Source organism: Nesoenas mayeri, assembly GCF_963082525.1.
Source record: "Nesoenas mayeri genome assembly, chromosome: 12".
Classification (NCBI taxonomy): domain Eukaryota; kingdom Metazoa; phylum Chordata; class Aves; order Columbiformes; family Columbidae; genus Nesoenas; species Nesoenas mayeri.
In genome coordinates this window covers 19,130,596-19,274,774 of record NC_137547.1, presented here as the reverse complement: position 1 = coordinate 19,274,774, position 144,179 = coordinate 19,130,596, and the positions used below count along the sequence as shown (strand labels likewise).

Below are 144,179 nucleotides of genomic sequence, written 5' to 3'. Positions count from 1 at the left end.
CCTGACTTTGCTCCTGTCTGACCTGAAAGAAAAGGGAAAAACAGCATTTCCTTCCACTTATTCCCAGTGAGGAGCTGTCCCACCTTCTTTCCCACAAGACTCTCTTAATTCATTCTAGTTAACCCCTTTGTCAAAGCCACAATCAATCATAAATGTCTGTATTTCTTTCGTTCCTCATTAAAAATGAACCTCTACTTGAAAGCCAGTGCCCTGAATGAAGTTATCAAAACAAGCAGAACAAAGCAAGGCAGAGTTCACCAGGCAAACACATCGAAAATAAGCCAAATAAAGTCCAGCCAGGAACAGCTGGACTGCAAGTGGTCCAAGGAGCATTTCTGGCAGCCTCGCTAGAGCTCAAGGCCTGACCTGCAATGCCCTCTGCAAACCAGCGCATTCTCAACTGGAGAGGTTCAAAAGGAGACGTTGTGTATCCATCCGCTGCTCTGACCTGCAGAAAACCTCCAACATGGCAAATATTTCTTGGGACAATGTCTTGCCACTACAAACTACTGTTATGCAACTGGGGCAGTACAGAGAAACCAGATCGAAATGCGAGTCCAAATTTTAAAATGTGTTTTCTAAACTGTCCATGCTTTGCTCTTCCCATTTAAAGAGCAAACCTGAAGAACCTAAAAATGCTGAAAACCCCACAGGAGCTTGAAACGCCAGTTTACTGCTGCACGTTCTGCACACAGCCTGTCCCACGCCACAGATGCACAGAATGCCCCCCAGTGCGACAGTTTGGAACCACACGCGAGTCGAGCCCGCGGTAACGCGGTCAGCGCCGCCGCGGGGCCGCCGCCTGCCATGGCCACATGCGGCCGCCTGGTGGCGCTCGGTGCCAGCGCTCCGCCACGGGTCGTGCCGGTACAACCCCGCTCCACGGGTTCGATCCCGGCTGCCACCCCGTCCCCGGGTTCGATCCCGGCTGCCGCCCTCTGCACTGCTCCGCCCGCCCACACGGACATCCGACCCGTCTTCGGTAAAATTAACAAGCCCGGAAAGTTAAATCAATCCGTTTCATGCCTTAATGCTGACTTCATAAAAATACTCAGCCCTCTCCAGCAGCCAGAAATGCTGGACTTACACATTAAAAAGTAGTGATCTCGTTCAGGCAGCTTTGAAGGGCATGAAGGGCAGGGAAACGGCTTCGGGGAAAGGATGCCAGCTCCAGATGTCTCCTTCATTAAAATGTCAGTCCAGATCACCCTACTTGGGGCAGGTTTCCCTGTTTGCCAGAAGTCAAATACTAAATCCTGCTAGTTTGTTATACAACATTGAAATCTGATTTTTATGATAAAGATGTTGTCCAATCCTGCTTCTTCAGAATATTTTTCCTTTCAAACCAAACTGCAACTACTACTAGGGGATTTTCTCAAGCAATACCAAACAATTTTTATTTTCAGTGACTCTCGTATCTTGAATTCGTGTATTTGTGTATGACCATGTGCATTATCCACTAATCATTATTTGTTCATTTTTTTATATCACAACCATGCAGCAAAACTTCCCCAAGTCACCATCCAAACAAACAGGTAAAAAAAAAAGTACCAGGAACCTTTCAGTGACCCCTGAAAAGTGGCACAGAAATCACTTGTCATATAATTACAGATTAATGGCTTCATGAAAGTCAAAGACTCCTTGCAAGTGGATTTAATTCGGTATTTGTAATCAGTAATTTAATCAGCCTTCATCCTCTCTCCTGCTACTCCTCTAGACAGATTACTGTAAATCTCTGCTGATCCACCAGCTCTGCAGATCTCAGCGTGGCAGCAGAGGCAGGCGCTGCCTTTGGGACCCAAAACAATCCTGTCTGCAGATCATCAGGATGAACTCAAGCTGGTCAGTCACAAAGAACAGGTCCAAAGCGCTATGCTAATTTAAAATCTGATTATAATATTTTACTGGGCTAAGGTTAGGATAAAGGTTTATGGCAGAGGAAGTGATTCTGCACACTGGCAACCTGCTGTGCCTCCCACAGCTGCGGTCAGCAGTTGCTTCTCAGTCCAGTGCCTCTCCTCTCTTCCTCTCTCTGCACAGTGGCAGCTGTGATGTCCCCTCGTTCTGCAAAGTCTGGTGCTCCTTATTTCACGTCACCCCAATGCCACATAACCACATCCAGGCTGTGCTGGCCTATGCTGACAGCACACTGACGGCAAGGCTCTGCAGAGCCAGGCTCCCCTAGGAACGGGCAGAATGACCCAGATGAAACACGCAGACCCCCTGAGCACCTCTGCAACTGGGACTGGCAGCACTATGGCAAAGGACTTGGCAACAGCTACCACCTCTTCAATACCACCTCAATCACCTTAATTACTTTTGTCCCATGCTACAGCCTGAGCTCCCTCATCTATGTCACGTTCGATTGCCCAAACACAACACTCTGCCTGATCCTCTGCCATTGCCAGCAACAGTCTGCAATGCACCCACTGCAGTGGGGTTGCGAGTCCCAGCACTCCAGACCCACAACCACCCCTCCCCTGGAATGCCTGGTGACTCTGCAAAACTATGCATAAGAACATGCTCCACAACAGCTCCTTGATAGTGAGCAAATCTTGCTGGGATGAGGAGAGAGCAGGAAAGAGAAACTTAGCGGCACATGAATTTGTAGGTCAAAAAAAGGAGAGACAAAAAAAATAGCTATTTCTCCCTCTGATCCAAAAGGTTACGTTATATACAAGTAGGAATTAGCAAATTCTCTGTGAGCAGACTAGCCTGAGGGACATGGCTTCTTCATTCCTCAGCAGCAGCTGAGCCATCTCAGCCTGCTCAGCTCACACATCTGTTCCCCTGATGCACATGGGTCCCATCCTGCTGCCATCTGCTCCTCCTTCCTCCAACAGATGCCGTGTACAACACAGCCAGCAACCAGGGCAATGCGAGCAAACCACGCACCCACCGCAGGGCCCTGCCAGGCCTCCTTCTCCTTCAGAGAACCAGAGTGCACTTCACCAATATGTGCAGCTCACCATAGCTGAGCTTTCCTTCCTAAAATTGTGGTCCTGGCAGATTACCAAGAAGTGACGACCTGAAGCCTCCTCCCAGGTCAGCAGGTCCTGCACTGTTCGCAGGCAGCCTGGCTTGCACAGCCCTGGCCTGCGTGAGGGGCTGCAAGGGGACGTTCTGTGTACCTCCCCAGACAGGACAGCACCAGCGTCAGTGAAGATGCAGCTGTGATTTCCTGTGCTTTGGTGTACAGCAGAGTAGGCGGCTTCTTGGTTGAGGAACTGCTGTTGGAACAGGAGGGAGGATGGGTAGAGAACAGAGTACGTAACACAGCTGGGGAGACTACAAAGCTCTCCTCTGTATCACTCAGTTGGGGAAGAGCCATCCACATGGGTATCGAAACTTCCCAAATGCCACTGCTACCTACTCCAGCTTTGGGTGTCTGACAATTTCCCAGACCTGGAGTACTTCACCATTGCAAATATGGGGAGCAAGCAGATGCAAGCACTGCACTGCCCTCCCAACAGTACCATGCTTGAGAATGACACGAGGTCTGCAATTGCAGCCAGGTAAGGATCCCGAGCTGCAAAAAACACCACCTTTGTGACCATGCAGCCCAGACAGGGGTCAGAAACACACAATGCCTGTGCCCGGTTGTGCTGCTTGCTCATACTCAACAGCGACCAGCAGAAGCAGAAGGCAAGGCTAGCAGGGATCCACTGAGAAAGCCAACTGTGTGAAAGAGCTGGCAGCAAGGAATACTCCTAGAAAGCTAACAGAGGGCTAGACACAGGACAGTGAGAAATACCAGACAGCAGAGCTATGTCTCATGCTGACACAAAATCATTTTCTCATTGTGTTGACTTGGCAGTGACCACTTGTCACCTCACTGAGTAATCACATCTTGAACAGACTCAGATCTGTCTCTCAGTACCTGCATGGATCTGGCAGAGTGATCACTTTGAGTCAGTGAAAAGCATTATACCCTTACCAGAGAGCTGTAAAATAGTGTCAGAACATAGCCACCCTCCTCCTCTTCTTCCTTTATTAAATGAGCTTTGAGTTAGCTACAAAATTTAAACTATTCTCTTAAATCCTAGTAAAAAAAATCTTCACAATTCCTTCCTATAAATGGATGACAAAGCATCAACCCTAATCAGAACTGGGTTTCTTGGATTTTGTCGTAACGTCTGGAGTTTTTGGGATGTTGAGGAAAGTACGTGGCAAGCAGAGAACGCATTCTATGGGCACAGCTGTGTTTAATCCCTCTGTTGTCACACACATCACTTCTGAGAGAACTGGAAGCACCACATGGGCTTCCAAGAGAAGGGTATCTGGCAGAGCACTACATGGTCACCAGATCTATGCAAAGCAGACTGCATTCGATGCAGACATATTTCAGGAGGAAATTTGTGACTTATAAACAATATGCACTAATAAAGCCTATTTGCAAGAGCAGAACTCTGGGCTCGTATCCCAGCTGTGACACAGACTTCCCTTTTCATCTCAGGTACATCATGTCAGCCGAGATTTTTGCTTTTACACATCAAGAGTTAAAAGTGGAACTCCCTTCTGAAAGATTATCTGGCCATTGTCTTCCCCTTCACATGCCATAACAGCCATGCATACACACTTGCCCACGCCATCACAAGGGTTGGTTAATATGCATAAAAGCATTCTGATAAGTAACATTTTCTAATGCTAATGCACATTAAGGATTAATTTTAAAGGTTTACAACTATTCATTATTTTACAGCACACTTCCAGGCACAAGAGATTTTTGCAAAAGATCTACGAAGACGTGTAATTAAAACACCTTCCCTTGCACATAGTATTATTACCACTGCAATTAACAGAGAATCTGTAGCATAAGGCATGAGAACCTGCATTTCATAGGTCACTGCGAGCAAGAGTGATGAGTAACACTTAATATGAGGCAGAGTTAGAGCAAGGTAGTTGTGTGCACATCTGGAGGTTAAAATTACCATGTTAGACATGTAAAATCCAGTCATAGCCACAAAGAGTATTTATTGCATGCAGAAAACACTGGTGAGAAATAAAGAACAGGTTTTATTTTTATGAGATACTAAATGTATGACCAACGTACTTCATGTATAGCATGGAAAAAGACTTACATTTAGTCAAGGGACTCAAGTTTCAGTGCCTTTTCATTACTTCAGTTCTGCCTTTAAGAAACGCATCTACTTTAGCCATTCATACTACTTATATCAGACCTTTATTGCAGCTGCGTGAATTATCCCATTTTAGACCACAACAAATAATCAACACTCAGCTGTTTTTCTTGCATAGCTCAACAATTAGCCTTTTGAGTTTCTACCCACCTCTGATGTTTTCAGCTCCCAAGTTCAGAGGCCCTTTGGTTCAAACCCTTCACAGCACAGGAAAGGGCTCATGAAACACACTCACCTCTCATTAATATTTTCTTTGACCACAGAAAGCTCATTCCAAGACAGTCATGAAGACCCCAAAGAACAGCCAAACAGCTGGACAAGCTTTCTTTCCCATGACAGCAGCTGTTTGCTCTACAACCCAAGGGATCAGCCGTGGAAGCATTCGCATGTAGAATTTAAACTTAAGAGCTGACGCTTGAAATGGGGCTAAATGAGACTTCAGTTAGGTAGAGAATGAAAAATAATAAGCACACCCAAAGTTGTACGCTGCATGTGTTTATGCAGTGCATTTTATTTTGATGCTTCTCTAAGACGCCCAGAATTGCATCACTATAAACAGGACCTACTTCTAGTCACTACTGAAGCGATAGAAGCTGTGGCTGCATAAGCTACTAAAAAGGAATCACTACGACATGCTCCTAATGTGCAGTAACACAGGCACCGTTTACAGGGGACTCACCTCACAGATATGCTCGCAGCAGGAAGTATTAAAGTCTCTCAAAACTTTCCTTCTTTGCTAAGAAAGGAGAGGCCTTCACACATCAGCATTCTATGAAGCCAAATAATGAGCAAATTTTAGTCCACAATTGCTACAGAGCTTAGTTTAAGTCTCTGGACTTAAGGCTAGCAAAAACTCTGAAGGAACATTATATTATATCTTATTTATTTATTACTGGGACTCTGAAATATCTATGTTAATCCCAAAGGAGACTGGAGAGACTGAACCCCAGAGTAAACCAAGAGCACCAAGTTCCTGAAGGAAAATGGAGCTGTGCACCCATGGATTCTCAGAAACAACCACAAAACACAAAGCACCTTCAATGGCCCTGGAAAGCATCCTTGCATCCACATGCTGGGTGTAAGAGTATAGCTAATGTGCTGCCTTTAGAAGCTAAAGTCTTCCTGAGGGTTCCTTGCTCTCTGGGAAAAGACAGGACATTCACAAAGTGGATGCCTGCCTGAGTCATTGTTAAGCACCCAAAGTGTGCAGAAGTTGAAGTTTATTGAGTGTCTTTTTTCTGCTTACTGCAACGAACCAGCAATCTTCTCTAGATCTCTTATGAGAGGAAGTATTTTGAGTGCAGATCCAAACTTCTGCCCACCCACATGTGCTATTGCACATTCAGTGGCTGTTGGGTTCTCTTAACCCTGAGAGGCTTTCCAATAGTGCACATGGAGACGAGGGGACTGGCACTGACGACATTCCTCCTCCAGCAGAGCAGATGGAACAGTAATCAGACTGTGACTGCCAGTCCACTGTGATCTTCCTGCCCTCTTCCAAGCACTGCACAACTACTTAATCACCCAGGGATAAGGCTCTTATTGAACATGAGCGCTGTGATTCCACTACACCCACGTGTTCAGCTGCCCATTCCCCACAGGCAGGACACTCTGCAGAGTCGACATTGTCCACAGGACTCTGGAACACACACATTTCCCTAAACATCTCTGATCTGAGAGAACAGTTTCACATTATAATCTTCGGACAAATGTTAAATCACAGCACAGGACACGGCAAGTGCCAAATAAAGATCTGAAAGCTGGGTTAAAGGACCCTGAAGATATGTTTATCATAGAAGTGCTGGTGGAAGCTTAATTACAGTGATCCTACTATAGGCGGCTCTGCTAGGCAAGCTATTTAAGTCCTTTCAGTAATGTTTTACTGTGATGGGAACAGTTCAAGCTGCAATAGCAGGTCTGCGACATAGAAAACATTATAGCAGTTGATCTTATTCCTTCCAATGCAGTCATTTTAATAGGGGATTTTTGCTGCTCTACCTATCAGTTGCCCTCATCTCCAGAGAGCACAATTGCCTTTTTCTGCCATTTCCAGCTCGTTATGATTTTCAGAGTCATCTTAGAGGAGCTTCACTCAATCTAAAATCAGCATATCTTTTTCACATACCTCATTTATTTGAGGGAACTGAAGGGCTCTTATTGAATGCTGAGCAGGTGACTGCGCTGCACCCAAGTAACTCTTTTTTGCTAGGTAAAAAAGAGCTGCAACACTTTCCCTACCAAAACGCCTGAGAAAATGAAACGCTCACTGGATATCTCTCCAGAACGAAGGATTAAGACAGTATGAGTTGAGGTCACCTAGAGAAACAGTTTTCCCAGCCCTGACATCAGACAGTGGGAGGCCAGAAAAAGAATGAGAGGCATCTCCTCTTACAACACAGCTTGGACTTGCTCAGCTTCAAGTTTATTTTCCCTTCATCCTACCTTCCCAAACTAGGAACTGCTCCCTCCATTGACCCTCCCATACATATTTATCCTCCTTTAAATGCCCAACCTTTCCAAGATCCCAAACCCATCTTCTTGTCACACCTTTACCCGCCCACACAATTCTCTCACCCATACTTCCCCATGTCTTTACAAATATTACCATGAGGTTCCTACCTCAATTCAGAACATCCTACCATCTGCCTTGTTCTTCTACAATTCTATTTCATGTCACCTAACTCAAGAGACACTTTCTACAAGTGAAGGCAGGGCAATAGAGCCTACAGGGAAATCCAGCCCACTTCGTCTATATAAAATTCCCAAATGCCAATGACAGCAGTACCTGCTGTACAAGAGCAGAGCATCACAGCACAAATTTGACCTGCAAAGCACAAATCTATTCAGCATCAACCAGCTTTGAGGTTCAGATTGACTCTTCAATGGCAAGACATGAGCTAAGCCAATTTGTATACAAACATTGCGATCAATTTTCTGCCGTTTATCCTCAGCCTCTAATACTTTGTTTAAATATTAAGACATTTTGCTTAATCCCATCTCTAGCTACAGCTTCCCTAGGATTCTGATTTTTCTTATGAGTAATTCTGGTTTTCATGTAACAGCCTAATGATCTGTCAAATAATGGCAGATTATTTGCTCAACCAATTGCTTATTTTTTAATAAGGAATACTAAAACATACGTAGTGACTGTAGGGCTATATTTCTCTATGGAATAAATATAGTCAGATCACTTTAATTTTTCTTAGCTTATCAAAATACAATAAAAATACATGATTCACATGACAGCTTTATATATTGCATTAGCAATTAATTCCATTAAATGGCAGAAAGATAATTCTCATAGACCGATCACTTTGATAAGAATTTGAGTGAATTAACCAGGCTTGGCTGTCTCTAGATAATAAAACTTGAAATACTAAATGTCAGACATAAAGTTATACTTTTACTGTACCTTATGTAAGCTTCTAAAGTCACATGCAAGGCCACATAAATAATGGCAGTGACATGCCCAGTTTCCCTGTGTTTCTTTGTCTCTCATGCCCATTTTATCCATGCAGACTACAAGACCTTCAAGGGAAGTGCCATCCAGTTCCCAAATCCCAGTTCATGTACAGCCTGACAGCCGCTTCAGGATAGACAGACTCTGTCAATAATCTCTTCAGAGCAACACTAATCCCTTTCCACCAACAAAAGGAGTGCTCTTCTTGCCTCCCCCTCATCTTGGAGCTCCTGGCCCACGGGCTTACCTCTGCAGTCATTTAAATGTAGCTGGATATTGGTTTCTGGTAAGTGTAAGATCTACATTAAGTCGCTCACATGGGGCAACTAAAGGGAAAAGTACGAGCATCTACAAAAAACCCTAAGTGGGTGGGACATATTTTCATTTTGTTGTCAGTTCAGATTGTCAGAAACAAAATGATTTTGAAAGTAATAGAAAATCAGTGTAATAATACTGTCCTCAGGATGGCTTTGAAATCCATTTATGGGAGCCCCACCGGTAAAGCACATATATAATTACAACTGAAGCTGTATTTAGCTCCAGACTAAACACCATCATGAGGCAGCGTGTTAAATAATGCATTTCCCTAGTGCTTTTTACTGTATGTGTGATCATTTCATATATTAAATTTATTGTTTTGATCCTACTTTCCAGTAGCTCCACATACAATGCGCACTCACTTTTTGAAGATTTCAGCGAAACAGCACTTAGGCAACAAGGGCCTCAGTGCTCCAACATGGCTGCAATCTCACCGACTCCTCAGTTTGGGAAGCTTGCACCACTGGCCTCTGGGCAACAACCATACTGTGGTCCAGCACCAGATGGACACAGGAGAAGTCACATTGTTATCGTTGCAACTGCAAGGTATGTTATCTCAACATATGTAAACCACAAGCAAGGGCTCCTATCCTTTCACAGCATGCATCAACTCTCTTCGTACCTTTCTTCCTTCTCAGAGACACTCTCTCTAGATATTCACAGGTGTGTTTTTCATTTTGACTTGAATACCAAGGCCCATCACTGAATTCTCTATCAGTATCTTCCATGCCAGATGCACATGTGTGTCAGCTGGCACTGACTTCCACGTTGCCAAAATAACAGTAAATCAAAAGGCAGCAGTTAAAGTGGTGATACCAGCTATTTTCTGGATACTTATCATGGGACTATCTCTGTCCATTTAATACGACATCTAGGAGCAGAGTGGAGAAGCGTTCTTCCATGTTAAAGTGTGGTCACTGGAAACTGGCTAGATAAATTGACATTGCACTTTCTGTATTTACTCTTTCTCTGTTATTCGTGTTTGTTGTATTTACAAGACAAGAAATGCCTTTTCCTTGTCAGGACAGCAAATGCATCTGGAACATCAAAACCCACATGTTCTCCCTCCTTCTTAAACTTTGGGAGTTTACACCAATCTCTCTGGTGGTACAATCTAGTACAGTAGCTCCATGGCAGTATCTCAAAATCTGGTAGTAGAGAACACATAGAATCGTTGTTTTACAAATATATAAATATATTTTTCAATTGTTACTGCTAAAACCTTTCAACGGCCTGACTAAAGCAGTCCCTAAAACATTAACTCACTTCAAATAATAAATTACAAAGTACATACTGGAATTAATTAATTAATTAAAACACACACATACACCCCCTAATTTTCAAGCTGGAGCAAATTTGGACTAATAACAAAGCCATGGTCATCTGTCCAGCTTGTACTGTAATGAGAGCAAGAGTGGCAGAGACACAACTCAGGTGCATGTGTTCATACCTTTTCATTTTTCTTTTATTGGGCTTTTGATAAAAGTCAATTGTCCTTTTAAGTCCTAAGAAACACAAAAGTGTCCTTTGTGATTACAAGTCACTAACTCAAGCAGCCCGTGGTTTCCTTCCCCTTCAATTCCTTTCTGTTTTCTCGATTTAATCATAATTTTCCTCTTCAGACACAAGTGAGTTGAACTGGCTTCTGCCCACCTATGCCCTAGAGCGGTCATTCACAACTGCTCCTTTATAATTTTATCCTCAATTCTGAGAATACCTTGTTTTGTCAGAAGGATACACAAAGGTTGACTAGAAATGGATGTAGCTGATCTCTTAAACGTGGTCTCTCTCACCAGCCTTTCCCAGTTCATCCGATTTCTTTTTGATATCTTTTTTACTAGTTTGTGCCGCATTATTGTTTGCTCTTTCCACTGCATTAAACACCATGCCTAAGCTGTCAGAGACAAAGTTTTATCCTAAACCCCAGTATGATCTTTTTGTATTGTATAACCTTCAGGCTCTATTAGTTTTTCTTTGCTTTCCTCTGTTCCTTTTGTCCCCAAGCCCGTCTTACATTTCTCTGCAAATGAATTGCATAAGCCACTTAGCTGCCCTGGTTCCCCACCTCTCCAAAACGTTTATCGCTGTGCTTCTCTTTCCTAGCAAGTGAACTTCTCTGCTCTTGAGGTTTTAAATTAATTGCAAGTTTGCTTATCCTATTGCACATTTATTTCCACAGGTTAGATCTATTAAACAGGAGAATATGTTACATCCTTACTTTAACCATTAATAGCTGTTTCAAAAATACATCTCACTTCTTGCCTAAGCCTGAGCGCTGCTTCCACGCACAGCGCCGGGGAAGCCAGGTCTGAGTTGCACGGGGGTTCATGAGCCTGAGGGTACATCCCAGGCATCTCCATCTCCAGTCTCCATCCCTTCCTTGCTATTATGAAGAACGTTCACAGTTACAGTGAGGAACTTTGCACCTTCGCGTATTTATACATTTTTTACCATCTTCCACACGTCCTACAGAATCACAAACACTTCATAAATAAAATAGTAATAAAATGGAGAGATACTGGTTTGTGTATTCATTGGTAAAACACAAAAGACAATGAATTACAGGGTTTGTACTTTGCCAAGGCATACTAAGTATTTCTTCCTAGTACACAACAGTTTCAGAAAGATAAAATCAATCTTGGCTCACATATATATTTTCATTTGCTGCCATACTGGCTTCTTCTCATTTGTACTTTTGTTTTAGATAACAAATGCATTGCTAGATTCATACGCTTGCCTACACTAATAATACTGTAGGCTATGCCTTTTTTCCCCTAGAGCTCTCCATCGAAAGCCTCTTTTAAAAAGATTACTGATAGCAAATGACATGTCCAGTTGTAAAAAATAAGAAATAAGCCATAAAACTCCTAACCTCCACAAGGGTTACACTAAACAACATTTCAAACTGAAGAAACTAGTTTGCAGTAAGAAGCTTTCATTTCTCTTTTCTCCTCCCCGTGACACCAAACGTACACAGATGGGCCTGTCCAGGATGTGACCCCCACCCCGAGGAACCAGCTTTCAAGTACAGGCCCCCAAGACCACAGACGCCCCTCGCCCAAGTGTTCTGTGGGACCACAAGTGCATCTGAACATCGAAACGCAGGATTTTTAGCACCAAGTGGGACACCTGTATGTAGGAGTGGCCTTTCAAACATATAAAACGTTTCGTCGCATTCTGACAAGCAGAATTACTACTACTGGTAGTGGTGTTACCAGGTGTTACCTAATTTTAAATGCCATACATAACACAATTCAGCATTTATTTATATATATTTGTGTATATTTACAGTTATGTATCTCCAGGGACACATATGTTATTATTTGTTACTAATCCACTGCCTGTCTTTGATTCCAAAAGTACCATTAGGATTCATGATAAATTCACCCAAGGACTCACCGAAATAAACACTGAGACTGCATTCACTGTCAGATGTTTTAAGGTCCTTGAAAGGTCAACACAAAATAAATTGCATAATTAACTGTAAATGTCATTAAGGAGTCACAGAACGAGAGGGAAAAGAACACAGAGATCAAATTTTCTATTCTACATCCTTAAGCATTAACTCACTTGGCATCAGGAAGATTGAAAACACAGACAGATAGGGGGAATATTATAGGTTTTTCAATAACAATCTTGGACCCACTTATTTCCTGGTGCGTACACATATATTCGAAAAAATATATATGTACAGAAGGCAATGACAGCATAATTCACCATCTTCCTCAAAAGCCTGCAAGCAGGTGAATAAATAAGAAACTGAAGCTGGTCCCATTGCAAAGCCTAAGAGCACCTTTTGCTCCACAGAAGAAGACAGCTGGCAGCTTTAAAAATCAGGAAAACAGCCTCTGAGAATTTGGGCGTGACATAAAATTCCTACAGAACACTTGCTTGACATAGCAACTATAGAAACTGAATGAAGAGCCTCTTCATTCTAGATCTCATTTCTTTACATGTCATGTAAAAGAACACGACTTCTGCCTCCAGGCCTTGGTGCTGCCATAAAATAGATTTTATTTATATGTTTCATCTCTATTAATAATTTAAAATTATTTTTCCTCTTGACAGATTTTATGCCTAAAGAACTAAATCACTTGATTTAAGCCTCAAGAAAATATTCTGCAAAATAAATTTACCTGTCCTAGAAATACTAGCTGAAAAGTGTTATACGGTAACTTTATATATATAAAATTCCATTCTTTTCATTAAAATAGCTTTTAGAACAAGGCAATTTCCTCTTGTGAGTAATTCTACAATATGTCCAAACTCCGAAATTCTTTAGGATCTTGCTGAGAATTCATTTCACGTTGATCATATTCAAATCTATTGCTGAAAACGGAACATTATCTTCACCCTAAGATTTCTTAGAAATGTGATTTAGTGAATATTAATCAAACAAATGGATTTAAAAATCCAGTCATCCATCCTAACCCTTCAGGAATTCCATTCACAATAGATCCCAAAATCATAATCGATTTCATTGCTTCCCATCACCCCTGCTTGAAAGACAGCATAAAAATGGGAGGGGGGGTGAAAGAAGAAAATGAGGAAGCTAAAATGTAGGCACTGGTACAAGAAATGGGAAAGTATCACATGCAGACCGGTCTGAACAAAGGGAATTATCCAAAAGTTATGCTAAAATCCAATCTACAATACGCATGTTATATCTCAGACACTCTCATATCAAACAAAACCCTTGCCCACATGGCTAACCCTATTCACTACACTCATGCAAGCAGCTCCACAGGCAGCAAAACCACTTCTTGCGTAAGGCAAATGGGAGTTCTCTTGAACCTGAAATCAGCCAGAATTGCTCCTCTTCCGTTTGAATTCAGCAGCAAGTGGGCTTATCAAATGTAAACACGGTACTTAACGTCAAACAATATATACTGCAGCAACAAAATCAAACAATATATACTGCTTATAGTCATTGTACTGAAATATAAAAGGGTCTTTTCTTCTGGAAATGAGCTCAGTGTGAAACTGCTTATTTAACAGAAAATACAGACTTTCCAAAATATTCTTCAGAAGGGGATCAGGTCACCCAAGTAGGTTCCAATACAAACATAACACCTCTCTCCTGTGTGAATAAGACACTGAAGCTGAATAAAAAAAATCACTTAAGCGATTTGCGAAAAGTACTTGTCTGGATTCCTGCCTTCTTTCGACTGAAGTGATTACTCCTTCTCAATACAGCACTTGGGAGACACCACAGGTACCTTTGGGCTCCCCAGTACAAGACAGACATGGATACACTGGAGTGAGCCCGGTGGAGGTAACTGGGGTGATGAGGGGACTGAAGTGTTGCTGTACAAGGAGACACTGAGCATATTCAATCTTTCAACCTGGAGAAGGCTTGGAGGGATCTCATTGTGCCTTCAGCTACATGTCAGGAGGATATGGAGAAGATGGAGACAGATTCTTTCTGGCGATACAATGAGAAGCAGCAATAGATACACATTACAACACAGACAATGCAGATTAGATGTAAAGAAAAAAATTTTCCCCTGGGGATAATTATCAAGGGAATAGGGGCTAGAAAGATTTGAGTCTTCCCCCTGGAGATATCCATGACTCAAGTGGACAAGGCTCTGGACAATCTCCTCTGACTGGATCTGCTTTTAGAACAAGGTGACCTCCAGAAGCCCTGTCACAGAGGCACCCCAAGGTTAGTTTAAGGGACAACAGGGTCCAAAACAACATCTATTAAACCAGTGAGAAACAGGGTTTTAGCACTCCAAAAGTGACTTAGATACAGGTTCGGATATCAGTTGAGGAAAATTATTAAGGGGCAGCAACTAATACAACAGGCGGTCCACAGAGTGCATGCACATGGCTTCACTCAAAACAATGCCGGAGCCGTCTCTGAGTCCCAGAGAAGTAGACACTTGCCTGAACACGGTGTGGGGTTATTTTAAAGAGATATATGTACTCGTAGTGAGTATGGAAAGTATACACTCGCGATTCTGCGAGGGTAAATTTATAATACACTCACAATCCTGCGAGGGTAAATTTACTTACACGTGCAAATGTGCACGGAATATTACACATGCTTATGTGGAAACACGGGAAGTAAAATACACTCATGATTGTGCGAGGAAATAATTTATACATGCGCTCGTATTGAGCACGGAAACTTACACGTGCAAATGTGCACGGAAAGTACACGTGCTTGTATTAAGCACGAAAAGTACGCGTGCAAGTGTGCACGGAAAGTTACACATGCTTGTCTTAAGCACAAAAAGTACGCGTGCAAATGTGCACGGAAAGTTACACGTGCTTATGTGGAAGCACGGGAGGAAAATACACCCACGATTATGCGAGGATTAATTTTCCACGTGCTCATATTGAGCACAGAAAGTATAAATATACTCGCAATCCTGCGAGAAGTTTTACTCACCCCTGTGGTGGCGAGGCAAGTGGAATCTCCATCCCGGAGGGGCTCTCGGCGGCAGCATCTTGCTCATGCTCTGAGAGACCCGCGACAACGGGCAGAGTCTCGACGAGAATCCCGTTTTTATATTGGCTGATCAGATCTGACTGTAGGCATTCTAGAAGCTTCTCTGCACCCCCACACTGGCTGTGGGTGCCCCTGAAGCCTCCAAACATCCCCCACATTGGCCACAGGTGCCCAGCAGCTCAGTGGCGCCTTGACACTCCCTTCTCCTAATGGCCCTGGCCAGGGGCTCTGGGGCCAAACAAAAGAAGCTGTTAGCATCAAGTAGCAGAGAGAGAGGGAGATGTGCCTACTCCTCCCATATTGAAGGAGGGTGGGGGAGAGAGGGGGGTTTGCATCCTGCCACAAGCCCCTTCCAACCTGCATTGTTTCACAGCTCTGTGAGATCAATGGCAAAGGTCTTCATTTGACTGATGGGAGCAAGGACAGCAAAAAAATAATATTTACTGCACAAATTTCTGCCTACCAATATCAAGTTTGTACTGCTGCTCCATTCTCTAATGGAAAACGATGTTAAAAATATCTGAAAAAAACTTAAAATTCTGAGGCTTTTCACAAAAATTAAGTTGAAAATAAAAGTTAGGCATTAAGACTCTCCATGCAAAAATGATCATATTTTTCCATATCTTAAGTAAATGTCTGAGAAAGCAGAATGAACATCTGGGTTTTTTTCAAAAGACAGTAATTTGAAAAAGTTTCCTTCAACGGATTCTTTTTACTACATTTCAGAACACAGGGAGCTGTGAAAGCGTGAGAGGCTTCCTAGCAAGTTCCAGCCGTCCTTTTCCTGACCATTACTGTTTTCAGCAGCAGGCACAGATTTTTACAGGCTGGTCCAGCACTCAGTGGAAACTCCCAGTAAGGTGTTACCTGTGCCCAGGGCCTGGTGTAATCAGCCTGCCCAGCAAGGGCAGAGCCCTGGGATGCCCAGCACCAGGGGCACTGCTGCTCTGGTACAGGTGCTGCACTCGCTGAGCTGGGGTAAGGCCGGCCAAGGGACATGAAGGCAAAGATACCTGTGTGCATTTGGTGATGAGACTCCTACAGCAAATAGCTCCAATGAAACCCCACTGCTGCTACATCAATGCTGTTATCACCAACAAGGCACAACATTTTCTACACAGAGAAGACTTTTCACATTCCCATAAATAACGATTAATCAATTTTGCTCATCCTGAGGCATTTTATTTAAGACTAATTGTATAATCCAACTGACATTTATTTCATTACCACCTCCTCTACTAAAAAAAAAAAAAACCAGTGATGAATAGTATCCCCCAAACGTCTCGCTACTAATACATAAAAATTCTCAGTCAAAAAGAGATCTCATTAGAGCAATAAAACTTATTTTGCCTTACAAAAATTGGCTGTCACAAAAAGTCCATGTGGGTAGCACAGTAGCTACCACACTTCAGCATCAGTTCAGCACTGAGCGCCAAGAATGTCAAATGAAACCACAGGAGATGGTAAACTGAGTTGTGGAGATCTGTCACTTCAGCAGACTGTACTGACGGCACAGTTTTATAATGAAGTCCCTAGATTGAAGAAAATGTAAAATCATCCAAGAATAAAATTATCTATCTTCAGCAAGGGTCCCTCACTGATTTCCCCTTCGCAGTAAATTAGGAAACGCACACTGAGGACGGCAACTTTATACAGTTCCATCCATAAGGAACACCATTCCAAACCTTACCTAAATACACTTAAGCTCCTACTCTGCCATGCTCCCTGTTTCTAAATGCTGGGAAACAACTGTCTTGAGAAAGTGAGATAATTCAGATGGGACACACAGGTCATAAACCACCAGGGGCAGATGCTGCTTTGGTCCCCCTTGTCTTGTGATGTTATGAGAAAGACGAGCTAACCCAATGTAAACAGATACGAGCAGCAGAAATTCTGAATATTTTTTATCTTTGTTCCAGCTCTCCCAAATACAGTCCATAAGCAATCTTCTATAGAATATATAATTTATTTATAGAAAATTCTCTTTAATACAAACCTACGTTACCAGAACAGAAAAGTAGCTGCAACAAAAAGAAGCAAATAAAAATGTAAACTACCCATAATATCACCCTGACACAACACATCACTGCTGAGATACTGCAGTAAGCATGCAAATCAGAGTCTGGCCTGAATTCCACAACACATCCAGGTTTCATTCCAGTGCACAACTGAAGGAGAAAAACAGGAACCCTTGAAAGCTGGAAAACACAAAGGATAAAAGTAAAAACCAGCCCTATCTCCATATGCACGTGACGCAGATTTGGAAATTAGCGGAGTAAGCCAAACCTACATTTCAGTAGATTCAAGACGGTCATGCCAAGTACGTGTAAGTACCAGGGAAGTTATTGTTAACTATGACGATGTTTCTGCAGGCTTTGATAGATCATATGTTGTACATTGTGTTATCTGGCCCAGAAACAAACATTCTTATGTCTCAGAAGTAGTTGCAATTCCTACTGGAGATAAAGGACAAGACTGTCACAGAAAGGGTTCTAAAGCCAGGCTTAGACAGGGGTGGTTGTTTTTTTTTTTAGAATTGCCAAACACTAAGCAATTCCCCTGTACTCAAAGTCAATTACTGAGACCTCTGCATTTCCCACAGTTTGTCAGCTTATATACTTGTCTAAGCATAGATTATTCAGTCAAACACAAGACTTCAAGTCTGTCAGGATTAAAGTTAATACTGATAGTACAGCTAAATATAAGGAGCCATTTGGGAAAGCTGCCATCACCAGACTTTGCAGAAGCACTAAACATTAGAAATTCCTGAAATTTAAAGTGGAGAAAATATAATATCCTTAAGTATAGCATTACACTCATACATGACTCCACACACAGAATGAGGCCAAGGGGGCACATATCCAGAAAAACAGCTTTTCTGATGCATATACAGATTCACACCTTCATGCCATAACTAAACAACGAAGAGCTTTAAAATGAAGCAATACAGTTTCCATGTATTGAAATGATAGAGGAGTCTTTTAAGGAGTCAGAGATTCTGAGGAGTTGAAGAAATTAATCACACAATAACTTTTGCAGCAGCATTTTAAGGGATTTTAGGGTAGAGATATGTTAATTAAGAACTAAGGTACTATAGTTTTGGCAAAAGGTACAGATACCACTGACTCACAGGGAAACATACTTGTAAATTTCCAGTAAACCTTCATTTCAACTGCCTTAGGCTCCATACTTAGGTGGATTTAAAAAGAAAGGGGGCAGGGGGGGCAAGTGATCAATGACAGCAGGAAAACCTTTACAGAAAGACCAGCGAGTACAAAGGCTTTACATCCACCCCAAATTTCATTACAACTCTGAATCCATTACTACGGAACCAAAGAGAAATTGAACAGTCTAGATACTGCTGGTAAAGTTGTTGCAACGTGAAAGAACTTTCCCACCAGACTACAGAGCCACCCGGGGCAGGGAAGCAAAGGAGGCTGTGCACATACTCGTGGAGCATCCCTCACAAACCTGATCAGTGGGACCACTCAGCAAGTAACTGCAGGGTTAATGTATGCACAGGAGAAAATGCCAATAGAACTTGCAACATTTAAAAGAAAAAGTGTGACATGATGTGCCAAAACGGCCTTATTCTTGCGTTCTTTACCTAAGCAGCTGCTGGCATCCTTTTCTTGGAGGTAAACAGCCGATTATAAAAGCTCATATGCTTTAGTACCAGCTGCAACCCCATTTTCTCTGTCTTTAGCACCAGAGCATTTATCATTCGCAATGAGAAATGCTTCGAAGAGCCTTGGTAACAAGCAGATCTTACTACTGTAAAGTGGTTTTAGCTCCTACTTGGACTACATTCTTCTCCTGGCCCCCATCCAGCCTCAGCGAATTACTCCCTCCGCACTGCTCAGATAATCCCGTCCATCCCCGCGGGTTTATTCCCAGGCAGTCTCCTCCCTTTCAGCCCAAGTGCTAGGCTGGACTCGGCTTTCAAGAGCCGTTATCCGCCTACAGCTCCTTATCCAGGCAGCAAAGCCCCGCAGCGTCCCTAACACTCGCCTTCCCTTTCCCCAGGCAGCGCAGCAGGGAGGGGAAGGCGCGGAGCCGGGGTTCCCGCAGGCCCCGGAACCCCGCAGGGCGGTCAGACCCCACAGATGTGCAGCCCCGAGCACCCCGGCTCGCCGTGCGGCCTCCGCCGGCCGCACCGCCCCCGGGCCCCGCTCCCCACAGGCCAGACCAGCACCCCGCATCCCGGGGACCCGCTCCCCACAGGCCGGGCCTGCCCCCGCTCCGTCCCGCCCCGCCGCCGCTGGAGGCCGGGCAGGGGAGGGGGAGCTGCAGCCGGCCCCCGCGGGGCGGAGGTCACCCGCCTGCCCCCGCCCTCCCCCACGGGCGCCGGCTCCGTCCAGCCGCCGCCGCTCCGGCCCCGCGCGGAGGAGGAGGCGGCGGGGCGCGTCTCCCGGCGGCGGCTGCGCCCGCCTCGCCGCCCGCCGCCGCCCGCAAGCCGCCGGGGAGCCGCGGCGGAGGCGCATGGAGAGAACGGCCGGCGCTGTGTGCTGGGGTAAGGCGCGCCGGGAGCCTGACCCTGCGGCGGTGGCAGCGGGGGAGCCGCCGGGCGGGGGGCAGCCCCCAGCCGGGCAGCACTGTGCCCCGAGGGCGGCCCGGGCGGGCGGCGGTGGGATGGGCTTCCGCGGAAACTTTGTTACTCGGGAACCCCCTCCCGAAGCAGAAAAAGCACCCCCGCATCGGGCTGCGCCGGGGTGCGGCTCCCGGGGGAAGGGCGGGATGGGGAGGGAAGACCAGGAACCAGGTGCCGTCTGTGGGGGCAGGAACCGGGAGCGTCCCCGTGGCACAGGGGACAGCACGGCTCGGCTGGATGGGAGCGCAGCCTCGGCAAAACGCTGTGCAAGGGCTGCGTGACATCCCACCGACGACCGGGAGCTGTTCTATATGCAACCGCAGGAGCATCAAGCCCACCTTATAGGAAATCTAAACATTTTGTTATTTAGGACACAGTTTACTCATGTGCATTTTGTTGTCTGCAAGTATAAACCTTTGAAATGCAAGTTATAAATATTAAAGCTTAAATACATAGGGGGAGTATGTGTGTCAAATTTTAGAATAAATTTATTCCAACCCAGTTTGACACACACAGCCCTAATGTATTCAAGATGCACTTAGGCAAATTAGGAAACAGTTATCTTGTTTCACAATGGTAGGTGCCTGTTTCAGTGACTGGTGAATGACTTGATACAATAATTAGCATATTTATATAACACATTGTTGTTTATACATGGGTTGTTTCAATCTACGAGGCATTAAAGTCACATGTAATATCATTTCCTGAACTGGACTCATTCCTGGAAGTACAAAGCAATGACTTGTTTGGTTTTTTCACCCCCATTCAAGCTACATCTGTGTGTGTATTCAGAGTCTGAAACATGTAATCTGGCCCCAGAAAGAGTGGGTGCATGTTAACAACACAATGTGTCTTCAACTGACATCTGACTGCCAAACAAAAACAAACTGCTATTAAGGACCTTTTTTTTTTCCCCACTTTTTCCTCCTTAGTTCTTTTCTTCCATCTTCCTCTCATCTCTGGAAGCTCCATCCGTATTGGAATAGGCAGCAATTATTCCAATCTCTGTAAGTAGTCTCTTTTTTTTTTCAAACTGCATTAATGGCATGCCTTGCAGCCATGTACAGCTGTAGGAAAATTATATTTAAAGTCCTCTAGCAGATAAACATCAATCCATTAAAAAACAAATAGCTTCCTGACTAAGAAAGCAACTGAGTTAACAGAAATGGCCTTAACCTTGTGATCTTTATACAGACAAAACTCACAGAAATGAGTGAGAGAATTGTATGAAATACAGAACCATAAAATTTACTGTCAGGTACAAGTACTTCAATATTTCATTTTTAAAACAAAATCCTTCTTTTCATCATTTTCTCCCACAACAACAAATTAGCACATAGCTGCTAAAACTGGTTTCCAAATTGAGCACACTGACATCAATCAAAATTTGTATCATTTTGGCACTCACTAATGAAACAAATGTGGCTAAAACTACTTCCAGTCATTGAAATAAAACAATTCCTGACACTGGACTTCCTTCTACTCTACTTTTATGACTGACTTTTGTAGTTATTACCTTAAAGTTTTTTGAAAAGGAAATAAAACATTATAGGAGCTAATTCTGCCCACGTCACTGGTCCTATTTTATCAGAAAAGCACATGTATGCAGGGAAGCAGAGCAGCATGTCCAATCTCTTGGAGAAGAGAACGCATAATGATAAAAATATATGCACAACCATTAAAACAACCAAGATATCTCTCAGAGCAAGTGCTGCAGCTCAGGACAAGCCACACTGAAATGTTGCAACTAGACTATGACTTTGGTACCAACTTTCAAGCTAAGATGCCCATCATGGGTGAGAAATCATGTGATTAAACCTAAAATTTAATGAAAGAACAGGCGAACAGTTATCTTATTTACTTGGTAACATATTGAAAGGAACAACAAAGCCAGGCAGCTACTATCATTCACAGAGTATAATTACCATCAGGCTTGATGTTTGCTGCCACAACCTACCAACCTGGAGAAACTCCTCTTAGTATCAAGACCAGCCTCCACCAACATTAGGTATTTGTAGGATCTAACCTAAGATAACTTTGGTAAGCAGAGTTTCATTCGTAAAGCTGAAGACAGTGCTAAACCAAGTAAATGCAAAGTGGTATCGGTATCCTTCAGATTGCCTGGTACTCCCTTAAACTCCTACAAAAAACATGCTAAAGTTGGGCTCAAGAGTAAGTGCAAAATTGGTAGATGCTGATTAAAACTGATTGCCTTCTGGCTAGCTAATATATGACAAATTGGCATCACATAAGTCGTAGAAAACACCTAATAACAATACAAAAATTAGAGGGAATTTTAGATGCTTACATTAATGTAGCTACATGTGGCTGTCTACCCATTTATTAGTGAATTGCCTGTAGGCTTGGCAAAAAAATACTTGTAATGTGCTTGTGTTGCTACAGGTTAATATTGCAAAAATACTGTTTAGGTGTTTTGGGGTTTTGTTTGTTTGTTTGTTTAGTTGGGTTTTTTTTTCTTTTAATTATGGAACTGTTTGGTTTACATTATGCATGAAATATTTAATAGCACTTCATTACATATGTAGCCAGAATATGTTTAGTTTGGAGATTCATATAAGAATACTATAATTTCTTATCAATTTTTTGCTTCCCTTGACCCTTAAGCTCAGATTGTTCCCTGCCATTGCACCTCCCAGAGAGGCCACTTCATGGCAAGACAACTTGCTATTGCATTAACTTTAGTGGAGTTTTGTAATCGAACTGTTGCAGCAAACAGTTCAGAGTAGTCTGAGTATTGCCCTAATTTCCAAAGGGGTGCCTACGTCTCTTGAAAATTACGCATTCCTAAGACAATATTTTTGTTTTACTTTGGCCTTAACTGAGTACAGTTCAGCCAGACCCAACATGCTGGCCTTCTATGCAAGGGCTATTGTGTTTAATTACTGTAATGCCCAGCCTGGGAAGAGGCTAGTGTTGTCCCAGGCTGTGTACCACAGGAAGGCGACCATATAGGGGGTTCCTCAGCTATACAGAACTCACATATGCCAGGTACTAGACCCGTTTACTCCCCTCAGCAAGTGCAAAGGCTCAGGAGCAGGACTGCAGCTGTGCCTCAAGAATACTGCGCTTGTACAGGACAAAGGGGTAAAAATCACACAAGCAAAGTCTAGGCAAGCAAACACTCAGCAATAGAGCTACATGACTTAAACCACACAATACCAAGGCAGGTGGACAGTTTTGGCACGTAATGGAACTTTCTGATCAGACATAAAATTTGGCATTAGCTTTGTTGCTTTAGATGTTTCCTTCTGAGAGAAACATTGGATTTTCTTCGCAAAGTGCTTTTAGCTTTTCGTCAGGTATGTTTGTTTTTTACAGTAAGAAGTCACAATTATGTCTAGAAAATATTGATTATAATGAATATGTCATTATTAATCAGCAGTTACAAACTTCAGTCACTGTTTCTAATACTTAAATGAAGGGGGCCCAAAACTGTCAGAGAAGTAAAAAGGCAGACAAATGGTTCTACCCAAACTGCCTCCCCTTCCTGCATCACGCTGCCTCCTCCACCTCCTCCTCAGCAGTTCTGAGATTCATCTCTGAAGAAATGGATTGTAGGCATAGGCAAAAGCAAACAAATCAACCAGTTTTTCAGCCAGTTAACCAGACTGCCAATACATATTGCTATTATAAAAAAGTATTTTACAACTATTGACTATATAATTATGTATTTAAATATTAGTAAACTTTGGTAATAACCATATTGAACTATGTCTCTGCTGTTACACCTAAGAGCACAAGGAATGTCCCCAGATATGTAAAATGATCATTTGGATGCATGAATCAGGAAAAACAAAACAATAAGATATGCAGAGAGTGTTTTAAAATCCCACGTTAAGATTTCCGTGTTACAACCTTTACAGATCTTACAAATGTACTCTTGCTAAACAGGATTATCTTACAAAATCAAGAAGGAACAAAAGCGTTTGTATGTGGCTCTCCTCTTTCCACATGAAAACCCACCTAAGCCAGGCACAGGGTCATACTTGCTGCAAAGGAAAAGCACAGAAAATCCTGGTACTAAAACCAGGAGGCTGTTGAGTAGACACTTTGGATGCTGCCTCTCCGCATTCGGCTCACACACAGCAGTGGCACAGCTGGCTGCCAGCTGTGCTGTCAGTGACTACCGCACTGCTACCTGTGTTCTGAGGCCCCAGGACGATGGTGAAAGGTTGAATAAACTTCTACTCATAAACGAGGAAATCTTTGTGTATGCAGCAAGAATAAAACACTTTCTCCACTGCTACAGACTAGGGAGTCTGCAGTTCTTGATGGCAAATCCTGCATTTTTCCCAGAAAACAGACACAGTTGTCTGGAGGCCAGTACTCAGTGAACATAAATTCACATTTGTATGCACAGGTGGAGCCCAGTGCCTCAGTTCAAGCAGGTGAAGAAACTGGGTGATTTTGGGCCTGTGACAGGTATCTTACAGTGGTTTCACTGGCTGCAACAGATTGAGACATACAGAAAGGCAAGAGATTGCTTCAAGCGGCGTGTGACAGCTTTTCTGTGTGCTGGTGTCCTGGAGAGAGCACATTATGCCAGGAAGTTCAAGTGAGAGACTGACAGATCTGTACCAAGACTTCGCCACCCCACAGCAGCGTATTCCCTTGCACTTGAGGGGTGCCTTGAGAAGAGTCAGTGATCAAGGCACCAACATCTACCACCCGTTACCAGTCTAACAGAGAATGCTGGAAACCCTGTAGGTCTGTGACGCCAGCAGTCAGGGAAACACACACTATAGTTGCTCCCTCTTCTCTAAGTGTACTGCAAAGTTTAATTTCCAGAATAATCTGCTCCTCACTGATTTTTTCTTTGTAGTGTCGATGTTTTCTGAAGGCACCAAAGAGGGTCTCATCTCCCTTTCCTTAAAGGCATATCCTGTATCTCCCTACTGTTTTCCACATTGCACTTCAGACTTTAATGACTCCAGCTGTGCAGAAAGGATGTTCAAATAGCTCCAGAACCACACCTCAGAATCCTTTGCTCTTTGCTTCTAATAGGTCGCATCTCTTGCTCAATACCTTTCTACCATAAATTTATTTCATGATGGCTTGAAATCATCTGTTTACATCAAAAATTAGTTTTTCACCTTTTCATGTATTAGGCTGGAATCTACACTGGGAAGGCATCAGTTTCTCTCCAAGCCTGATAACTTCTCATCCTCCTTTACAAGGATGTAGGCTGACAACTCCAAATTGTTCATTTCCACTGTAACTACTGACTTAAAGCTTTAGTTTCACCAGCTTCTCTCAACTCCTACCTCCCATTCCTAACTTTTTAATTTTTTTTAGTGGAGAGAATAGATTAAAATTCATTCCTATGCAACCACTGTGCCAAAATACAGATCAGAGTCCAACACTGCTGCCTATCAAATAAACAGAAATGATACTTGAGTTTTTGAAGGGGATCCCATCCAACCAGTACAAGCAGCCACACTGAGACACCTCTCAGAGAAGAGTAGGGCAGGAATAAATGTTTTCGAGGTGCTGAGCGCTATTAACCCTTGCAGTCTAACATTCTTTCAACCAAGGAGCCAAAGATTTGGCTTCATGCAGAGCTGCAGACCCCACTGTATAGGATATAATGTCACCGCAACCCAAACCTGAGTTTGTATCCATAAATTTACCCAAGGCTTTATTAAGATTATTAAAAAAAAATCCCCACTCTGTCAGACTGAGTTTCTACCCCTAATTTTCAAACTGGAAAAGGATTGTGAGAGTTACAGCAAAGAAGCCCTTAATCCAGTCCTTCAGGTTTATGCAGGACAGCAGATCTCTTTTTTTCCCCTGGTTTATCCATTTTGTGTGTTAAGTTGGAGCAAAAATGGATTGTTTCTTTTGGATGTTAAAGCACGTAAATCAGTCAGAAGGCTGGTTACCTCAGAGACACGGTACCCTTGTGATTTCTTTGGTATGCTGCACCTAGATCTCATCTGTCTCAAACGCCATTTAAATGATCAGCAACAACAGCACAGGAAATATTTAAGTCTGAAACCCTTTTCAGATCTGACAAAGAGGAGAGAGTGTTTTCATCTGCCCAGGGCTTTCAAAAGCAAAAGATTGACTTTCAGCTGACCTGTGGCTTTGTTGCTCACGAAGGAGTTGCTTGTTACATAAAGTAATCTATTGTTTCTCCTCCTTTTAGATGAACAGAGTATTCTGCCATGTAAAAAAGAAGAACTACAGTGTGGTGACGGACTCTGCCTCTTAAACTGGCTGCGCTGTCACTATAAGAGAGACTGTGGCAGAGACTACATGTCCATCAAACTAACATGCTCAAGTGAGTTACCCGTCACTTTCCTAAATCATGACATCTCCTACGAATGTGAATCCATTTGCTCAAAGAATCCGTGTTGGGAGCAATATACTGTTCTAAATATTAGATTTTGTCTGGTTTTGCTGTTGGAAGGATATGGATATTTAGAGGTTGATTTATTCATATGTCCAAATCATTTATACTGCATGCTGATTTCAAGTAGAATAGTAGACAAATATCAGTAGTAGTGGGAATGGAAGATTTGGTCAAGCTCAAAATGCATTAAGGCAATGTACTGTGGGGGCTGCTGCTCTGAAACACCAGTGGACGGGGGAGAATAAAATAAGGCTAAAAAAGGCAGTTGCCATTGCAGGAAACAATCAGACACTGCCATGTCTACAGAGCAGTGACTGCTGGCCGGGCAGTCTGCATTTGGAAATGTTAATGTGAATAAAATAGCTGCCAGCTGATTAAAATAACACTTCAGCAAGAGAGAGGTAAGAATTACTGTCAAGTCAGAGATACTTAAGAGCGTGTTTCAAGGAGTCATAGGGTAACTTTTGTGAACAGTGCAGATAGCTCACATTAGAACCAGATTTGTTGCAAATACGTTGAAAGACGGGTTGGAGGGTTTCTGATGAATGAAAGTGTGTTGTAACCTCAACAAATGCTGTTTACTAGCAAACTTGGTGATGTAACTATCTCAGCTTTTTCCTGTTACTGCTTTTTGCTCTTCATGTTTACTTGTTAATTTCAAGCTACAGTTTCACCTCTGAAACCATCCTTTTAACATACCCGTCTTCTATCTAGCAACATCTAAGAGGGCAAATTACTTTTAGACTTCTATTCTACACAGTACAAATAAGATAGATCACATACTGCTGTCACTAATTACTTGACAGAAATATTCGCAGACTTGGGTTTTTAGTTAACACAACATCGTACACAGAAGAACACAGCCTCAATTTTGCAGAAAGACCAGAAATTACAACAAGGAGAGCAGAACAACAGCTACTTTGTTAGGGCAACAAAGATGCTGAAGGGAGTGGAGCATCTCCCTTATGAGGAAAGGCTGAGGGAGCTGGGGCTCTATAGCTTGGAGAAGAGGAGACTGAGGGGTGACCTCATTAATGTTTACAGATATCTAAAGGGTGAGTGTCAGGAGGATGGAGCCAGGCTCTTCTCGGTGACAACCAACGATAGGACAAGGGGTAATGGGTACAAACTGGAACACAAGGGGTTCCACTTAAATTTGAGAAGAAACTTCTTCCCAGTGAGGGTGTCAGAGCCTGGCCCAGGCTGCCCAGGGGGGTTGTGGAGTCTCCTTCTGTGCAGACATTCCAACCCGCCTGGACACCTTCCTGTGTAACCTCATCTGGGTGTTCCTGCTCCATGGGGGGATTGCACTGGATGAGCTTTCCAGGGCCCTTCAACCCCTGACATTCTGTGATTCTGTGATACTGGTAATGCACTTCAGATGAAAGTCAACAAAAAAAATGAGTTTTAAGAGTGAGCCTGACACTGTCCATCCTCTCGTGGGCATTCAGAGGCAAGACACAGCTAATGCAGAGTTAAACCCTCTGGAACATGCATGGTGTAGACAGCAGGCCTGCAACACCAGCTGGGTCATCTCCAGACCCGCTGCCTGGCTCTACAGGGGGGTTCGTGCAACGTGGCTGCACTGCAGAAGTGAACAGAGCCCAGTAAGAAGAGCAGGATCCAGGTCAGCTCCACAAAGCACAGAAGATTGAGTTTAACTTAGAATTCAGAAGGGCTACAGTTAAAATGCATGGGAGGACACACAAGACCTGAATCTAGGCAAGACCTCAGGCTCTTATGCTTTTAATGCCTAATCTAATCAGCAGAGATAAGAGTTAGACATGTGATTTGTTTTTTTTCTCTGAAAAAAAAACATATTGGGTGTGATTGTGGAAGATTTAATGGGTACACATCAGTTTTTATGATGTTGCATCTTGCCTGGATCACATAAAAACCTTTCAGTGACTTACACTGCACCTAAGTATGCATTATTTTCTGCCCTTCCATAAAGGTATGCATAAAGCAAGTAGTGTGGCAACAAACTCTTTTTAATGTATGTAAATTTAATGTATGTAAATGTTGCTAAATACAAAGCTATCCATTCAGTGCTAATAAGAAAAAACAAAGATAGCTAACAAAATAGAGTCAAATAGTCACAGGTTTGCTCTGAACACATTAAGAGCTCAAAAACACTAACCCAACAGATCATTTGCAATGGTTACAGAAGCACACGCAAATCAGAAATTGCCTAGAGGAAAAATCCATTATTTTTCAATGTAAAAACTGATTTGCTGTTCACAGACGAACCTGAGAGCGAGCAGAGTGTCATCCAGCGAGGCACTAACATCTGTCACTTCATATATACTTCACAGACACAGAAATGTTTCAGACAAGACAAGTGCCAAAGCACCTCTGCCATGTGTTGGTTTTGCTGAATAACAGCAAGACCTGTTAGAAGATCAGCACCAACAGCAAATCTACACAGAACCACTATGCAATTAGATCTGGTTCACCGTTTCCTTCGGTCTCATACTGCCCAGAACAGCACTGCTACCCAGTAATAGTGGACAGACAAGGTGGGGACAGAGCCAGGTGGAATTCCAAAGCTGACAGAGATTTCCCTATGCAGTTAGCATTCACACCAACAAGTCACATCTGAACACGTGGCTAAATGACCACTTGTGTATTAAAAAAATCCCTTTGCAACTAATCTATAGGTAATATTATATAACATGTATATAAGGGGGTGAGTATATATAAACAGATATATTGACATCTTCATTATTTTTGATGTGTGCAAGATAGAGGAACTCCACTTGAATTATTTATTGTTCTTATTTCTAACTTTCTGCTTTTGTAATACTAACAATGAAACGTTTAGCCCACAGGTTAGCAAACACTTTCATGCACTTGTCTATTTCATCCTAATACATTTTAGAATTTCCTGGCAAGATCCAAGAACCTGTGATGCCTGCTGAAGGCAATACTCATTTAGTGCACTATACCCTTGAGCCATAAAGCATGAATAAAAACATCAAGCTTTTACATATTAGTTGCCATTATTCTTTTTCATCTTAGATTTGTTACACTTACTTTACAGTTAATGGCATCTCCATTCTTCTTTTTTTTTAATTTTGGCCAAGAAAAACTTCATCTCCTTCATACAAAACCCACACGTAATACAATAAAAAGGTACCAAGAAGGAAGCATAGTTCCCTTATTGCATGTTTCTCTGTTAAAGCACTTGTGGTAAACATCTTCAAAGCTTGTCTCAATCATATAACCTGTCCATTACTTCGCGTGTCCTTAGACAGTCTATCATGCAGTTTAAGGCAACAGATTAAAAATGCAAATAGATCTATCACATAAGAATGTTGGTTTCTTATTTTGATGTTTTCATAGACAGGGGGATTGTCAATTTTTTGCATAAACATATAAAATATTTTTCAATTAAAATAGTAAAAATCTACTTCCATGTAATTATTTCAACAACCTGAAAACCTTTTGATAAGTCGCATTAGGTCACTTGTTTATTAACAACAGGCACATGTAGCATACTATAGAGCTACAGTTATCGAACTATCACTAGTAAAAATGTATGGCCATCGTCTCCCCATGTGTTTAGAGGCCACATCTGTATTCCCCTCCAATCATGCACACAAATGCCCAGTGAAAATTTTGACCTTCTTCTAGATTTCTGTTTCTTCATGGACAAAAGCTGACCTAATATTTTCTGAATCAAACTGCTGGTAGTCAGCAGTGTCATCACTAGTCTGTATTTATATGAATGCACATTACTAGTGTGCAACAGAGACTGTTACTACCTGTAGTTCTGATGAATTAAATGGAGGAGGGAAGAGACAGCTGTTGTCTGGCCTTTTCTGAAACCCAGACAAAAGCTATAGTCCAAACTTCTGCCATGCAATATGGTATTTCTTGACTAAAAATGCCTCAATGGACACTAAGCAGATGTTTTGAAATGAGTTTCCATTCAGCTGGAAGTTTACATTATGATTTATGGTGAGAATTGTAAATCTAGTGTATTGGACAGGTTAAAATTTCCATTTTTATCATGTTACAAATTAATAACTTCCACATTAAAAAAAATAACAGAATAAAGTCATAATCCACCTTTTGAGTTGTCTGTGAAAACAGCCCTTGTCAAAGTTATTCTTAGTTATGGAAACTGAAAATCATGGTACACTGGAGTTTAAATCCCTTTCTATTGCTTAAACTAAGTTGTTGTTGCAGTTCTTGGAAGCTTGACTCTGAGAAAGCCGGTTCAAGATATCTCCCTGAGCCTAAAAATTCCTGAGTACAGAGGTCCACATCTTGTACTGTATATAGAGGGAAGTGTCCAGAAATGCTGTTCAGATCACAATCTCTGCTTGTAATGGAAGGACTGAACATCCAAACATATTGCACAGCACTCAACAGGACAGCAAATGAACCCTCTGAGTACTACTCACAAGACTGTCTTCTGTGTAATTACCAAAGCACTTTTGTGATAGGATCGATTAATTACATTGCTAAGCAGCAGGTGATGCTGTTCAGTAGTGTGCAGAGATCTGTTTCTTAAATTTGTTACATGGAATGTTTATCAAAGTCCAAAAAGACTTTAATGCTGATAACATGCTATACTGTGTTATTTTGTTTTGTTCTTTCTATTTTAATTTTGTTCCACCTCTGGCTTTCTAGAAACCCAAGATACCTTTAAGTAAAGCTGAAACAGCAGTAATAATACTGTTTTTATACAACAACTACTGGTTATGCAACGCAGAAAAAGAACACACATAACTTTTGGAACTGTGTTGAAAAAATCCGTACAATAGTTTTACCTTCAAACGTACATCAATGTGTATCAAACCAGAAAATGCGACCCTTTTCAGGTGCTTCTGAAAAGCAGTACAGTTCACTGCCCAGTAAATACCTTAGGTACTTAGGTGTTTCTGTCATCAGCTATTGAGACTGCTGAATTTTTGGTGGACTACGGCTATACAGGGACCCTGAGGGAAGCTGATCACATGGAACTTCATTTGGTGAGGCTGGACTAAAATAGAAATTCAGTCTCAGATATCAACTAATAGAACAGTCACCCAGAACGGGGATAAAATATACCCACCCAAGTAAAAGGGATGTCTTTGCTATTGCCCCCCAATAATTATCCCAGTCTGAAAGCTGGTCAGTTATTCCTACCAACACTACAGAATTTTTGCTATAAAAACGCATCAGAGAAGCACAGTGGGTTTTTTGCTTTGTCCTGGACTAGATCCTCTGTGACAGTACTTAGGTGTAAACTAGCAGCTCTGGTGTGAGCAGTCAGGCCTTTAAGCAAATACCCAAGATTAGAGAATCCAAAAGCATGGAAGTTTGTGCAGGTGTATAAACAAAAAGCTTTTCTCTAGTACACCCGTTAGAAGTTTATTATACAACAGTTTTATTTTTTGGTCTGAGGAAACCTTCTTTCTTTAAGCAGAGAAAGAAATGGCGAAGTTCCTCAGTCTGTTACACATGCTCACTACATTTGTGCATTCACCCCAGGGGATTCTAGATTTGTCAGTAACTAAGGGGAACACATGAGAACTACTTCTTAAAACACTAGCAGTACATCAACCACGGACACAGACTAATGATAGAGTGAGAAGGAAATTACTTTCAAATCACCTCCTGCCCACTGTGTCGTTAATGCCTAACCTAATATTGTGGATTCACATACTTAGGCAGTGGGAGGGAATAAAATGAGAACCTTTTGTTCTAGCACTTATAAAATCAGATATGATAGTGTCTGTAATGGGGGCTCCCTGTACCAGTAACCACTACCATGTGGTCTCAATACTCATTTAGAAGAAGAGATTGCTTTGTATCAGCTATGCAGGTACGCTGGGTCTTGGAAATGAGAAGGGCAGAGGAAAAAGAGATGCTAAGAAAGAAGGGCAGAAATAAATACCTAGGAAAATGGAAAAACAAAACTGATAGTTCTTTCCCAACCAGTTTTACTATCATGTACCTCACTGAAATATTTTGTGGTCCACTGCTGTAAGACGAGAATGAGGCCATGGTACTTTGAGGATATCCACCACCATTGTGGGCAGTCCAGTCTCACTGGAACTCATGACATTATTACTTGTGCAGTTATGAGCAAATGGCAGAGGCATTAGATGTTTCGTATTTGAGACATTGACAAAGTTCCGTGAGGGCTTACACACAGAAAGGTGGTTACACAGGAAAGACAGGCTATAGTATCCTATGTACTCTTTCAGACCTAGGCATGTACAGGAAAAGCTTTGCAGCTAACCATGGTAAAGTGAATTTTCAGGGAAAAGGAAGGGAAGGGAATCAGGAAAACCTTGGGTGGTCAAAACCAACATCCAGTGTATCTACTGAGAGTAAGAGCAGACTTTCCACTGAGGCTATATTTCAGGAGAGATTGCCATCACATACTTGGCATATTGCTACAAGATGGAAAACATCCATGCTACGGCCACAAACCCTACTCTAGTTCTGGCAGAATAAGTGGTGGATCAAACACGAGCAATGCAGGATAAGTTCTTTTGAGAGGAGGGAATCTTTGTTCTTTTTATAACACCTCACACATCCAGTTTCCTAACCATGAATTCTGGGCATTGTGATAATGTAAGTAAAGATTAACAGTACCAATCAGCATGTTGAGCCATAGCTCTGACATTCCTCAAAGGCTGTTTGTGGCATCACAGTAATCAACCACAGCTTGATGAGCCACGTGTGTGCATTCATAGACATGATTCTCACACAGTATAGGCTTACCAACAGGTGATGTGTGAATACACATCTGTAAATGCAGCTCTGTAGAAGAGGTGCCTTAATGTAGAAAGAAAAAATAAAACAGTAAATAATTTCATATTGCAGGATTCTAAGTCTGCACAATTCAGTTAATTTTTATGTCTCATCTTTATCTTGGCTTTCAGAGGCAAAATAGTTACTTCCTTAGAGTACCATGGGAGCTTGATTTTAGCATTTAAGAAGCAAAACACTGACATTAAAGTATTTCATTTCATGTGCAGCTACCATGAAATTCAGCCTAATGGGAAAGAACATGAACTATTTAAAGTGTATTTCAAGTACAAAAATATTTGCCTATTCTTTCCTGTATCAGTCAACCAAAATCACCACATGAAAAAATGCATTATTCTTTCTTCCTCTCTCTGTCTCACCCTTTCTCTTTCTTGTGCTCCCTTTTCTTAACTTGACTGATGATTTTTTGCTGTTAAATCCTCTTGAATCAGAAGTAGAACCACTGCTAAGTCTTAACAAAAGCATTGTACTGCATGTACTCAAGGGAGGCTGCCCTGAGAAGCAATGCATGGATTTGTTCCAGTTGAGAAAACAAGCTAATATTTCCCTTGCCTTAAGAGCAAATCAAATGTAGTATAATCTTTGCTCAAGGGTTAACCATACATTTCTCAGAAAATATGCTCAGCAAAATAGCGTTGACCTGCAGCACTTAAGACCTACTTGCCTTCACCTACTCTTTTTTTAGTCCTCTAGCCAAAAATTTAGCATAGAGGCTTACATGCATACAAAGATTTTAGCCATCTTTTAGTGTCTCAAATTACCTATGTGCTTTTTTCCAAGCCTATATTATCTATGTAGAGACTTTCCTGAAGCCATAAGAAAGTAGTATTAAACGCTAAAATTCTGCTTCAGATTGAAACGTGCATTTTCATGGGAGCCAAAGAATTTGCTCCACTGAAGCCCAAGATATTCATATCTGTGCAATCATTGCTCCCACTTCCAAGGGTTACATGACTGGAATATTTTGTACCAAAGAAATTGTCTTTTAGGCCACTTCAGACTTCTCTTTTTATTATTAAAATGAGTAAACACTGCTCAAAAACTTAAAATAACTCTGTCGTGAAGACTTTACCTAAGGAGCCAGGTTTATTTCATTCAAAAAGCTGCATCTACACAGATAATCCCACAGATTGCTTTTCTGTTAAGTACCACAGGCCATTTGGATTAATAATCTCCATCACTCTCTGTGCAGCTTAATATGAAATCACATAGGTAATCCTGCCCATGGAAAATTCTCTCTACATAATCCTGCCTAGAGTCAACCAGGATAGTTAACATGATCTTGTCTTGAGACTCTTGAGGGAACTATGTTAGAATACTATCCAGACTTTGAATTTGGACAGTTCCTGTCAGAAAAGCAGATTCCAAGGAAGGTACAGTACTGTTCTTTAACTAACTATTTTATGAACATAACACTTGAGATGCAGTGACAACCACCATTGAAAATATTAGATTTTAACCTAATGAATGCATTTGTTTCCATTCATTCCCAGCTAAATCCATTATATGTCGTTTTAATGTTATTCCATCACAGAAGATGCTTTGGCCTCCAGTTAGATTTCAGTTCTTTGGAGCATTCATGAAATTTATTTCTGTTTTATTAGAAGAATTTAGATTGTTCTGGAAATTTTTATCTACTCTTTCCATGTTACAGCAATGGGCAGCCTATTGCATACAAAAAATGCTGTTGCTGGACTTGTTTATAAATTTCATGTACTACCTTAGTCTGGATTATCAAAATAATTACAGTGATATCCTCTGCTCTTATACCTCTCATTTATCCTTTCTAAGGATTAATTTGAAAGACTGCTTCTTCCAGTGCTGTTATGGTTATTCAGCATATTTTTCTCTTTTATTTGCTGACATTAAGTTTTATTTAATGCATTTGTACCACCTGCTGAGGGTCAGTATTTGTTAATCTTGCTTGAAATAAAATCCTACTCGCATACTCCCAACTTTGCTAAGCAGAAATGAACAATGGACAGAACTGAAATAGCCCTCCAGTAACTTAATTAGAGCAGAACCTTTATCTGTATTATGCATCTTTAACTGGACAACTTATCTATTCATAAGCACATTGCTAAAAAGAATAGAGGGTTTAGAAAATAACAACTAAGCATAGCATTCTAGCATACAGTAAACACGAAAGGCAAGCCTGCGCGGCCCTGGCACCGTTTGTCTCCTAGCTAGAAAAATCAGCAATGGCTCAGTAGCCTTAAGAGACAACTGTGATCAGGTACCATCAAGCAAAGATGCCACCACCAGGTCTTCCTGAAATGGGACAGTCCTGATGATGATGACCCCCCTTGCCCTGTTAACTTAGAAAGTGCTCAATTCTGATCAGTATAGCCATTGTCGAGGTAGAGATAAGAATGTTAAATTATTTGACAGGATATAAAGAACGATTAGTTCCATTTCATAGTGGGAAATTATCCATATTAGTGTTATATTTTGAAATATATTAAAATATCTCTTTGTATGCTTGTATTTTTTCAGGAAGATAAGCTAAGGTTTAAAAGGGGAGTTTCTCTCAAGGCAGCCTGACAAACCTGCTCTGTAAACTCGCACAGACAGACAAACTGAGGGATCTTGATATGCATTTTCCTTCATCTGTAATATGAAGTCTGTGAATTCAGAAAAAGATATTTTAAACCATTTCAGTAATTTTTACTACACCACTTCTATAATACAAACTTTCAAAGCGACAAGACAAGAAAAAGGGCCGATCAGCTGTTCCCACAATCTAAATAGTTAAACAGTGACAGTTTTTGAACATGCATCTCAGTGCTCCCTAAATTGAAAAATTTTGCATGAATAAAATCAAGAATGCATTTGCAGTGTGCAAAGTATGCACATCAGCACTTTCCTGAATTGAGGCCTAATTTCTTTGTCCACAGTCTCTATAAACAAATAGCAAAATCCAGCTTTTTGACACATTAACTTTACAAAACGTGTTAGTGGGAAACACTATATGCAGTACAATTGAGAATAAGATGAAAAATAAAGAGCAAATAGAAAAGAGTCAGCAGGGCCAGGGGGCATAAAGCCTCCTTGAAATCCTAAATTCAAATATGCCTTAAGTCATGACAAATAATTGGGTTGGTTTCATCTGAGCGGCTAACAGAAGAGGCTTGTTCATATCATTACATTGCAAGAGATGTGTTTATAGCTGCCAGGCTTTGATCGAGAGACAAAAGTGGCAAATAAATGCATATTCTAGATATAAATCCATAAGCAAGGTTAAAAAAAAAATAATAATGGTAGACAAAAAAATATTCTCCTGCTCTATTTTACTGAGCATCATTGAGACTCTCAAAAACAACAGTAATTCACAAAACTAGTAAATGGTGTTCATAAATGAATGAAACCCTGATGACATCCTCCTCTGAGCCAGGGAAAGGTACAAACCAGTGATATGTGAAAGGCAGACTGAAGAGTTCAGTCTAACTTAGATGATGCTTCTAGCCTAAAGCGCTGATAAATACCTCACCATCTTTGTAACACTGCACTTGCCGTAACAGTTACACGCGAAAAGATTTACACAGGAAAAGAAAAAGAATTAAGCATCCTTTTATAACAACCTTTAGTGGAGTTACAGAGATAGCCTTTGTCTTGTGTAGATTCAGTAGCCTGGCCCCAGGAGTGCTGGATTAATTGGAAGTTGAATTACATGCCTGTGTGGAAGCTGGATCTGCTTGGGGGTGTAGTGTGGTTCTCCTGAGCTGTGTCTCCACAACTGCTGTGCATCTGTGCCTGGGGACCAACCCTGCGCCTGCCCAAGGAGTGAGGTCAGGGTGCCGATTCTGCATCCAGGATGCACTTGTTGCGGGGGAAGTTTTTATTCACGTGGTGTGATTTGCACCATGGCCGTAAAAAGTTGTGGTGGCTTAACTGAGGGGATGGTGCTCTACCAGATGAGGGACAGGGATGGTCGAGGCTGGCGGTGCTTTCTGAGTGCCTCTGCTAGCAAAGCTGCAAGTCTGCTACTGGGAAGAGAAACAGCCATTCTGGGGATTCTCCCAGGAAAGAGAAATGTCAGAACTGACAGTGTTTGCAGAAATAAGCTGTGTTGGCAAAATTCTTGTAGAAGTCACCAAAATGTAAATGAACTCCACTGACTCAGGGAAGCAATCTCCAGAAGAAAGAGACACAGAACTTATTTGCATTTAGCAGGGGATTACAAGTGTCATTGTTCTCTCTCCTCCTCTCAAACTGTTGGCTCAGTGTCAGCAGTGCAGAGAAGCAATTCTCTTTCTTGAAGCCAGTTTAATAACAAGAGAATAAAGTGTGTATCCCTGTGCTAGGCAGCTAGCTATTTTTCACACATAATTTGCTGCAGGAATCCTGATTCTCAATACTAGGAATATAGTATATGATACAGCACACCAGAAACATGTAGAAGTACATAATTAGAACAGGAAAAAAGGAGGTTGGTCAATGAAAATGCAAGACAGATTCATCACTTCGGTAAGATACAGTGAGGTCAGTCCACAGGCTTTTGTTGGGCTTCGAATGTTTTCTTGCCCTGAGTATTAGGCTGGAAATAGTAGTCAGCACAGGCTTTGCAAAATACTTGAGAAACCTCATTCTGGAAATACTCCATGGAACATGAGTTAACAAGAAGGGCAGAAATTTACCTGATGATAAAAATGCATGAGCAAGACAGGTATAATACAACATGTTCATTTTGTTGTCTGGAGAAAGGAAACATCATCAGGATAAAAACAAAATATGCCAAGATAGTACAGTACACTTCCCACTTTTAAAGTAATATAAAGCAAAATATTACAAATCTAACAGGCATAAATGCCATACTTTCACCATAAAGAATAAATAGCACAGTAATCCCCACTGCAGGAGAGATTAAAGCATTGAGAAAAAAAACCCACACTCCATGTTTCCATGGCAAGTCTCTTTTTTTTCCTATTTTCTATTGCCACATAACCCACGTAACATTCATTAGAAGTAATTGCTTAGCTTAAGGAAATAGTGTGCTGGTAATTCATCCCTCTTCCACGGGTCACAGAAAGTGCAGGAAAAACATGCAGAATTAGAACATGACTTAGCACAGAGCATAAGACGTAGATCACGTGCTGTAGAAAGTGTCAATTTGCTTTCATTTAAATCACAAGTCAATTTAAAGAGAAGCAGAGTTAAGGTATTGCTCTTTTGGTTTTTGACTTAGGGAACACGTTTAGTTAAAGTGGCTCTCTACTGAAATGCATTGGTGTGTTACTTCAGAGCCTCAGTGCAACCATCTGTCCTCAGAAGACCGCGATGCAATTTGAACACTGCCGGCCCTTTCAGTAGGCACACAACGAAGTATTCTTCTGACAAAATGGTATCTATACTTGCATTAATAGAGGTCAGCATGGGATTTCATGACTGAACAAGCCAAAAAAAGAGGTCACAGTCTGGATATGTTAAAATTGTGCGCATTTAGTTTATCGTTTGGGGCTTGAGAAATTGACCCGTCTCATGGGAGACGCTACCATCCCAATGATATGGTGTTGGGTAACATGCTGCTCTTTACCACTAACGCCATGCCCTCCCTTTGAAAAGGAGCAAACGCTTCGACTTTGGATGCCGAGTTCCTGATACATCACCTCTTCTACTGGGAGAGAAAAAATAGTGTTGGATATATAGGTGGTAGGTTTCAGTCAGGTAGCTGTCTGTTGCACTGTGAAGTCCAGCAGGCACCACATCCTCTCCACTGTGTAGGACACTATTTTACCTAAGAGGGAGTTAACACGATGCAAAATAAGTCCCCAGATTTTCCTTCTGTAGTCCACCAAACACCATGTGACCTGTTGTACAGGTAACCACAACGCCCTGCCACATGTTGCTTAGACAAATGGAGCACCTGCAGGCTCAGAGTCACCTGGGCATAGTTCTGCTCCCAATCCGCTCGCTTCAGCACGTGTTTCTGCCAAGTCAGAAGGGAGGAGATGGGTGAGAAAGCTGCCGCCTCTGTCTGCTCCGCAGTCAGGAAGGACAAGCAAACCGGCATTCACCAAATGGAAACAAAACACGTCTGAAAGTCAGCATTTCTCCTACCACTCTCCACTCCTTTCCACTTTCCACAAAAACATGAAAACCTTGCTTCAGCCTGCTAACTTGCAGTGAAAATAGCCTAATTTTTTCAGTAGAAATTGCCAACAAGAAAGAGAAGAGTTCTTTATTAAAGGATGATAAGTGAAAGCTGAGATTAAGACTGACATTAGGCAAACTGATTTCATATTAATCTTGTTTTGGGATCATAACACAGCAACTATTTGTGATAATACATGTATATACACATTCACAGGAGGCAGACACAGGTTTTATGGGTTTGATGTATTTGTATTACATTATCTTGAGTAAGAATCCAAAGGACAATGTTTATAGAGTATATGAGGCTAGCGAAATATTCCATTGATGGAGAGACATCCATCACAAATGTCACCACATCCCCACCATAGAGCAGTTCACACAAAGGGTATGTCCAGGCTGATGGGGCCCATGATGCAGTCCATTCCTGTCCCAGGCCTCTGAGCCCCCACTGCCACTTTTAGTGATTTGGCACCTGATCCTTGGAACCTGGGCTTGCTCAAACTGAACAGGCTCGTGCCTGAACTCGCTGCACCTTTCTCCTATCACGCTGACCAAGCTGTTTTGTGCAAGGGGCAGAGACAGAGCGCTGGAACGGAACAAAGAGGTGTTCTTGTTTTCATTGGCTCTTTGGCGTTAACTACTAGGACAAATAAATTAAATGTATTTTGGCAATGGAACAACACATGCAAGTCGTCTTTGAAAAGAAAAATTCTGTTCTGGCAGACAGGGGTTTCCTTACCATCCCCTCCTTCCACCTAGGAAGGTATTGTCACCCTAAAGAAGCCACATCTAAAGCAAATGTGACAGGATCAGCTAAAGGTTATTTCAAGGTTTCAACCTTCTCCCACATTTATTCTTGTAATTAAATACCAATAATTAAGTATATTGTCTTTAAAGGAACATATTAATTCGAATAAAGATTTGTTAATTCAAGACAAGGCAAAACCTTGAAGTTAGATTTCTCTGCTTAGGATTGCTTGTAGAGTTTACAAAAGAATTACTAAATTCAAAAACAGTTTGCCAAAGTTCCAGTAGAAAAAAATAAAATCTTAATTGAAAAAATACAACCATAAAGTATATTTCAAATCTAATTCAATTTGCTTGCAAATAATGATTATCGTTATGTTCCTAACTTATAGATGCTTTCATGGATGAATAATCTCATCTCATCCTGTGATCACTATGCATGTACATTAAACCTGCACATGTAAAACTGGTATGAATGCAGTTCTGAAAAATAAAGCATTCCTCCAGCACGTCTTATTGACATGCTGCTCATTTGAAATCCTACCTTGGAAAAGTGTCTGCTTCTTTGTAATTTCGTGTTTGGGAATAATTAAGAGATGAGCAGATAAGTGAGCCAGTGCACAAGATAATTTAACTGGACACTATTGATTCCTCCTATACTGATTCAGGAACTGGTGGTGATGAAGACTTGTTCAGATGGAGGAGCAGTAGTAGTGCAAAAGAAATCACAGGTTAGGTGTGATTCATCAGTGATATCTACCACATAGTCAGTGAGAGAGTAAAAAAAGAAAGCTTGTGCTAAATTAATCAGAGGACCATAATTCATAGTCAGTAATCATCTTGACCAATATTGTAAATTAATTAATTATACATTATTCATTACTTTTTATCTCAGTCATCATCATTTTCTAAGGTTGATATGCATATGTTTCTCTTTGCAGAGTTTTTGGGTAATCTAACACTGATAAAAGGCAATACGAGAAATAAACGTATGCATTATTTGGCTATCTCTAATCTTTCTTCACAGACAGGGTTTATCTCCAAGTATCACAGGAGATGAACTGGAGCAGTGACTTTCCTTTCAGAACCAAAAAGCTCACAGAACAGTCATAGCACTTCTTGAATCAACAAAGTTGCCCACACCTTCACAAGTATTCAATGCTTGCAGGCTCAGGTATATTGTTAGCAATGAGGCCATCTGTTTTTATCATCAGCCCTGTCTTCCTTAGCCCAACCCTAAAATCTGGTATTTTTGGAAACTATGCAGCAGCTGCTAGTTAGAAAAAAAAATCTGTGATCTCATTGCCAGAAGGACTTAACAAGATAGTATTAACAAGTGACACAGTAAATATGAATACATTAATTATTTTAATAATCCAAACAGCATGATATTTCTTCTATCATACGCTGTCAGCACAAGGGAGATCAGAGACAGGATTTAAATTTAAAGTCCCTGTACTATATGATATTCAGTATGGCCTTTAGAACAAATTGTAGTAGGACAACATGCACAGACTGAACATTATAAATGTGTAGGTGTAGCTCCATAACACACAGTGGTTATCCTTGTTAACATTTCTAGCACATTTCTCCCAATTAATACCAATGCATAAGCTACCTAGAAGGCGGCAGGGGTTCAAACAGGATTTTATTTTTGCGTAGCGTTCTTGTTAAAGAATTGCAATCTGTCCCTTTATCACCAGTAAAAAAAGAAAAGCACAACACTGACCACCACACACAAAAAACCCTAAACCATACACACAAACAAAAACCTACTTACAACCCAAAATCCCCACACAAACCACTAAACCAGAAAGCCACACCTAACTTCAAACCACATTCCCTTACCAATTTACAATGGAAGGGAGGAGCTCTCCCATCTTGGAGTCATGAACATCATCCCACCGTAGTATAGTTTCAAGAAACCCCTACCACTCCTGATTAGGGCCTCTCAAAAGATACCTTGTGATGTGCAAGACAAGAATGAGGAGTTAAAGGAACTATTTGGTACATGCAGAGATGTCAAACCTTTCCCATTTAATGTTTTCTCCTGAAGTTTCAGGACAGTGAGTACTTTGGATTTTAAAAAAAAAAAATGGTATCCACTTCCCTTTGCCATTGTAACTGGGCATTTCACCAGCACAGTTGTATTTAGGATATGCTGTGAAGTTCATGCTTTTATAATTCTGAGAAATAGCTGTTCACCTGCTATTCCAAGGTAATGTAGTATTTCAAAATTGCTTTGAGGCAGTAGGGAAATTCTGAGTTAACATCTTGTCTCTACAGCAGATCAAAAACTTACTGTTAATCTTTTTAATAATTAATACAAGGCTCATCTCGGCTTTTTACATATTTGACTTCCCAGTTACAATCACCATCAGAAGCTTTAAAGAGAAAACAGCCACCTTTTCCAAGCTGATTTTTGTTCAATTTCAGCAAATTAATCATTCATTGCATGACTCTTGCTCTAAGCAACTGAAGTTCAAGGCTTCCTTATTGTTTTAGCCTTCCTGTGGTTCACTCATTCAGCTAACACCACATAGACAAGCTACATCTTCCACGAACTGTCACCTGCCCTGTAGCTACCTCTTTAGGTCATATTAGATGTAGTTCAGACAGAGCTCAACCCCCTGAAGAGGAGATACGAGACATCTCTATCACAGTTCAACCAGACAGACTGCTACGATGAAATATAGAATTATTTGCCAATTACCTTTTTTCAAACCTTTCCTTCTCAGGACAAAAAAAAAATATGTATTGCTACCTTTTTTTCCCAAATTCTATATAAGAAGCTTATGTGCCAAAATAGCAGAGTTTCTCACAATAAAAAAAAAATTGCTTTTGCCCTGGTCAAGTCACTAGCAACCTAAGTTGGATACGAGCTTATGAATGTAACGTAACTTTAATGGGTAAAACAGGATTCTCATCATACTTACTTATTTCCAAGGCCTAATACAGAGTTTCTGAAAAAAGTAATAGGTTCAGGTCCTGCTTATAAAATTTTATTAGTTCAAAGTTGTTTGTATATGAGAAAATAGAGGAAGAAATATATTGTCCATCACAAAGTGGGCTGTTACACTCTCAGAGTGATTTGTTTCACTGCAGTGGTGTTTATCATGTTGATAAAACAGACCATGGATCTGAAAATTGGAAGATTTTTCCTGTTAATTTGAAACAGCACCTATACATACTGCTGTGACATCAACATAATGTCCTACAGCCACAGCATCTGAGAAGATTTATTTCCTGAGCCCTTATGCAGCCACATTCTCTTTGCTCCTGACATTCTCAATTTGCAGGCTGCTGGTGATCCAATCTTATTCATTCTGGCTCTATAATAAGGATGTCAATGCAAGAAGAGAAAAGTCATTATCTGATAGCCAGGAGACATGATAAAAAGGCAGAGTTAGATATCTCAGGGGAAAGGCCACCCTTTCTACCTTGGATGAGCTTCTCAAGGTCATGAGCAGCTTTTGTACCTGTAAGTATGCTCCAAATTCACTTTAAGTGGAGTGCCTCAGATAAAACTGAAATGTCTCTATCACAGTCTCATGTCTGAATAAGGTTTTGATTTTTTTACTATTAATCAGTGAAAATTTTTAATTATTATTAGAACATACATATGCAGTGAGAAAGATCAAAGGGGCAACATGAGCTGCAGAGAAACTTAGACTAAATGTATGGGTCCACCTTGGTTAATGGCATTCACATGGGTTTGGATTATGCTGAAGTATCTCCCACAGCAGTAATAACCAGGCAAGACTAGTTAACCATTTGTAGAGAAAGATTTTTACCTCACATTTTAAAATAATTAATTTCATCTGGTTTGGGTAATTGTTTAAATGTCACAGTTGCAGCAACTGACAGAAAACATCTATTTATTCATCGACTTTGTCAAATAACTACTAAGTGTCTGTGAAACAAAACCACTCCGTGTCTTATCCTTTCCACCAGTGATAACAGGAATTATCCTCTTCATTGAGATGATAGAGAGATGTTAAACTGGGGTAGAGATTTGGTTATCTTACTAAGATCCAGCCTTAAAATCAGCTCTGATTGTTAAAGGGAACAAAGAAAAGCCTATCAATTACAAAGACCACGGCAGCTTCACTAGAGCTGATGGACCTTTGCGGGTAGCAAGAAAGGCAAACTATTACAATATAGAGAGCTGATTTTCATTTATATGCAGTGCTTCCTTTCTGTCTCATCTGGGCTACAAGCAGGTAAAAGCCAGTGAAGGGAGAAGCCATTCCTAATAAAGGGCTGTATCTCGGATGAACCAAGCTCCCGTGACACGTGTACACCAAGACATTTCACTCTGACAGGATCTGACCCAACTGAAGCCTCAACATTACTTACTGTCAAGTTAGAAAGGGATACAAGGAGTCCCTTCCTTCAAAGACTGGTTAATGAGAAGAAGAAAGCGCAACCTAAGCCAGAAGAGTTGAGTTGTACTACACCTCCTTCAGTTATGTAGAGTTACTTCACCAGTTGGTCTGTTGAGATTCAGCAGCACTGGGTAAAATAATAATGCGATATTTAATGGGATATTTAAGGGACTTTGCAGACTGATAAATTATTGTCTAACACTGAATGAATAGTGTAGGTAATTTTCCACTAGTACTCTCATTCTAAATTAAGGGTTCGCTCAGTCATATGTGCCCCTTGCATTGTATTCACAGCTGCAACAGCCAGCATGTTCCATTTCTGCATGTCTGGTTAGTTACTCAACTCCCATCACTGGATAAAAGCAATGGTTTGTGCATCCAATATAAGTGATATTTAGAGAATTAGATATAAAATATTTATGCATGTATTGTTTACAATTTGCAGTCTCATAGAAAAAAAATACAACTTACCTCAAAAAAATGTTAGCACTGCTGTTGCTTTTGTATTTATGGGCTTTACATACATTTTCAGATACTTCTACTCTGAATAAAAAAACACAGCACTTTTATTTGCAGAAATGTATAGTTTGTCAACAGAAGATGTGTTTGGATAAGAGGAGAAAAATTTATAAGATGTTCCTTTGCCAAAAGTAATGTAAACATCTTTTGCCTCCAAAAAATTTAAAGCCAAGGACTTTATATCAACATAGTGTCTCATTCTGTAGTTGTTAGTCACCTGAGCAATTCCCATAGTAGTAACTCGCTCTGTAAAATCTGGAGTACTAGACTCACAGCATCAAGTTGAAAATAAGAGAAGTTTATCAACTGCATATTGTTTTAGGAGCTAGGCTAAGGGGAGTTACTCATTCCTTCTCATAAGAGCAGTACTGCAATATATCTTGTCTTTACCAGAGACTGGGTAGATTAGATTAAAAAATAAAAATCATGATAGTGAGAAACAAGAGAGAAAATAGACAAGATTTGGCACAGCTGAGGAGGCCCTGAGAACATGCAAGATAAATGGGCTGTCTTGAAATAAAAAAAATAACACCTCAAGTACAAGTGCAGAGTATGAGACAGTAAGTTCTGTTTGCAGTCACTGCTAATCTGTTAGATTGCTATAAAGCAAAATAGGACCAAATATTAGTGCTCACACTGGGAAGCACCACAGGAATGTCCAAAATAGTCAATCTGTTAAGATACCAGTTAGCTTCCGTACCCAACCGGTAAGTAAATAAATAAGTCAAGCCTACTCTTCTCTTCTTTAGACAGTCCCTTCCTGTTTAGAGTTTAGGAGTTATCCAAGTTTTGAAAGACCCAAAAGCACTCACTGCTGCCTCATTTCTTTCCCACTGAACTCACCAGGAAACTAATCCCCAAGTCCAGTTTCAGAACTATTTGACTGCAGTTTGAAGAGCACAAGTCTGATAGTGCGTGGAGCAGCCTCACACCCCAGGCTCATGTTCTCATCATGATCGCAAAGTTAATTCTTCCCTTTTATCTTAGTATGTCAGCCAAAATTACCAATAATTTCTCCACCAGTACTTTCAGTTCTGGTGTCAATTCCTTGCAATTGTGATTTAAACTAATTGGCACTGCTGGGATATTTGTATCTTTCAAACACACAATTTGCAAAAATCTGAATAAACAAAGCTATGGAAAGCCAGCAGGAGTACACACGTGTTGGACATTATTACCAACAGAGATAGTAAAGAAAACTATACAAGTGCAAGGGCCATAAGATCAGCAAGATCTACCCCTCAAGCATATCCCATAACCAAAAACTCTTTGCGCTGAGTATAGGACGGTTTTCCATACCCCTTTGATTTAACACTACAGAATCAGTTTAATTTTCAGAAAATTCAGTTCTCTTTTGGCATAAAATGCTTTGTAAAAACTCAGCACATTTCTTGGCTGTCAATTGCTCATACAGATTCTCAGCCAACAGTCAAGTGCTTCTAAAATAATAATAATAAAAAAAATTCGACTACTTGCTAATTCCCCATTTTTTAATATTTCTAGTCGGTTCTCTCAATGTCAAGCGTTAGCCAATGATAATGTACATTGGCTTGAAGCCATCATCATCTTTTTAAGCTTATTGTGACTGCAAGACACTAAGTGGTATATCCCAAGGGAAGAGAGTGAGGAAAACATTGCTGAAAAATATCTGCTAGCATCTATGCATGTAAAAAGCCCTTGCACTTCCAAAAGCTCATACTCACTTCACAGAACATTCAAAAGAGCAAAATTTTGTTAGCCTTAGTTTCTGTAGGAAACAAATTATTTATCTGTTCAACTGGCTTGGAGACAGATACAAAAATGTATCTTCCATGCCATATTTGAAAGTTAGTCTTGGTGTGCATATATATACATATACACATCTCCAGTAATCTCTTGCATCAATAAAATTCTTGTTTACTCTGATCTTTATATAATCTGATCCTTAGCAGCTAATGGGTGATTTCTTTTTAATTTGGGTGAGTGTAAATGTCTCTTCACAACTGACACGACCTTTCTCTCTCTGCCATACAGAAGTTCACTTGAACCAGAGCAGCCCAACCAGTGAATTCCCCAGCTATGGTGAAAACGGAAATGACACCAGTCTACTCGTTTCACCACTTCTGGTGGCCGGCGTAGTCATCGGACTTGTACTATTTCTATCCTGTGTTACAATCATCATTGGCAGTCTGCGAAAGGATGGACGGTTAAGACACCCACATCTGAGGAGAGATGCTGTTTATGGTAAGATAGATAGTTATACCAAGACAATGCTTAACTTTATTAATATGTGGTGCTATCTGACCTCTGTGCAAGAGTTCAAAGTTAAAATCATTTTAAAAACTGGGTGACCAGTTTACAGGCAGCTTTGTAGTTTAATAGCATCTTTGTGCTGGCACTGAATTCACATGGGGCAAGCTCTATAGTTAATGGTTAACATAAACAAGGGTAATGACGACAGCATTTCTTGAACAGCTTATTTTCCCTTCATATGGTATAAGATTTCTTCTCCATCACTAGACTCCTGATAGTTTATTTTCCTATCCCATTATAGCCTTGATATAACATAAAACAGAATTGTGATCTGTTGGAAAGCCAAGAACTACTGCAGTGTGCACCAACCTACAACAATGACTAGGCAATTACTTCTTTTCTGACCACAAAAGTTAATAACTGGATATAAACAGAACAGGGCAGCAAAATGTCATTACAACTGTCATAGTCATTAATGACATAAATGTCATTACACCTGACATCATTGAAGAGACTTGTTTGCTATCAAAAAAATACCAATTCCTATTCCACCTAACAAAAAATCCCTCATGCTTTAAAAAGATTCAGGAATATGAAGAAGTGAATTGTAGAATTATATTTTCGGGCAATTTGGGGCTTGCTGACCAGGAGTTAAAAGCCACTTGGTAAAGGAAATTACAGTATCCGACTAATTCTATATTTATAGAAAAAACAGTTACCAAAAGTTACTTTTTAAGTCTTTGGCTAGTAAAACTGCAAATTATAAATGGATTAATGAATTGAGTGGAACATCAACAATTTCTGCCATCTGTGGTTAGGCTTCTGTATCTGCAGTTTGTTATGACAGTACAGTTCTTTGCATATTGTTGAGGTTTTTTTCTTTATATAGAAAAGATATTAATAGCGAGCCATATAACAGTGCATTGTCTCAAATATTGATTTAACAGAGGTAAAACAAGTATCCACTGAAGTCAATTTTCCTTCATTTAATTATTTGGACCAGAAATGTTCAAGTCTAAAAGAAGCACATTTCCTAGGATCACTTTGTCCACCTGGATCCAGGAATAGTTAGTTTTGGCTTTTCCAGAAGCATTTATCCAGATAAGTGAATAACATCTATGTTTGGGGAATAAATTTTAGACTTTAGAATAGGTGAAATGCAAACTCCCATGGTAACATACAGAGGGGGAAAAGGGGAAAAAAAAAATCCAAACAACTAATTTATATTATTATTCTAACATCTATTTTTCCTACTTTCCAGAAGCTAAGATTTAGATTAAATAGTTAAACCCAAATTGGAGCTACTGTTTTACCCATGAACAGCAATATTTTGGCACGATAAAATACTGACCATTAAGCTTCAATCACTGTGTTCAAATCTAATTCCATGTTAATTTCAGCTCCTTTCCAAATCCTAAAGCCAGGCAAAAACATAAAGGACAAATTTCAAACTGCTCGTTAGAAGTAACAATGCCAGAGAAATGGAAAAAGCACGGTGATATTGTCAGAGAAATTAAAAAGAATAATCTTAAACTAAATTGTGCAATTCTATATAAGTGGAAATTTTACTTTAGCACATGCCATCCTAATAGAATACCTCAGCATGCTTCCACTGGCCAGCATGGGAGCAGCAGGAGTCACTGGGAAGTTGGCTGCTGTCCCTGCCCAAGCCAAAGGAAAGCTCAGTGCATGATAGACTGGATTAGTCCTGGTGAATTCCTCGAGAATCAACTGGCAGAGGTGAAAACTGCCAGAAGGAAGAACAGGCAGTTCAAGTGAGTCCTGCCCTCAATCCTCACTTGAGAGAGCCACTACTTTGATGTCCCTTTAAAAGCTGGCCCTTCTCTCCAGGTAGGATTTGAATGCATTGAGTGAAAAGGAGGGATCACTTTATTTGGAAGACAACGGGGGAAGAGGGGGAGCAGAGATTGCTGCAATTTCCACAACTTGGGGCATTCTTACAGAAATTTACCCTGGAATACTGAACTTTAACTAACTAAGCTCAAAGACAGAAAACAGCACTAACTTCTTGGTGTTTCTGGGGCTATGAAAGCATTAAGAAAGCCATGAAGCAGGCGGCAGGATGATTTTTCTCTACTATTTTCCAGTTTTTCTAGTTTCCTGAGTGTTTTTATTGAGAATAGCATTTTCTCAAGACACATACCTACAATCAAACGCACAAGCCTCCTTTTAAAACCCTTCACAGAACTGACAAGGTTTCAGTGTATGCAGCTCCATGGAACTTCAGCAATCCTGCTGATGTTTGAAGCTGCATGCAGAACTGACGCACCTTTTCAACCTTTGAGGCACAAGAAAAGTTTTAGACACTCATATCTTGCAGGGCAGCACTCAATATACAGTCCCTGTGCCATAGCCTGAAACACCACAGTTCATCTACAGATGATGCTAACGTGCTTTTAAAGGAATAGAAATGTCCTGTGAAACCCGACTGTTGCAGAATACCAGTAATCCCTCTGCCTCGGATAGGTTTGGTTTTCTGATTTATGGCAGTGTATATAAACAGTGATATTGTCTCAGAGAATCCACCATGGAGGAAAAGAGCACCAAGTATTAATTGCTTGTTTTCCAGCTCCAGATGGCTTCTCTTATGGTGACTCTTTTGGAGAGCTGAGATCTACCTGCATGGAAGAGCTTCCCCCAGCTTTTGATTTTGGGTCCTATCTGACTACACTTTCTCAGGTCAACTTCATGTATCCTGATTCACCTCCACGGTAAGCCCTTTTCTAAGATTCTGGGTGTTACAGTCCTGCACTTGCAAAGCCTGTTAAAAATAGAAAATAAAACTGCTAGACCTATACTCACTACAAAAGTGCACGTCACACAAACTCTAAAGACAGACAGACTGTTTAGTTACAGTTTTCCGTAGCAGATATATCTTTACTAAATAAGGGCATGTGTACAGTCATTCTCATTTACGAGCATTCATATTAAGATTTATCATATTGATGGCATACTAATGAAACACAGAAGCAAAATTAGTCATCAACATCTTTCTTTGAAAGTAATAATTTCACAAGTCAAAGTTTCACTTCCAGATGAAAAACACATACTTTTTTCAAGAACTTTCAGGTTACATTTATTACTGACCTTGAGACTTTCTAAATCAGAAGAAATAAAAAAGAAAAAAGGGAGCCTGGGGGAAGGAAGTCCAAGCAACCTTTAACTATTTCCGTATTTTTCAGCAAATCTCACTTCTCAGCTTTTTTAACCCTGGTATTCTATCAGAAAGCAGAACTGAAGAAAACATACCATTCTGACATACCTAGTAATTGTATTTAACCTCCTGTTTGGGATTGTTCAGCTTATATCAGTAGTCTGTGGAGGAGGAGAACAACTACCATTTTAGCTGTTTAACCAAAATCTACTCTGGAGAGCCATAGCTGCCTGGATTGTAGTAGTATCTTTGGAGAAGAATGTCCTTCAAACATCAGGCAGTTCCTACAACCTGGGAAGGTCACATTGGCAGAAGAGGCTCTTTCCAAAGACAGTTATTCCAGAAATAATACAGCAGCTCCTTCCACATTCGTGTGCCTGCATTCACAGAACGCAAGAACATGAGTGGTAGGAGTCATATTTTAGACCATCTGTTTCTCCTCTGTGTGCCTCCTGCACCTTGAGGTTAATAAAAGAAGGAATTCAGTTACTCCCTCCAATGAACCAACAGAAATCATTTTAAACAGAACATCACTTCAGGCTTTCTGTAGCGCTGTATCTTATAAACAGCAAGTAACAGCTGAACAGACGTGCCCCCTTCTCCTGTTGTGGGTTTTTTCTTCCTTTTAAGCAGACTCTGGTTTGAGTTAAACCAACCAGCCCTTTTCTGACTGCTTATATACATTTGCATTATACAGCAAGTCAGCAGTAAGAAAATAAAACATATAGATCTTTGCTTTTTCTGTTCTGTGCATGTTCTACAAGCAATCCTTTACATATTACGAAGGCATACTACTACATGATAAATGGGCTTTTAGAGATGGTGTAAATATTTTAGCAGAAAGCTCACATGTGAAAAATTATTCTGAGCCTAGTATCTAAATTTGAAGAACTTCATATAAATCCACTTAAAAATTTAGACTGGTTTTTGGACCCACACCCACAAATCTTTACTAACAGAAGCCATCCAGATGACACCCAAGCAATAGCTTGAGTGGACAGTTGGCCACGTTTCCAAGAACAAGCTCAGACTCCTGTGATCAAGCTCTGAGAATATATTTCTTTAGCAGACAGATCTCCTAAGATTCTACCCAAAGGTTGCTTCCATTCTGAGTTTGAAACAGCTCCAAAGAAAGATTTTCCACCTCTATGGAGTTCTCTGGAAGGAGGTACACGAGCACTAGATGATCTGTGCTTTCCTGTAAATTCTCCAGCTACTTCTGTAATAAGCCCGGCACAAGGTAACTGTCTTGTGTCTTACCTTGCCTTAAGAAACTATTCTGGGCCATCAGTACTAGGATCAGAGAGACAAAGGTGTCCAACCACTGCCTCCTCAAGATTCCCTTCTGGGCTGAGTGGACTGCATCCCTGAGGGGCCCAAGACCCAACTCAATATGCACAAGGTTCTCCATCACAGGTCAAAAGTAAAGATTATTGTTAATGGTTTTGCTGTTTTCTCACTGCTACCATAGTTAAATATTTTAGAAAAGGTAGCTTTGGCAAATCATCAAAACCCTAAATTTTACATTTTAGCAACACAACTTGGAGAAAACTTCAGGGAAAGTAGAGCTTAGCAGATGGCTGAAAACAATGCTACATAGAGAGACATTAAACTTACTATTAATACATTATATAGTCCATTGTAACTGACTGTTCAGGACAGCACTGGATGGGAAGTATTGTATGAATACATTGCATTATGTAAAAGTCAAAAAAATTTCTGTATAGCTACCTTTACACTCTCCTCTCTGGCATAACATTAAAGTGCATTTTTATCTAATTAGTAGAGCGTGGAGTTTATTTGGACTGATGGGTGCTAACAGCAGGAAAACTGACTGTCAGACGTGGCCTTGAAGCATAAACAAGACATGCTTGACCTTGTCCATTTAAAATATTAACTCACTAGGATCAATCTTGTTACATATGATAAGGTTTTGAGGAGTAGGTTTACTGAAATGTAGCACTGGCTAAATTAATGCAATTCCTCCCTCTAATTAATGCAACGCAAGATGTAATTTAAAGCTAAACTAGCATGCCCAAAAGCTAATAACGCAACTGTAGCATAAACAGAACAGAAATGAAGAGCAGCAAGGAAGGCAGCTGCATTGGCAAATAACTCTCAACACATATTTGAAGTGAAAGAGTTCAGAGAGCGAAAATTCGTGTCTTGCTGCTACAGGCAGACACCGAGCTTCATGCAACCGCATTGTTCCAATACAGCCCGCAAGAGGCAACAGCAGTCCGCTGCGGACAGGTGCTGTGGAGCCAAGTCTTCAAAAACATACCATTTTTGCTAAATTACACTTTCTGGAAAGATATCTGTAGAAAGAACAACACCTCTAGTGATTATAATCAGTCTAGAATGCTTATATGAGATTTTACAGCTGGACTTTAAACCATTAAATGAGTGGAAAAAGAGTTTTAGGGGAAGGCTGATGAAACAAAGAATCAAAGAGCTCCCATTTCTTTGGCTGAGGGAGAGCTAACTATTCAGGACTGCCCACTCTTGACTCTCCAGTAGAAAGTCCAATACAAACGGTAATCAACTGCAAGAAATGATTGCTATTACAATATTTTATAAGTAATCCTTTAAAACTTTTGAGGAACGATTTTCCAACCACCAACATACAGGTACAGTGGGTGCCTGTCAAACTGTGTATTACTTCTTTTGTATTTCCTTAGAATCCTCTAATCATAAAAGATGGGGTAAAGACTAGATGCATAAGGTAACGTATTCAGGTCTCTTTGAAGAAGAGACTGCTTTCCTGTCTGCAGAATAAAATTCATGCTTGTAGTGTTGATAATTCATTAGTTATACTACAGGAACACCTCTCTAACAGCACGCTGAAAGCACAACCAAATTACTGAGGCTGTTAAACAGAGGGGGAAAAACAAACAAACAAAACCATAACAAAAAACAATCAGAGGCTAGGGAAAAAATACAAAGTCAAAGTGGCTTGTATGACCTTAATTAATCTGCTTTCTGTCCTCAACAGAAAACATCAGGAACCTTATCTGTAGCTTCTGCTACTAGTATCACAGAAATAGCTCTTTACAATATCAGCATTATAAAGATACCATGCTTAGAAGAAAGTATGGGAAACTGAGTATCAAGATCATAAAAAAAAGAAGCTATAATCTTTGAACAATTTGTAGTTGCTTCCTTGGCCATAGCAAACTACTACAGCTTTGAAGGTGCCAAAAAGTCACTTAATTGAAAATCTGGCATGTGTTCTTTACTGCCCTATTCAATTTTTAAAATGTGAACTCAACTGCCAAAAATGAGAGAGGGAACATTACTTGCATTGGAATTTGGAGAAAAATAATTATTTTTTACCTGTCATACATATGAAAAGAGTGCCCTAACACTAATATATTGATATTTGGAACTAAACACTAAAATGCCAGGTCTTAAATACCATAGTTGCTACCCATTTGCCTTAGTGCTTAAAAGTCTCCTTCACAAAACATCATATTGCTATTTATCCCAACAAGCATTTAGCTACAGTCCATGAAAGATATTAAATTAAATCCAAGGGAAAGAAATGCAGATGATCAGATAACAGTAAGTAGAAGGTCCATGCTGTGCCCATTTCTCTTTAGATGAGTGGCAGACTTCCCTTGTGCTGGGCCCAGACTCAGCATCAGGAGACTGAAAAGCTTTTTCCCTTTTGTATCTCCTCAAAAGGATTTAAAATTTTCCACCTCGAAACTCACATTACTGTGGGCTTTTCAAAACTGAAACTCTTTTACTATGGTAACAGGACCCAGTAGGTGCTCTTCATTAGCCTGATTAAGTCAGTCAAAATCTGTGGAAAGATTTTAAATCAATTCATTAGGCTTTGGTTTAGCAAAACGTAAATTAAGTAAAGATGCAGCTCATAGTAAGTAATCCTGCAAAGAGCAGCTCTTCCTTTACTCTCACTGAGTTCACAGAGTTGGGGACATCAGGTCACTGATCTCCGACTGAGGTCTGAGATCTTTTAAAAGAGTATCAGGTATGCTTGAAAGCTTCAGTGGGTTTAGTAGGGGCTGGACTGAAATCTTTTCCATGTGCGATACAAAACCAAGTCAACCTTCTGTGTGCTGGGACTTGTTTCTGAAGTATCTAGAAGCCGTATTCAGGATCTTCAGAACAGTTACGTCTTTAAATACCATTCTTTCTGATGGGGAAATCAACATTTTCTAGTCTGAATTTAAAACCATTGTCCTCACAAACATAAAAGATAAAAAGGAGATAAAAATAAAAACACCCGTGGATATTTGAGTTACTTAATAATCTAATACTAAGATTTTACTTTCTTATCCCTTCCCCAAAATCCACTTCCATCACCCAGACTAGGAACAATACCATCAAAATCAACAGGAGCTCTCAGGGAAAGGTATGAACGAGTGCAGCAGAATCAAGTATTTTTCTAAGGCAGGGCCTCCATGGGCGATCACAGTAGATTTGAGCTCACTCTAGCCAGTGGAAGCTGCTCTGCTGCAAGCCACTTGCAATCTATAAGTAGGGTTTATTAGCTTGGGTTTAGCCTGGCAGTAATGCAATTACAGGGGTCAGAAAGACTGCCTGCCATCTACGGGAAGACATACACTAAATATCCTAAGTTTCAGGAAATATCCTAGATCTTAATAGCTCTGCAGTTACAGTGGCTGAGAAAATGGGTTCTTAATTTGTCTGGCTCCAGCTGAGTTGTTTTTCAGGCAAAGATTTTTATAGGAGACATTCCCCCCTTCAGAATTGGATTTATAATGATCCTGATACAGTTGAAAAACATAGCCACAAACAAAGTAAGTCCAACATTTAAGATCATGATGTTATGACTCTTTCTCACTTTTGCTTGTAGCCAATAAGCCAGGAAAACAGGACTTTCCTTCAGACCACTAGACCTGGGCTGGTTTGATAGCACAAGTGGAGTCAGCTTTAGTTCATAGGCTAACAGGTGACGCTGGGATGGCCAGACAATGGGCCACCCAGATAACAGACCAGATTCGCCACTTCTGGTTCAGCGCCAAGCCTGCCAGATCACCTCCTGGTCCTTGGGGCCACAGCACAATCTGTGCAAGCCCTTAGGCTCAACGCACTGGGCAGCACCAGCACAGTACAGTACAAAAACGTGGAGCCTGCTCATGTCCATTCCATCCCATTTGTGCAACACAGAACATGGGAGAACACACACACAAAGACATGCTGGTCTATCCAGGCTCATTATTTACTCTTCTGGGGCCTCCCTAGGCTGTGCAGTCCAAGCTGCAATCTGAAGTGTCAGTCTGCCCTTACACCAGGACAGCAAACACTGAGCGCAGCAATGCAGCGTGGAGGTAATGGTTTCCCCTGCCTCTAGCTTGGTGGCACAGGCAGAACTACGAAGCCTGGATAGAGCCGAGCTGGTTCCTCATGGAAATCCCACAAATCAATCTGTCTTGCATTCCTCCTTTTCAGGAGGAACTTGACAGGGAATCTGATAAGCCCCAGAATTACCAGCATGAGTCTGTCAATATTATTCATTGCAGCTCTACACTTTAGCAACAAATCCTGCTGCCTCTGCCAGCACAGATCTGCAACCCAGATGACCCACCGCATGTAACTGCTGGCTGACCACCAGAGGCCTGTGAGCCAGAAGGACAGCATTTGATGCATCAGTCTAGCCTCCATCTATTGCTCTCTACCTTATTTCATAACTGTCAAATGGCAACACCACTTCCTTTTTCCCCAGCCATTTTTTAACGTAGCTGCTCACAAGCTACTGAGAGCAGGAATGAGCCCCTGCTGTGTCACACCTACAGCAACTGGTGCAGCGTGCACAGCTTTGTGTGAGCCAGCAGCATTAGTGCTCCTGCTCCTGTGTGACCCACCGTAGGGAGCTGGGCTTATCCCCAGGCACCTCGGCATAACAGTGCTGCCACAGATATTACTTTCATGCAGGAGGATGGGGTCTGAACTTTCACCGAGACCTCTGGGGTTATCTTGAGGTATTTGGAGATGTGCTTTTAAGTACTATGCTCTCAAGGTCTCACATAGCAGGATAAGCAAAGATGTGGGCTGAGTGACAAAACACCAGAAGATCCTTTTCTTCTCACTTTACCTGCTCTTGTTATGCTGAAAATAATGTACTGTGGCATTTTTCACAGGAATCTAATGAGATTTTTTTTTTCTTTCAGCTACGATGAATGTGTTGGGCCAGGAGCAACACAAATATACATTCCCACAGATGATCCCCCCCCATATTCTCTTACGGACCCTTGTCAAAGAAATGAAATATCTATAAACATTAGCCTGGAAGAAGCAGCAGCATCTGGGGCTACAGGACAGGGTGCAAATTATGCAGTCACGCTGCAGGACTTGCAGCAGCCAATTTCATCCATCTCTCTGTCATCGCTCGCTCTGGAGGCTGCTCCGCTGTACGAGACAGTGGTGTGTGAACAGAATATCCCCATCCCACTTGTTCCAATGGAAGTACTGAAAAATTCTTCCACTGACTACCAGACCCTTTTGAACCAAATCATGTGAATAAAAGCGGCTCTTTCCTTCAATTCTTCTGAAGAACTCAGACTGACAAAAACTTTTGGAAGAATAAAACCTCTGAATGTTTTACATATTTTGTATCTTTAAGCAGGGATGCAATGGGATTAATGGGATTTTTCTTTTTCTTTTTTTTTTTTTTACACTGATTTTTGAAACCTAAACTTCCTAAACTTACCTAAACTTCCCTCTTTTGTGTTTCAAAGCGTTCCATGACATCACACAGTATAAAAGAGCAGCAGTGACAGGAAGCGCATTTGACCTTTTTGAAGCATTTCAAAACACATTGAAATCAGCCACTCTTAATGTAGATACATGTTATCCAGTCAAGCCTACATGTTGATTTATGAAACTTTGCATGTTTTAGAGCAGAAGGAAAAAGAAGAGCATTTTGTTGTCTTTGTAGGTATCAGTAGTACATTTCATTCAGTATCTTGGTAACAAAGCATTTTAAAATAATTCTTTGTCTAAATACGTATTTCAGTAGATGGAGATAGAACACTGTGTGCAAAACATGACTATCAGTACAATATTTTGATAGTCACGTTTTCCCTTTGGAAAGCCTGGCCAGTACCAGGTTTTCCAGACCACTGCGAAGCCTGCTGCTAAGGCTTCCTCAAAAGAAACCAACAGCAAGGGATGGAGAGGTGGCAATGGATCCTCAAAGCCCAATTGGCTTTACCTATGGCAGCTGTACTGCAGCTGTGCAGGCCTGAGAGCTACAAGCCCTTCACAGGGATTTGATGTAGCCAAGGGAAGGGCCATCTCTGGAATCCCAGAAGATGCTTCATGCTGATTCCCACACACGACTGCATTTTCAGGCACTAACTGGTCTCCTTTGTCAGTAAAGACCCCATAGGGTTAGAAAGGACCTTAACCTCTAGCAATTAGTATGATATGAATAATAGATGCTGGACTTGGTATGCACAGTAACAGAGAACCTCACTTTGTGCAGAAATCTCTTTTATTAGGCATGATCCTTTTCACTGAAATTTTGCTACCCACAAATCTAGTGTTTGTTCATAGAGCCGGGCTTCTCACACAATCATTGGATAAAAGCATACAAGTTGGAGATGCGCACTAACAGGAACAGCAGCACTAAACTGCAGATGCGAGAGTTTAATCTTGCATGGTACACACGCACCCTATCTCCACTTAAGGACTAAGTTACACATTCAACCAGTACTAGTTAGCCGAGTTATCAGAGGCTGATCTCCACTAAGTCTCTTAGAGGTACCTTCACTGAAAAAACACTTTAGACTGATAAAATGGACTTCAGTTTGCTACCCTCACTGAAGGATATGTAAAAATGAGTATAGTAAATATATAATTGTATTTAAAAGAAAGCATCATCCAAATTATTAAAACTGCACTTAGATTTTCTGTAAATACTAAATGATTTTCAACTGTAATCATCATTCAACACTACAAAGATTGACACAATTATAATTAATACTTAGATGGGAAGTAATGATATGGTTCTTACTGCTGTATAAATTATATCATCACTGAGTCATATGCACATGATGAGATAAGGTAAGTATGCATTTTTTGCTAATTAGATGAGAGTAAATATGTATTTTGCTAAAATAACAGAATTATTTTGCAGTTCAGCAAGATTTTCAATATTCTCAGTATATGATACCCAAAACAAAGTTTCGCAATTTTGCATTGCAAAACTGCTGGCAGGCATTGCCAGAATGTAGGCTATATTTCACATTTGTGTTTTTAACAGATGGACCTATCCCTCTATATAAAGTACTAGTGTAAACAGTTTTATCATATGCAAGGTATCCTGCAATAAGAGAGACAAAACTCTACACCATGTATTGGGGACCAGAAATTAAAACCAAGGTAGAAAGAAACATATCTGTCAGTTTTATTGGCAGGGAAATAAAAACTGAAGGAAAGCAGAGAGGTTTATTTATGCAGAGTAGGACATGCTTTCATAGCAATGTCTTCCTGCAGCTCTTGGAGACCTGCCTAGAACAGGGTAAGGCACTGGGATCAGACCCTTCTTACTTCAGCCTGCTATTGGAGGAGATGGAGGGGGAAATCTAAGAAACAAGTATTAGGAGACAAATGGGCTTCCCGCCCCCCCTCCCCACCACCACTCCCCGCAAAGTGAGTCCCTCTTTTACTTATAACATGGCAAACCTGAAGGTTGTTCTGAAGACAAGCACAGAGAGCTTCTCACATCTGGCAGTCAAACCTCTACTCTGTTATAGATGCTTACAGTTTCTGAACATTTGGGGAAATCCTTTCAATCTTCTTGGCTTTTAACATGACAGGGTTTTCATGACCTTCCACTAACTTTCTATCTGTGAGTAACAAACTAATTGTTAGTAGGCCTCTGATGAAAATGGGAAATTTGTATTTTACCTCATGGTAGAAATGCATTACTAAGATTATAAAACACTAATCAAAGTCTTTCTTTGTTGATAACAGTTACACATCCTTAACATTATGATCTGGATTGTATGTAGCAGCATTGCTTCCAAATAGCTGTCTACTCCCTCTTGTGGCATACCATTTTATAAAGTCCAGTCATATGGTTACGCTACACAGGGTTCATAATGAGGGAATTGTCCATCAAAATAATCCCAGCTGCTTTGTCACACAGCTACGGAAACCCACCAAAACATACACTTCGAAACTGCAGCATTTTTCTAAGTTACCATTGAATGCATAGTTATGTCATTTATCATGAACAAGTACCTTTACAAAACAAACTGTGAATTAAAAGTAAAGTATGCTACCTTCAGTGATACCACGCTCACTTGCAAGAGTGGCTTAATATTTTCTACTCTTGTTAATCTTTTTAGCCAGGTGATACCAAACAAAGTTGTGGGAGAAAAGCATATAAATCCAACCATATACTGCTACAAACAGACAATACTAGACAGAGAAATTTATAGCTCTAAAGCTGCTCTAACAGCCTCTGCTGCTACTACTGGAACACTGTTGAGATTCCTTGTAATGATGCAGTAAGAATATGTTTTCACTTTTTGGAGAATATTTAAGATCCCAGATAAAGCTCGGAAAAACTGACAGTGTCTCCTGATGCTCCTATTAAGAAATTCACATCCTCCTATCAGATTTTATTCTAAACTCTCACATAATTTTAACACCAATCCTAGAACAGACTTAACACAGGCCTTTCGTTTATTACACAATATCTGAAAGGATGTTGTTTAGACATGGTGTTTCTTGCTATAACAATACTGTATTTCTGTAGTCATCTCTTTTGCTTCAATTTTTAGTATACTGATCTTTACACAAAACTTTTAGTAAAGAACATTTATGTATTCAATAAATCTTCTGTGCTTTTTATTTCATCCGTATCACTTTGGGACTATCCACAGCCTTTAGCTGCCTGTTAATCAGGCAACTGTGCAACTGTTGACTGAGCAACGTTGTGGTTCCGCCACTTGCATTTGGATTTTACATTTGTCAGAGATGACAGGAATAAGCAGGCATTGGAGCAGCCTGGTCTCTCCTGCTCAGGACAACAAGTCAGCATGTGCCCAGCCAGGATCAGCCCAGCTCAGCAAGAACAGGAAGGGAAGTGTCTGGGTCACTGTTGGCAGTGATGGGATTGGTACCACACACACCCCACAGAAACAATTAAGCTTCTCTTCTAGAGAGCAGGGTTTTAAAGTATTAGGACCTCCCAAACACAGAACATAAGCCCCATCCTTGGAGGCTGTACTAGGAGACTAACTCAGAGAATAACAATGCAATGATAGCTAGACTGATGAGACAACTCAGTGTTTACTGTATTACACAAATATGCTTTATTGAAAAGTGAAACACTGAAAAGAACCAGCAACAAAGCAAGATTCTCTGTATCACTCTACTAAAACACATCAGGCTTTAAAAAAGGCAGCTATTCAATATATTAACGAGAACTAAAAAGTTTAAAGAATCCAATCTTGCCCCCATGGGAGCAGATGTGCAGAAACATGAAATCCACCCCTTTCATTTGGGTCAATAAAGTTTTGCATATGGTGAGAGGAGAGCTGAGCCCCTGCAGGCACCCGGCTGAGAGCACAGCCCAGCCCGCAGGGTGCGCGGGCACATATGGTAGGGGAGGAAACTCAGACATTGCAGCAGATGGCCAGATGGCCTCGTTTTAACATGTGGTGCTAGTACGGGGATTTGTCTTCCCTTCCCTCTTGGCTAGATCAGCCATTTTTATATAGCAATTATCCATACACGAATTCTACAAAAGTATTTCCTAACAACATTTCACTTGGAATGACAATCAAAAGCATATGTTTTTGGAAAGCCCCCTTGCCTGCAAAGTCAGAGAGAAAACCAGTTTGTTTGCAAAACCACACAGCCACTTTCCACCAAAAAAACCCAAACAAAACAAGGAAAAAACAAACAAACAAACCAATCCAGGACTGCTGTCAAGTAAGCCTGAGATTTCCCTTAATCAGGACAACTCATACATTCCCAGTGGTTAACTGTGAGACAGATATTAATTTTAAAATCTATAATGTAATGAAAACAACCTATAATAAGATGAGCCATTAAAAAAACATCAAGTCGAAGTCACACTTCCAGCAAGTCAAGTCAGTGGAGACACCACTGAAGACACCAGCCCAGCTGGTCTGCAGCAAAAATTAACGTTATGGGAAGCCGATGCCAGCATTAATTTAAGAAATCACACAAGCCCACAACATCATGGCAGCCATAGGAAACAAGTCTAAAATGCAGATTCCAGAAATCAAGATCAGCAAAATCAGCTGGATCAAAGTCAGGCTGGCCTTCCAGCCGCTGGACCCGATTTCCATTTCAAACCCATCCAGGGAAACTCCTCACGCCCCACAGCAGAAGACACGAGTCTCTTTCAGCTGATTGTTGCCCAAACCTAGTCCGGGAATTCAGAGGCAACATACAATAAAAACAGTAACAACGCAGACAGAAGGAACGCGCTGTTACAGGTGCTCTCATTTCACTCCACAGCACAATTACCACCAGGGCAGCTTTCACCCTCACACCAGCGCTTGAGCACCGCGTCTCACCTGCCTGGGCAGCCCCTCCGCGGGGCTCGTGGTCTGCCGGGAGAGCAGTCGGGGCCACGGCGGATGAAACACGCGGGAGCGGGAGCGGGAGCGGGAGCAGGAGCAGGAGCAGGAGCAGGAGCAGGAGCAGGAGCAGGAGCAGGAGCAGGAGCAGGAGCAGGAGCAGGAGCAGGAGCAGGAGCAGGAGCAGGAGCAGGCCCGGGGCGGCGGGTCGGGTCGGGTCGCGCCGCTCTCACCTCAGCGCTGCTGCCGCCGCCACACGACGCCTCGCGCGGCGCTGCCACGCGGCTGTACCGAGGCGACGCCAGCCCACGCGCCACCCCGCGCGTGCACCGCCCCCTCCGCCCTCCCGCCTTTCACTTTCAGTTCGCCGGGGCACCCGCCCCCCGGCCATGACTGACACCGCGGGCCACCACTGACCGCCCGGCGCGCCGGCGGAGTGGCCAATGGGGGGGCCGAGCGGCTCCGCGGCCGGGCGGCCCGGCCGGTCTGGCGCCGCCATGAAGGAGCTGGCGGCGGCGGCCGAGGAGGAGCTGCTGCGGGACTACCTGGCGTACTATGCGGCCCAGGGGGCGGGGGGGACGCTGGCGGTGTGCGACGAGGCCTCCCTGAAGGCGAGGGCGCGCCGGCTGCTGGGCCCGCGGCGGCGCGGCGCCCTGGACGTGTGCGGCCTGGCGGAGCAGTGCCGGCGGCACCGGGGCGAGCGGGGCGGCAACGTCCTCCGGGCCCTGCTGAAGGCGCTGGAGGTGCTGGAGCTACTCTGCGTCAACCTGCTCCTCTCCCCGTGGCGGAAAGAGATCAGGTCGCTAAAGGTAGGGAGGCGCCGCGGAGCTCGGGCGGGGGCTCAGCCAGCCCGGAGGGCTCGTCCGGCCCGGCGGCCGCGGGGATTTGCGGCCGCGTCCCCGGGCTGTGGCGCAGGAGGGCCGGCAGCTGTCCCGGGGGCTGGGAAGCAGCCTTTGCGAGCCCGTCGTGCACGGTGAGGGGAGCCTGGAGGTGCCCGTTGGCCTTTGCAGGCCGAGGCCTCCAGGGGCCTTCCCAGGAGTGCGAGTTCAGGGGTTTGGACACGGAGACCTTCGGTTATTGTGAGACCGCAAAGAAGTTATAAGGTGCGATGAAATGCTTAGACTGTCATTATTCAGTGTGTTCACCTTGATTTGCCTGTAAGGAGAGGACGCTTTCTAGCATTAGTTATCCCTTTTGCTAATGGTTTGATGCCAAAGGCAGGTGGGACAGTGTCTCTCCTGTCCAGTGATATCACCAACATGTCCTGGCGCTGGTGACTGCAGCTCGTTATCGGGGTAGGTAAAAACCCTTCAAAAGAGGAAATACTGCTGCTTTTTACAGCAAGGAGGTCAAGGTTACCCCTTTTCCCTAGCATGCTGAACACATCTCATTGCCCAGAAGAGACAGCAATCTTCAACACAGGCAAAATCTACTTGTAGTTAATCAAAATCCCTGAACACCCAAAACTTATTTCCCTTCCTACAGCAACAGGTGCTGCTGACGTAAAGCCATTTCTTTCCTTCTTCCTACCATTAAGTCTCATCTGCGTATTCTCAAACAGCTCTAGATTCTTATTCTCCCCATTTGTCTACTTAAAACAGGGCAAAGTATAAGATAATAAGGTCTGCAATTAGCAAGTTTAGCTTTTCGTAATGCAAGAATCTTAGGCTTCATTAATAAAGAATTTTTGAAGACCGCTGCAGGTAATCCAAAGTGCAAAACAGCCTGCTCAAGGCCTGAAATAATTCTACTGCAAGGCAGAAGTTGGAGAACCACCTTGTGTATGTAAAGGTTTGATAAGAAGTTACTGGCTGTATGCAGAATACTACTTCATGTATTTCCTGCCTCTCACCCGCGCTGATGTCACCCCCTGCAGTGCCTGCTCCCCACTTCCCCTCTAGAAAGAACAGAAGCTGGGGAGTAAAAGGCACAGTTGACAACTATTGAGAATGGACTGAGGCTCAGTCCTACATTATAGTGTAGCCTTTTAGGTTAATGGCTTTTTTGGGAGTCAGTTTTGTTCTCCTCCAAGCTTGTGCTTGTGAGACCAGTGCTTAGGTCTCAGAATGAGAAGCAGTTAAGTTAGTCTCAAGCAAAGCAGCCTGAAAATAAGGTACGCTGATTGTGGAAGTGCTGACTTGGCATTCCTACCTCCATTCTGTTCTGCCCCATGTGGGGTTGGTCATGCTTAGGTCAGTATAGTCTCTCCTATCATAACATTTCAGACAAAACCAAAAACCACTTCCAGTTTACAAACTAGGCTTCATGCCGGAGTAACTCCAAAACTGAGCAAATGCTGAACAATTTAAGTTGTTACAAGCAGCAGCATTTTATTCAAGTCATGTTTTGCAGACAGCTTGTGCAAAGAGTATGTTCTGGCGATATTTCTGCTAGAATAGTTTCCCTTCAAAAAAAGTGCTTTCAGAGCAATAACAACTTAATTTGGGGGTAGTAAAGTTACAGCAGAAGTCTGAACCATGGAAAAATAAAATGTTTCAGTCTTGTAAACAATTAAGAAATATGATTAACAGTGAGTGCATCATGTCTGTTTTTTTAGGAAAATATTAGACCTCAGTGATTTATTCTATGAATCTTTGTTTAAATAATTTCTGTTCTTCAGGAAAGCACATAAGTTTTATTGCTGAGTTTCTCTAGTTTGACTAAAATGATTTTTTACTCTCTTCCTTTTTCAATATTGATGGTCTTCGCCAGTATCTCAGCAGGTTTAAATTGGCATAACTTCACTGAAATGAACGTGCTATAGCAAAGTTATAATGCTTGAGGGGCTGACAAAATAATGCTGTTAGAAAAGCCTCACTATGATTCAAAATTCAGACTTTTAGGAACATAGTTTTTTAAAAGATTTAAATAATTTTTGAAGTACTTTTGATTTTTTTCAGAAGTCTTTCACACTTCCCTCTACCCCATCCCCTCAGTGTTCATCTGTTTTTCAATGTTGCATTCTGTTTCAGACATTCACCGGTAATTTTGTCTACTATATTCAATCTGTGCTCCCAGATGACATTGTAAAAACAGTACTGGAGAAAATAGGTTACATTGCAACAACAGCAACGGAGTTTTCACTTGTCAAACAGAGAAACAATGAGGAAACAAAGCAGACTGCATTTGAAATATTCCTGGCAAGAAATGAGTGTGAAACCATCCTTGAAATGACAAATGAAGAAAAACATGGCAATTTGGAGAAGACTCTGCAGAAGAGAACACAAACGCACCAGCATCATGGAGATAAGGACAAAGAGGATCAGACAACCCAGAGAGAAGATGCTGAAAATATAGAAAATAAAGAAAACAGTGAGACATCTTTGTGCCTTACTACTCAACAGAAATCCTCAACTAAGAGCAATATATCCTTTGAAGCTGCTGGGAATCTGAAGATCAAAGATGACGTGCCTCAGTTAGCAGTTTCTCAATCCGCTAACAGGCTTCAGGAACACCAAAGGCAAGTCATTAACACTGCACATTTTCCGGGCAAATGCTCAGACAGTGAGGACTTCTTGATCAAATATAGTGACATTGTCATAAGACAAACCCCTATTTTCAATGAGAATCTTTCTCCAAAAGCTTTTGAAAAAAAGCCAAGAGCCAGTCTAAGTGAAGAATGTGTTTTGGCAGTCACTGCAGAGTCAACTGCAAATGAGATGAGGCCTGTGCCACTCTCACCAGGAGCAAGTGGTCCGCCAGCATTTGCAATATTTGCTGACAGCTCTTGTGACATCAAAAACACTTCGGAGTACAAAGCTCAAGAAGTCCCTGAAGAATCAATTGAAGCAGAAATTAATGATGCCATAAATTGCATAGACCTGGATCCTGCAGATGAACCCAATGAGCTGAAGTCTCTGCCGTATGAGGACATCGCACCTGTCCAAAACTGCAGTGTCCCCAGGGAAAATGAAGTTTGTGAGCTCTCTTTAACCTTCACAAAACTACAAATCAAAGACACTGAAGAAGACCTTAGGTATCCAGTAGAGGAAACTGGTCAGCCTGAGTCAGTATCATGTGCAAGTGACAGGAATGTACCAGAATTTAATAATTTCAAAACAAAATGTACACATCTGACTAACACTCAGATGCACAACAGAGCAGCGGCACATATTGAGCCATCTTCACATCTATGCTGCACACCTGAGAACACAGAGGATCCCACTACTGGTTCTGATAGCAAGAGGCTGCTGATGGATACTGCTAATGCACATACAGCTGCTGAGTGCTTCAGACACATTCGAGAGCCCCCTAACCTCACCTACATTCCACCACAAAGTATTGATGTTCGGGCTTCGTGCATCAGAAGGATCAGTGCACAGGGCAGAAGGAACCTCTTGCAGCCTGAACGTGACTCTCCTGAATCCAGTCAAGTAAAGCTGGAGAACTATGATTCAAAAGCAAGTGAAATCCAGGAGCCTTATGTTATTATTGACAAAACTGACCAAGGAATGTTATGCCATTACACTTGATTGCACCAGTGTTTTATTTGTAATTTGCCTGGGTTTTTTCCTCTTGCTTGTGGCCTTGATCATCTTTTCAAACAGATGGTTGGCTTTGTAAGCAGTTTAAAAAAACAAAACAAAACCAAAAAAACCACCACCAGTTTTGCACAGTAAAAAGGGGAAGTAGTTGAGCAAATTCTTAATGGCCCCTTCTCATCTGGAACCTTTGGCACTGAAAACTGAATGGTCATCTTTCTAAAGCATAGGCAACTTCCATAAATTTAAGTCCATTTAATTCATTAGCAAGAGTCCTTCTGGCAGTACTTAATGTGAGCCAGGTTTCTTCAGTTAAGCATGCTTCTACTTCCCTCCCCCCCTTTTTTTTTGCTTTACAGACCTGTTCCTGGAGTATTCTTCAAGTATAGCATGCTACACAATGGCAGAAACAGGTAAATATTTCTAAACTGGAAGACCCAATTTTATAGCTTGACAAATACTATACTGGAGTGTACTTCTGTTAACTCCTCACATTCCTATGAAGCTGTGCTCTGAGCTAATCTTTCTCCTGTTTTCAGTTGAAAATAAGTTTAGAAAGTTTTATAACATTCCTTTACGTTTAAAGAAGGAAATGGCCCTGTGAACACTTTTATTTTTAGTTTTGCTACTGCTACCAGCAGCAGCAGAAGGTGGGGTTTTATTTACCAAGCTGTCAATTGCTCAGAGACTGTCTGGTCATCCGTCTGCTTGTGGGAGGTGGCCAGTTACTGTCATTGCATCACTTTTTCCCCCTTGCTCTTCACTTATTAAACCTCTATATTGACCCAAAAGCTCTCTGCATTTTGCTCTTCCCATTCTCCCCTGCCCTGGTGGGGAAGGGGGCAGCAAGCAGCTCTGTAGGTGTGTAGCTGCTACCTGGGTCAACTTAACACAGCCTCCTTGCTCTTCAAGTACCCATCTGTTCTTCCTAACCATTTTGGTTTTTATAAGCTGTATTTTTCCCCCTGTGGGGGTTATTAAAATTATGTGTTTTAAAACTCATATTGTGTCTGTTACTCAGGAACTCTAATTTAAAACCTCAAAACCCAAAACTCAAAAAAGAAGATGTCTCCAAAGCATTCAGATGACCACCAGTACTACATGATTCATAAACCTAACATCCCATTTTTATCTTTACTGTAGCTGTACTTAACAGCAACTTACTTACACATGAAAACCAATACAAAAGAAAACTAAGGCTACCACTTGAAAGACACCAACTCAGACATCTAACTCCATTAATGCCATACTCCTACCCTTCATTAAACTCATTAACATCTACTGTGAGAAACATTTTTAAGTCATTTCTAAACTTCCTCTGATGGGGCTGTACACAATTGCTTCAGTCTTCAAGTTACCTGGCATAGAGGAGACAAATTTCTTAACTCTTCCCCTGTCTGAGCAGAGTTTTGGACCAGCATGTCCAGGACCTTATGAACAATCCCACATAATAACTCAGAGGTTCTTTGAGAAGTGAGGAAGCATAGCACAAACTTGCTAACAGTGCACCATAGTCCACAGCTCTGCCGCGTCACCGGAACACTGGTGGAGATAGCAACAATATTATAATGAATATGGGTTTTGGTTTTGAACAGTGCCCACCAAACAGTTAAACTGCACAAAATTTATTGAATACAAAATAGCCATGTTTTGAGTCTACTTTTTGTTAATGTTTGAGTACCCGGATTGAAGAAGAGTCTCTTCTTTATGACAGACTGGCCAGGACTGGTAAGTGTTCTGTCTGCCTTTGTAGGGAGAGCTACTGTGCACTTAAAGTCTTAGAGATATTTTCATCTGAGCTTCTTATTGCCATGGGAACACCTTTAACTTCCCTTCCTGTAAAAATGGCAGAGGTTTGAGGTGTTGTACCAGAAACTACTTTTATATTTTCAAATTTCCAGCATCTCAAGAGACAAGTGCTTTACAGTTAGATGCTTGTGAAAAGATGGGATTTGAAAACCTGCTGAAATAAAATGTAAGTCGTATTTAAGAGGCCTTAGGCAGTAGTCCTTTGTGCAACTGCTTCCACATCAGTAAGATAGAACTGGATTTAAAATGTTAGTTGTAAATACAGTCAAGACTTGAGACAAGGGACAGATAAAAGGGACCATAAGATTTCTCACCCCATCTGCCAGTATCCTCCTGCCACTGTTGGTAGTAGCCACTGCACCACTCCTTGACTAATCAACTTAAATAAGAGCAGCCAGTCAAGCAGCACTGCTAGCCAGCTAGAGGGCTGCCTGGGCACCTTTCTAAAAGGAAGGTTATCTGTTTGTAAAATGTATGCCTACCCTTCGGTGGGCTGTCAGCTTCAATTGCGCTACAGCTGGTCCTGATTGCCTAGGAATTGAATGGGGATTTACTGACTGATTGGATGTTTTTCCATCATACAAACCTAAGGCCAATTCTGTTCCCAAATTTATATGCTACACACAACCACTTTGAATGGCTCAGCTCTCCCAAGCCTTGGATTAGAGAAAATTTCTTTTGATCAGTGCAGACACCAAGCTCAGGCAGCACACCTGGTAGCTGGGTGACATTCACTTGCACAACCTCTCCCCACTGGGTCTCTTAACATTCGTGTCACGCATACACCCCTGCCCTGTCTGGAGCTAAGCTGCTCATGAAGCATAGCTTGATTTTACAACAAACTTTGTTGTTTTTAAAGCTAAGAATGACTATCAAATTTCAGTGTTAATACAAAAAAAAAAGCATCATATACCAAATTTTAAAAAATTACAATTTTCTTCAGAATTAAATAACAGAAATTCCCTGAGACAAACAAAGCATACCTGAGAGGGACTGGCAAGGGCTTGCAAAGCACTGATGAATATACATGTCTACTGTTCAGAGCCATCTCACCACAAAAAGACAATTTCTGAAACACTGCTTTATCATTTTTGATAAATGTACCTAAATACTAGGAAAACAACAACCAGTAAGCCAAACCACAGCTAAAGGTTAATTAATCTCATGGGGTCATTTCACAGCATTAAATAGTAAAAAATTGGAATTAGGAATGGGATGGAATATAGTGACATCTGCACACTCACAGGGAACGTCCTCACAGCTTTTTCTAGGGGATAGATGGGAGGAATGTGGCACTGTTACCAGGCGGAGGGCTCTAGGGTAGAGCAGAGGATTCAACTCAAAGGCTTCTGGCATAAAAATAAGTAAAATCAAGTGCTATGAATTCAATACACAGGTAACAAACACACCTCAGTCTGTGTTCAGAGGTCCCTCTTGCAGGTGTGTGGTTTACACAACACTTAGCACAATGGTGCCCCGGTCTCAATACAGCACAAACAAATATCCCATTCCAGCCTCTTTAAAAAGTGATAAATGATCAATATAAAAAATCAGTCTGGACTAGATAGAAGACTAAATTTCTCTTACATGGAAATTAATCTATTAACCTGTAGTTTTTGTTCTGAAACTAAACTTTTCATTCAAAAAAAGCTCACGAGTTTTTTGTCAGCCGCCTACAAATGCCTGCTGGGGGGAACACCACCGGACTTCTCACCTGACTTCATCCTGCTTTAGAAATGCACGATGTTTCCTTAAACCTCCACATGCTACAGGAAGGGCTGGATTCTCCAAGTCCTGACACGGGACAGGCACTTGCTAGCAGGGCCATTATTCAGGAGCGGGACAGACCTTCAGGTCTGAACAATTTAATAGCAACTGATGGCACAATACCCACAATCTGCAGAGGCAAGGAACTCAAGAGAGATGCTGGATGACATCCTGGTGTTGGCAGTGGTTTTGTGTGCTCATTGCTCTGGTGAAAACAATTTTAAATGTTTCTTAAGATCTACCATTTTGGACAGTCACCTCTGAAATGTTTGATCAAGCAAGGAAGATCTCCTAAACACATTTCCCATGCCCCAAGAAACACATTAAAGGCCAGGCTAAGATAATGCAACTGTTTAACATTTTAGTTTTTGCAAATCCATCTTACTTCAATTTATATGCTGCTCCCAGATGTTACTTTACTAAACACCTTCACCAGGACAAAGTATATACAAAGTCTGGAGAAGACATTGTACAAACTAAGTGTGCAGTAAAGGCAAAACAGAATGAAGTAATCACTTTTCACATGTATTGCCGCGTAGATATGGAATTCATTGTGACACAAGTAATTAAAAAACGTGATTTTTACTCACCTCATGTATTCCTGCCATTTATTCTAGAACAGCCAAAATGTATGCAAGACCAGTTATGTATGTTTCACTCTATAGGCTACATCCAACTTACAGACCAAATCTGAAAAGCCAAGAGAAGTGGCAGCTTGTTTGTGTGATCCCTCCACTACTCCTGCAGTTCAGTTTGCCCACAGAAACTGTGTGTCCTGTGGTATTTTGCAACTTGCCACCCAATCACCGCTGCTTAGACAATCATAAAAGGAACAAAATATTTATCAGAATAATCTTGATTGCCCTTTTTTCCCTCCTCTCATCAAGACTTCAGGAAACAAAAGCAAATTCCAGGCTTAAAAAAAAGAGTTATTCATGATTACTACAGTATTTTTATCTCCACATCTTAAGCAGACTGCAAACATTTTACATTTATGACACGTAACAAGCAACCTGTTTGGTTTTATTTCCAGTTCTCATTAAATACCCCAAAATTCCTGTATACAAAAATCTATACATGAAAATTAACAGATAGCAAAACATAAAATAAACATGTTCCCCGTAGCTAGTACATCTGTAATTTTTAATAAGTTATATAAATGAATCTTTATAGTCCATTGGAATTATTAATATCAATAACCCACATCCAAACTACTGTGTTGATATATTGAAGAATTTTTTTTAAATGACCAAAAAACATACAAAGCCAAAAGACAACAGTGAGATCCTTTGTACTGTAAGATCCTCTGTACAAAACACGGAAGTGCTCTTTTCTAGACTCTGTGCAAAATATACATCCTTGGCTTCTACAATCCGTAACGAAATTAGAATTAAGAATAAACTGCACATGACTGAACTTCGAATGTGTAAAACTATTTCCAAATAAACAGTTCTTTTGGTCTCTTACAGAAGAAAAAGCTTTGAAAGTTTAACAGAAGGTTTCAAGAATGACTACTATCCCCCTACAAATAGGCAGCAATAAGTAGCAGAATTTACTTAACATGCAAAATCTTGTTCTTAAGCTAGAATTCTATAGCTTTACAACAGAAGAATGGCGATATTGGGCTCACAAGCTTTAATATACTAATATAGTACATCACTAGGAAATGCTCTCTCAGTGCACTGATACTGATTTGGAACAAAAATATCCCACCAGCGGGAAATAACAAGAAATTCATTGTATTTCCTACTTGGAAAACTGCACACTCACTTCCATACAGTGACTTTTAGGAATAAAACAAAACCAGCTACCACAAAACTACTAAATAAAAGCAGTGATCTCCAAAGGTAGTACTATCAGATATTGTTCAAAATCAGGTCAAACATGGAAAAGCCAAGTAACTGAAAATTTACATCCTCTGACAAGTTACAGATAAATGTGTGTAGCAAACAAAGTACTAACTGAAGTCTTGGAGCCATTTTTAGGAGTGTTCACTACAAAGCTATAACAGATGCTCAACTTCATTAATGTAAGCATGCTTTAAAGCACTGTTAACCTCGCCTGCTCCAATTAAACCAACCAAAACTATTATGGGAAAAAAATATATATACACCATAGCTCAGGAATCATTCCTTTCAACTTAAACAGAAAAAATAATGTGAGAAAGTCAGACCTGCTGCATCAAAAGGATTATCTTGAAGACAATACTCAAGAGGGTAAAGCAGAAAATTAAAAGCAATTCAACATCGTAGCTCACAAGTGCAAGAATGAACCCCCCACTATGTTTCCCTACTGTCCAAGTACCTATAAGTCAAAATAAACTGATCAAGATATAAACCCAAAGAACCATCTTTATAAAAAAAAAGTGCAATTGAAGAATCCATAACAGTTAAGAAATTAATTCTAGGGTTTTTATAACCATTTGAAAGGAACAACAAATACTGTTCCGTGCACCCTGTATATTCACTAGTTGTCAACCAAGCCATGATACAGGCAGTGATTTCACGAACATTGAGAGAAAAAAGCCTCCCAGCCATTCTGCAATCACTCATTAAAGTTGTTACTCTTTTTTTTTGCCACCAAATTCAGTGGGGCTGTGCTAGTGCATAGTTACCTTCAGAACTACAGATATATTGCAAGTTCACGTAAAGCAGAATAAACGTACTGAATTCAATGATATTGCACTAGTTTAGGTATGATTAGAGTAAGACCTCCCTATTTCAACCTTACTTAACAAAGCTACTTTAACATGTAATTTGCCTCCTCTAATACTAAAAATACACATCCCACCTCTTGTATGGAACGATTTCTTACAAATTACAAAAAATAGGGTAGTCCAGAGGGAAAAAAAGGAAACTTAGGTTACTTATAGGAAGCAGCAGTGAGGTTGGAAATGGGACAAATAATTGTCTTTTAGCTGCATAGAACTGACATGGTAAAGCTGATGGAGAACCTAAAAACTTGAAAGGGAATTGACCTATATTCCATTTATGAATTGTTTCTGAATGTTTCATAGCAGTAAGTTCACAACATTCTACAAAGCATAATTCAAAAGCAAAAAACATAGATATATTAAAAATACTCAAAATTTCCCCCACATCAGACTTCATAAACGTGTGTGTTTAAATACAACTGCAGACTTCTATAAATGGTGTTGCATATTACATGGATTTAGTATTTGGTCTCGGTTTTCTTCATACTTTTCTATCATTTTCTGCATGTCATGGTCAGCTCCAATAACCTTGAAAAAAACAACACGAACATTAGAAATAACTGACACCATAAAACATGGTCGCTTTTGAGCAAAATAGAACAGGACTAGCGCTAAAGGCAAACCAATGTCCTCCTAGAGATCAGTCCAATCAGCTTTCTGTTCACAGTCTGGCGTTCATTGAAAAGCTACATCTGATCCTCTAACCACAAGGAACAGACCCTCAAATTCCATGGAAGAGATGGAAGACCAGACTTTCCAGCTATCCATAGTGCATAGCATAAAACAGTCTGAGGTTTTCCTTCTCCAAAGGTTATAAGAAAAGCAGATTTATTTACTTTTACCCTTAAACAACACTCTCTAATATCTGAAGAGTGCAATCCTCCATATGCTTAATTGGTTATAAATAAAATAATACTCACAAGCACTGGGCAGGAAACTTTAAACAGTGTATGTTTAATGAGCCACTCCTCGTAGAGCTGATGAATAGCTTCTAAATATTCCTAGAAAAGAGGCACTCAAATAACACATATGCCCAGGGACGAAACAAACATTGCAATTTTTATATATTTGTTAGGTAGTTAAGAAGTACATATAAAAGCCAGCATTGGATATTCCCACCAACAAAAAAGCATCAGGTTTCTGAGAAAAAATAATTCCCAGTATAAGGTTTTACTCCACAAAGACCCTCAAAGACACAGGGCTTACCGGAGCACAGGATGCTCGGCTCCGCTTAAGATCAAGAACCACATTTCTCTCCCACAGGGATAATCTGGCTCAAGATTTTACAGAGGAAAATACACCAAAGAGAAGAAGAAAAAGGGCAAGACTGCAAAGAATATGTATTGAAGGCACTTCTGTGTCAATACGTTTTCCTAGAATTCCCAATTCACTTTCTCCTAACTGACTCCATTTCCTCTAAAAGCACTTCTGCCTGTCATCCATTATTAGGGGTTTTTTTTCCATGGAGACCACTTAACATTTTTCATTCATAATTGCTCCCTGCCACCCCTCAGCAGAGCTGTGAAGTAACACAATGTCTCTTCAAATCCATTAGAGCAAGGATTAATTCTCCAAGGCAAAATTTCTCATTGGCCCAAAATTTAGCTCTTTGCATCTATCTTCACCTGACAGTTGCTTCTGCTGAACTGGCCAACACTAGAGATACCTTTGCAGTGTACAGGATGCCTTCTGTAACTACATTTATTTCTGGTTAGGCCTTCATCAGGAGAAAATGTGTTTAATGACGGGACATTCAGTAAACTGTGACACAGAAGCTGATCATTCAATTACTACCGTTTATTTTTAAGCAGATTCCCATGCTAACAATTTTCAAGAAGTTGCTTGTTTTCAGACACAGACACTTTTCATGCATAAACATCCTGTAATAGCAGACAACACAAAGTGCCCACATAAATCTTCAGCACCTGCATGCACATGTATTTGTGCTTCAACTGGGTGCCCTTATGCTGTTTAATGACACAAAAGCAACTGCCTTTTTACATCTTAGAGAAGATTAACAGTTGATTAATACTCCACCTTAACAGCCAGCTATCGCACACTGATTACTAAAACACTAAAGTTTTAGTTTGCAGTGGAAACAGCTGCAGCACATTTTGGCAATACACTCAGGATATGATTTTAGTATTTAGATTGGAATCATTATGTTTTGAAAGCTCATTGTAACCACATGTATTGAAGGAACGCCTTACCAGAGGAATGATCTTTTCCTCTTCTCTGCATCTCCTCTTTAACCTCTCATAACAAACTTTGGGAGAAGTCTGCAGATAAACTGCCATAAGAAAAATTATTATGGTTATGTTCAAGGATCGGTTTTTAAAGCAAAGAACCTCACTTCACAAACTGTAGGAGGAAAGAATCCTGACTTCAGTACCACCACTCAACCTCCCCTTTGGTGTGACTGTTAATCCATGAACCACCCACAAATTCATGCTGTCCAATGCTACACATTGCACCCACTATCGTATTTGAATAATATGATTATTTATGACCCAAGAAACAAGATTTTTTTTCCAATAAGGACACCCACCCACAAACACGTCCCTCCAGATACCATCAAAACTTTACCTATCAAATCAACCGAAACATCCGTGTTGTTCTGGATCCAGTCAAACCATTCAGTCAGGACAACATAATCCACTTCTGGCATTTTTCCGCTGAATAGACACAGAAGTCATCACTCATTGAACAGCATGCACAGATCAACTCTAAACTCAGATTTTTTTGCCTGACTAGAATTACTCCAAATTTACTCCAGCATCCATGAAATTAAAACAAGACCAATATTATGCCCACACAAATTGAAGGTCTCGTTGTTTATACAATAGAAAGACCAAATGCTTTTCTTTTCTTTTTTAAGTACTTATAACACAAACAGTAACAACAAATTAGTGCCAATGGTATTCATTGCTCAGGTTCTTTATTTCAGGATCATTTCAAATTTACCTAAACTACTGCAGTGCACATTACCAGAGAGGCTTGACTGAGTAGCACCAACAACTCATTACAGAAGCCATACTAAAGAGAATTAAAAATATAATGGCACCATGTAAATAAACAGTACTCCCACTGTAAGAAATATCTGTGGAAAGAGTACTGAAACATTCAACACGCTTAATCTGAACTCTGATTTCAGAGAGCACAGACAATATTGGAGACAACTGTTCCAAAGTTCTGTCAGTAAGAATAATAAAATATCAAACGACGCAGATGACACATTAAGAATCACATATTATGTTTTTACTAGTGCTGGAATTTTCACCTATTTCCATATTCCTAAGCAGTCAAATATTACTAGTTTAACATTATTCTGTCTTCAAAACTGGTGACAGTAACACATACTCCACACTCTTTCCTAAATGCCTCTGCAATATAAAACAGAGATGTGGCTGAGAGGCTCCTGTCCTGCCCAGCAAAATGATTGAGACCAGTTGCAACATTTTACATAATGATTAAGAGAAAGATGCCACAGATTTCCCAACCATCCTGGCGACACGCTTTGATCACAGGCAAAACCAAGTAATAATAATCCAGAAAGGTATTTCCATTTAAGCATGCACGAAAGCAAACCCAATATTCGTACCACCTCCCTTCTTTATCTGCCGTCCAGCTGAATATCTTGCCTCCCAAAGCACCTAAGAAATGGGATATCACAACTCTCTGCTATTCTTCTAATGTATCCATCAGTACATGTGTCATAAAAGGCACTAAAGGGTGTTTTCATCTCCAAAGTTTGCTGACATTTGCTCCTGCCAAGTAAAGTTAAATACGAATGGAACGAGCTTTATATCATAACTAACTACAGATTCAAATGGGAATTGCTAGTGCTTACCCTGTAACATATCATGCATACTCACGTGCACACATTAAAGCTCTTCTACAGTTTTACACCTAACATGAGCACGTCTCTCAGTGCTAAACTCAGCTGTGTAAAGGCAGCAAGACCTGGGACACCTGTGCGTATCTGTGCCTGCCGGAGAACTCACAGCAACTGCTCGCAATTTAAGCTTTCCATCATCGCTGCAAATCCTACCCTGTTTCTCTGGGAAAAACCCTGCAAAGCCAAAACACAGATACTGAGCGACACCAGATCAAAGAAGAGCTGGTATTCCTGATATTCTCAAAGCTCTTCAACCCTTACTTAAATGAATCATTCTCCTAAAGAAGAGGAGCTTGTGTGGACTACAGATAACAAGGCATCCTTCTCCATCTTTAAGACTGGGACCCAAAGCAACATCTTCTCTTAAAGAAAGCAGAAAATAACCTCTGCTCTTCTACCCCATTCACTCCGAGTCTTGTTTGGAATAAAAAAGGTCTATGGCATTTTTACACACTTTTAATGGGAACATGCCTTGCATGCAGCTTATTTAACAATCCCTTTGCTGAAGATACCTGTTGAATAGCTGGAGCCTGAGGAGGGTTTTGATAAAATTTTGAGCAAAATTTAAAGATATGTCAGGTCAGTTTTGTTTTCCAGACAGTTTCACGGAAAATAAATTCCCTCTGGGTTACTAAATACAGAGAAACCACTGCTGAATGAGGAAGCCCCGGAACTGTACATTGATATACTCAGAAATTATCATATCTGCTTACCCTGTTCTTACACTCCTTCCAAGTACTTTTGACCACCATTGGAGACACGGTATGAGAGAGGACAGATTTACTTTTTTTTTAATGTGATTCAAACAGCTATTTTAATGCGGTCCAAATTTTTCCTTGTGTTATTTATAAGCCTTTCACACACCTTTATATCATATTTTGGTTTGCTATTGGTAACATCAGCTGACTTCTGGCTTGCAGTAACAAAACAAAGCAAATGCCTTCTGTCCAAATTAAAAAGTGCTTAAGCCACGAGACATCTTAGATGCCCTTAAAAACGTTACTACAAAATCAATACATAGAGTTGACATAAGCAGACTTGGCCTTCTAGCAACAAAGTTCCCAGGCTTTGGGACAGAAGCACCTTGGCTACAATGAAAAAAAGCAAGTACCTAAAACCAGAAAGACATTCCAGTACATTTCCATTGTAAACAAATAATGTCTCTCTCTGTTTGTCGCACATCTTACTGTGTTTCTCTCAACTTTTAAAGCAGTTCCAGTAACAGACCCGCCGCTTATGTAGCATGGATGCCACCTGGTGGCACACAGCCCTTCTCCCTGCAGACGAGCAAGAAACTGGTTTTGTCCCTTAAGACCACTGAAATACCCATTAAAACAACAATCTGTTACATATACTTCTCAATATAAGGTCAGCATTCAAACAAATATCAGTGCACTATTTTTGTTAGCATGGGGTGGATGAACTATCCGTCACCCACATAATGCATCCTTTTTCTGTTTCAGGCCACAATCTTATCCCCCCAAAACAAAATAACCTGGGTTAGGCCCGAGTGCTCTGTCCCCAGCCCAAGCACAATTGGGGGTGGGGACCAGATTCAGAACGTGACACTTACAAACAGCTCTTGTTCTTTCCCTACTCACCAGCCTACCAAGGTCTGCAGTCTATTTTGATCCTATGAATCCCGGTTCTGAGCGACAGCACCAGATTCCCGTTCCTGCTTGCGAGCAATGCCAATCCTGGATGCTAGGCTGGATAACGCCTTCTAGCTCTCTCCCTCCTACAGTGTCATGGGTTTTTTACCTGTTCAGAACGCGTTTGCTTTAGGACTTTTGTATTCAGCTGGAGAGCAGATAACTTCAATAAATCGGTGTTGTAAATACACGAGAGTACTTGTGCAAAAGGCTCTTGCCCGGCCCATGTCCCATGGGTTCCATTCTACCCATGGCCAGCATGTCCCATATGAGACACACTGCCGCCCCCGCACACAACCGACACCTTTCACAGACCACTTAGATGCAAATTACCAAAGAAATCATTGGTTGTTTTTTTAAATCTAATTAAGTCAAGAAATTAAAGTAAAAAAACATATACCATACCTCCGATACAAATTTTCCACAAAAATGTATTTTGCACTGTGAATTGATCGCTCCATCATTCGTATGGGGGAAATCTACAAATTAAAACATGACAATCACTGACTAGTTTACATTTTTCAACACAATTTTCTTCTTTTCAAGCTTATATTGCATATCATGTCCTTCCCATTATGAAATACCTAATTCTTCCAGATTTTGTGATAAGCAGATTTACTGGGAGGGTGGCACCCACAAACACGTATTCTTCACCTTATGGATGGTCACTGCGTTATTAACCACCAACAGAACTAAACTGTTACTCATACACGAGTTCCAAAGGTCACAGCAAAAGGATTCAGCTGAGCATCTGAAGTTCACCAGAGGGACAAAAAAGCAGCGATCCGATCAGGATGTGCAGAGCAACAGGAACTATTGCTATCTGAACTGCTGGCACCTTCGCTGTGTTACTGTGCCAGCAGCACAGGTCTTAACACCAGAACAACTCTAACGAGAAAACAGCGCTTCATTTTGGAGAAGGGACATTCTCGGACAGTCTCTGGCCCCTGCAGAGCAAGGCAGCCCTGGCAGAGCTCTTCCCAACCAGGTATTCTCTGCACGTTAATGACCACAGAAGCAACGACTGTTCCAGCATTAGGCTCAGCTGGCAAATGACAGCAAAGCTCAGAGTGAAACACAGGGCAATCCTCAGGAGCTTCTGAATGGGCTTTTTCTGCAATGGGAGATTTCTCATCTTGAAAAAACACCTCTTCCGAAGAGCTAGTGGTTGTATGTGCAGTATCACTGTCGTGTGTGGTACTTTGGAAAGTTTGCCCTCACACAAAGTCAGAAGACGACACAAGAACAATCATTAAGATACAAGTGTGCCACCTAAGATCTGATCTGGTGATCAGGGAGCAGAAGGCTTAGCACAGAAGGTATCAAAAGGTGTTTGACGGAAAGAGAAATTAGTAGATCTGATGAAAAATGTACAATATGTGAATTGAGAAAGAAAAACATGTAAGAAAAAAAAGGATGCAAAACATCCGAAAACAAGCATTAGAAAATTTTAGTGGAAGTATTTTGGATAAACACAAGAAGCGATGACTAAATTTGAGCTAAACAGCATGGAGCAGTAGAATGAATGCCAACAGTATCTCTTAAGATTACCTGACGTGTGCGAAAGGTTTGAAATAGCTACATTTACATGGAGATCAATTACAGAGAAGTCACCAATGTACAACGATGAAGAGATTATGTGCAAGTCTAGCTCATAAGGACGGGCAAAAGAAAGCAGTACTAGTTTTAGGAAGTAAAAGTTCTGCGCAGGTAGGAAGCAGATGTTTCGCCCCTCCTGGAACACATGCTGAGCATATCAACAACATCCCCGCATCATAAAAACTCATACTCACTGCAGGAACAAAGAAAGAACGCAAATAGCATCTTAACTTTTGGATACATGGTTTAAATTATTTATTACTCATAACCACATCTAATTCTTTTTTAAATTAAAATAAAAACATGTTATTTACCATCGGTCTGGTATGCTGCTCCAACATTGTAAGCTGTATGTAAGTCTGTAACGTTATCCCCCATCTTGATGCATCTTGGTACATTAAGCCCTGCGGTTAGAGATGGAAGCAAGACAGACAGACATTTCAGTTAGCTCCAACAGCAAAAGAAGTGAAGTTGGGTATTTCTTAAGCTTCTGCACTACCACAGAATTGCTAAAAGAAGTGCACTAAAACAGCCTACACCAGGTTTGACAAGAATTGAGTGATCACTTGCTCTCCACAATGCAGATTTACAGTCCTGGGGCACACAGACACTGAGCAGGGCACTTGCTAAAGTCAACAGGACTTAGTTACCCTGCACCTTGAACAGTCAGGACCAAGGCACAGCTCATTTGAGACAGTTCAAATATGTTTCTTAATTAAAATAATGGATCTGCTATGCTATTTTTGTGCACTGACAGACTCTCAGTATACCTAGTCCACCCAGAAATGTGTACAGGGTTCCAGTAAGTAGGTTCTGAACCTCAGAAAAGTTGTCTTTTAACAGAGACAACTGTTCTTCCCAAAGGATCCTCCTCAAAGCAGTTCTTAGATCCTTCACTCTCTGCTTGCTGCAATTCCCCCCTCACACACACTTACAAGCAACGGTTTACCCTGCAAAGCTGAGATCTGACTTGAAATAAAATGTCATTCAGCGTCTATCTGCTGAGGTGACAAGCTTTAAGACAGCAGCGTGGCTTCTGTGCACAGATCTGACCTGCTTTTCTCCCTGCCCAAGATCAGAACGAGAAAGCATTCTGAAGTGCACAGATTGCTGGGGTGATGTGCCACACCGCCAAGCACACCCCATCCCTTTACTAACGATAAGGAAGTAAAGCATCAGCAACTCCTTTTCCAGAGGACCTACACTGGCAGTAACGCCATCCAACACCTGTCTGGGCACGCACGGTTTGGCATGTACCCACGCTGCGAATTCCACAGCAGCTTGAGCACCGATCCCCACCTGAACCAGCAGATCTTTGCAATGGAGGTGATGCCACAGGCAGGGACACTGCCACCAGACGCCACTGCCACCAGACGCCACTGCCAGACTGGTGCAGTCACAGCCCTCACTGCTGTCTCCCAGCATGGCTGTGCCAAAGGGACACACTTGTGGGGAATGGTTACAAGAAGCAACGCCTACCCAAAACACAACAGAAGCTCTCAGCACCTCACAGGACTAAATTTTCCCTATCTTCTGCAGTCAGACAACATTAACTGACCAGACCCACCGCTCACTTTCTGAGTGACATTCTTCCCTTCTTTGCAATACGCACAACTAGATACAGAAACAACTGTCACACTCAGGTTTACCTTTCTGTGAACTGCTTTAGCTCGTACCAAATAAAAGACCCACTCCTTGCCAAAACCACATTTTATATGCAATGTTTCTATTATATGCATGTCTTAATCACAGTAAAATATCTTCTGCATCATGGAGTTTTATTTTTTTGCTGTATGAGACTATGAGCACACCTTTTGTAACAGTTTTGCTGACTGGTATGAAGTCCTCATGCCTGTCTTTCTAAAACAATAGTAATTGTAGAATTAATTTCTGCCACTTACCAGGATATTATGACCACGAACATTCCTCCACTTGGTCACTGGTTCTGTCAAAACCTTGTTAAAAATAATTACTCAGTGTTAAACATGGGTTAGATTCTAAATACTTAATTTGACCCTACAAGTCTACAACTCTTTTCAATGAACACTCGTTCAGTAAGTGGGAGCAGTCAGGACTTGCATTGGAAAGCTCAGCCCTCTTCAAAAAACAAACTGAATTATGTAATGTAAACAGTAATAATGAACACTGTTGAAAAATTAAAGAAATATGATTATATAACATCTTTTTAGCATGCTTAAACAGCCAAAATAAAACTCAGGATCAGTTACTTAAAGGGCCTGGATATAATTTCACTTTGTTTGCGTCAAAATCAGTACGATGCAAGGGAAAGAATGGCTTAGCTGAGCACTGACTGCGTATCAGTGACCTGCTCAATCCCTCACAAATTAATTTCCTAGAGCGCAACACTTGTCTGCAAAGGAACACAGGGTCAGAATGCTATCATATTACTTTTCATTTTGTTTTTGTGATCTAACAAACAAAATATATTCAAAACTCTCACAAAATTAATCAGAAAAGCTACTACCCTAAATACATAAAAATCACAGGAGACTTATCTGGTTCAAACATGGTCTACAACTCCAATGAAACTGAAGAGCCAGGTCTAAGCAAATCCGATAAGGCTGGGAAGTTAACGAGCATTTTAAAAAATGTTGCACTACATGCAAATTAAAGTTTGCTATCCTTTGAGTTAAGAGTTTAGTCCATATGGATCATTCCTGTTAAATTACCAAATAACATCTGGTTACCCAGCATTTCTATAAGGAATCCTGCAACTTAGCAAACCTGTTCCAAGGTCCTAATATCTGACGTACACAAAAGCAATTGTGACATGAAATAGCAAACAAGCCCAAACATGCCCAACCCACATGGGCTGCTGTTATTTTACAGCGATACAAACTCTAATCCACAGGTTTTACTGATAGTTTAGCATCCAGTACTATACTATGTATGATCTAAACTTCTCTTCTACAATTTGACTGTAAGGGTTGGGGGAAGAGAGGGTGAAATGTGTGCTCTAAGAAGCGCACTGGCTCACAACCCGCTGCTCCTTTCTCATCAGCCTAGGAAAGGACAACACTTCTAACTTAACTGTCAGTTTTTGTCAAGACAAGCAACTGCTTAATGACGTAAATCAAGACAAAGACATGTACATCCAGTACCTCAATGCTGGTAGTTTGCGCAAAGTAATCCAGGCATGTTGTTTTTCCACTTGCAATGTTCCCCTCGATACATATCTGATGGAAAACAGTATCAACTCTTAAGCAGCATGCTATTGCACAGTGGTATGTAAAAATACACTCTTCCTATATAAAGCATACTGTTTCCTTACAATGTAAATACATCATTTTAGAGAAGACATTGGGGATCAGTTTGGATGTGGTGACTCCTTGCAGACAACCACTTTTTCTCTGCCTGACACACACCCCCACACCCCCACACCAACAGTCTCTTCCCCAGTAATGGACTCACCACCCGGACACCCCTCAGGAAAACAGCCACAACCAATGCTTGCAAATATAGAAACGCTCAGATTATCTTAAAATAAGATGCTGCACCTTTCACATAGTTTTCCAAACAAAATGCAAATACTTACAACCGTTTTTCTATCATCTTCTTTTACCAGATGTTTATCTAGAATGGAAATAAACAGCAGTTACAACTAAGGATGTCTTCATAACGTCCCGCTGTACTGAGCTTCTTAATGTGAGCCCCTCCATGAAGTTCTTAGGTTGTCTATTGCTTAACACGAATATTTGATAAATTATCAGTCTTTAAGGTCTTCGGTCACCATGGGGTCACACAACAGGCATGTTGTGGCACAGGCTGACGCAGCTGTGGCTTTGGCTCCCCATGGTCCCTGACGCCACAAAGAGTCAAACGGTGAGCGCCTACACTCCTTCGGCAGATTTCTGATACACCCGCTGCTCTGCGCTTCCATCGGGAGAAAAAACGAGCTTTGGGAAGGGCAGTTTCTGTGTGATGCCTTCACAGGCCTAGTTACACGGCAGCTCCAGCAGAAGCACTTTAGATTCTTACATCTCAAAACTACCTACACCAAACTTCTGCAAGCAACGCCAGGAGCACCGCACCCTTAACAAATCAAAGCAAAGAAGCCACTCCGGTAGCCCAGCACAACCAGTGAGCGACCACGACACACAATGAGAAGCAGCAGGTCTGCTCCACCGTGAGGGGCTGGGGTGTCCTCACAGAGCGACGCTCCGCGCTGCCCCCGAAACGCGCCCGGGGCCGGCGGTCACCTCACCTCACCTCACCTCACCTCCCCTCACCTCCCAGCGCTGCCCCGCGCCCCCGCCGCCCCGCACTTACAGCCGCCAGCGCCGGCCGGGCCGGGCCGGGAGCGCAGCGCCAGTCCGCCCGCCGAGGAGCCCGCGGCCGCTCCCGCCGCCAGGCCCCGCCGGCCCCAGGCCCCGCGCAGCGCCGCGGGCCGCGCCCAGGCCACCCCCAGCCGCCACATGGCCCATCCCCGCCGCCCCGCCCACTTCCGGCCGCGGCGCCCGCGCTTCCGCTGCCGGGGAGGGGCCGCGGCGGGTCCGGTCCGGTGGCAGCGCCGGCCGAGGGGAGCGGGGCCGCCCGGGCCATGGCGCTGGACAGCGGCTTCGCCAGCTCGGCGCGGGGCGCCGTGAAGATCGCCCGCACGGTGCGGCCTGGGGGCAGCGGGGCGGGCGGGCGGGGCCGGCGTTGGCGCTGACCCCGTTCCGCCGTGTCTGTCCCGCAGGTGGTGGCGTTTGTAACGTTCCTGTGCTTCGTGGCGTCCCGCGCGCACGAGGCGTACTCGGCGCTGGCCGCCATGGAGGTGGCGGTCACCGCGCTGTTCTTCGCGCTGTACCTGCTGCAGCTGGACAAGAAGCTGAGCTGGCTGTGCTGGCCCCTGGCCGTGAGTATTTGCCCCAGCGGCGGCGTTTCACCCGGTTTGTGTCCAGAGGGGCCGTTGCCAACCGGTTTGGCTGTTTCTGTAAAGAAAAAAAAAACAGTATTGCATTTTTTGAGCCAGTTTTTCCTAACAGAGCGCGTATTTCTGCACCGCTTTCTGAGCAGCTGGCTTGTGTCCCCAGCAGCCCCTCCCGTGAGGAGCAGCACTTGCTCAACGCGATCAAACTGCGCTTGTCATCTTCCTCAGCACAAATTAAACACACATTCGCTCAAATATTAACGAGTTCTCCTCTTACCTCCCTTTTCAAGAAGTTATGTCCTGCTTTAGCCTACCAAGCGTAGCCAAGCTGCACAAATTTGACTGGAAAAACAAAATATAAAATGAGGAAGTTTTATCACAAACGCTCTTTTTAACATCAAACCACTGGGTGTCACTATCGATCCTGCGTGGGTATTAGTGAAATTCCACTTTCATAGCAAACCAGCAATTTTTAGCGATTCACGCAATATTGGGAGCTGTTCACATTCTTCTTCAGGCTTGTATTTGAGAATAAATATGTTGCTTTGCTCGGCTGTTTCAGGATTTGTTCAACTCGGTGATTGCCGCGTTGTTCCTCCTCGTCGTGTGCCTGTTTGCCGTAACAATCAAGACCAACAAAGGGACACTGACTGGAGGAGTAAGTAGGAACATTATGAACGAATTTCAGTTCTTAAAGTACAGGTGATTTGAAGCTCTTGGTGTGCTCACGTTGTGGTAAGACCATGAAAATAACTCTTGTCATGGAAGAACATACTCAGCAGTCACAAACAAAAGTGAATACACATTCACTGTATCTCACTCAAAAACAAACAAAACTCAAATCACTAGTAATTTAAAGTTATTGGTAGACTTTGGAATTGCTATGGGGAAGCAGCAACAGTGGAAGCGCCTGGAGTTTAACTCATTTAAATAACCTGCATTTGCTTCCATAGCTTAAAATCCCAGGTGGGACAATCCATAGTTCTTTCAGGACTATCTAGTTTGGTGACAGTATTTAAGAAGAAATGCCTGTGATTCTGCTAAATGGAGATGAAACTTTTTCAACAAATATGTCGGTACTTCCCTCCTGACATATATATAATTTTTTTGGACACAAACTGACAAATTATGACAGTTAAAGAGGGGTTTTTTTCATACCATGAATATAAAGGTCTTTGTGCACTTAAGATCAAACCAGTTTAGTAATCTAAGCAACTGTCATTCTAAATTCAAATTAAAACTAATATAACTAATATTAATAAACCATAAGGTGGGGAGGAACTCAGTTTTGAAAGTATTCCAGGCTCCTGAAATACAAGATAAGCTAAAATGTGACAACAAATCAAAAGAAACACAGAACTTGCCACAGGAGAAGAGCCCAGGAGGTGCAGAGCTGTTGTCTTTGCTGGTGCCGGCAATGACAACCTCAGCAAAAAGACTTTCTGATGAAGTGACTGGCTATGCTAGAATATAATTTACACTCTCTGTCGTGAATTAAATAGAAATCAAGGTTGGATGCAGGAGACTAAGTACGTAGCTTGGAAAACAAGTTTGGGCAGAATGTGGGAGATCTTCAAAGTTGGGAGAACCAGAGTTGCCCCAGGCCTGTTGTCCCAGGGCACAAAGCGCCTGGGCCGCGCTCTCCTGAGCCGCTGCCACAGCCTTGCTCCTGCTCATGAGATAATTCCATTGTAGCACATGGTTGCACCCAAAAAATTGCATGTATGTGGGACCGGGCTGAAGGGCGAGAGCTACGCCAGTTATCTCAGGTGCTGTTCTGCAAACACGTTTTTCCTGTTGCCTGCCTGAAGTTGTATGGTTTTTAAATACTTAACATACCTTTTCTTCAATTTGGAGTATGCTTTCTGTTCAGAGCTTCAGAGGAGAGGAGCACTATGTTTTTCTCGCTCGGCTTGTTTCTACAAATGCTGCCTTTTTTCTGAGGCAGTACTATTAATTAGGCAGTCCCTAAAGAGACGGGAGGGTCTTCATTTAGGATGAAAGCATTGTCTGGCATAATGCAGCATTAATTAGCTCAGGTTGCAAGGAGAACACATCATCTCTAAGGCTTCAGACAAACATGAAACAAAGCCAGGGTGTACACTGCTCTGTGAAAGGCTGAGGGGATATAAATACAGATGTTATTGAATTTATCAGCTGTCTCACATCACACATATTTAGAAGGCCAGAACCAACTTAGGAAGATATGTTTACTGCTTCTTTGAGGGACAATAGATGAATCGCTACAGTAAAAGATAGAGATTCTATGGAGGAACTAACATTATTGTTATTTTTATAGGTATTTGGTCTTATATTGCTTGTTCTCTGTGTTCTCGACGCGGTTATTCTTTTCCAGAAGATTAGCTTTGGTGAACCAAGAGGAAGTAATACTCCTGCGAAATAAATTAACATTTTAGCAAAAGAATTATTTCGCCATTGATTATTGTTCTACTGTTCTCGTTGAATTTCTCGTGCATTTATGTACATTTTTGGAAGTGTCATTCATAAGTTTTCTTGCATTTACAAATGTAGTTTCAGTGTTACAATTTCACCAGTGTAAGCCTCACAGAAAACTACCTTGTTTTTCTAAACTTAAATACATTTTTAGCTGTTGGAAAATCAATTTCATTATTGTTGTCTTTCTGTAATAAAAAGAAAATACAAATGGTCTAAGTGCATGATTTATTTATTTTCCCGTCGGTTGTATTTATTATTAAGTGTACTTAAAAATTTAAGGTATTTAAGGTAATTTAAGGTATTTATTATTAAGTGTACTTAAAAATTTAAGGTACAAGTAACATGTGTAGGAACAGATTTTTTATTAATTATTATTTTTTCCACCCTTCATTGTGTTCCTCACTCCACAGACCAGCCTCCTGGCTGACGACCGTGTCGTGCCATGCGAACACGTTATTGCCGAGGCATTTTGATCCCTGAATTCTCATTTTTATGTTCGGAATAGTGCTGGAAATAACCGCGGTGCCTCCCTACTGTAATGCAATCACGACTGTACTGCAGTGCGATTCACATAGTAGATCAAATCAAGTTATTGTTAGAAGCCAGATAAAGTGTGTGAGCGCTGCTGCTACAGCCGCTGCCCCGCTCGGAGCCAGCGCTGCGGTTCGGTGCCCTGGCGGTTGCGCCGGGTGTCCCAGCGGAACGGCGCTTCGAGGCTGATCCGGCGCAAGGGACCGAAGTGAACAAGGGAAGGGGCCCCCGACCGGGAGCGGCCACCGCCGGCTGCCCCCCGGCTCCGCCGGGCCCCGCAGCGGGAGCGGAGCCGGCCTGGCGCTCCGGGGGCTGCCCGGCGCCGCGCTGCCCTGCGGGACCCCGGCAGCAATGGGCTGGGGCAGCGGACGCGCCCCGGCGGAGCCGCCCCGAGCGCTCGGCCGCCACCCCCCAGATTTGGGGATGCTGAAACTTTTTTTCACGTTTCCGCAGTGTCACGATTTCCGCTTCCCTCCTTCAAAAAAAAAAAAGCAGGCACCGCACAGCGCCCGATCCGCCCGCGCTCCCGCCCGCGCTCCCGCCCGCAGCCATGGAGGAGCCCGAGCCCGCGGGGGCCGCCCCGCCGCCCGGGCTGCGCTCGCTCCTGCCCCCCCGGGAGTTCCTGTGCTCCCGCAAGGGGCAGCTCCTCCTCGCCGAGTCGGTAAGGGCAGGGGCGGCCGGGAAGCGCGGACCCCGGGGTGGGGGTTCGGACGGATGCGGGGGGGGGGGGGGCGGACCGCCGCCCCCGGGGGCTCCGTGCGTGTCTCCCGGTAAGGCGCCCGTTCCCTCTAGAGACGGGCGGTGCGAAGGGGAGCGGGCTCACCCCGTTTCTAGGCTGAGAGACCCTTCTCGGTGTCGTTCGTCTGACTGCAGCGTGATGGTGGCCGAGAGCTCAACCGACGGGAAAAACAGGGGAACAGCCCCACTAATACGGGGGAAACTTCGGGACTGAAAGTTTAGTTGGTTGTGCTCAGGCAGAGCACGGTAGGAAACAAAAAAATCGGTCACGTTAAGCTTCCAGTGCCTTAAGTGTGTTCCCGTTTATTTTAACCTATTTGCAGTGTGACCACTCCTGACCAGATTTGCGTTATCTCCTAGTGCCATGCATGGTTTACAAGAGAGCTTCTCCTCAGGATGTCAGGACAGATCTTACTCATTAATTTATAACGTTTGGCATTATATGTGGCATCATGATCTCTCAACTTTTATCCTGAATGCTCCAAAAGTCCCCTCAGAGGGACACACTTGTTCCTGCTGTGGAGCCAGTGAGCTTACTGTGAAAGTACCAAATAAGAATCATTAGAAACTAACTTAGTCTGGCGATGGAAACATTGGTCCCCCAGAATTACACTGCAGTTCTGAGATCTGGGCTGGTGGTGATTAGAGGCCTTTGATTTTTGGTGCAACACTTTCTGGTATTTTACCTACAAAGGCTTAAAGGCTGACAGCTCAAAGAGTACCCACCTGGTAGGAGGGAGAAAACTTACCCCGTGGGTAGTGGGTATTTCAGCAATCAAAAGTTAAAATTCAAGAGGAAGATAGTTGATAGAAATTACTCCTTCAACATCATTCACACTAGTAATGAGAAGGTTAAACACTAAGTTCTCTGTAATTTTAGCTGGAGTTTTGACAGCAGGTAATCAAATATTGGGACAGCCCAAACTAGCAGTCAAGTTCATGGAGCAGTGTTGATGTGTAGGGTGCCTCTGGCTGCCCACTGTGCTGGCTCAGAGGGAAACGAGGGAATCCAAGTAAGAGGAAGGGAAGGAATGGGCAGGAGGAGGCAGCGACTCTGTACCAGCCTGCGAGTCTGAGGCCGTGGGCACTGCCCTGCGGCAGAGAGCAAGGAGCCTGCCTTTGAGAGGAAAAGCCATCCATTCAGGAGATGAGGATGACTTCTGTGGTGGGGATCACGGGCCTCGGGCTGGGTAGTAGAAGGCCAGAGGTTCTATTAGCTCCACCAAAAATGCAGAAATTCCAGGTGCCAACCCATCACTCATACAGCATGTGTAGTTTACAAAAACACACATTTAAAAGATACCAAACCCAATTCACTTTGCTCCTTTGGCCCATGTTCTTGTTACATACTGTAACCTATATTGGAATTTCTATAGAAGCTTACAGCCAGTACATCAGGACCTGCAGAGGGCCTGGCTTTTTAACATCTTGGAATGATGACATATTTGAGGAATACTGTTTTGGTCATGGGATCAGACTCACCCTTTTGTTGTCATAGAGAAGTGCTGACTGTACCTCCTCAGAGGAATAAAAGCTGCTGTGTCTTGACAAACAGGGATTTATCCTTTGTAAGGCCACTCGGGGCTTCCCGAGGGTTTGGCTGGCTGAAGCAGCCCTAAAACCCCATCTGGCGGGGCTGCGGGTCCCTGGCAGAGGGGATGCAGCCGGAGCTTCCCTCCAGTTGTCTCAGCTTTGCCAGAAGAAATCCTTGAAGACACGCAGACCCCAGAACAAATCCAGTCTGTATGCAATTAGAGAAATGCAGTGCCAAATAACTGAAGTTGAGTCCGAGCTAAATCTATCGCAGTTTAAATCTGTGTTTCATCATTAGCTTTGTACTTCTTGTCTTGAATGTTTGATTTTTCCTCTTTGACGTAGTACTAATGGGGGGTGGGGCTGGGTCCTGCATAAATATATGTAAATAATATTCATGGGATACAGATTTTGAATAGTGTCTTTTGTTTAGAAACTAAATGGGGTTCTCATAATTGTTACTGAATACCTCTGTCACATTATTATTCAGTGGCTTGGCAAGTCATGAGAAATGCACTTTATTTCTCTGTCCTTGAAGTCAAGCAAAACCTGGCACCTCTGCAGGTTCTGTTCAGCTACAGCAAATGCCGAGTCAGGTTTTTCAATATTCAAAAGGCAAACCACCATATACTGAAAAACATATTGCCATCAAAGCCAAGCAGCAACTTGCAAACATATCCTGACTGGGGCAGATGACTATGCTTCTCTTTTTCGGTCTGTGGCAGAAAGGGAACAGGAGTTGGCTTTAGGAAATTCCCTCAGCCCAGTGACCGTGCTGGTTGTGTACTTGGTGGAAGTAACCCCATTAAAAAGTCTTGTTTTGCTCAGAAGCGGCTGGCAAATGGTGGGTTCAGCTGTCATAAGCTATAGTGGTCCACCTCCGACTGTCAGCTCACACAGCTGCCTGTCCCTGCCCTGCGCGGGCAGCGGCAGCGCTGGTGTCACACAGCTGCGGGGGGGAGCACAGCGCTGCCGCCGGGTGTTGCTGTGTGCAGACTGACCCAAACTGCTGTAGCCGCTTTGTAAAAATACCTTTACGCACATTTGCACGTGTAGTATGGATCTTCACAGCCTTTGGGTGGATTGTTCAGGTCAGCATGTGAACTGCTCTGTGGGCTTCCAGGTCTGGGCAATCTGGTGCTTCCTCTAGAGCAAGTCAGGCTGGTGATGAAGCTGATTACTGCGAGAAGCTTAATTATAATCTCAAATTTTATTCAGAGAAGGAAGTTCCTCCCCACTCCTTTTCCTTTTGATCTTCCTGCCTTATTAATTTTTTATTCCACCTGGGATAGCTACACAGCCACAAAGAAGGAGCAACATCAAGTACATGTATAAACTTTGCTGTCTCTCCTGAGCCTATTTATTCTCACTGCCTTGCTCCTCCACTTTCTAATCACCATTCTGCATCTACCAGGTTAATGTTTTTTCTCTATTTTCTCCCTATACTACTCCTCTTCAGCTACTTCTTTTTCCTAAATACTCCAATTGCTATCTTGAAGGTCAACATCTCATCCGTGCTTTTTCCCCCTTAAGAGATGCATTTTCCAGTTCCTCCTGTCCTGTGTTGGAACCATTTAGCAGCCACTCTCGTACCTGCCACCAGAGCTTGTCCAGACAAGACCCACAGTGACACATTCTGCTGCTCAGCCCGGCTATTTCAGTCCAGCTTTTGTGTTTGTCCTGGTGAATACTTCATTAGCATCCCGCAAAGCCAGTATGCACTGGCACTACTTTTCTTTTAACACAAATATAGTATGAATATGTAAGGCTGTCCTGTATAAGGCTGTGTCAGGTTTGTAGCGACACAAAGGATGTAGAAATGATTGTGTTTTTCTCCTCTTTTCCTGTCTTAATTCTGTCTTTCAGTCTTCTCTGAGCTTCAGAACAAAGTTGAGCTGCTCTGTGCAAAGCCTTTGTGCAAGATGAGCCCTGGTTATAGGATGATGCTTAACTTCATAGCATCTGGCCAATTTAAGACGACCAGCAACACAATATTAAGTAATAATTACATGTGAGAAAGTTACTTTTTGAAATGCAATACCAAAGAAGTTCCTTTAAAAAAGGACAAGTAAAATGTAATAGTTCTGTCTCTTTTATGCACATTCCCATTCTTGCAAAAAAAAAGGTGCTAAATGAAGAATTTGGCCTCTCGTTTTGCCAAGATTTTATAATCTTGCCACTGCCAGACTGTGAAAGGATCCTGCTCTGTTCTTTGCTGCACTAGAGCTTCTACATCCACATATTTATTCCTCCACAGCGAAGCTGGCAACAATCACACCAACCTTTCCACAGCGGTGCAGGAACAACTCAAGGCTCGGGGCTGCTCTCCGTGCCAAGGGTGTCATCCCAAAGGAAAAAGAAACTCACCTATGTAAATACAAATGGATAAAACACTACATTTTTTTTTCCTCAGAGAAGCAGCATTGCTTTCTGAGTCATAAAGTGCTAGAAATCATCTTGCAACTGCATTGAGCCTCACAACTTCCTCTCTGCCCTTTTTTTTAAGCATAGACACAGCTGTTAGAAAAAAGAGCACGATCGCATTGCTTGACCTTTCTCTGAAATCATGTTTAAATACACAGCTTCAGGAGAAAGGTGCAGAACAAGTATGATGTGCAGTGGATCATTTGAGAGCCTTTAGGGGGGTCAGGCTATGTTCTGAAAGTTGCTTTTGAGTTTGTCAGTTTTAGAACAACTTTCAGGTTGCCATATGTTTGTCTCAAAGAACCTCAGCATCCCAATTACAAGTTGAAACCGTCTTTGTAATCTGGTGCTCAAACTACCTACTGCCACGCTGCCCAAGAGCATCGCTGGGAAAGGCTGAAAGAGCAGCTGGGGTGTCACCTGGCGCACAATCCTCACACCTGCACAAAACCTTCCATTCAGCTACTTGTGAAATGTTAAGCTAATTTGAGGAAAACAGTGAGCAGTTGACGTGAGGCAGTAAAGCAGTAGGGCCAGAGCCTCTTCTTGCAGGTGACCAGCTCCCAGTACACCATTGAAGAATTAAGTTTCTTCGTGGTTCCCTCACCTTCCACTTTCACATACAAATACAGAAGCTGAAAGTCCAGAAGTAGCCCAGCACTTGAGCACTGCGTGGCTTAGGTGAAAATGCATTTTCTTTAGCCATTTTTCCATTGTGAAATTTTCTATTTTGGGCCATAAACTATATTCTAAAGGTATTTTAATTGAATGGGAAAATAAATGTCATTTTTACTATTTTGTAAAGGTAGGAAATGTCATGGAGATGAAACAAATCTGTGGGAGTTATCTATCCTATTACTCTCTAAAATAGCTGGAAAACTAGAACCGGAGACTTCCAGAAAACACAGAATCATTAAGTCTCAGCTCTTTTATATCCATCAGACTTTTTCCTTTCAACTCTGAGATGATAAATGCTGCGTTACCGAGGGCTGTCTGAGCAATGATTTGGATGTCAAAGGAGAACCATCACAGTTCAAAGCTTAAAGCTCCATTTGCCTGGCAATGCCCCCTTCTATTTTCAGAGTTTTGTTGCCAGAGCTGTTTACAAGCCGGAGCAATTACTGACTCGGGGAGGTGCAAATCCACCGAGCTCTCTGGAAAGCCGATTTCACACACATTGAAATAAATGCCTCTACTTTAGATACATTCCATGCTAAGCAAGAAAATTCATTTGGCCCAAGGCAAAAAAACAAGTAGGAAACAAGATACACCATCACCAGCAGCGCTGCCACAAATACACAGGGAGAATAACGCTTCAAAGCCAAGCAGCTGCCCCGGGCTCTGCTCTGCCATGCGAATAACCAGTGTTTTCCCTTCACTCTAGGTGCTGTCATTTATCATCTTTATCTGCTACATAGCGTCTCTAGCTGCCTCTTTCATGATGGCGCCACTGCTAGAGTTTCTGCTGGCGCTGTTTCTGTTTTTTGCCTATGCCTCCAAACTTAATGAGAAGTTTAAAGGACTCTACTGGCCTTTGGCGGTAAGTGAAATGTGCAATGTAAAAACGCAGGTGTAATTGTACAGTATAACGTGGGTAAAAGGGACTATGTGGGAGTTCAGGCTGTTAGCAGCTTCACCTCCTTATTAGAAACCTCCCCATATTGCCTCTCATTCAGAGGTCTCAAAGCACTCTTTAAGCTATGCTATACTACAGACTATAAATTTCTTGATGCTGACACCAAGCATGATTTTATTAAAGCACAGAATTTATGCCTGATTCCAAACAAATGGCTTATCAGAAGCAGGCAACATCAGCCTAAGTCAGTCTAACCGCTGCTGGAGTCTCCTTAATATTGCCATCCTTACAAACAGGGAAACAGAGGCATGCTGTATAGTAATGCATATGCGCTATAAAACGTTTTAAAGTTCTCAGGTAGGTGCATTCACAGAGGGAACCCACCAGCTGTTCCAGCTGCCGGTGCCCAGTGCACACCAGCCACTGGATGTCTCTGTTGCTTCAGACATACATTGTAAACCGAGCATTTGTCCAGCAGTACTTAAAGAAAACGCTAATCCAATCTTTTGGCGCAAATTTGCAATAGTTTGTAATAGTGAGATTTGAGTTACAGCTCTCAATGTATAAAAAAACAAACATTAGCAAGGCCACTGGATAAAACAAAACCAGTGACTTTGACTGTCAAAGTGTGTATGGTTTTCTGATGGTAATTTCAATTCCATCGTTTTCCCATTTTCTACATGCGTCTGACTCCAGAACTAAGACAGAAAAGGCACTTGTATGTTTATTATATCCATTACCATAATATACTCCAGCCGCAGAATGTAGATAATTGACCTCATCCTGATTTCAGAGGAGTCAAGTTTCTTACAGGATTAGTGTTTTGAGACAGTATCTTATTCATCCATCTGTTCTGAAAAGGCAGAAGATCTAATTGTGAACAGAGGTCAAAATACCATTATTCCAGCTCACATGATGTACATATGCCCTGGGAATCACAGCTCTTCATTTAACAGCCAGTTCAGAGAGGCTGTTGCTCCAGCACATCCCTGCTGGTGTTACCGGGCACGGCCGCTGCCCTGCAGAGCTGCAGTCTCGGCCACGGCAGCACGTGTTCCAGTGACACCAGTGGGGATGTTCAGCTGCCGGAGTTACGAGTGTACATGCTGAGTAAAAAATCATAGTTTTAAAGCTAAACCAAGTATCTAGTTCCTAAATGAATATTCGGTACAGACAGGCCTCCTTCACAGAAAGCAGAATCCCAGAATGTCAGGGATTGGAAGGGCCCTGCAAAGCTCATCCAGTGCAATCCCCCCATGGAGCAGGAACACCCAGATGAGGTTACACAGGAAGGTGTCCAGGCGGGTTGGAATGTCTGCAGAGAAGGAGACTCCACAACCCCCCTGGGCAGCCTGGGCCAGGCTCTGCCACCCTCACTGAGAAGAAGTTTCTTCTCAAGTTTAAGTGGAACCTTTTGTGTTCCAGTTTGAACCCATTACCCCTTGTCCTATCATTGGTTGTCACCGAGAAGAGCCTGGCTCCATCCTCCTGACACTCACCCTTTAGATATCTGTGAACATTAATGAGGTCACCCCTCAGTCTCCTCTTGTCCAGCTCCAGAGCCCCAGCTCCCTCAGCCTTTCCTCACACGGGAGATGCTCCACTCCCTTCAGCATCTTTGTTGCCCAGCACATGCGTGTTCCCAGGGGAGCTGGAGCCTGTGGTCCTGCAGCTCTGCTTAAAGATGGGACTTTGGCAGCATTTCCAATGGTTTGCCATCAGCCCTTGCTGCGCTCCAAGCCCCACATCACAACAGACAGCCCTTCTCAGCCTGAAGGTCTGCCCGACACACGCATCTTAAGAGCAGGATTTATACTAACATCTGCAGGAACAGAAGCTAATGCCAACATTCTGGTCATCTCACATTTAAAAATATTTCCCAGATGAGCGATTCATCGGCTACAAACCAGCAGGCTGTAGGCACACGCCAGCAGCAGTGCAACAACAGAAGTTTTTAGTGGTCATTTCTGAAACCATTTTCAGAGGAATTTGTATGTTGGAATGACGTGACTAATCTGAGGATGCAACGTTGCTTATTTTACAGGATTTCTTGCGGTGCGTCACTGCTGCCATTATTTACTTTGCCATTTCAATTGCCGCTGTCTCAAAATACGGTGACGGAGCATCTAAAGCGGCAGGAGTAAGTAGACGTGAGCTTTCCACTTAGGTATTTTGGTGAACTGCGTGTGGACACACTTCAGAAGCAATTCAGTTTTGAAGCCATTGCAAGTAGCAGAAGTTTCTTCAGTTAACTCACTGAGAATCAGATTTGCCTAAAGCAAGCGATAAGTGGTCGGTTATTTAGAAGAATGGGTTTTGAACAAATGTTGTTTTCCTCCCGACAGCGCTGCTCAGTGTTAGCTGTACTGCTTAGGGACACCTATTCTGCTTTTCAATTTCACCGGCTGTACAGGGAAGATAAACTTCTCTGTTCCTACAAAGAACATCAAGATCTTGAATGAAGGGAATAATAATAATAATAAAGAAATCAAACCTCTTACTACTAAAGACAGTCTGTATTAAGTAATTTCAGCCTCCTGCCTCTACTGCTTAATTCTACCTGGATGGGTTGAAAGAAGAGCAGTGTCCTTTCACCCTGCAGTATATGGACTACCTGGGAGAGAACCTTCGCCGTCAGCATTCTGTGTTCAGAAATGAGATACAACCTGTCCCTGTGTAACTTGACTCTAAGCATCAATAATGTATGTAACATAAATAAAATCTGCATAATCTTAAAAGACAGGGAAGAACAATACCTAGTAGCCTTAGCCAGCAACCCTTACCAAACCATCCCAAGCCATGCATCATCTCAAAACACAGCCCTAGTTTTAATCTTTGTCAGTCCGTTTAGACATGGAGCATTAACCCTGGTTCTCAGGCTGAAAACCAGCCTGTTCTTGCCCCGCTGCTGCTGCTTTGACACCGAACAGGTAACCCCAGAACCCACTCTGCAGTAGAGCTGCCTCCCTGCAAACCAGTAACAGATGATTATTTTGCTGTTTTAGGTGTTTGGATTTATAGCCACAATAGTGTTTGCCATTGATTTCTACATAACCTTCAACGACCTGGTTACTTTTCTGAAGGAAGGCAGTTCTGATTCCCCTGAAGGGCGCAAGTCGGAAGGTGGGTGAAATTCTCCATTTTGGTTATGTGAGCAGGTAACGTGAGATTTTCTTCTCCATTTCACCCTTCTCAGGGGAACAAGAGCACTGACTCGGTAAGAACAGTTTCTGTTCTTTGCTACCTTGATTTTGGATGCCACAACTATGATGAATTATGAAGCTGCTTAGTCTTAAAATACATGGACATTTCCAGTTTTCATTTTCACTGTTGTTTTTTGGCTTACATTTCAGATGAAGACTCAGATTCCGACTCGGACTGAAGAACCAAACACCAAGCAAGCGCGAAGGGAAGATGATCAAGCACTTTCCTCAGCTGAGTGCACTGCCAATTGAAATATCTCCCTTACTTCAGCCTCGGTATCCTCTTTCCACCTCCCTGTTTAAGGAATCACCAAAGCACAGATGTGGAAAAGGAGACTATTCCCAATGCCATTAGACGCTCCTTCAGAACTAGGGATTCTCAACCCGCCAGACATCTGTATCCAAACAGCACATCTCAGTTCTCCACTGCCCCTCCTTACTCAGCACTACAACGTACTCAGTAAATGGGAACACAGTATTTTAAATGTATAGGTGGTGCTTTTAATGTGATTTCTTAATTCCAAATCTTTAACACTTATAGCTTTTATACTTCTTGCTGTGCCAAAGAAGAAAGGCTGAGAAAGCCTCTACGTTATTTGTATTTTTCTTTCTTAACTAACATTATGTCTCTGTCTGAAATCTGAATATTCCACTGTCTCAAGCACTGAAGGCATAGATTATCGTTAACATGTTGGTTTCAATACATTTCTATCTACTGCCTGTCTGCGACAAGAAAAGCGACAACCATAAATCTGCAGCAAGAACAAACCTCAAAGCAGAGTTGTGCCACCGGCTCACCAGACATTCCATATCACTTTTATAAGCTGCTTGGATGGGGTCACACCACATCTTCTGCAATAGGAGATAGGAGGTAGAACAGACGAGGCATCATTCTTACCAGCTCCTTCTTACCACTTGTGTGAAAGCCCTTGTAGGCGCTGGCACGGCCAGGTAAGGAAGGCTTGTCAAATACCATCCACCACCATCTGCCTGCAAAGTTTTGTGTGCAAGACGTCACCGTCTGATCCCACGCGCTGTGTTGTGAACGCTGGTCCTCCCATGAGAAGTAGCACTGGACTTAGTCCGCTGGGTTTGCAAAACACACAACTGTTCTGTCAAAGTCGGGGTACGCAGGCCCCAGGAGGGCAATACGTTGTTCCCACTGTGAAAAGGAGAAATAAAACCCAAACAACACACAACAAAAAAACAATCTCCAAAGTAACAAATGTCCGCAATGCAATTCATTTGCCCAAACCCCTTCTCTTGGTGTGTGTGGGTTTTGGTTAGTTGATTTGGTTTTTTTCCACAGAAAGGACATGATTTATCTCATAGTTTTCTATTCTTTGAGAAAAGCCTCCAGAATTCACAAAGGTGTTTTAATGAGCAGCACAACCTACCCTGCAATACTTGCATCCACCTATAAATACACAGTGCTTGGAAAAAGCACGTCTCACTCCTTAGATATGGCATCAGATCAGTCTATTCCAATGAAACCTGTATACATTAAAAAAAAAACCTAATATAATACCAGAACAGGTGGCCTTAAAAATAATTGATATGAGAGCAGATGGTACTAAAGCGAAATGAAAACCAGGGATAAAGCAATAAAGGCAGATTTTGGAGCACAACGAGCCGTCGGGTGCGCAGCCCTGCTGGCAGCGGGCTGGGGGCACACCCGCGGTACCCGGCAGCGCGGGAGCTGGAGGTGCCGCCCAGACCCGCCGTTGTCCGACGGGCAGCTCCTGCATCTCCAGTTTCCAGACCACTGAAGCAAAAGCAAAACAAGCGGTTGCTTCCAAATGTGACAAATAATCTTTGCTTTTAAGAGAAAGGGCTCGTTGGACCTTCTCCTGTATGAAACTCCACGTTTCTTCCTTTTCTATTGTCATATTTTACTGGCGTGTACTGTGACTTCAGGGGACCTGAGCTCGTTTTTATATTCAATTGTTTTGTATTGCTCTTTTTTTAATTAAAAAACGTACTGCATGTCACAGCTGGAAACTAGTACATGGTTAATACTCAGAAACCATGCTGGATTAAACCTCTTTTAATAGAAGTGTTTGGTGCCTTTACTTAATTAAGACCTGGTTTTACTGCCTTGCCTCTGCCCAGCAAGATTAACGGTGTTTCAAGAAAACCCATCAGGTGCTTTGGGGGCGATGACAGCACAGAGGCAGCGCTGGAGACCCATCCCTCACACCTACACGTCCTGCAGGGAGAAACTTCATCCTAAAGCATGAAAGAATTTAACCAAGAATCAGTTTTAGTGTATTTGGCAGACATGGGAGATACAGTGCTCTTACTTGGCAACTAATAACACTCTAAACAACAACCCCCTTGGGTTTACCCTTCACAGACCTGTTACAACCTCAAATCTGCTAAGGTTTTCTAGTAGCTTTTTTTCACATTGGAATACTCTTAAAATCAACAGAAGAGGCAAACAATATTGCTCATTAGCAGCTTCAGGATTACTTTAGCAGGCATGCAGTGAATCGCCTGTCCAGAGAATTTCGTGAATTAGCATTCAAGTACCTGATGATTTCATTTATTTCTAAGCAGTTTGCTCCCAGGGTCAAGCGCTTTGGTAAGATTCCAGCTTTTTATTTGAAAAGATATGTTCCCATGATTGAAATAAAATACACTTCTGTATTTTATGAGTATCATTTCAGGAAAGAGAATCCAATTAAAAATCAATGCATTAAAGCCAATTCTGATTGGGAAGGCGGGGGTGCTGCCAGTAATATTGCACCAAGCTCAGAGGCTGGTGTAGGGAGGAGGAAAAGTCTGCTTGGGGGGTTTTTTGGCATTTTTTGTTTGTTTGCTTGTTTTTCCTCAACTGCCAAGACCCAAGTAGTGGGAGCAGCGGTTCCTCTGCAATTCAGGACCCGTGACACAAGCTTAATGAATATTGAGGCTGCCCTGCAGTTCTTATTTCAGTGTACCAGGAGGGTCATAATCAAACACCTCTTTCCAATCACAATACTTTCTTGTTCCAAAGAGAAACCATTTCCAAAACATGTACAGGCCAATATGTGCCTTCATTTCAAATAGAACACAACTACTGCCATTTTGCTTCCCCGGCCTGTTGAACAGCACTCAGCAATGGACAAACCCGAGCGCTGATGAGAGTTTCCAGCACCAAGTGTAGAACAAAGCTCAGTAGAAACAACACAAGAAATCTTATGATACACGACTCTGAATCAAAGCCACCAACAGGAAGCAAAAACAATGAGCTGGCATCAGGGCTGAATGACTCCATACAACCCTCACACGGCCTGAGGGTCTCTCCTCCTCCTCCCACCTGCTATCAAGAAGTTTTTATACTGATCTGCGGAGGTTTTGTTGAGTCCTGTGCGGTGATTTTGGACAGGTGATGTTAAATAATTGAAAAGACCTTTCCAAACAGCCTTTCTACATTCTCACTGACACAGGAGGCACAACTGGCCTTTTAACACTTTGCCCATTATTCCGCTTGGTTTTGCTTTTCACCTGATACTGTTCAAAGTTCCGCAAGTCTTAAATTTCCAACTGACAAAGTAATTTCCAGGCTACTAAGTGAAAAGGGGTGTATCTCAGCCTATGTGGTGCCTGAGAAGAATGCTTCCACCAGCCTGCTATGTTGGAAGCAGAAGACAATTTAATGCTCTGCATAGCAAGCAGATGTTTTTCATTCATTACGCTTCTGGTAAGTGTTCATTGTGCAAGTTTCTAAGCCTGAATTTTATAGCTGCATCATCCCCTGCTAGGAGACCAGCAGCCTGTATCATTAAGTGGGCATGTACTTGTAACCAAACACTAACAGTGCATGTTTCTGACACCTGTACTTCTAAAACACATAAATAAATGAGAAAACATACATATTTTTGCTAAACATCATAGCATGCAGCTTGTCATCAACCTCATAGGAGATTAAAAGTAAATAAGCAACTTCATTCCAAAGACCAGGATACAAACTGCCTCCAAAGAGCAAATTATAAACAAGTATCAGCTTGTATTTTTACATATGCATGAAGAAGCTCCACAAAGCCATCCTTTCATCTTTTTTAAGCATGGGGGAAAAGAGAACACATCAAGGAAGCAGGAGAAATTTAGATAAGCACTGAGAATGTGGCTCTTGTTACAAGATGCTTGAGACACCTTTCTGCATGGAGTATGGATTTAGAAGTCAGGATCGAGACACCATCTCGTTTTTCTTCTAAACAAACAGGACTGCATCAAAAAATCCTTAATGCAACACAGATTCTTGCTTTACTGGAAGAATTCACAGTACTCTTAATGTTTTGTAGAACTTCTGGGTCAGAAGGCAAATAACGCCACTTAGAAAATTAAAGGGTTTGGTTTGGGTTTTTATATCAATTTTTCAATCTACTTAGGAAAAAAAAACAACAAACAAGAAAAACAACCCCACAACATCCAACCACAGAGCGATTCCAGTGTTAATTTTCACCAGTTAATACTTGTGGGTTTATTTGATATATTTTGGATGCTGCCCATCCCATTTTGCTAGATCCATTAAATAAGAAATCAATTATAGTCTTCCCAGGAGACTGAAGGAAGATTCAGTATTTAAGTCACACAGAATCAACCGTTTTTTTAAATTCAAGAGCTGACAAAGCTTCTCTTGACCAAGGAACGCCATGGATGAGAACACCAGTGCCAATATGCCATTAAGTCCAGCACTTTGTTTTCTTAAACAGCATCAATTACATTAAAGCCTGATCTCCAAACAGGTCCGATGGATGCAACACCACAACCGACAAGAATCTGCTTTTGCTGACAACCACACACAGGTAAAATGAACTGGCCCATGTTCTAGCAGGGAAGTTGTACAACACACGCCTCTCCTTAGCGAATCCATCTGTACAAGCTCAGTCGTACCCTTTGTCCACCTCCCCACACACGTCACCCCTAAGCAGCGTTTTAAGAACGTCATCCATATTCCCAAATCTGTCCACACCACTCATTCAACCATCTGTGCAATTCCACGGTTCTTACCTGTATTAACTCAGTGTTCCCACCTCGCACCTGGATACCAAAAATCCCAACTGCATCAAGGTAGGACTTGCAGCCCATAGCCATGAGGCAGCTGGGCATTACCCACTCGCTCTGGCATTTCAGCCCCAAAATTCCTTTTCAGTCCAGAACACAGTGCTGCCAACCACAACATAGAGCATTTTGGCCCATTGCAGCACACCAGACAGAGAAACCTCCCCATGTACAATCCCACCACAACCACTTCAGCATTAAAGCAGTTCCATGTGCTTTCTGCTACATATAACCTCTCATCAAGGACGGCTTATACATGGGTTTCCATTAACTCCCGCATCTATGAAGTTTGTCTTATCAGAGGCACAGTCACACAAGAACTCCCGACTGGGTTGTTTTGAGTGTTAACCTCTAGGCTCTATTCTCTTGTATAGGAAATGCATTTGGCAACTGCGCTCACTGGGTTATCAACTGATCAACCATGACGCTTGGGATACCAAGTTTCTATGTTGCCTTTACAGATGAAGACAATGTTTTAGTACTTTAATATGCCCATTTATTAAACAGGAAGTCCTTCACAAATTATTCCATACTATATTGATCAAGATAAGTGTTAGAAAACTACCATTTTCCCTACATACAAAAATACAGACTTTTACACTATGAAGACATGATCAGAAGAGTACCATGAAAATCTGTAGAGCTCAAATCCTCAAATATCAGTAAGAAAAAGAGACAGAAAGACAACTAAATAAAAAACAATTACAAAAAATATCGTGCCCATATACAAAAGATGGGAAGAAGCAAAATGACATTTAAAACTGATAAATACATAATTTAAATTATGCTATAACAGTATGAATTTTAAAAACAAGACTGCTTTCTGGATTGCAAGACATGACAATTCTTCAGCTTGCATTTTTTGTTCAGCACAAAACCCAACAGAAACGAAGTGCACAACATATTGGTGTAAAAACAAGTTGGAGGTTACATTTTCTTGTAGAGTTACTTTGCTTTTGAAATTGGTCAAGCATTAAGAGCACAAATTTCACATACGGAGCTGGGAGATGCTACACGTCCACATGTGAGTTCCAGCTGTCGATATGGAGGAGCCAGTGCTCACAGCTGGCAGGTACCGCTACAGAACACACCTGTTCTATTAGCCGGCCCTGTGTGCGGTTGGGGAACTTCAGCAACACTTACCAAATAACGTGAAATTGCTTCAGGGCTGTGAATTGTCTCTACATGCATGTTTGCTAGCTTGTCATGTTCTCCAAATCCTCCATCAGGATTTGGTGATAAATGAGAACCTGATCTGCAGTCCCCTAAGTCAACAGGGATTTTGCCTGAGTAAGGACAACAGAGTCAGGTTCTGCATTCACACATAGAGTGCACTTGTAAGATTTTCCTTGGCAAAATGTTACATTATTTTCTTACTTCAAAAGCAAAATACCAAGGGTATGACACAGCAGACTTGTGCTCATGTGATAAAAGGAAAATTGCATCCCTTTTGCTCAGCCCGAGATGGAATTCTAACCCGCTATTCAACTAATATTCAGAGCTGTTCGCAATTACAATCTGACAGTATCGGACCTACATCCCCGAGGGATAAAGTCTTTCAGTCAGGCCTGGATGCTCCTTCCTCAGACACTATAAATTACGAGCTAGAAGCAGAATGCTTAGATTACACCCACTGGTATTTCTAGAGGATGCAGACATCCCACGCTGAGCATCTCCTAACACAAGACTCCAGGAAAGGAGTCTGGAGTACCTTCCAGCTGACAGCAACGGGCTGTATCTCCATCAGGCAGAGCAAAAGTGAGACAATCTTTGGATTCACCATGAAATCAGATTTACTGTTTAGTGCACAACGGGAAAGCAATGACTACAGCAGCCATAAAACTGGTATTACTGCGAACAAAGCACAACGAAACCAGAGATGCGTTAGTGACTCATATTACAAAAATAGTGTTTACTGCTTTAATAAATTTACATCTCTATTTTTGTGAATGACAAGTGTTTATACCACACATGGAAGGCACCCTAGGTGAAGCAGTTTTTCAGTATTTGCTTACAATTCCGTGAAAAGACATACAAAGTGTCAACTTTCAAATCAAAATTGAGCATTATATTGAGAAATAAATACATACTTTACTATTTTATTGTGGGTTCCTGAACCCTTACAAACTTCAACATATACAAATAGTTTCAAAATGACACTAACACAGAAGAGAGTAAGTCTAGACAGATATAATGATTAGCCAAGTCATTTGTTATATTATACCATAAATGTTATGTCTTAAGTATAGAAATCATTTGAAAATGCAATAAATTGGCCACAATATATAAATCAAAATATTTTCTTACTCCAGAACTGTGATGTATGAATTAAAGCTGATGAACTGTAGTGCTAAGATACACTCTCCCTCCTCAATATCCAATGAGTAGAAACCGGTAAACATTCAAGACTAAAGTATAAACAGTAGAAAAATGAAGGTAGCAATTGTTGTAATAAAGGGTGCTAACCAGAACCACTGTAACCTGTAGACATCAGGATCAATCTAACATTACTAAAAATATTTAGACAATAATGCTTCTGGGATTAAAAGGTGATAAATCAGCCTAGTTGAGAGGGTATTTTCTTTCAAACAAATGAAGGTTTTAATTAAATATGTCTATTGAGACATTTGTCCAAAGCAAAACAAATACAATACCCTGAAATTTCCCATATTCTAAACAATAGGCTGTGGCAGTCAGAACAGGCAGATGGTCATGTTTCATTCTGTTACTCGCATCCAGATGTTATTAAAACAGCTGCAGGGACCAGCCCCAGTCAAAAAATAAGAAAAACCCCAGATACTCCATTAGTGTGATCTGGCTATTGCTTTTTAAAATGCTCCTATGTCCTCATTCTGAATTCATGAAGATCGTTTCCATATCCTTCCATATACGCTCACTGGCTTTTTAAAATTGTACCGATTAAGTCCACGGTATACAGATAAAACCTTCATAGTAAACACAAAGCTCTGTTATAAATATGTCAATCAAGGTAACTATGTATATTGTATATAAAATTAAATATCTTCTGTTTGCCAAGTATAATTTAAAAAGGAATACCTGTGGCTAGTTATTAAAAACAATTATTAACCCATAGAGATTAAAAGGCAATTTCACTAACTCATCCATCCAGCATGCTTACAAGAGTTGCACTGGGATTCTGAATAGGCAACTTCATCTCATCACATTTGCATCATAAATAGTTTTGGGGCAGAAGAACACTTTTGAAAGCTGTATATCCCAAAAGAAAATGACATTGTACTGTATACTCTAAATTAAAGGCTATCAAAAATCATAGTGTAAGCAGATTTTTTTAAAGAATATTTTTAGAATACAAATGGTTAAATTATAAAGAGATTTTTAAAAGACAACGTAAAAATAAGACCAAAACAACAAAGGACCCCTTTGAGGTTGGACAGCACTGCTCTGGCTCTGTTGAACACACTTATCCAGGTGGCCAAGTGGCCAACAAGGAAAACAACACACCAGGACAAACTCTGAAGTGGCATTCAGAGATTTCCTCAATATCTGCATCAACGCATTTTAACAGTCTCCCTCTGTTAAAATAAAGTGAGAAGTACGGTATATTTTCTACAAACCGTTTTCAAACATTCCACTGTTTTATGTACCTATTTCAGCTTCATTTTATAGTATTACTTTTGTTGCCATTAAAACTCAAATACACATCTCTAGCTGCACAGTCTTCTTGAGCTTTGTTGGCCCTCCAAAACAACCCATTATTTTATGCTGTAAACAACAAGAACTAAGTACCCAATTTACAGAAACGCTACACAAGAGCTCTGGTCTTTTTGGTGAGAAGACTTTCTGCTAGACCCGCAGAGCCCTTCGGATGCAAACACCTACATTCTGCAGGTCTCTGCGAACCAACCACTGCATTTCAGCCGAGCAGCGGTTCTCTGGTAATCACATGGATTTGTCAATATACCTCAGGCTTTAAGAGGCACCATAAACACCATGGGGGTAGAATCTCCGCACCATGTCACCAGCCAGCACGGCCGCGGGGTCAGGACAGAGGATCGATCCTACACCCGGCTTACTGCTCATTCCATGGGTGTCTCTTCGCCATGAGGCGCAGAATCAATCATTCCTTCTGCAGCTGTGGATTATTCATGTTCGTGTATCATTCTGAAAGTACTGGATAATTAAGTGTCACATTTGGGTTCCACTCTCCTTTGCACCCTTTGATGCATCTCAAATTCATGATTAGGATTATTTATTTACCCTAAATACCTGCTGAAGATGTTTGGCTCCAGAGATTTCCAAATTAAGACCTGTTATTTATGCACCAATTTTCAATACAAAGCTGTTCAGTATGTCATCTGAGCAGAAGAGAGAGTATTATTTTCTACGCTATTTGAATTGCTATTACATTCGGGGCTTTTAAAATTATGCCCTAAAAACATTATTCTTACTTATTTGGGGTTGTTGGGTTGGTTTGCAGTGGTTTGGTTTTAGTTTCCTTTTCCTGGTTGGCTGGTTAGGGGGGGATTTGGGAGGTTGGTTTGTTTTTCACAGAAGGGAACAAGTGGGAACATTTACAAAGTTGTCATGAGACGTGAAAATAACAGATATACAGACAGGGACTAAGGAAGGGGGGGAAGGAAGGGTTGCATTAATAAAACCACATATTAGATAAGCATTTGCTGAGCCTGCACATCCCCAAAATAGCAAGGGTGATAAATACCACATTTGCTTAGGGACGTTCATGGGAAACTAGTGGTTAATTCACTCGAAACGGTCCACATGCAGCCTGTAGCAGATCAATTCTCCCGCTGTGCTCCGCAGCACTTTAAGAACCAGCCAGTTTGCTGTGCTCGGAAGGGGCAATCATCGCATGGTACAAAATGATCTTGGGGAAGGAAGACTGGAAACTTCCCCCAGTTCTCCTCTCTTCCTTCTAGAGTCAACAATGAAATACAATCACATAGAACAATTATAGGTTGTATCAGCAGACACACAGTGAAACACATGTGACAAAGCCTATGAAGAAGCTCCCCACGTTACTGGTTTTATTTAAATTCACATGTGAGAGATCTTTTAAGTAGAAGATGAGGAGCTGCTTCCACGGCTCTAGAGATCTTCCGCCCCACACATTTTCTTCACGTAACACGCAGGCATGCATATGCCAGATAACAGATTACACACGTGAATCACCCATCAAAAAATCAAGGAGCATCTTCCTAATAACATTATGACATAGTCTAACTGATCACTGCAGAATTCAAGTTTTGAGTAGAGAAAATATCCTCTTCAGTGGAAGTACAATTATAATAAGAAAACTTCAGTTAGGTAAAGCTATTTCGAAACAAATCAGTACAGTCGTATTATCCTCCAATTATCTAAACTAATTTTTCAAATAAATACTAGGGGGAAAAGATGCAGAAACACCCAATTAAAAAATAGATTTAAAAAAAAAATAAAAAAATCAATGTTATCTAGTACCAACAGATTTTAGAAAAAAACAAACCACCCACCAAGACAAGAAAATATTTCTCTTACATGAATCACAATATTGCAACCGTAGCAACACTTAATAAACACAGAATTTTCTGCTAGTTCTTGCTTACCCAAGGCTTCTCAGAAAGGTTGAACCTTAAACCAAACCAAACCATCACCCACATCAGGAGAAAGAACGAAGCCGTGACTGGAGAGCAAGTCTATTGGATCACGGCCCCTTCCTTCTCTATCGTGCCCCTTCAACCTCCTTTTCTCCATCCAGCCTCCCAACCTGATTCCTCATTTCAGAATGAAAAACAGAATGTATCCCAACATTCTCAGAAACCACATGCTTGCACTTGATGCATTATGGTGATCATTCAGTAAGCATGCTCATTTTCCACAAATTCAGACCAACGCCATGCATGAACTGAATACAGCCATTTCAGAGTAACCCATAGAGTAACTATCTCAACACTATATATCCATCAATCAAAACTGTCAAATGATTGTCCATTCAGCTATGTAAGTGCACCAACAGTGAAACCGCAGGAGATATTACAGGTAAGAATTGAGCTGCACTGCCAGGGCTGCATGAGGACGGATACAGAGAGTTTCTTGGACACGATACGTGGCTAAAGTTATTGCTATTTGCCCCTCACTTCCTTTTTGCATGTATTAAATTTACTTTTGGTTGATTTCTTTCTTATATTAACCAAGCAATGCAGTGCTGGTCTTAGTGTTCATGACAGACAAAGAAACACTGGCAGAACAGGTATATTCAGAGCTTGCACTTGAGAGACGGAAGGAAAATATCATGCAGTTAATTCAAAACAATAGCATACTTCAAAACATATATATACTATATATTATATAAAATATATAATATACGTATATATACATGTGGACGTCTTAAACTGATCTTGCTTTTGAATGACCAACATTGACTGCCTTCATGACAACAGCTTCTGACTCAATGCACCTCTGCGCAATGCAGCGCCGGGCATTCTTTGCCACCATCTGATCTTCCTTTTCTTCCCCAAAAAAAGCAAAGCCCCTTTATTGTGTGAGGGAGTAAAGCACTTCTTTTCCCTTTGCAGTCCCGTACGAATGTCGCTTTCACGCATCCAGACGCTGAATCTCAGGACGATGATCTACTTCTCTGGATTCTGTCCGAGCACGTATGTAATCACTGGTCTGCCGACTACTTTGTTGTCTGCTGTTCATTCGCCACTTTTTAATAGCTAAATATGTGTTCACAGCGTACACTGCCATTGCCAAGAAACCAAATATCTACAAGAAGTAGAAAGAATTGTCAAAGACAATTTTTGAAAACAAGAACAATAGTAGTTTCACAACAAATTCCTCAGAAACTTCGTGTTCTACTTTATTTGCACTGAGAAATCATCATGTTTTGTGAAAATGATGTTTTTCTTCTTCAATGAACTGCAGAATCTGCAGAAGTGACTAAGATAAATGATCCCAGAAAACAAAGTTCTCTGTCTGCAATCATGGCAATTAAATCCTGCAATGCAACTTCAATGGAAGAACCGCTTGTAAAGAAGAATACAGCCCTTCATCCAACAGTTCACTCCTCAGGGTGCACATGGTAGTAAATGAATGACAAGAGAACCAGTCCAGACATCAGCCTGGAGAAGGAGCTCATCTGCAGTTCTTCCTGTATAAGCAGCTGTAATTGCTTGTGAATTTTTGGCTCTATCTTTTCCATAGACTTGCAATACAGAGCATTATCACCTAAACTAGCTATAGAGAAAGAAGCAAGGCGAGTTCAACTGCTCAAAGTGTTCTCTGTGAGTCATTTTTGTTTGTTCTTCCCTCAAGCCTTAAGACAAACAACCCAAAGGATGCCAATATTTTTAAATGAAAATTAGCTTATACCAGTCATAAAATTACAAGTAAATTGAGATGTCAAAGGCAACAGGAGTATTCATTGAACATGATGGAAAAGTTACTCTTAGTTTTAATAGAAGATAAGTGTCATATACAAAGAAGTTCAAATTCTTACCACAGCAGCAATTTCTGCTCCAGTTTTATGGTTTAAAGCAGCAAGTACTACAGAGGCAATGAAAAAGAAGAAAGTGCTGAGTCCAGTGTTGACCAGATCCTAAAAAGAAAAATTCATTAGCATTACTAAACAATGATTCTTTGCTCACTTTTATTAGAAGTGATGAAATAGAAGAAGCGTCGAACAAGAACTATAGCAACACATCCCCACATTCTGTGCAGTTTCTCTCTTATCCAAAAGAAGGCAAAGATTATTACGCAGGAAACGTAGCACGTGTGCGCATTAGTCTGTGAACTGGAGTCAAAGAGCACGTACACATGAAGCACCAGCACAGGTTCTGGATGCATCACCTCCATTTCTGCTGGGTTTATAAGAAACGTACTGCCAGCATAAACAACGAGCAAAGCTCTGCCTCAGTGACGCCAAAGTAACCTGAATATCCAGCTTTAGCGCTTCGGGAACCCCTTGTTCTCTTTTGCATCACAACAGTGCTCCATGCACTGCCCAGATAGCAGTCCTACAAGTTCTTTGAGGCTTTTATTGCAGAAAACTGCATGTCCTATGCTATTTCTATGAGTAGCAGCTGCCTGTATTGCGACAACGCACAGATTTATTTCTTTATTTACACACTTATTGCATAAAATTGATGCTTCAAGCAGGCATTTTAGAACACACGCACCTCAGTGATGGGAAAACTCCTGCATTGCTCCAAGCACAGAAAAATGACAGGCAACATGCAATTCAGTTATACGTATGCCGCATATGTCACTTCAGACGACTATGCTGCCATGCCTTAAATAAAGCAGGGCCATTAACATAAGGCAAGTAAGAATTCTGAATGTCAGCTATTAGCACAATTATGTCAATAAACGAATACCTGATCAGACTCAAGGGGGAAAAAAAAGAGTTGGGACTTGAACAGAAGGAATAAAGTGCAAGATTCATTAGGGACTAGCTGTTCAGTATGTTATTTGTGGCATCTTTGAAGATTTTCTTAAAGCATTCGATGCATATGTATACTGCACTGTATGCACCCTACAGAGATGCAGGAAATAACAGACTATCGCAATAAATGAACAAACAGCTGAAGTCAGGGAGCAAGGAGAGGTGAGGAGGAGTCAGGGAATGGCAGCTCAGCACAAATATCCTGAAGGAACATGAAATCAGCGGGAGGCAAATACTGTCACAGCCAAAAGGGACAGGAGAAAACCTGCACACAAGTTTGGTGTGCGACTCACGGTCCTGAGTTAAAGAGGAGGGGAGAAAACAAAAGAAGAAAAAGAGAGCATACTGAACATGCCAACTGCCACCATAAAAAAGCATCCCAACACCACTCTCTAAGTAGAATTGAAGGACAAATTTGTTTTACTTGACCCTCTTCTTTCACAAGCTTGTTCCTGCTCCTCCACCTACTACACTCTTTTCGTTGTCGAGATCATCTTGTAAAGCGCTGTAAGAATTTAGGCTTGGAACACTGAAGACATAAATTTAAACTTATTCCCTGGGTATGAATCCCATGACTCTGTTCCAGCTACACAGCACAAAGACTTGGAAAAGACCATTGTCATCCAGCCGCCCCCAAAACATCTGTTTGTCTAGCAGTGATTGGAGAATGCTTTAGAAAGCAATTGTAAAAACTGAAGGTTTCGGGCGCTTTGTTATTCACAGGGAAAACTACCTGTGTTTTGGGGGCCCTGACTCAGCAACAGCTGGTTGTCAAAATGCAGTGTATCTGGGGATAAACTGTATGACTTAGCACTGCGGCCCAATTCTGAGAGGTTTCCATTGCTATTTCCACCCACATATTCACATTTCATGAGCCCAGTAAGACTCAAACGGTCTTACCAAATACTGAAGAAACAAAAGCAAACTGCAGGCTTCAGCATCTCCTACCATCTTTCCACCTGCTAGTGTATCGTCAGAGATACACTTTCTCAGCTCTATTCAATCTTACTGGTACTTACGGCATCAAACAAAATTGGAATTCTATGAAATAGTTATTACAGTTTTAATCTTGTAACTTTTTACTTTGCTGAGATAATAGAGATACTAGAAAATACACGGCATTTCACAAGTTCTCCAAGTATCCTCCTCTCCAACTTTGAGTTCAGTGGTTTGAACTGTGCTCCTGGGGTTCAACAAGGGCTGTGGTTCCCATCGGCACAAACCTTTCCTCACCACAGGGGAAATCTCACTATATATGACAACAGATACCACACCAAGGATGCTGAAACTAAATAGAAGAGAGGGCAGCTATGTTCTTGAATAATTTAAGTAAAAAATTTTAAAAATTTAGTTCAACCCAAGGTCAAGTTGTATATTTCACTACCACAGTAGATTTGGCAGCTATATGCTTGAATAATTTAAAGACAAAAATTAAAAATTTAGTTCAACCCATGGTCAAGTTGTGTATTTTATTACCAGAGTAAATTTGCCACCTATAGGAATGACCTACAGAATGGAAATAAAATCCTAGAAGAAATAACTCTGAAGAACATGGTAACTGCAGTAGGTAAGCATCTCGAAATGTGATGCCATGACAAAAAAAAGGGGGGGAGAGGGGCGCGAAAAAGCAATTATACATTCCTTTGGACATATGGACAGAATAGGTGTAAGGTGGTAATCTTACCTTTGCAAGGGATACTGGAATGCTGCATCCTGTTCCGGTAGCCACATTTTTAAAAGTAAGTTGAAAATTGGACAAGGTACAGAGAAGAGCCACAGAAGTTATTTGAAAGGAGGAGGAAATTTCTCACAGTATGAATCAAAGAACCTAAACTGCTTTGAATATCAAAAAGATTGAGCTGTGTACATGAAGACTCCGGTGTCCCAATAATCAAAACACAGCAGCGCTTTGAAAGGTTAACATAGAAAAACCACAACAAAATTAATAATAGAACAAAATTAACAGCTGCAAAGTTAAGACCAAAGTCATATTCAACATGAAGTAAATGTAACTGTAAAGGAGGCAACCACCAGAACAAACAGCCAAAAATGTCCTTAATATTCCACCTTTTCGCTTCTTATAATCCAGATTATGGTTTTTCAGACACACATTCTCTTCTTCCTTAGTGCCGTACTAAAAACCTAAATGAATGACACACAATGCTCTATGATTTATGGGGTCAGATGTGCTTATTAGTTAAACTTACTGACCTCTGTTTGTTTGAATCTGCCACTCTGGTTGCCTTTATCATAATTTTTCCAGGAAACCAAAGATATGTTAGAAACTTTGTCGTCATCACTGGCATTTTATTTCATTGTTCTCCTTTACAAAGGATATCAAATTTATCCTTGCAAAGAATCCAACAAGTCAAATCCAAAGAACTGATTCCATCTTGAGGTTCCAATTTATATGTTTGTCCAGTTCCATTTTTCCTGTTTAGGTCAAAACTTTTTAATGCGATCAATACTTGATTCAGACTCACACAGTTAAAAATATTATATATATTTTATATATATATATATATATATATACACACACACCAATATATAATGGTAACATCACAGATGGAAGTATCAGTGGAGGTTTGTTTTTAATCCAAAATTTGGTACTTACTATTTAGAGCAGAAATATAAGAAAAAAGGCAAAACAAAACACAATGGTTTTGGACAAAGTCAGAGAAGAAGCAAAAGGGAATTAATTACAGCAAGAATTCAAGAAGTAAAGGACACTCCCTAAAGTAATGTTACTTTTTTCCACGTAAGAGAAAATGAATAATCGTGGCAATAAAAAGAATAAACTAATTGAAAAAAGATGAGCCGTTTCAAATCTGGCCATGATGGAGCTGAAGTTCTTGCTATTATATTTATAGACAAAGTAAAAACCACATCACACAGATAGAAGAATTTCTGCTGAAATTACAGCAACCTCATGAGACAGTATGCTGTGCCATAAAATACTGTACAAACTGCCATCCATAACAGAGAATAAAATCTATGAGCTGAAGCAAATCCACTCTAGACTGCTGCTGCTCCCTTTTTCCTTCCCAAAAGGATTTAAAATGAAAGACTGACTTCTTGTCCCTTGCTCATTGTGCTCAAGTCACCCTGATCAGTCACCAATGCTCCCATTAGTCCAAAGGAGAGTATCCAAGGACACACTTTCTACTGCCATCCCCAGCCATCCGCCCACTCTGAAGGAGCAGAAGAGGAATCTTCACTTGTGGAGGAAGGTGGGTTTATGCCAAGACAGCATTTTATACTAAAACAGGGTGAGGCTTTTGTTCTGCTAATTCTGCCGTAAAGGCTGGGAACTCTAGAAAAGTGGACAGCATCCTGCAGTCTTTCATTTGTAAGGGTCTGGGCAGGTATAACCATACCATACCATAACCATTTATCCACCTGGATTAATGAGGACAGAGAAGCTGGACTGGTGCTATGAACTCTGCTAACAGGCCTGGAAACCCCCATGAAGTAACTCCTGAAAGCTGCTGTTACATCCTCCTGTTTGCACATTACCAGGAGGCGGCTCGGACGCTCAGAGGCACATCTGGAATATCCACACGGCTTTATCCATCCCTCTCTCCATGACTTCACACATCCATGCTTTTAAGAGACATTCAATCAACACACACGCTCTGCCTTTTTATGCCATATTTTGTGGCAAAGTAAGAGACTGCACAAACGACCAGGTACCATTTAAAAGGGAGACAGTACCACCTTGCAGTTGTAATTTGTATAAACAGAAATATGACGTTTAAACTGGCGGTTGCTTTTGTCATTTGCTTTCTGAAATCCAAGAGTTTCCATTTAAATGGAGTTTAAAGTAGCTAAATGAATGCAATCTGGAAAAGAAGCCTGCACATTTCAACAGCTTGACTTTGTCACAAGAAGTGACAGAAGTTAATGGCCTGCTGTTGTCCAGGTCATTTTCCACAAAAGAGAGAGCTCGGAGTAAGGATTCCTTTTGGCTGCCTGGGTTTTGGCAGCTTGTTTCCCAGTTGGCAGGGGAAGGGAGGGGAAGTGTGGTTATTGGCTTTTTGTTGTTTTGGTTTTATCTGCCTTTTGTTGGTACATTGTCTCTAATTTTTCCTCCAACCAGCACTTCACTTGCAAGGTTTGGGGACTTCGTCCCTTGTTTCTATATGACACTATCAATTTGAATATTACAAACATAGCGGTTAGTCCTCTAAGACAAGTACACTGCTCAAACTCCCATAATTTTACCCTACAATCATACTATTAAACATTGTATCAGCATTTTGCACCGCAATTAAAAATGGAAACATGGTTTCTCAAGTAAAAATAAATCACAGGTAGAAGGAATAGAATTAACTATCTGAGCACTGAATTTCACCTCTTTTTCTTATTTATTTAGGCTCACACAAGGACAGGAGCCTTATTCAGACACTATAGTCTGCTACTCCAAGGTTGACATCAGCATCGCTTCCCCCGATGGAACAGCTCATGACTGATGATTTCAGCAATCTGTCCGTGACCACAGGGCTGGATTCCGCTGTGCACAGACACCTGTCCTGCTTTTGTTAAAAACAAGTTTCTCTTTCAGTGAATTTGCCTGTCAGCTAAAGCTTCATATTAACTGCATTTTCCTGGAGAACCAGACACATGTTTTGGTAAACCTAGCAATGGAATGCGAGGTTATTGATAAGCATGGATGGACATCTCGCGAGAGGGACGACGAGAAACAAGTGACCAAGAAACTGACCAACTGTGTATAACATTCCATTCACGTGAATACTTCATATCAAAGTGCGAGATCACGAGGATCTTGTCCCTTTTCCCTATGGCCGACATTAGGAGAGGACCTTGCTAGTCCCTGCGAACTGAGGCCTAGTGAGAGACTGAATCCAGCTCCGGTTGGCTGCAGAGTCCAGTCCAGGACTTCGGGTGCCGGCTCTGCAGTTGCTGAGACTTTCAAGATTGGTTTTGTATATTTTGTATTATTTTCTCTATTCTTATTAGTAGCATTAGTAAAACATTGTTATTTTTTCCAGCTCTCTTCTCTCTGTCCTTCTTTCCCTCCCGATCGCCTGTCCTGAGTGGGAAGGGGGGAGAGGGAGGGGAAAAAGGGGGAAGTGGGGGGGAGAGGAGGTTAACAGTACATCTGCCAGGGTTTTATTGTCACCCCGCAATCTAAACCCTTGACAACACCCAAGTTCCTGTCTCACAGCACAGGGCTGATGGACCCCGTGGGTCCCTCGTCACACGCAACAGCCCCCAAAGGGCATTCGCCTGCAGGTGCTCCTGAACAGGAGCTTCCATCCGGCCCCAGGTGTCTGGCATTGCTGTAAATCAGTTCTAGCTACAGCATCTCAAGCAAACTATGTAAAAAAAACCACCCTGAATTAACACATGTGACTTTCAAAAGCCTCAGCCAACTCTCTGAAAGGTCAGGGACAAGCTATGATCTTGAAGAAGTGCAAGTAGTGGCCTCAAAACCAAGATTCGTATGATTTTATTCTCATTTCTAACTATTTTTGAGTTGGAATACAAGGTCTGTTAGATGTAGTGAAGCTCCTGAATGAATGCTTCCACGAGCCTCATTTCATTTTGGTTTCTTGACGATCACCTGCCTATTTCCCTCTCAGTTCTTTCTCAGCTGCTCCTCCTGCATGTTTTTCCAACAGCATGTTTTTCCTGCACAGACAGGACCAGCCGTCATCACAAAGCAACAGTCCTTACTACCAAACCATGTAATATTTCTTGTATTCAAAACGCGTGTTTGTATTTCATAGCAATAATGTGTAATTGTTTACACCATGCTCCACCAAACGAGAACCGTTCACCAACAGCACTAACCCGGTGGAAATTAATTCTGACAATTTCTTTAAATTTGTAAAATGTTCATTTTTATCCTTAATAGGTATTGCTATTTTGACAGCAGTAAACAGAAAAGTGAAGGATGACTTTATTTCTCATTCAAGAGCTTTGCAAGCCAAAGAAAAATCAAGGTGTTTTTTCAAAAAAAAATTAAAAAATAAAAGAAAAAAGAAAAGAAAAATAAGATTGCCCCCTGAAGGTCTTTGCAGTGCAGCTCTGTAATCACGCTCTTCAGAGCCTGGGTTGGCATAAGACAGTTTGACATTCTGGCACCACATCAGATTTTCTGCCAGTCAATTCAGTGTCAGTTGCTCGCACACAAAGATTCATCTCTGTAACAGCTGATAAAACCCCATCCCTGCAAAGATGATGAAATGAGTCTTCAGGCAGCACAAAATACAACCGCTGCTGTGCGTCCTCAGAGCCGCACCGGACCGGCGGCGTCTGCTCCCTGCAGCCCTGCCTCCCCGGGACCGAACCCAGGCTAACGAGCCCGGCTCAACTCTAATTAGTTGTGCTGCGCTCAGTTCTGTGTCTTGTCTCTGAAGCTGCTCTAGGCTGAAAAACTCTATATTCGGAGCTGCATGCACAGAAAATACACTACCAGAGTTCCAGTTCATGCTTAAAAAGAAAATAAAAATCAGCATTGGTGAGGCCACACCTGGAGTTTGTGTTCAGTTCTGGCCCCCTCAGGTCAGGAAAGACATTCAAGTGCTGGAGCGGGTCCAGAGAGGAGCAACAAGACTGGTGAAGGGACTTGAACACAAGACCTATGGGGAGAGGCTGAGGGAGCTGGGCTTGTTTAGTCTGGAGAAGAGGAGGCTCAGAGCTGAGCTCAGCACTCTCTAGAACTACCTGAAGGGCAGTTCTAGCCAGGTGGGGATTGGGCTCTTCTCCCAGGCATCAGCAATAGGACAAGGGGCCATGGGCTTCAACTCTGCCAGGGGAAATTTAGGCTGGATATTAGAAAGCAAAGAGAGAGTGGTCAGGCATTGGAATGGCTGCCCAGGGAGGTGCTGGACTCGCCGTCCCTGGAGGTTTTTAAACTGAGATTGGACATGGCACTTAGTGCCATGATCTAGTCAATGGACTGGAGTTGGACCAAGGGTTGGACTGGATGATCTCTGAGGTCTTTTCCAGCCCAGTCGATTCTGTGATTCTGTGTGATTCTGTGATTTTTTTTCCCTACACACAGACATGAACAGTCCATTCCACCAGCAGATTAAGCAACAATTTACATCTGTAATGACTCGGATTTCTCACATCATACAAACTTTCATCCAAGAGACGCTATCAAATTCCAGTATTCTCAGCTATTGGCCATCACTTTTCCCCCTTCCTAAGTCATCTCAGTTCTCAGCCCTGAAAAACGGGTACAGCAGCATCACAGTGGATCCACTCTGCGGTGACAGTGACAGTCGGAAAGGCTGGCAAACCACGTGCCAGTTCACCCAAACACTGGAGGGAATGACAAATGCTTGTTACCTTTCCTACCCCACCTCTGCTTCTAGAGGGCCAGCTCATCCACAGTTCGGCTGCAAGATCTTAAGCTCTCTCAGTAGATCACATTAGATTCAAAAAATGAATTTAAGAAAAAAAAACAAACTATAATTTAGCCAAACACAAACATTCAGGTCTTAGTTAACTCTGAAAACAAACATTTCAAAGCAGCAGCTCCTTAGTTAAGCAGGGATCCCCCTGTGCCACTTGCTGGTGTCCTTGCAGAACAGGCTCCCTTTGAGCTGTGAAGCATAAATGAAATGGAAATTTCCACTGACATCTTCCCCAGCTTCTGCATTTTTGCATAATATTGATAGTGCTGCACAACACAGACAAGTGACTGCTCTTTCATCATGTAACTGATCTGCCTCTTCCCAAAACATGCAAGCGAGCTGCTTTCCTGCCTCACCAGCTCCATGTTTCTTCCAGGTTTACCTCAGGAAAATGTGAAAATGGTCGCCAAGTTTCTAATTAGGATCAAAACAAAGCTCTTTTTCCTAAATGGCTAAAGATATGTATTTAAAAAACTGTACATTTGCGTATCTATTAGATGCTAGTATACACTGATCCACGTTTTCATTCCAACTGGGGATAGTGGACATCAGGCAATATCCACAACACATTAGAAAGAAATTTAATTTTAGTAAAGTGCTAAAGGAAACAAACCTGTGTTGGACAACAGCAGTCACTGGTCTGGTGCTTTCTAATAGGCAGGATCATTTGAAAGCAAATGGTTTCAAATGCTTCCTAAGAAGTGTGAGTGCTGTGTTTAAAGGGAGAATTCTTCCTAAATTTAAGACTATTAAATTCTTTCAAGCACTCTAACAGCCTCTTCTTCTCATGCAGCTTCTAAACAGCAAAGTTTCAGACTTTTCACAAGGGAAATACCCATTATGAAGTCATATACATATATTTTTAAAGCATACTAAGTATACTAATGAATTTATACATAAGCAGGAGTAATCCTAAAGCATTCAGGAGTGTGAAACTATTGCCAGAAAGCAGCTCCTGTGATTCTGTCATACAGAGAGCCTGCAAAACAGCCATCGAAACACAAGAAAGTACTAAATATTGGAAGAGGCAAATAATGTTTGAATACACATCTAAACTGAAGAATAAAATGCCAAAATAAGCCAAAACCACCACATTCAGCCACAACTCTACTAACTTTGCTGTAGTAATCTCCCAGAGGTGTTTTATCAGCAGCCTTCGATCCCCCACTCCATGGGTGCACCAGCAGACTACAGCTGTATCTGAATAATGAACATACCCCCGTGCTGCTCTCAGAGTACCAGTCCTATCAAACTCATGGTTGCTAAACTCAATAAGCAACACTAGGAAGAAGGAAGGTCTTGGTTAATGGAAGTCAGAAGCTTCCAGTTCTCACTAATGTCACAGATCTTTGGTATAATAATTGAAGAACCATTTCATCTTCAGAACAAGACCAAAAAAATGAGACTTGTGAGATCATGATAATTCACCTCTGCTGATTTGGCAATATGAACTAAAGCAAAAAGCATTTGCAGTGTATTTCATCGGCCCTTCAGGCTGAACTCCAACCATGTCATTTAGGTGGGGGGTTCGGAGTGTGGTCATTGCCCTAAAACCTAAAATGCTTTTTTTAAAAAAATCAAACAAAAAAGCCCTACACCACAACTGGTTGGATGTTTAAGCCCTCTTTTCTGTAAAGATCTCTAGCAGAGTGCCATGCAGAGACAAGTAATGCTGCACGCAAAGCAACCACTCTTGTCACTCAAATACCATAGGAGGTCAGAGTGGCTGAAAGGATCTACCAGCTACACACTGACAACCACGGCATTACTTGGGGGAAAGGCAGAGAGCTGCAGTTCAGCTTCTGTGCTTAGGTATGTTAAACATATTGTCAAAGTGTTCTGGCAGGCAGTAAAAGTGTGCCACAGTGCTTAACAACAGAATGAAAGGGACAGATATACAGAAACAAGGGTATGCAAAATCATTGAACTGACTCTTCCAGAGACACAACTTCAGCTCAGCTATGGTCACCACACAACCACTCTGTGGTCTCCTGATAAAATGTCCTGGTCAAACTTCCTTTGAACATAAGCTAGATCTGGTATTCACTGTGAAAGCACTTGCACCACACCAGCAAAACCATAATGTATTTTATGTGACACTGATGCACTTACACACGGTTGTTATCATGCTCTTGTATATCCTACTAGCATGTATAGAACTGTGTGTATAAAAAGATGGTCTTCGATTGCTGTTATGAGCTGTCAGGCTGTTGTGATGCTCATTAAACAACTAGGCTGGCAACAGAAACAGATACCACCTTCTCTCTGCAGTTGCCGCTTTTCAGCAAAGGCAAGTGGTGACAATACTGGCAGAACAAAGACAAAAGAAGCAAAGGCAAGACAACCTAGAAATACTCCAGTGGTTCCACTGGTTTTGTTCTGCAAGGCTCCTGGATCTCCTCCACGTACAGGTACCACTCACAGCTGACGGTCCATCTAATCTATCTACCAAGTACTCTTAGGAAGAGTTCCTCAATAAATCATGCATCCCCAGCATACAAAGGATCATTCAATTCCACATCCCAGTCTCATTTTAGTCATTTAGGCTTCTAAGCTGTTACTGAAAATGTACAAATTACAACATAAATTACATTAAAAGCAAGCTTTTAAAAACCACACAGAAGCCTAAAAAAACCTCTGGGACTGGTCTCCAACTCTACTTACAAAATTACTGTTATAAGTTAAAACAGAATGTAGGCACATATGTATCTGTACTGTCCCAAGAAGTTAATATAAATCTCGACAGACCCTTTGCTAGAGTGACTAACGCTGATTTTGTGACCTGTGTTTATGCAACCCAATCTGAAAGTTTAACTCATAGTGCAGGATGGAAATAGAGACTTGAACAAAAGGAATGTGCGCTGCCAGCAGTTCCCTAAAACTCCTCGTATTTGAGAATACATCAAGCATGGCCAGTCAATGTTTAATAGCTGTGTGTGTAAGCAATTCAAAACACCTGAATTTCACAGACAGCACATAACTTTTTACACTGCTACCCGATGATTGCATTAATCTGTATAAGAAAATATATGTAGCACGGCTGTCCTAATATAAGAAACAGCTTAAGAGAGAACAACAGGCTACTGTACAAACAGCATCTGTCAAAGTTAAGTAACTACAGGCTGCATTTTTATCCACTTCATCCACAAACAGCAATTGCTGCCATTAGCAGGAAGTTTCTTCCTTCCAAAGAGAATCTGCTAGAAGACAACTTTAATTCTACTTAATGTTGTTTAATCTTGCTACTTTTCAAAGCCCATTCTGCTGTTAGTATTCAAAAATATACGTAAGTAAATGTATACTTTACTCAGCACAAAGAACACCCGCACGCAATCTTAAACAAGACTAGAAAGTACAGTTCAAAGACCAAACTTAAAACCAGACTTGCAGCTATTTTTAACAGAGCGAGGATTTGTATGAACTTACAGTAAGATTCCAGTTGATCTGCGGTATTCTTGTGTGAAGATTTAGACTGAACATAAGCAACAGAACTCCAGTAACCACTAATGCACTACAGCTCACAAACTCGAAGAAATAAAGGCCTTCGCAAGGGGAGCATTCCATGATGGTCTCTATGCAGATGAATGCAATCAGTGCCAAAACCTAGGAAGAAAAACAAGGGGAAAAAATATAAATAGATTTCCACATTTTGAAAGTAGCCACAAGTATTCCTGAAATTTCCATTGGGAACATGATCAGTTTACACTCAGGAATGTGTGATTTTAGTTTATAACAGGGCACTGTCTAAAGAGCAAAAACAAGGGCAAATTAATGCAAGACTTTCTGGATATCTCCTGTTCAACAAAGTGTATTTTAGCAAAGTTACAAGGAGCCTGACATCAAAATGACGGAGACACCCAAAAAGGCATGAAACCCCTTCGCGCCACTGGCTTAACGTGCAAATGGCACCTCAGACATTTTATTTCATTTTTCTGTCATGATATGCTATTCCAAAACTTGAAGGTGGAATGCATTTGTTTATTGGGCCAACCTCAAGCTCAATTACATAATAGGAACAGTGTGATTATGTAGGTCACATTTCAATAAAGCTATTATTAAAAATTCACTATCAACTTGATATCTAAACCAACACAGAATAGAATAGATTCAAGATCTCTACCAGCATCCAAAAATACCTGCCCCTTTCCATGCTTTTAATCATCAATATGCTATATTTCGGATAAAAATATTTTATAGTTCTCATATAATACATTAAAACAAGCAGCTAATAGACGAAGGAAAAACTCCTGGTGCTGCAAATTCATATATCTAACTGGGATAATAGTTAGTCACACTAAATTCAGATGATGTCTTGGTAGAGTTAACACAAACACAGACTTTTGCAAGATGAGAGTTTAATTTACCGTTTAGGATAAAACAGTGAAACTCACTATAATTTAAAAAAAAATCTGCCCAACGGACAAAACTAAAATATATAAAAACCACACATCAACATCAGCTCCCACTGATAGCAACCACTTGGATACCATCAGACACCACAAAGTATACAACTTACAAACGCTGGTGTATAACTGGTAAAAGGAAAACAGTTGCATGGATGGTTTTCTTCTGCTCTGTGTTTATTTGTATGTTGCTTGTTTTTTAATTTTCCATAGCAAGCAAGGAAGGCCCTAGGAGTGTTTTGCTTTGGTTTTCAAGACAACAACTCCCCTACCCAGTCACTTATATTTTTCAGAAAGAATTCACCTTTTTTTGCATCATTAATTTTGCAGAATTAATAATTAATAATCTTCAGAGCAATTGTACCTTAAGACTTCATTTTACCCCTTAAGAAATTATAAAATACATTTCCCTGTAACGCACCCTTGTAAGAAAAGTATTAGTTGTGTACACTTAGGTTTGACTTAACCCAAACCAGTTCAAGTGAGGCATGGAGCACTTGTCTGGGCTGTGGCAGCCCAAGTCTATTGACATGTTTATCAGAAAGGTTGGGGGAAAACCTCAATTGCTTCAGTTCATGATAGAGACTCTGGCCACAAATTGGAGGCTGCGTTTTGGAAACATGCACAATAGCTGACTATTAACAGGAACGTTATCATCACAGAGTGGGTCGGGCCATCTGAATACTTGGTGGTGCTGGGTATGGGGAAAGGAGAACATTCCCATCCATACAATTTATTTGTAAAACTTTTGTACTTCAAGGAAGATTCCAACTAAATGTGTCACTATTTTTCTTGCAATAAAAACTTATTTCACCCTTCTCTAAGATTATCCACCCTGCTAGTGCTACAGATAATACTTTATTGTTAACTGCCCATTCTTTGTCTCGCAATGAACGCCATAACAAAAAAATGCGATCTGAATTAATCACCGCATCAGAAAAAGCTATCCTCCCACGGAAACTTCCGTTTGCATAAGCACAATAAAAATCTCAGTCTTTAACACAAAATATTTTCTCTTTGAAACATCAGGGTAATCTTGTCCTCCCACACATTTACAAACTTGCCAGGAGCTTCTTTCCAATTAACTACAAGTAATGTGAATCTTCTATAAAAACACACTAGCGCTGCTTTCACTGGACATTCCACTCAGAGATGAATCCAATTTCGTTTCTAATAAAAAAAGAAAGCTAACTACTCTGAACACATGAAATGAAAGTGAAATACATTATAGAATCAAACCCATTACTTACTCGGCTACATTACTCAAAAGTGGTGTATAAATGCTGCAGTATGAGCCAAAGCAGCCAAAGGCCATGGTTCAGCCAGTGACCAAGTTCATTAAAAAACAAAAACACAACACAAAAACAAACCAAAAGAAAAAAAAGTATTAACACCGTAAGAAAAATGCTTCATTTTCTCTGCATTTTTACATTTACAAAATAAATCATTTATGAGACAGTCTATATAAGTTAGGTTACGATTTTCCCAGCCGGAATATCACTTGGTTGACATGGCCATAAAGCAGAGTGAGGTGATCACACACGTGCCCCCAGAGCGTCCCACCGCAAACACAGTCAGGCTTGCTCTCAGCTACCCCAGCTTATTTTCTGAGGGACTTCAGCACAGGTTTAGTAATAACCCTTTTCTCCTGTTCTCCCACACTCTGTAACTACAATGAAAACATCTTTCTAACCTACATTTCTCTCCATTGCCTGACTACCCCCATCACTGCCTACTGAATTAGCTAATCAACACACAGCTCACCAATGCTCAGAGACCCAAAATGTCACTTCTCCAAAGCTTCCTACCATCTTCCCTCTGCCACACCACACATCCAAGATAAAACTGGTGCCTTGCCTTACCACATTCATTATACACAGTGTCTTGGGAAGAGGGAGGAAGGACAAAGACCCTCCAGCCCTCCTGGGAAGCCTCCGTGCAGACACCATCTGAGGGTGCAAAGACTCACACTGCCCCAAATGACTGAGACCCAAAGCCGGAGCAGAGAAAACGCTCATTCCCCAGCTGCTGAAGCTTCGCTCTTGTGAGATAAGTCACCAATGCTACCTCAGAAAACCAGGAGACAGGATCTATCAAAGCCTGTGTCTGTCTCCCATTGACTGCCATTACAGGACTAGCTAAAAACACAAACCAAAAAAACACAACCCACCAACACAAAAAAAACAGTATCATATCAGACTACAGGTCTCTGCCAACAAAATGCACGCTGCCATTTAGCCAACGCAGAAGGCGACCCTTGCTCTTGAGTCTCATGGTTTAGGGTGATGAGTTTTGGCAAGTTTTTCCACAAGCAGAACTTTGAGCTTGGTTTACCGAGGCAAAATGACAAGTTGAATGCGGTGGAGATCTCCTCTTACAAGAATTACTGCTCCCTCCCACAAATGACACAGCTACAGCTTTCTCGGGCAGAGTCAAGAGAGAAAGTTTCCTCTAATGGGTGAAACAAACTTTGTCATCTGTTTTTCTCTGCACTGAGTACTTTGGACAGTTTCCTGTTCCACCCCATTTCCTCCATATCATAAGATTTGTATAAATCTATTACTACCTTTCTTTTTTTTTAACAGTCGCTTTTAGCATCCCTTCTACTTGCACTCTTCTTGAAGTAAGTACGGTAGATACTGTGCTGATACGCAACTTTGTCACCGTGGAAACATCTGCTTATTCTACTGGATGCTCAGGTCTATGCAGAGATAGCCTAGGCTTTGTGCAATGTTTTCTTGAACAAAGGAGACGCGAGCATCTGGTCAACAAAGCAGGGTCAACAAACCAGAGTTTCAGCATAAACTGATGAACAGGTCTGGGTCTGCCCAATGTGTACAATACAGCCCAATGTGTACAATACAGGTCCAACTCCATGACCTTCGTCCCTCATCTCCCACCACCAACACCATGCACAGGCAGAAGAAAAATTATCCAAGAACAGGATTAAATATGAGATCCATTTCCCAATGATTATATTTTTTGCTTTTCATCTTAAATAAACTGGCCAACTGCCGTCCAATTCGATAGCACGGGACGCTGGGGGCTGCTAAGATAACTCACACACAGTGTGAGGCTATTGCACTTCCACTGAACCCCCAAATAAAGGCTCTATTCAGAGGGAAGGAGCCCTCACTGGAAGGGGATGAAGTGACCACAATTTAGGGCTATTTAATTCCTGAAAAAGAGCCTCTACACCGGGATCCCGTGTCCTTTAATTTACCACATTAGCCTCCTACCATCATTGTATTCATCTCAACTTTCATGTAAACTCCCCTGGAGAAGGGCCCTTAATGAAGAAATCATCTGCCTTAGGGCTATGTAAATGGCTTATATTTACATCACTTTCTTGGCAACACAGGCATGCACTGTATTTCCCCAAAATGGAGAAAATGTGCTATGACAGGCACCAGTGCTGAAAGAGAGCTTTCAGGGGGTTGCTAATGGTGTATTTTTCCTGTCAGAACACATTGTGTTTTGTTTTTGAAGAAAATAATCAAGCAGTTTTGCACTAACAATATAAAAAAAAAAAAGACAGTTCTGCAATGAAAACAAAGTAAAAAAATTAGTTTTCCTGTTTATCTAAAAAGTCACCACAGAAAGCCTTATTGTGTGGTTAAATGACATAATTACGCATGATTTCCAAAAAGCCACAAAATGGTCAGCATTTTTTCTGCCTGAAAAATACCCACAGAATTTACGTAAGAATGTCACACTACCAAGACGTTTTTACATCCAGACTGTTTAAATTAATGGCACGGCACAATACATACGCACAAAACAGAGAAGAAATAAATTGCTTTTACACCACTTAAAGTATCTGAAGACATTAAACGTTTCTGAATTAAAATCTAGATTTATTGTTCTCATTTACTTGGCCCAGCAGTCTCAACTTAATGTATGAAACCAAGTGGGTCTCATTCCTTGCAAAACACATGCATTTCCCACATCTAAACCAGCTGACACAGATATGAATATTTGGGATCGTATGGCTTAAACACAGCCCTGCTTCTCCAGCAGGAAACCATCTTTTACCCGAAGCAGAATGACTGATTTCCCGCCTGTTCCTAGTCTGCATCCTTAAGACTAAAAGAAATGTGTTACTAACTCTGGTAATTGGACTGCAAGGAGCCTTAAATCACAAATGAGTATTAAACTTTCTTGACAACACAGAAAACTTAGGAAAACTACGCTGGCGAGAGAAGAAAGCTTAAGAAACACCAGAGATTCAGCACTCTGGAGGAACCAAATTGTGTTCTAATGGCACAAAATACAACACTGAACAAAACCCAGAGAAACTCAACCAGACCTCTGAATTCAACTCTGATTTGGTTTTGGTGGTGACACTAGAAATAACAGCAGAATATTCACATTTCAGATCTTCAGTGCGCCTCTAGGGTTTTACATGTAGCTGCAATCCTTAAGTTTTCATTATTTCTTAGTTCACTTTTGAACACAACGTGGCAAGACTTCAGAGCATTGAATATTACGCCATCTTTATTAAATCAGATTATCGTTTGCCACGTCCAATAGTTTACAATAATCCTGGAAAGATCCAGCTACTGCTGACTTCCCTTCCCCAACGTAGGCAAAAGATGGATCCTACACACAGAACATATTTTTGATGTCAGAAATATTTTGGAAATATTATGGAAAAGGGTCACATTTAAGAACAAGAGTAATCAGCTTTAAGTTAACAACAGAATGACAGTTGTTTTGAAACACCAAGTACATTAAAACTAACATGTAAAAAAACCCTGGAAATAACTGAAAACTAACACGCCAGAAGAACTGGAATTAACTGAAAATTAACTGGACTGAACTAAGATGAACAGAAGAGATTCTGAACTGGCTAAAACAGAAATGCATCCATTTTAAAAGTTATATTAATCACATTGTCTAGAAGAAAAAAAAAAAGCTGCAGACATGACACAGTGACTTATTTCCTGCTAACCAGGCATTAGTACAGCTTGGACACACCTATACAACAAACATGCTTATCTGCTAGATAAATGCAAAACCAATTCCAGTACAAACACCATTAAACAAATAGGATTTCACAGTATGGAAATATTACAAACAAACAACATACTCCTTCCTGTTACTGCTCAATAATTTAAGACCTTTTTCATGTCACACATTTATATTGCCTCCAGAATAAAGCCATCTTGGCATTCAAAGTAATAAGTGAACACGCAGAGAGAGGCCCTGGTTTGCACAGCTCCCATGCGGTCACCATCAGTACCTGGCCCACCGTTATTCTGGACCTGTAACAAGCTGCTCATCCACACTTCGCACACTCTACAGACCTGACTGCGACTTTATTCATTTACTCGCACCCAACCAAAACACAACCATCTTCCTAACAACACAAAACCCTGCATCACTCTGATTTAGGTATGTTGCAGTTTTTATCCAGCCAAGCAGATGGCAGGGAACAAAATCTGAAGCTAAGGCACATTGCGACGAGGTTATTTGGTTTAGGCATATTGCATTTCCTCACAGAAGCCTGAATGAGGTTCGATGCCTTCCAGATCAGACAAAAAAGGAATGTAACGTGCCACCTGTCCCATAAACAAAAGCCCACCAGTTGTTCTGTAGCAATCCCATCCTATCAGAACACTCATTTGAAGCTTCATGTTGACGCTTTAAACAAGGGCAAACACCACACACAAAACGCCATCGGTTACTCCACAGGAACCTGTGCCTCCAGCCCCCAGAAACTACAATTCATGTGCACCATAATTCAAAATATTTTCATAAGCAACAGGTTTTGCAAGACAATATTTAACAAACTTCCAGAGTTATATATTTCTAAATTTCCCATTTATATGTATTAATCACTTAATTCCTGTGCAACTCAGTGAAATGAACAACCCATAAACAGGAAGGCTTATTCTGTATCTACAGCACACTGGATTGTACCAACGGCTTCGGCAAGCGCACATAAACCAGTAAACTATAGGAGGCAGGGTTTTTTCTCAATTTCCTGATATTTGAGGCTTAATTTTCCCATTCATTGTCTCATGTTCATTTTGACACACATTTGCAAGCACGGTGCTTTGTAACCATCTCTCTCTCGTTCCCAAACGCCACCAGTACCGCTTGGTGCAAGACACAGCCGGTTCCTCAGCAGGAGCCGCGGCTCGGAGGTCAGGCAGCCAAATCCTCTCAGCAGCCCCCGAGCAGCCCTGCCTTCCCACACCTATACCAAAGGACCACAGAGGTCCTCTCCATCTTCCTCAGCCACTTCCAGCTGCACGTGGTTGGGGCAGAAGGGTGTGAGGGGGGAGAAGAAAGTCATCTTCCACTAGTCCGATTTGCTGCTAGTCCTATTTATGCAGGCTTTACTACAATAGTGACACACAGTAAAAACTGACTACAGGAAACAAAAGGGAAAAAAAAAGATCTAGTTCAACAGCCAAGTTCAATAAAAGTTTAGTAACTCTGTCACCAAGGCAGGGGAAGTTATAACTTAACTTCCTTAAAAATCATTGGCAACTCTTGTTTGTCTTAAGGACTAATTTAACACTGCCACTGCAATCACTAGTTTTGTATCAGCATTTACTGGTTTGTTAGTAACAACCATGCAGGATGCTCAAGAGAACACGTCCCGGAGAGGTACATCCCAGCACACTGTCCAAGTTCCCATCTTCCAGCAATGGTACAGTATCCTCTCCGGTCCGTTTCCCAGTAGTTTCTATTAAGTCAAGCTGTAAGAACTCATAACTTATCATATCTTTGCTATTTAAACCAAAGGGATAAATATAGTTAACCTATTTTTGTCTTCAGGCTGCGCACACATGTTTTGTATGGTACATCCACATGCTCTTTGCTGGAACACAGTAAGCTACCGAGACTTTGTTTGTATGATTTTTAAACAACGTGAAAAAATGGCTATTGCTTCACTTACAAGAATTCTCTACTCAGCTCTTTAAAAATGTATTAAAATTCAACACTTTTGACCTGGCTTCATGTTCCCATTCACACTCATGAGCCAACCTGTGTTGGAAACCAGGCTAGTCAAAACCGTATTAAAACACAGTACTGTAAAGCTGTAACAAACAGTAGGATAGATTAATTGGGTTTAAGAAGTAAAGGTGTACTCATAAAATTTGTCAAGTATTTGATCTGCACGGCCTCCTGTTTAACTAGCCTGTCAGGCTATTTTTAAAAGTGAAAGTTCTGTTTTAAGACTATCAGAATCAGTCTGTATCCTTTAAAACCCCATTTAATCCCGATTATGAGTAAACATCAAACATCCCACAAATACTAAAACAAGAAAGGAATTTTAATGAGAAAACATTCAAGAACTTGAAGTAGTCCTAAGGAATCCATTAAAGTTTTTTTGGGGTTGTTTTTGTTTAAAGGAAATGGTGCAAAATGTCCTTGCAATCCCAACGTTCCCAAGATTGCAATCTGAAGGCCCCCTTAGATGCCATGCCTTAAAAGGCAAAAAGAGTCTAGACATACTGGTAAAACAGAACATTAAAAAAATAGATGTAGGCCAGAACATTAAAGAGCACTGCCAGCTGTACTGGGGAATGCACGAAACCTTCAAGCCCATCTTGCTGCTCAGACTGTCTTAGAGGCATTATACGGTAGTGTCTCATCCAAAATAGAAAAGAGCCCACAAATTGTCGTTGCGTAACTGCAAATCCACCTACTCGTGATTTTATAACCGAAGAACAGATCTGCCTGAGGACCGTAAAGAAACTTGGGACACTGCAAAGAGAGGACTACAAAATATTGTTAACACAAAAGCCCTAAGGCTCTGGCAACAGTGCTTTTGGCTTCTCCGTCATGATTCTTACTGTACTGTGCACTGCCACCGCAAACTAAACATAGTGAACATCCCAAAGACTTAGGACACTATCCTATAATTATGGAAGAGACTCTTCCCAACATTCTTTAAAGATGTTACTAAGTGACAACAGCATTCAAACTTAGAAGACCCCAATGTTTAATAAAATGTTTCATTTATATTAAAGAAAAAGTTTCTAAGCAATGAGTGCAACAATTACTTGCTTCTAGAAGAGTATATGATCAAAAAACTAAATAATTTATTCATCGCATTCAAATAACAACATCAGTTCCTAGCATGAAAATAACTTCATAAGACAAAAAGCGACTGAAGGTTATTAAAAGACTTGCAGAACTTAAGTGTTTCACAACACTCACAACCGCACTTGTTGCTTTCTTCCATGAACATTTCAGTTTAAAACGTACAAAAGTACAGAAAATTACTAATACAGAAATGTTTGCAGTTGATTCATAAAATAATTTTGCAAAAAGTTGCCAGAACACCCCAAGAGCCTGTTATGAGTAGTACTGCATCACCAGAAGGTTTATAGCATTTGAAAACAACAATGTTTAGCTTAAGTGACGGTTACGGCAGAAGTGTCACCATATGCAACTCCAGATGCAAGTACAGGATGTATTTCTACATACCGGGCACACGGCTGCCGGGTTTTTAAACTATGCCGTAACGAAGGGGACTATCGTGGACAAATTCAGCTCAGTTACAAGCTGAGCACTTTGTGAATGTACATACAAGCTAAAGAAAACTTAAACAAGTCCCTTGAACAAGACATTACTCAAGCATCAACATCTGAATATCAAGTTATACATCAGAAGAAGTTTAACTGCAGACGATGCCACAGACACTTGTTTGGGGAAAAATGCATTATAGTCTTCCACAAGCTAAGGCATTAAATATCAGAGCCTTAATTACAATTAGCTAAATACAATAGGCAGAAATGTGATACTCACAGTTCCCAGCTCAATTTGCACACAGTGAGATTGAAACATTGAAAGTGGCTCTGCTCGCCTGCAATTACGTTTCAGGCATTAAGCCACCCTAAGAACAGACTGCAGCACCAGGGCAGACTTCATCCTGGACACCTACTAAATAAAACAATGCTTCAGACTTGTCACTGTAAAGACGGCATTACTGGATTTGGGCTGTTGCACAGCGCTCAGGCTTCTCAGTTCAGGTGAGTGCTGCAGCAGCTCCAAGACTTCTCTGCCCATCTTTGACCCATCCTCCCTCTACTCATGGTTGTACATTCTTACACCAATTCTACATCAGGTTGGTATTATCCAGCTTTTGCTTTCCTACTCCCATACTCTGAAGAGTTGACCATACAACTTCCAGAATAACCTAAACATTACTTCCATGTTTTAGAAGCAAATGACCACACAAATCACCTGAGAATTAGGTGACGTTCTGTCCAGCTCTAATTTAGAAATAGCAACTACTACCAGTACAGCGTAACAGCAGCTGACCCACTGTCAAGGTGTCTATTCATTGTGCATCCAGTCCTCTTCATATGCAAAATTTCTGTACAAAGTTATTTGTTGAGGTCTAGAAGCAAGACAGGTATTACTGAAATACAATTTTGAGCACATGATGGTGACAACCAAAGAGTGTGCAAGATGATTGACAAAATGATGCATTAACTCACATCAGAAATAACAGATTGCTCCTATACTGGTTATAAGAAAACCACAACCTCTTACATTTCTAGTCCTTCTCCTTGTGTTATCTCCAGATCATAATTAAATCGCTAGGGAGACTCATCAACAAAAGACATCACTGGAAAAACTACAAGAAAATAAGGTAGTTTTACAAATAATAATTTCTTACTGTAGTATCAACAATTAGCATAGTGTATCTATTACAATTACACTGGTTCATAATGGGTGAGAAAAAATAGAGGGTACTTATTACAGAGATTACAGAAATCTCTTCTGAAAGCAGAATTTAAAGCTATCCACCATCTTAGAGAGAAATTTGTAAGAGGAATTTGGAGTTTACTGACAGTAGGACACCAGCCTGTGCTTAAGAGACACCATGGAAGAGACTAAAACCCACTCACCTTTCTGTGGGGAGACAACCACAGTCTTGTCTTTAGTTACACACAGGAACAATAAAAAAGAAAGCTAAACAGAGTTCTCTCATCCTTTTTCCCTCTATGGTAAATGTCAGCAATGAAGATCTACAGCCATTAAAGATAAACCTTTCCAAAGAGAAATCAAGAGTTTCAGAGATACTGAAGAGACATAGTTTATCTAAAGACAATTTCTAAGCATATTTGTGATGATAAATTTGATCATTTTGATACAATATTACAGCAATCTTAAGACCCGATGCCAAAGATCACCAGTATCCAATGTCATACTAAACATCTTCCGAACAAGCAGCTACAAATACCACTGGGAATCAACAGCATACATCACAAAAAGACACAAGTATTTCTTATATAAACGCATATTTATTGTTTGTAAATTATAAGAGCATAAAAGATGGAGGATAGAGTTAATCACGGAATGACTATAAATTACCAGTGCAATCCTAGGATGGAACAGGAGAGGTATTTGCAACAGAGGCTTGAAAAGTGATTTCATACGCATTGGTAAAACACCCTTGAAAGGGGTCACCTACTGCTCGGGTTGAGCCATGCAGAGAACATCACCTACTGACCTCTACTGGGCACAGTCTCATTTTCTGTACCTTAATTAACACCCCATTTACATAAAACCAAACTTTACAGTAACTAATATGAAAGAAATCTTGATATATTCACACTGTATTCAGTGGCCAACTGGTAACCTCTATGATTTACAGAATGACAGCTGCCTGTAAAGCACCCAGCTCCTCACTCTAACCAGCCATAAATGAAGCAGATCAGGAATCACAAGAGAGACAGGGAGACAGGGAGAAAGGAACGGGGAAGAATTAGATATGCCCTGAGATGTGACACACCAGACTGGGGACTCATCTAATCCTCCCCTCCAGCAGTGATCGGAATGGGATGCCGAGCTGAAGGCACAAGAAGGCAGCGATAATTAAATATGAGATTACCGAACACCTCATAACAGTTTTCAACTGGATTCTAATAGTCAGCAATTAGCTTATTCCTTCTAACATAAACGCTATTACTTTTTTTTTTTTTTAATGTAATGAACAACAGGAATTCTCTATAGTCCCATTTAGGCATGTATTACTGGCTTTTTGAATTGTTTTCTTCATTTCAACAGATCTTGATAGCAAAGAATTTTACTGTAGTTCTGGCCTTAAACAATTTCTGGATCTGGAAATGTATAATGACAGTAAGCCACAAAACAACTATTTCCAACATTCAGCTACTCTCCACTAGTGAGGATGGAACTTCTTATTCTGAAAATTGTGAACATATGAACTGCTATTCCCACCAGATTTCATTTAGCTTAAAATCTTGACTCCACTGACGAGCAATAGTATATGCTATAGAGAAGAAGACAAGAGCAGCACGCAGTGATGCTTCCCAGTACGCTCATCAGCAACTTGTAGCTCAGAGACCTCCCAAGCAGAAGTATTATCTTCTTTAAAATGCATCTCTGGTGGAGTTTTGTAGTATTTGGAACAGACACATGAAGAAACTAAAGCCTAGGGCTGTCCAAGCCGCAGAAGCCACCACTAACCATCACAAATGCCATCCTCTTTTGAGCTAAGCATGGGATAAGGGTTTCCTGACTCGACCTCCATCAGAAGGTCACAGGAGCTGGCCAGGCACAATTCTTCTTATCAGTTGTCCCAGTTGTTAAAGGTAACATATGTTACTTTAAACCAAGTGCCTGTTAAAACCTAGTGGGATGCTGGTGAGAACCAACCAGGCTCCTCATAATTCACCTGCTGGCCCAATGAACAGCTGCAATGCCAAAGAAACAGAAGCAGACGACAGGCACTCAGGATTCACCATCAAAACTTCTGTGGGAAATATATATCTACACCCAGCTTTAACAACACTAAGATCCTTGAAGGTGCGGTACTAAAACAATCAAGGAAATACAATCATGCATTTCAAAAAGCTGAACCGAAAAATAAAGTGAGGAGAAGAAAAACAACAACAGACACACACAAAACACCCAAAACAAAACACAGACACACGCAGGCAAGCCAAAGCAAAACAGTTTCTAGTGAAGAGGTGGCACCTGCTAACCAGCCCATCTCTTCTGGATCACAGCAACGGGCCCCTCCCGATTGCTCACATAGTGAACACTTGTCTTCCACAAGCACGCTCAGGAAAAGGAGAGACTCTAATTAGGAAATTCAAGGGAATGGGGAAGGAGTAGTGAAATGAAAAAAATCACTTGAGGATATCCACAGGAAAGTTTTACAGGGATATCTGTTTGATTATTGTACAATAATCTCCATGGGAAGTATTAAAGCCCCCCAAAGCATGAGAAACATTAAATCATGCCAGAGAGTAATGAAAATAAACTCCAAAGAGCTTTTCTGCTCTGGTCTCCAAGGACAGCTATCTAACAGCTCACATCTGCCGTATGGCAAGACACTGCTCCATCTAAATGCCGGCAAGTCAGCTGAGACAATTTCCACCTAGGCTTCAATTTCCCCAAGGGAAAAGCATTTCTGTGTACTGGCTTCTCCCTGACTTGCATTTCAAGCTCAAATTCCCATTTAAAAAATAAAAAAAGGCACAAAATCAAACATGAGAATTCCATACTACTGCAAGTCCCCCCCCCGCATTCATGTCCCTTCACCCCGTTCACCTTCCATCCGCCTGGTGACACCCCATCAGGTGTCTCAGCCACCCCAGTAGCCCTGGAAACTCCTTTGCTGATACGATCCACCACTCACCACCTTCCTTCAAGCTTCTTTACCACAGGCCCGCAGCTCCGGCCCCAGCTGCAGCAGATGTTTCCTCACGGATCCAAGTAAACACACGTACAACTATTTCAACAGAACAATAACCTATAGGCTAATGAGCTGCTTTCCAAAAAGCTCACCTACCTATCAATAGAACTTTGAAAAAGAGGAACATCGGTTCAAAACTAAGCTGTTCCACATGGGTTCTTTTTATTACTTCCTCATATTGAATATTACTGACCACTAGCAGGCAGATAGATATATTTACTACCTGACTGTTCAATGTAACCCTAAAGAGTAAAATACAGTCGTCTTAGTTCACATACCAAATTTAAGATTAACAAAAAAACATAACGCTATTCAGCCTTTTCTGGGAGTCAAGAGAAAGCAAGCCAGAATAAGACTCAGAAATAAGCTGCACAAAGCCATACAGGAATCATTATCATAACCCACTATGTCTGTGCACCTTTTAAGGATATTTGAGGGCATATTCTCTTGAAATATTAATGACTTAAAGCTATTCACCCTTCTAGCAGTACTTAAATTACTCCATACGCCTAAAATGTCATACTGCTTTCCATCTTGTAACAACTCCTGTAACAACATTTTGAATCAATAAAGACAAATCTACAACAAAATAACAGAGCCCTACAATCACCTATTTTCAGTCACTTCTTTTTTTAACCTACTCCCTATTTATTCTGCTTCTGACAATCATATATGGGCATCTGGAAGAAGAGCCAGTTAAGGCACAAAGCCCAACACTTATCCTGCACAGACAGAGCTACAAACTGACTTGCGGAAAGTCCTTCAACTGATGATTAGAAAAAACAGCACTGCTTGTCCTGACCTGATACTTTTGTCTGCCAATCATATATGTAATTTAAGACAAATCCTGATGCTAAATGAGGCATATGCCTTGTAATCTTTCCTGTGGCGTTCTTTTTACCAGAGAGACCTTTTTATCTTAAAAAATGCAAAATACAAGTATTGGTTAAGTTTTCTTGTATGCAATAAAGGAAGTTCCTCTTTGCTTTTAAGAGCTAGAGTTCTATACTATGGAGTTTGATACAAAAATACTGTAGAAACTAAAATGTAACAGTATTACTAAACATTATAATTAAAATCATTATACTTAGCAAATAGGCAAATTAAGTGCGCTATGGAATGTGTTCTTTTTTTCCTTTCCAAAATGGCTCAGTTTTCTATCAGTTTGCAAAATTCTGTAGTCTGCTCTACCAGTCATTACCATGAATTAGATAGAGCTCCTTTTGAGTACAGTTGTGCAGGAACTAAAGGTGTTGAGATGGTACGCAGGCTTCCACCTGATATTGCCAATTTAAATTCTCATTAACTTCTGACCCACTGGATTAATGCACTGCGTAGGAAGCATGTGCAACAGCTCAGATGACTCTTGTTAAAAAGACACAAAACATCACTCTGTGCCCCTGAAGATACTAATCTGCACATATACATCTTCCTAACGATGTACTGGAAGTAGCGACGTCTTTGTTCAACAGACAAGAAAACTCCCCTATCTTTAACTCCAGCACAGTGTGGCTTTCCCCATCTTTCTTTACAAGACTTAAAAACTAACAGGTGTACCCCATATAACTTTGGAAATTGATCCAACCAAATCAAAGCTTAATAATAACAGATTCACTTCCTCATGATCGGTAATCACTCATTTTAATTACAAGCTTTTAACGCAGCTCGCCACAGTTATTAACGTACTACAGAAAGGATCGGCAGTAGGAACAGAAACAAAAATCCCGAGGGCAGATTATTTCAGCGTATCAGGCAGCGCCACCCCAGGATTTCTACCACACGGGTAGCGTTTAACAGTTCAAAGGCAGGTAGATGTTGCACAGCAATGACAGATTCTTTGGCTTCAGTCCTGAGAACACATAATGCAAATCCAGCTGCACTCGTTAGGACGACTCAGGTACCAAGCTCATTGCTACCACTTCTGTTCTAAACTGAGGAGATGAGAAAACAACAAATTGAACTTCCAAATCCTGGATTTTGCTCTGTGTTCATAAAAAATGATCATAGATTCATCACTGCAGTCCTCTACAAACTTGTATCACTGTTGAACCCGGGATACTTTGACTGTATTTTACATGAAACCTGTACACGCCACCTTTGCCTTATGTTAACCAGCAGTGGTTTTACATGAAGTTATACATATGAAATACCAAAATGTTTCTGCCATCACAGTCCTCAAGGAACTAATCCATTTTAAGGGAAAACAATTTGTACTACCCTACAAGAAACTACTTTAAAAGTTATTTCAAGCTTACTATTTTCATAAAACACCTACTTCAAATTATCCTGACAAACACATTTGTTGATTTAAAAAAATGCTAATTTTAAAGTGGCTTTGAAAGCAGATCAGAAAAGACAAATACCAGCATCATCAACAGAAAAACTGACAAAACGCTTAGATGTGATGACACATTTAGCTGCGATGGTGCTCTAAGACTCGCACAGACTCCATCAAACAGTTCAGCTGTTCAAAGCACATGAACCAACACGGCTGACGTTGTATTTCAGAATGGAAAAACAAGAGTTTGGCAGCGGAGGGCGGGTGCCCAGCGTTTCTTTTCTTCGACTCTGCACACTTCAGACAGGGGTGTCAAACTCATTGTCATCGGCGGCCACAGCAGCCTCGCGGTTGCCTTCGAAGGGCCGAATTATCATTTTAGGAGCGTATAAATGTAGCTACTGCTACTCCTGCGAACACTCCGCGGGAAGCTGAGGGGCAGCGCGGCCGGCAGCCGCTGACCCGGCCCGCACGGACCCCCGGCAGCGGCTCAGAGCGGGACCGGGGCGGACCCCGCGCCGCCGGGCAGGTCCCGGGCAGACCGGAGCCACCGCCGCTCTCGACGGCAAGTCCACCAGAGTGAAAGAACGTTTCAACCTATGTACCGGGAAGTCGCCCCTTTTTTTTAACCTATAGAAATCGTGCAGCTGTGCAGGTCTCGAACAGCCCCGCGCTCCCAGCGCACAGGCAGGCCCCGCACGCACACCGAGGGAAAAACGACCGAAATCAACCGGCACAGCGGCAAACTCCTGAAAACCCACCGGCACGGAGGCCGGCCCCGGGCCGGTCTCCGCTGCGAGGGGAAGCCGCCCCAGCTGAGGGGGCCCGCCCGGACCTACCCCGGGCCACCCGAAACCCAGCGGCGCCTCGTCCATCGCCGGGGCCGGCAGCGGGCGGGACCGGGCGGGCAGCTCGCACCGCTCCGGGCCGAACGGAGCCCCCGCACCCGGCGGCAACGGCCCGGCCACCGGCGCTCGCCCCGGCGCCGAGCTGGGCAGCGCGGGTGGCACGGCGCTCCCGGCCCGCGGCGGCTTCCCGGCCGCCTGAAATGGAGGCCGGTTGGGCCGCCGCCAGGCGCCGCGCCCGCAGGTACGCACCTCACCGCCGGGCCGGCAGGGCGAGCGGCGCGGCCCCGCCGCCGCGTGCTGCCCTCCGCGCTCCCGCCCGCCCCGCCACGGGGGAAGGAGCCCGCGGGGGGCTCTCCCGAGCGCGGGCCCGCTCCCCGCCGGCGGTACGTACCACCTCGGCCAGCTTGATCCTGCCGAAGGTGCCCCGCAGGTAGTCCAGGTCGCAGCGGAGGCCGCCCAGCCCGCGGCGCTGGCTGACGGGCTCCGTGGTGGGCTGGTAGGGACTGCTGGCCCCCGAGATCATGGAGGTGCTGGACGCCTCGCCGTCGAAGCCCTCCAGGTCATCGCCGTTCCTCATGGTGCCGCCGCGCTGCTGAGGGGCTGGCCGCGGAGCTAACGGAACGCCGGCTGCATGGCCGCCCCCGCGCCCCGTCAGGCGGAGCGGCGCGGGCAGAGCGGGGGCAGCATCGCGCTGTGCCCCGAACCGGCCGCCGCTGCCGCCGCCCCGGCCCCGCGCGGGAGGAGGAGAGCGCTGTGCGGGCAGCCCTCAGCCCCGCCGCCCGGGGGCGCCCTCGCCCCGCAGGGTACGCGAGGAGCCGCCCGGGCCGGGCTGCGACTGCGGCGGGGCCGCCGGGGCTCCCTCAGTCCCCCGGCTCGGAGCCCTGCCCCGCTCCCGGCACGGCGCTCAGCTCCCACCGCGGACGCTGCCGCCGCTCCTCCCCCTGCGCTCAGCGGAAAGGGCGGAGAGAGCCCGCCCCGGAGGGCTGCGCCGCGGCCGGGCGGTGCCTCCACCGGCCCCCGTCCGCTCCGCCCCCGCGGCCGGCACCTGCCCCACGCCGCCGCCCGGCGCCGGCACCGCGCTGGCGTGCCCGCCGGGGCAGAGCAGGGCAGGGCAAGGACCTGCCCCCGGCTGCGCCGGCGCCGAGCCGAGCCGAGCCGAGCCGAGCCGAGCCTGGCGCGGCCGCGGGTCACCTTGCTCGGCTGGAGCCGGTCGGAGATCGCGGGTGTCGCGTCCTGGCGCTTCAGGAGGTTTTAGCGTCCTGCTGCGTTAATGGCTGTTTGACTTTGGAGTGTTTTAAATGCAGCGATGTTGATGGTAACACTGAGAAAGTCAAGGATAATGGCGTTTTGAATTGTATTCGTAACTCAAGAGTTAATCCTTCGAGATACATAAAGTAGTTCACGCTGCTCAGAATTACACTTGGAGCTGTCGTTACGATACTGTACCCACAGTAGCTGGAACACTGGGAACCTTCGGGGTGTTCTTCCACCAGTGCTAGAAACATTTTAAAGTGTCATTTTAAATAGCGAAGTTTTCCAAGTAAACAGTTGGTTTTGACAGGCTCTGAATCACTTTTTGGAGACACGTTTTCTGTGTCACCATAAATAAGGAGAAATTTCAACATAATCTGGCAAAAAAACAGGTGTATCAAATGCAGCTGAAGGTTTGGGGAGGATTTTTTAACACGGAGACAGACACAGTGCTGTGTACCGCAGACCGAGCCGAAATGGAAGTGTTCAGACTCACCAGGAACCTTGCATGGACAGAGACTCGGGGTTTTGTCTACCATTAGCAGTCATCGTTTGGTTAACTGAGGCATTGCTGGCAGTATACAGGCAATAGGTGTCTTTTCATAACCTCTCTGGTACACATTGGTACTGGAAGAGGCTGATATTCTCCAGCAAGATGAAGTGTTAGAGGGCATGCTTAAGAAGACAAAAACATTGCCCTTTGGTGAAGGGCAAATGGCAGGAAAAGGGGAAAAATGAGAAGAAAACAGGGGCAAGGCATGGAGAAGCATGGAAACCGTGTTGCTTGGGGCACATGAAACTAGGGTAACAATATGAAATCATAAATGTAAGGGGGGAAATCCTGCACTGGCACAGGGCTGGCCATGATGGACTAATAGGTTTTTATAGTCTCTTCTTTCTACTTTTGTGTAACTCCAGGGAAATCATAGTAGTATCATCGAGCTTTTTCTTGCAGGGAATATGATGGGTAGGCAGTTGCCCCTTTAAGAGCTTCTCTGGATTTTTTGACTTAAGGCTCCACAGCTGTTCCAGGAACACAGGATTTCCCCATTTACCTGCAGAGACATTTAACACTTGCTGTGATGGTTCTAGAAAACCATCCTGAGCAAAATAATGAAAACATTTTTGAAACACCCAGTGAACATTATTCTTTTGCAGTTGTAACCAAAGCGTATCAGTATGTTGAAGGAGAATCAAAAGGTGTTATTGCAGAAGGCAAATGAAGGACAAAAGGAGAGATGGTTAATAAAAAGGCTAGGTGATAAGAGATCTTGATTGTTTTTTGGCACAGCCCCTGCCTCCTGTGCAGCCTTCAGCAAACTTAATAGCTTAGTTTTTCCTTTCAAGTGGACGACACAAAGTTTAAATGTACTTAAAATCATCAGAGCGTTTTGAGAACGCTGTGAAGTATAGACACTCCAAAACCCCTCTGTTCTTCAGTGAGCTAATTACCTAGGTAGCGAAAGCACAGCATGAGTTCGCTCTGCTCCATCCCAAGTGTTATTAGAGCAATGGCGAGCCATGTTTTCAGCCGGCGCGTTGACAGTGTCGCTGACGGCGGTTTCACAGGCGTTGGGGAAGCTCCCAGGGCAGCGGGGTATCGGCACCGCCGTCCATAGCCACGCTGCCCCTTTCGGCACCGCGGCTGTACAGCCGGCGTCCCCCCATGGTAAATGGCACAGCGCCAATCCCAAGCCATACCAGAGGATTTTCTGGCGTCCTCCTGGACCGGTGGGTGGGCTGGACAGACTTGGCAAGGGCTTCTGAGGCTGCTGCCAACATTTAACAAAGGAATCCTTTACACACATTCTTGCCTGATACGGCACCTTTGCAGCGCGCTCTGTAGCACTTGAAGTTAAAAAAAAGTCTACATTTAATATGTAAATAAAAGTATTGATCCAGTAAATGGTAACTGCATTAATTCAAGGCAGATCACATTGCTTTCAGATAACTCTTGTTTCTACAAGTTCAGATGCTTTTCAAGCATCGATTGCCACTTCATCGCGGGCCTGCATACCAAGACCAGGAAAATGGGGAAACAGGTCAATGCTCCGCACCCAAAACACCACCACAGTATCAACGCTGATGGAATTCATGAGGGAGGACTTCATATGCAGCTGAAAGATGACTGAACAGTGAAAACAAGGAAGAAAGAGCACAGAGAGGAGGAAATCCAAGTATGCTATTCATAGACACTATAATTACTTGAGCAAAGATCTGTATTTTTGCAGAACAGTTAAGCCAGTTTTGACAGAATTGAACATTTGGCATCAGAAACAATCTCCAGGACAGCGGTGATAAAGTAAAACCAACTGGTGATTTAGCTGTAAAAAGCAGTAGGAAGAGAATCTTAAATATTATCACTGATCAAACTGAACGAACAACCCTCACCTCTCAACTTCCACCTCAACTATTCACACAGCCTTTAATCAGCTGTGGATTCATTGCATTAAGCACATTGAAGTTTTATTTTCAAGATCGAAGCACGTGATTCTATTTCAACTTAATAGGAATACCAACTTTAAATCAGATCTTTAAAGCTGCATTTATGTAGTTTTAACACACTTAGAAGTATTTTAATGTTTATACATAACATTTTGTAGATCGGAATGGTGCTTATTATGAATGGTGCTTAAACGTAGTTAAGAGTGCGAAAGGAATTAGAATCCTAATGGGAAAGTTACATCTGTGCAAGTACCTGGAAAGAGCTGAGCGGTTCTTTAAGAAAACGCTCCGGTATTTCCACATGACCTACCAAAGGGAAGGAGCGCTGGGATGCTGCCAAATTCCAAGAGAGCTGAGCAGTGATTAGAGTTTAACTCTGGCATCAGAGAGGAGGCTTTTTTCCCCTTGAATTTCTCAATGTAAAAATCCCGAAGCTTTTCCTCAACTTTTCAGTTGGGTAAAAAAAAAAAAGAGAAAAAACCAAACCACCACAAACCCCACCCTAAGAAGCTACTAAAGAACTTGCTTAAAGAAAACATCTGGTGGTTTTAAGTGCCTTAGTTCAGTAAGTCGTCCTTTTTCAGAGGGTGGGAGTGTGGCATGCACATCGTGATTCTGTAGCCATGAGCAGCATGGGAAGCAGGCAAGTAACTTTGCTGAGTCAGACTCAGGAATTAATACAACAGGAATAAGCTGCAAGTTCTGACATGGACTTTAAGCAGAAGGAAAACTGGACAGAATGGTGGGGAGCCGGTTATCTCTAACCGGTGGAGGATAACTGCTGCTGATTCCGTGTCCAGCCACGCTGAAGTAACGCTGTGCAACCTCCTCGGGTCCGACCGCTCAGCACAAAGGCACCTCAGGAACAATAACGAGAACCAAATTCCTCAGCTAGGAGTCAAAACACAGTCATAGCAACTGAGGGAAGTACAAAGAGAAGCAGAGAGGAGGACAGAAAGAAACTACTTTGAAGGGCAACCTATCAAAGTTTCTTTTGCTGAATATCCAGAAACCTTTCCCAGCTGACAGCATAGTGCCGGCTTCTCAAATCTGACCGTTTGGTCGGGGTGCTTCAGGCACACACTGACACAGCACAGCAAGCGACTCCGGGCTTTTTGTCTGGTTAAAAAAGGGCAGCTCTAGGAACAGAAAGTGTTAGTGAATCCTGTTCCTGCCTGCAGTTGTAACATCAGCCCACGCACACTGCCAACACCCTCACCTGTATTCCAGCCCTTACGCTCTGGAAAATAAACAGAGCAGCCCTGGAATCCCTGCAGGCCGCGTGTGCTGGTGCGACAGGTTCCTCCAACACGAGCCCCGCGGGGCGGCCACCGGGTCCCGCAGCTGGGACCGGGAGGCGGTGGCTGGAGTCAGCACGAACCTGTCCCACGGAGCTCCGCGGGGCTGGTTTCATGTTTAACGGGACAGGTAAACACATCACTACTGGAATTTCACCATCGCTATCAGGAAACAGTATTTTCCCTTCAAAAACAAACCATCAAAACAAAAAGTCTGCCAAAAAAACAAAGCCTAGAAAGGCAACATCACCAATAAAATTAATTAGACCCTTACTTTGCAGACTTACAACTTTATATGTTATTAACAATGAGCCATTCACAGAGCAACTTTTTTTCTTCAATCTAGGATTAGAGATTAACATCTTCAGTATTGTCTGCTGGGCCAGGTACTTTTCTCCCCTGCCTTCATCACTGATGAAGTAGTCACTGACTCCTTTCACCTCCAAAAACTTGTAAGGACATCTGCAATCCACAAGTGCCAGAGAGGGGTTACCTTGCAGCCATGGCTGGGCTGAAGGGCAGCAGACACTCCACATAGCAGGGAGGTGAACTTAATTTCTATAAAAAAATAGAAGCAGAACGTCATATTCTTAAGAAAAGTGCCAGCAGACCTTTAATGGTGCTGGGAACCAGCCAAGACTGTGGGTTATGTTTCTTTTGAAAGAATCCTGTATAATGAAGCACACTGAAAAATATGCAGGGAGACTGACAGCGGTGTTTATTTTATTCAGGGCACTACATTTATTCAGAGAACAGAGTGGGGGAAAAAAGCCCTGAATCAAGAAAAAAGGTAGTCTTCTTCCAATAATACCATAAAAACATAGAGTCTTAGAACAGAAGGTCAGAAAACACTAGTTCCCCATGACTGCCTGGGCATGGTCATGTTCCCCCTGTGATAGTATTTTGATAGCAAGAGATGGGGCGTGCAGGGTACCGCAGGCCTTGGGAGGGAAAGAGCTGGGTTTTATGTTTTGAGGAGGTGGGAAGCTGAAGGGGAGGATGAAAAACATT

At 42.0% G+C, this 144,179-nt stretch overlaps 6 protein-coding genes across 9 annotated transcripts; 4 read left to right on the top strand and 2 right to left on the bottom strand.

Annotated features, from left to right (window-relative positions):
* Positions 1 to 19,858: 19,858 nt before the first annotated feature.
* On the top strand, positions 19,859 to 57,269 carry BEAN1 (brain expressed associated with NEDD4 1; the record flags this gene model as incomplete). Its single annotated transcript, XM_080351956.1, has 6 exons — positions 19,859 to 19,889; positions 20,900 to 20,974; positions 26,137 to 26,271; positions 46,878 to 47,087; positions 49,687 to 49,828; positions 56,433 to 57,269. The coding sequence occupies 6 exons, from the start codon at positions 19,859 to 19,861 to the stop codon at positions 56,779 to 56,781; spliced, it is 942 nt and encodes a 313-aa protein (XP_080208082.1). The 3' UTR covers positions 56,782 to 57,269.
* A 5,019-nt stretch (positions 57,270 to 62,288) lies between these two features.
* LOC308044920 (uncharacterized protein) lies at positions 62,289 to 67,726 on the top strand. Its single transcript, XM_080351890.1, has 2 exons — positions 62,289 to 62,638; positions 64,802 to 67,726. The coding sequence occupies exons 1-2, from the start codon at positions 62,327 to 62,329 to the stop codon at positions 66,299 to 66,301; spliced, it is 1,812 nt and encodes a 603-aa protein (XP_080208016.1). The 5' UTR covers positions 62,289 to 62,326; the 3' UTR covers positions 66,302 to 67,726.
* Positions 67,727 to 70,640: 2,914 nt separating this feature from the next.
* Positions 70,641 to 84,311, bottom strand: TK2 (thymidine kinase 2; the record flags this gene model as incomplete). 3 transcript variants are annotated; one of them, XM_080351700.1, is made up of 10 exons in its annotated part: positions 70,641 to 73,127; positions 73,520 to 73,600; positions 74,810 to 74,889; positions 75,186 to 75,274; positions 78,555 to 78,628; positions 80,063 to 80,152; positions 81,650 to 81,703; positions 82,871 to 82,945; positions 83,305 to 83,342; positions 84,039 to 84,300. In XM_080351700.1, the coding sequence occupies 10 exons, from the start codon at positions 84,184 to 84,186 to the stop codon at positions 73,029 to 73,031; spliced, it is 828 nt and encodes a 275-aa protein (XP_080207826.1). In that variant the 3' UTR covers positions 70,641 to 73,028. The 3 variants fall into 3 exon arrangements, with proteins under 3 accessions (XP_080207826.1, XP_080207828.1, XP_080207827.1); XM_080351702.1 differs by having other exon boundaries at positions 73,520 to 73,590; XM_080351701.1 differs by lacking the exons at positions 81,650 to 81,703; positions 82,871 to 82,945; positions 83,305 to 83,342 and having other exon boundaries at positions 84,039 to 84,311.
* CKLF (chemokine like factor) lies at positions 84,248 to 87,283 on the top strand. Its single transcript, XM_080351703.1, has 4 exons — positions 84,248 to 84,369; positions 84,448 to 84,606; positions 85,184 to 85,279; positions 86,921 to 87,283. The coding sequence occupies exons 1-4, from the start codon at positions 84,310 to 84,312 to the stop codon at positions 87,023 to 87,025; spliced, it is 420 nt and encodes a 139-aa protein (XP_080207829.1). The 5' UTR covers positions 84,248 to 84,309; the 3' UTR covers positions 87,026 to 87,283.
* A 499-nt stretch (positions 87,284 to 87,782) lies between these two features.
* Positions 87,783 to 97,374, top strand: CMTM3 (CKLF like MARVEL transmembrane domain containing 3). Its single transcript, XM_080352336.1, has 5 exons — positions 87,783 to 88,270; positions 93,689 to 93,844; positions 95,925 to 96,020; positions 96,886 to 97,003; positions 97,234 to 97,374. The coding sequence occupies exons 1-5, from the start codon at positions 88,160 to 88,162 to the stop codon at positions 97,260 to 97,262; spliced, it is 510 nt and encodes a 169-aa protein (XP_080208462.1). The 5' UTR covers positions 87,783 to 88,159; the 3' UTR covers positions 97,263 to 97,374.
* Positions 97,375 to 102,673: 5,299 nt separating this feature from the next.
* CMTM4 (CKLF like MARVEL transmembrane domain containing 4) lies at positions 102,674 to 139,082 on the bottom strand. 2 transcript variants are annotated; one of them, XM_080352099.1, is made up of 4 exons: positions 138,566 to 139,082; positions 121,372 to 121,548; positions 109,610 to 109,708; positions 102,674 to 107,044 (listed from the first exon to the last, which is right to left on the bottom strand). In XM_080352099.1, exons 1-4 carry the CDS (start codon positions 138,749 to 138,751, stop codon positions 106,937 to 106,939), a joined length of 570 nt encoding a protein of 189 aa, XP_080208225.1. In that variant the 5' UTR covers positions 138,752 to 139,082; the 3' UTR covers positions 102,674 to 106,936. The 2 variants fall into 2 exon arrangements, with proteins under 2 accessions (XP_080208225.1, XP_080208224.1); XM_080352098.1 differs by having other exon boundaries at positions 106,902 to 108,876.
* Between the last annotated feature and the right edge of the window lie 5,097 nt (positions 139,083 to 144,179).

Excerpts from the sequence above, each read along its gene's own strand:
- LOC308044920 (XM_080351890.1), top strand. The coding sequence starts at position 62,327 with ATGAAGGAGCTGGCGGCGGCGGCCGAGGAGGAGCTGCTGCGGGACTAC. Across the intron at positions 62,639-64,801 it reads AAGAGATCAGGTCGCTAAAG|ACATTCACCGGTAATTTTGT; the intron begins GTAGGGAGGCGC and ends ATTCTGTTTCAG.
- CKLF (XM_080351703.1), top strand. The coding sequence starts at position 84,310 with ATGGCGCTGGACAGCGGCTTCGCCAGCTCGGCGCGGGGCGCCGTGAAG. Across the intron at positions 84,370-84,447 it reads CCGTGAAGATCGCCCGCACG|GTGGTGGCGTTTGTAACGTT; the intron begins GTGCGGCCTGGG and ends TCTGTCCCGCAG. Across the intron at positions 84,607-85,183 it reads GGCTGTGCTGGCCCCTGGCC|GATTTGTTCAACTCGGTGAT; the intron begins GTGAGTATTTGC and ends CGGCTGTTTCAG.
- CMTM3 (XM_080352336.1), top strand. The coding sequence starts at position 88,160 with ATGGAGGAGCCCGAGCCCGCGGGGGCCGCCCCGCCGCCCGGGCTGCGC. Across the intron at positions 88,271-93,688 it reads AGCTCCTCCTCGCCGAGTCG|GTGCTGTCATTTATCATCTT; the intron begins GTAAGGGCAGGG and ends CCTTCACTCTAG. Across the intron at positions 97,004-97,233 it reads TGAAGGGCGCAAGTCGGAAG|ATGAAGACTCAGATTCCGAC; the intron begins GTGGGTGAAATT and ends CTTACATTTCAG.
- CMTM4 (XM_080352098.1), bottom strand. The coding sequence starts at position 138,751 with ATGAGGAACGGCGATGACCTGGAGGGCTTCGACGGCGAGGCGTCCAGC. Across the intron at positions 121,549-138,565 it reads GGATCAAGCTGGCCGAGGTG|GTTTTGGCACTGATTGCATT; the intron begins GTACGTACCGCC and ends TTTTCTTCCTAG. Across the intron at positions 108,877-109,609 it reads GAGCAGAAATTGCTGCTGTG|ATATTTGGTTTCTTGGCAAT; the intron begins GTAAGAATTTGA and ends TACTTCTTGTAG.